The sequence below is a fragment of the Aquarana catesbeiana genome, linkage group LG05, assembly GCF_042186555.1.
Source record: "Aquarana catesbeiana isolate 2022-GZ linkage group LG05, ASM4218655v1, whole genome shotgun sequence".
NCBI lineage: Eukaryota > Metazoa > Chordata > Amphibia > Anura > Ranidae > Aquarana > Aquarana catesbeiana.
Window position 1 is genome coordinate 515039851 of NC_133328.1, and position 144179 is coordinate 515184029.

General features: G+C 42.8%; 1 protein-coding gene across 5 annotated transcripts; it reads left to right on the forward strand.

Moving 5' to 3' along the window:
- The first annotated feature begins 9674 nt into the window (after nucleotides 1-9674).
- Nucleotides 9675-78762, forward strand: UBXN2B (UBX domain protein 2B). Of its 5 annotated transcripts, none has more exons than XM_073631663.1 (9): nucleotides 9675-10000; nucleotides 20783-20886; nucleotides 29928-29960; nucleotides 34904-35018; nucleotides 35516-35608; nucleotides 38751-38860; nucleotides 44345-44482; nucleotides 46089-46250; nucleotides 56966-57212. In XM_073631663.1, the coding sequence occupies exons 1-9, from the start codon at nucleotides 9857-9859 to the stop codon at nucleotides 57126-57128; spliced, it is 1062 nt and encodes a 353-aa protein (XP_073487764.1). In that variant the 5' UTR covers nucleotides 9675-9856; the 3' UTR covers nucleotides 57129-57212. The 5 variants fall into 5 exon arrangements, with proteins under 5 accessions (XP_073487764.1, XP_073487765.1, XP_073487763.1 ...); XM_073631664.1 differs by lacking the exon at nucleotides 56966-57212 and adding an exon at nucleotides 73958-77843 and having other exon boundaries at nucleotides 9676-10000; nucleotides 34895-35018; XM_073631662.1 differs by having other exon boundaries at nucleotides 9676-10000; nucleotides 34895-35018.
- Nucleotides 78763-144179: the final 65417 nt, after the last annotated feature.

The following is a 144179-nucleotide window of genomic DNA, read 5'->3' on the forward strand; positions in this document are numbered from 1 at the left end:
TTGTGCACTCACATAGATGTCTTCTCTCCTCGGGCCGGAACGGAAAATACCGACCCGAGGGGAGATGACATCACTTCCTTTGCTGCTGTTTAGCATACAGCAGCAAAGGAGTGTTTTCATTGGCCGGCGGCGATCGCGAGGGGGGGGCCACGAACGGATGGTCTCCCCCTCATCACGGATCGCCGCTGGACAAAAGACGACCGCCTCGGGCACCGGGGGGGGGTCCGATCGGACCCCCCACCCGCGGAAGGCAAATCACGTACCCTGTACGTGATTTTGCCTGTCCGTGCCACTTTGCCGACGTACATCGGCGTGAGGCGGTCGTCAAGTGGTTAAAGGGCGCCTAAAAAGAGAAGTATAGCATATAAGTATTGAAAATTCTTTTAATTTTATTTAACAAAAGGGACCTAAGCCTCAATTACATACCCTAATTATATGCAAAACCAAGGCACTCAATGTTGCACAAGGGAGATTCACAGCGCAGTCAGTTCATGTAAAAAATCGCATGAATGCGATCAAGAGGACTGTAAAATAGATTCAAGAGAGGAGAAAAAAAGGGGGTATGGAAAAAATGATATTGATACACATAAATATCTCAGTGAATTTCAGATTTGAAGGACATAGTGAAATATGTTGGATATAGTGAGTAGGGCTTACCGAAAACGCATTAAGTTAGAAAAAATGCATCCTATGAATAAGGTTCCGCCAGTATCTTGGCTAAACGTTGGAACCTCCACAATGAGTCTTTCTGGTAACACCGGTTATTGTAGATCAGGGATATGCAATTAGCGGACCACCAGCTGTTGCAAAACTACAAGTCCCATCATGCCTCTGCCTCCGGGTGTCATGCTTGTGGCTGTCAGAGTCTTGCTATGCCTCATGGGACTTGTAGTTCTGCAACAGCTGGAGGTCCGTTAATTGCATATCCCTGTTGTAGATGGTCTGAAAATCAATGCATATAACAAAGGGACTGTTAGCAAGAAAATTCAGCCAGTATAGCCATATGTGGCAATATAATGACAGATGCTTGCTGTTGATGAAAAAAAGTTAGTTGGATCTATTACCTTTTACCAGAGGCGTTGCTAGGGGGGTGCGGGGGGTGCGGTCCGCACCCGGGTGACACCCGCTAGAGGGGTGACACCCTCCCGACGGTGTGGAAAGAACTGGTATTTTTTTTTTTTTTTTTTAATCAGCTGACCCGTTCACCCCGCACTCCGCAGCCTGCCGGGTTGAAGCAACACACACCTCCAGCGCTGTGGCGGCGCTTGGTATGTCAGTGTGTCAGTGTGTGAGCGTGCTGCGTTTCCTTCTTCCTCCTCCTACTGAGCCAGCCTGTCACATTTCATCTCTCACACTGCGCTGCAGAGTGAGAGATTATGTCACTGTCTACAAACACTACTATCTCCGCCCGGGCGGCGCGGCAGCTGTACGCTTTGAAGCTGCCCTCCGCTCTTCTCTCCACTGGCACTGAACACTCGATCCGGCTGTATGCCTGGACAGGATGTGCAGGAAACGGCCGAAGGGTAAGGATCCGGGGCAAGGTGAGGAGGGGGGAGTCTCGCCCCTCTCTGTGTCTCACCCCTCTCTCTCATCCCCCTCTTTCCCTCACCCCCACCCTCTCTTTCAACCACCCTCTCTCTCTCATCCCCCTCTCTGTCAACCCCACTTTCCTCTCTCACCCTTCCACTCCCTCTCTGTCACTCCCCACCCCCCTCACTGTCTCCTTCACTCCCCCCTCTCTCTCTCTCTCTCTCTCTCTCATTACCCTCTCTGGCACCCCCCCTCCTCTCTATCTCTCACCCCCACCCCCCTTACCCCCTCTTTGTCACCCCCGCCCTCCTCTCTTTCTATCTATCACCCCCCTTACCCCCTCTTTGTCACCCCCGCCCTCCTCTCTTTCTATCTATCACCCCCTTACCCCCTCTTTGTCACCCCCGCCCTCCTCTCTTTCTATCTATCACCCCCTTACCCCCTCTTTGTCACCCCCGCCCTCCTCTCTTTCTATCTATCACCCCCCTTACCCCCTCTTTGTCACCCCCGTCCTCCTCTCTTTCTATCTATCACCCCCCACCCCCTCTCTCTTTCACCCCTCACTCACCCTCAACCCCTCTCACCCCATCTCCCTCTCTCACCCCATCTCTCTCTTTCACCCCATCTCTCTCTCTCACCCCATCTCTCTCTCACCCCATCTCTCTCTCTCACCCCTTCTCCCTCTCTCACCCCTTCTCCCTCTCTCACCCCTTCTCTCTCTCTCACCCCATCTCCCTCTCTCACCCCATCTCCCTCTCTCACCCCTTCTCCCTCTCTCACCCCATCTCCCTCTCTCTCACCCCATCTCCCTCTCTCACCCCATCTCCCTCTCTCACCCCTTCTCCCTCTCTCACCCCATCTCCCTCTCTCACCCCTTCTCTCCCTCTCTCACCCCTTCTCTTCCTCTCTCACCCCATCTCGCTCTCTCACCCCATCTCCCTCTCTCACCCCATCTCCCTCTCTCACCCCATCTCCCTCTCTCACCCCATCTCTCTCTCTCTCACCCCTTCAGAGTCCAGTGCCTATAGGCTCCTGTGATGTAAATCTGGCCCTGGAGAGAGAGGGGAGTAGGGGGAACAGGGACAAGTAAAGGGAGCGGAAGAAGAGATAGAAAGAACAACAAAGATGGATAGAGAGAGAGAAAAGGGAGAGATAGAAAGACAAATAGAGAGAGAGAGAGAGAGAGAAAAGGGGAAGAAGGGAGAACATAGAGAAAACAGTAGGGTAAAAATATATTGGGAAGAGGTTATTGTGGGGGGGGGGGGGGTGACACCATGTTTTCTCGCACCAGGTGACACCAACCCTAGTGACGCCACTGCCTTTTACATATGTAGCCAGCTCCCCAGGATGGTCCCACAGCAAGGAGATAAAAAACACACTGAGAGCAAGGCTGCCTTTTAAAACCCCCACCTGATCAGCATGATATAAATCAGCTGATCAGGAGCAGACGACAGGCGGGCGGGGCACATGTGCAGTAGCCAGTATCATTTGCCTACATATCCCATAAGTCCGAGCGTCGGTTCGGTCACATGGCAGCTACTGCCTGCGACATGATCGACAGATGGAAAGTGCAACGGAAGGCTCCAGAGGAAGAAGGGGGAGAACCCCACATCATCCAAGGGAGACAGAGGGGAGAGGAGGCATGAACAGGCGTTGGAAGACCGCAATGGTCCTGGCCGAAGGGGCGGGCTGACAATAAAGCCAGCCCTTGGGCGTCCATGCAGCCAAAGGCTGTAGTGAAACAAGTCCCCAGATGAATGGGGGGTAAAAACACCCAGTGCATTGGGCCCATCATGGCACGCCCCAGGAGGGGGGGAGGGCGAAAGGAACAAGGGGAAGTCTGATAATTCAGACAGATCGGAGACATAGGTGGAGTGGTCCTGGCGGTGGACAGATGGTATCACCGCATTGGCCGCCATGCGATAACGGAGGAAAATGCCTACAACAACACAAGTGTAAATTAGATGACAAAATTGCATTAATAAAATCGATATGGTAATCCAGAATTAAACAATGCATTTAGTTTTAACCTATCTCTACATGAACTTAGGTCATCATGTTATCATTAATTGTTTTTTTATATTATATTTTGTTATTTTGTGTTGTATACATTAAACTAATCCAGATATTTTAATTATGTATTCAATAAAAACAGGTAATAGGAATTATCATACATACAGTATACAACTACATATAGTGACTACTGTATTAATTATTTCAACATACAGATATAAAGTTAACCAGCAGTGGGTGCAGGACGGGGGCAGGGAGTAAGGACAGATGGAACACCGAACCAGCAGGGCCCGATGGGCATAAGATCGACCAGCCAGTGAGGAGACAGTCAAAGAATAGACTAGCTAGATATTAAGAATATTTGTATATATACACACATAAATGTTATTCTAAAGAAAAGATTTGAAGCTAATATATTCATTGAGGCCAGGATATTTGACTGCATTCAATAAATATATCCATCTGGTCTCCATCTGAAGCAAGGAGTTGTCAATATTACCTCCCCTGGCATGAGAAGGGATATGCCCAAGGGCCGCAAACTTGACAACGTGAGGGTCAAAGTTATGCTCTGTGGCCACATGCCTATTCAGGGCTGTGGTGGTTAGGTGTTTATATAGAGGTGCAATGTGATCCTTAATGTGTTTAAGGAATGGACGCTTAGTCTTCCCTACATAAAAACAGCCACACTGGCAAAGAGCCAGATACACAACACCAATTGTTTTACACGTAACTCTATGTTTCAAACTGTGTATCCTACCATTTGGAAGGGGAATATTCTTAGAGTTAAAAATAAATGGACAGAAATCGCATGTGCCGCATGAAAAAGTGCCGGCATTTGAATGATCAAGGGGGCCTCGTATCTCATGATGACTGTGAACAAGCATGTCTCTCATAGATGGGGCCCGTCTGTAAGTGATTTCTGGGTATGGTTTGAGAAATTTTTTAATGGTATTATCAGCCATCAGAAGTGGCCAATATTTTTGAAAGATCCCTCTCATTTGGCCATGCTGTTTTGAGAATTGGGTAATAATCCTAACAGAGTTATTGATTTTTGAGGATTTAGTAGAATGAATGAGATCATGTCTATTCCGTTTAATGACTCTGTTGAAGGACCTCCTCAGCAGGGAGCAACTGTATCCACGCCGACGAAGCCTCTCATAAAGGTCATTAGATGCCAGATGAAAATCTGAATCCAAGGTACAATTCCTCCTAAGTCTAAGAAATTGACTATAGGGTATGCTGTCTAATAAAGGTTGGGGATGTGCACTAGCTGCATGTAGGATCGTATTGCCCGATGAGGGCTTACAATATAATGATGAATGTAAAGATCCGTCACCATCTAAATGTATTTGTAAATCCAAAAAATTTATCTTAGTTTGGCTGCATTTCATTGTAAAACTCAGGTTAAAGGTGTTCACAGCCAGCAAATCCATCAGCCGTGAAAGATCCTCTCGACTACCTGACCATAAAATTAAAACATCATCTATATACCTGTACCAGGCTATAATTTGAGAAAGCAAGTCTGACAAGGATTCTTGAGAAAACAAATCCCTCTCCCACCCCCCCAGGTACAGGTTGGCATATGAGGGGGCGCATTTGGTCCCCATAGCCACACCCTGCACCTGGAGGAAGTGGGAGGAACCAAACATGAAAACATTTCTAGTCAAGATAAACTCAAGTAACCGAAGGACAAACTGGCTATAACCATCAAAAGATGGTCCTCGCTCCAGGAGATGGGTACGGATCACGTCCATACCTTTGACATGTGGAATTGAGTTGTATAAACATTCAACGTCTAAGGCAACTAGCCACATATTGGGAGGGACCTGCTTTCCATCAATATGGCGTAACATGTCTATGGTATCCTGCACATAAGAGAATAAAGCTGTCACATGGGGTATTAGGTATTTATCCACCAAAGCACTGGCATTCTCTGTTAAACTTTGACAATCCAAAACAATCGGTCGTCCAGGGGGTTTCTTCACTGATTTATGCACTTTGGGTAGTGAATAAAAAGTAGGAATTTTGGGATCCTTCACATTTAAGTAGTTCCATGTACTAGAGTCAATAACACCTGATTGGTATGCTTCGAAGATCAAGCTATAATATTCGCTGTTAAAGTTGGTTATTAGTGTTTTGGAAATAGGGCGGTACCAACGTGCGTTGTCAAGGATCTCCCGACACATAGCTTCATATGCGGGGACATCCATGACCACAGCGTTGCCGTCCTTATCCGCAGGTTTAATAATTAAGCCAGAATGACTCTGTAATTCTCGAAGGGCTTTTCGAAGTTTTCAAGGTAGATTATGTGTGTGGACTTGTTGCAAGTCCAGGTTTTCAATTTTTTGAGTGATTTGTTGGACAAAAGCCCAAATATTGGGATTTGTTTGTAATGAAGGAAAATTACGTGATTTGGGTTTAAAAGATGTTGGTGGTGGGAAGGAGACACCAGAGACGACCATGCCACCAGAGGCCATCGGTGTCACGTCCTCTGTGGTGTGTCCCTCATCCCATAGACATTCAAGATCCGCCAAAGCTCGAAGTTCCGCCTCAGAGGGTTCCCCTGAAGTGGATGTGCTAGACTCCAAAGATGGTGTTTTATCATAAATTACCTTAAATAGCAAACGCCGAGCAAATAAGTGTATGTCTTTTATAAGTTGAAAACGATCCAGATCCGTGGAAGGGCAGAAGGTGAGCCCTAATTTTAGAACTTGAACTTGGTCAGCTGTAAGATCAACAGAAGATAAATTCACAACATCCAATTCAAACAAATTCGTATTTAAGGAAGTGGGGGCTGGTTGGTTGTGTCTGGTGTCTTTCCTAAAAAAATGGGTGCCAATTTGGGGTCTATAGAATGAGTACTGGTGGGAAAAAGTGTAGAAATGATGGGCTCGCTAGAGCGACGACCACTAGTTGTGGAGGCCAAATTGCTCTGAGTAGGGGTGTTTATACCTAGTGAAGAGTGTACAAGGGTGTCAGATGAAGTAAGTGTAGATGTAGACTTGCCCAAAGAAGGAAATGGGGTAGATGATAGTGTTTTAGAAGAATGTGTACGGCCCACTGGGGGTTGAGATTTAAGTGAAGAACCCGGTATATGGAGAGGGGGAACCATAGTAGTGCGGTCCCCCTTTCTCTTTTGGGTAATCTTTCTTGAGAAAGTTCGTGATAAGTAGTGGAGGAACTAGGGGAAAAGGTGACTGAGTTAACATTAGGCACCACAACATCTGTTTTGGGGGGTTCAGCAGTATAGGGTTTAGAAAAAGGTTTATTAAAGGTCGTGTGGTTCCATTTATAGGCGAAACCATTATCATGGGCCGTTTTATCCCGAAGAAATTTACCTTCCTTAGTGTTTATGATCTCTAATGTGTATTCTTCCAAATGTGATCGTAAATCTTTATCACGTTTAATAAAACAAGGGGAAGAAATAACAAGATGGTGTACAAATACTGCAGCTGCTGACTTTTAATATATGGACAGTCACTTACCTGTCCAGGGAGCCCGCGATGTCGGCAGCCGAAGCCGATCTGTCCGTCAGCTCTCGGCGGCTGCCACCGCCATCCTCGGTAAGGGGTTCCCTATTGCGCATGCGCGAGGCGCGCTGCACGTCCTTACTGGTCCCTGCTGTCTTCTGTCTCCCAGAAGATAGCGGGGGAGGACAGAGTAGGCGCCGGAAGTGGTGTAGGTCATCGTGAATGCCGCAGTGATCTATGCCAGGAAGTGGGAGCAAATACCTGTATTAGACAGGTATCCGCTCCCTTCTCCCCCCTGAAAGGTGCCAAATGTGACACCGGAGGGGGGGAGGATTCCAAAAAGTGGAAGTTCCATTTTTGGGTGGAACTCCACTTTAAGGCTCCATGCACACTGAAGCTCAAAAAAGCTTTTTCTGGACGCCAGATTGCTGGCAGAAAACTCTGCTTGAAAAACTTGCTTTCAACAGCGTTTTGTACTAGCGTTTATGAGCGTTAGCGTTTATGGGCGTTTTTAATAAAAATACACAGAGGACACTCCAAAAATCCCACAATGCATTCCAAACTCCCACAATGCATTGAAAAAATAGAACGCTGAATGCTAATTAACGCGTGTTTATGAGCGTTTATCTGTGTTTTTCTGGTGATGAAAAACGGCACTTTGAACGCGAATTTCTGGCGTTCAGAAAAAAGCCCATAAACTTCACTGCTCATTAAAGCTAAAAAACATCCATGTGTGCATGGACACATAGGATAACACCAGTTGTGATTGCTGGGTGGGGGGGCGGTGCCCGTGCACCCCCTATGGACAGGCCACCACTGATTGACCTACACCTATAGCAAAGAAAATTATTCAACTTTGGTCGAAGCTGCACAGTTTGTTTTTATCTACAGACACCCTTTATCTGCATCAGCAGTTTTTGGTAAGACCCCTTTTACACTGGGGCGGTTTGCAGGCGCTATTGTGCTAAAAATAGCGCCTGCAAACTGACCCGAAACAGCTGCTGCTGTGTCTCCAGTGTGAGCGGTGCGCTAGCAGGACGGGAAATAAAGTCCTGCTAGCAGCATCTTCAGAGCGGTGAAGGAGCGGTGTATACACTGCTCCTTCACCGCTCCTGCCCATTGAAATCAATGGGGCAGCGTGGCTATACCGCAGGCAAAGCGCCTCCGCAGAGGCGCCTTGCGGTGGTTTTTAACCCTTTCTCGGCCGCTAAGGAGCGCACTACATAAAGAGTGCAGGGCTAAGGAGCGCGCTACATAAAGAATGCAGGGCTATGGAGTGAGCAGGAGCGTGCTACATAAAGAATGCAGGACTAAGGAGCGCACTATATAAAGAATACAGGGCTGAGGAGTGCGCTACATAAAGAATGCAGGGCTAAGGAGGGCTCAGGAGCGTGCTACATAAAGAAGGCAGGACTAAGGAGCGCACTACATAAAGAATACAGGGCCGAGGAGTGCGCTACATAAAGAATGCAGGGCTAAGGAGGGCTCAGGAGCGTGCTACATAAAGAATGCAGCGCTCAGGAGTGCACTACATAAAAAATGCAGGGCTCAGCAGTGTTCTACATAAAGAATCCAGGGCTCAGCAGTGCGCTACATAAAGAATGCAGGGCTCAGCAGTGCCCATCTATGCAGCCTCACCAGTGCCCACCAATGCAGCCTCACCAGTGCCCATCTATGCAGCCTCACCAGTGCCCATCTATGCTCCTCACCAGTGCCCATCAATGCAGCCTTACCAGTGCCCATCTATGCAGCCTCGTCAGTGCCCATTTATGCAGCCTCACCAGTGCCCATCTATGCAGCCTCACCAGTGCCCATCAATGCAGCCTTGCCAGGGCCCAGCAATGCAGCCTGACCAATGCCCAGTAATGCAGCCTGACCAGTGCCCATCTTTGCAGCCTGGCCAGTGCCCATCTATGCAGTCTGACCAGTGTCCAGCAATGCAGCCTCACCAGTGTCATCTATGCAGCCTCACCAGTGCCCATCTATGCAGCCTGACCAGTGTACAGTAATGCAGCCTGACCAGTGCTTATAGCGTGTACAGGTGGGACCAAGTGCAGGCACATTTCCAGACATTTTTCATGTGTAGGGTAGCCCATTTTAAAGCCCCTGACTCTTCCAAAAATGTGCCACAATGAACCACGATTTTGTGCACATTCCCGACACGCAAAGATCTGAACCTAGTATAACGGATTGAAAACACGTCAAAGCCATGCTCTTATGCTAGGTTCAGATCTTTGTGTGTCGGCAACAACAACATGCACTTTCCCATCACGCAGAGAAACATGCTGTCCTTTAGCAGACGTGCAGCGGCCCCCAACATTATCACATGCGTTAAACCTCCACAGCACCGTGCTATTTAGTGCGATTTGTTTTTGGAAAGACTTCTTTTCTCCATTTCTCTCATGTAGAACAGCCCTATGAAAGGAATGGCCTGCTGTCCACACAAAAACACGCCCGTGCTTAGTTGCACCTGTAAGTGTGAGCCAGCCAAGCCTTATTTCTGTGACAATTGTGACTTCTTCAATATTATTTAGTAGTTTGCAGACTATGATATTTTGGGACAGGAAGGATTTCTTAGGGAATGATCTGTTGGTATAGGAGTCAGGCCCAGAGCTGTACTACCATAGAAGAGCATTGTACTGTGGATCACATGGGGGAATGACGTCACTCGTAGCCCACACGCAACATGACGTGCCTAGCGAGTCTGCGCGGCATGGAGGGTTGCTATGGCCACAGGCTAAGCGCCGGTTGGTGACAGACATGTCGTGGGAGATGTAGGCCAGCCCGTGACGTAGGCAGCGGGGACGAGCTGGCCTAGTGGCCCGCAGTACTTTACAATAAACATGGAGGAGACGGAGAACGAGATCGATGGAGAAGACGTTCCGACAGAAGAAGCGGGAGGAGCTGATGGCGGAGATAAAAGCACGAGGGAGGAGACAGGAGAGGGGGCGGGGCCACGGCTGAGGCCGTCCGTCCTGGACATCCAGGTGTGTGATTAGTGAGGCGCTCAGTGTACGTCCTGTGTGATCATAGAGCATGAGCTTCATCACTGTGTGTTGTCATTGGGTGTCGCAATCTACAGGGCTGACTATAGAAGGAGTAGGCCTGGTACATAGTGTGGATGAACTGAATGAACCAGGCGAACGTTAGGACTGAACATTGAATGAGAGCTAAACTTAAGACCCCTTTCACACTGAGGTGGTTTTCAGGTGTTTTAGCGCAGTGTTGCCAACCCCCTGAAGTGAAATTTACTGGCAGGATGACAAAATTTACAAACGGCACCACTTTTTTACTGGCAAAAATCATGAAAATTACTGGCAGATCTGCATTTTTTACTGGCGCTGCAAAAAAGTACCTAAAGTTACTATTTTCAGTGCTAAACAGTACAAGGATACATATTTGAACTATAAACATATAGCTAGTGCTATTAGCAATGTGTTTAAGCTAAACAAAAGTTAAAAAACATATTTCTCCATTGACATGAAGGTCAGGTTACTATAACCCAGCTAGCACTAGGTTCCCTCCTTACATCAGAGTCTGCAGGGATCCCCCTTACAGTGAAAGGGAACTCTTATGTAAAGGGGAACGCTGCAGATCATGATCTAAGGGGGAACTCAGATGTAGAGGGGAGGCTCTGGTGACCAGAGACCACCTTATATCAGATTCCACTGTGTTCACTTTACATCAGAGTTCCCAATTACATCAGGGTCTGCAGATTGAGTTCCCCTTTGCACTGTAAGGGGCAATCCTGCAGACTTTGATGTAAAGGGGAATGCCAGGAACTCTGCTGTGGAGGCCACCTTCCGCAGAGTGAATACACTAAGGTAAGGGGAGTTACTAATTTAGGGGGAAACCTTTATATCAGTGCCCCTTACATTATTGTATTCACTCCCCCTTACATCAGCAACCCCCCTAGACTGGCCTGGCGGTGCTGTCACTGACCTCCTCTCAGGTGCATCGTGCAGGGCTCAGTCAGATGGCTCCAGCTTGGTGGTTCTGGTTTTCCTATGGTCTCCTCTCCACAGTCCACACACGTCTGCCTTCTCCCGTGACCCCATGATCCCGGCGGCGCTCCCACTCTTGACTCCTTTCCCGACTCCCCCTCAGAGACTGCAGACATGATGTAGGAATAAGTCAGAGGCTGCGGACAGGAGATGGTCAGAGGCTGCGGGCAGGAGATGGTCAGAGGCTGTGGGCACAGGAGATGGTCAGAGGCTGCGGGCACAGGAGATGGTCAGAGACTGCGGGCACAGGAGATGGTCAGAGACTGCGGGCACAGGAGATGGTCAGAGGCTGCGGGCACAGGAGATGGTCAGAGACTGCGGGCACAGGAGATGGTCAGAGACTGCGGGCACAGGAGATGGTCAGAGACTGCGGGCACAGGAGATGGTCAGAGACTGCGGGCACAGGAGATGGTCAGAGGCTGCGGGCACAGGAGATGGTCAGAGGCTGCGGGCACAGGAGATGGTCAGAGGCTGCGGGCACAGGAGATGGTCAGAGGCTGCGGGCACAGGAGATGGTCAGAGGCTGCGGGCACAGGAGATGGTCAGAGGCTGCGGGCACAGGAGATGGTCAGAGGCTGCGGGCACAGGAGATGGTCAGAGGCTGCGGGCACAGGAGATGGTCAGAGGCTGCGGGCACAGGAGATGGTCAGAGCAAAGGCTGTGGGCACAGGAGATGGTCAGAGGCTGCGGGCACAGGAGATGGTCAGAGGCTGCGGGCACAGGAGATGGTCAGAGGCTGCGGGCACAGGAGATGGTCAGAGGCTGCGAGCACAGGAGATGGTCAGAGGCTGCGGGCACAGGAGATGGTCAGAGGCTGCGAGCACAGGAGATGGTCAGAGGCTGCGGGCACAGGAGATGGTCAGAGGCTGCGGGCACAGGAGATGGTCAGAGCAGAGGCTGTGGGCACAGGAGATGGTCAGAGCAGAGGCTGTGGGCACAGGAGATGGTCAGAGCAGAGGCTGTGGGCACAGGAGATGGTCAGAGCAGAGGCTGTGGGCACAGGAGATGGTCAGAGCAGAGGCTGTGGGCACAGGAGATGGTCAGAGCAGAGGCTGTGGGCACAGGAGATGGTCAGAGCAGAGGCTGTGGGCACAGGAGATGGTCAGAGCAGAGGCTGCGAGCACAGGAGATGGTCAGAGGCTGCGGGCACAGGAGATGGTCAGAGGCTGCGAGCACAGGAGATGGTCAGAGCAAAGGCTGTGGGCACAGGAGATGGTCAGAGGCTGCGGGCACAGGAGATGGTCAGAGGCTGTGGGCACAGGAGATGGTCAGAGGCTGCGGGCACAGGAGATGGTCAGAGGCTGCGAGCACAGGAGATGGTCAGAGGCTGCGAGCACAGGAGATGGTCAGAGGCTGCGGGCACAGGAGATGGTCAGAGGCTGCGGGCACAGGAGATGGTCAGAGGCTGCGAGCACAGGAGATGGTCAGAGGCTGCGGGCACAGGAGATGGTCAGAGGCTGCGGGCACAGGAGATGGTCAGAGGCTGCGGGCACAGGAGATGGTCAGAGGCTGCGAGCACAGGAGATGGTCAGAGGCTGCGAGCACAGGAGATGGTCAGAGGCTGCGGGCACAGGAGATGGTCAGAGGCTGCGAGCACAGGAGATGGTCAGAGGCTGTGGGCACAGGAGATGGTCAGAGCAGAGGCTGTGGGCACAGGAGATGGTCAGAGCAGAGGCTGTGGGCACAGGAGATGGTCAGAGCAGAGGCTGTGGGCACAGGAGATGGTCAGAGCAGAGGCTGTGGGCACAGGAGATCATGGTCAGAGCAGAGGCTTGGAGTACAGGAGATGGTCAGAGGCTTTTACTTCTGTCACTCACTCACTGACGTCCTGCCGTGGCCGGGCCCGGTAACATGGCTCCTCCTGCTCCCCCCCGCTGAACCGCCGAGAACTGAAGAACGAGCGGCGGCCGGCGGCTTCTGTTCAAAAATGGCGCCAGGCGGCGTCATTACATTACTGCGCATGCGCCGGCCTGCCGAGCTCGTACGATATTTCCCGAGTCCTGCAGGCTTCGGAACGGCGCATGCGCAGTTGCATGGCCGGCCCGCAGCCATATTTTTTACGGGCACCGGCTGCCCGTAACGGGCATTCACGGGCGCCCCGAAAATGGGGTGCTTTTTACGGGCTGCCCGTAAATTAACGGGCGGTTGGCAACACTGTTTTAGCGCTAGAAATAGCCTCTTAATAGCGCCTAAAAACCGTATTCATTTCAGTGTGACTTTTCACACTGGGGCGGGATGTTAGGAAAAGTCCTCCAAGCAGCATCTTTGTATCCCAATACTCCCTGCCCATTAAAACGAATAGGCAGAATTTCCAAAGCGTTTAGGAAGCGCCGCAAAACGGTCGTTTTTAACCCTTCTTTGGGGTTAAAAGCGCCGCTTAAACAGCGCTAAAGCACTGCTAAAACGAGTGTCACTTAAGCGCTAACGTGGCCGCAGCTCAGTGTGAAAGGGGTCTTAACTTTAATGGCTTCCCAGTCTTAGTCCGTAGTGTTCAATATTGAGAAGGCCTGGCTGGCAGTTTCCGCTCTAATTCATCCCAATGGTGTTCTATCAGGATAACGTCAGGACTCTGTGCAGGTCAGTCAAGTTCCTCCACCCCAAACTCGTTCATCAATGTCTTTATGGACCTTGCTTTGTGGAGTGGTGCACAGTCATGTTGGAACAGGTAGGGGGCCATCACCAAGCTGTTCCCACAAAGTTGGGAGCATGAAATTGTCCAAAATGTCTTGGTATACTAATGCCTTAAGAGTTCCCTTCACTGGAACTAAGGGGCCAAGCCCAACCCCTGAAAATCAAACCCCACACCATAATCCCCCCTCCACCAAATGATTTGGACCAGTGTACAAAGCAAGGTCCATAAAGACATGGATGAGAGAGTTTGGGGTGGAGGAACTTGACTGGGCTGAGTTTCCGCCTGGCTTTCGGGCTGGGCTGAGTTTCCGCCTGTCTTTTTGGGCTGAGTTCCGGCCTAGCTGACTGGGTTGAGTTCTGGCTGGCCTTGGTTCAGCCTGCCAGAGCAGTATACACTTTTTGGTCAGGACCTTGTGACGTGCTCCCGAGTCCAGCATTCGGCTTCCATAGACACGAATGCCCCACCCTGGCGCCCGTGTCATTGGATTTGATTGACAGCACGGGGATCAGTTGCTGCGCTGCTATCAGTCTATCCAATCAAGAGCCAGGACCCCGTGCAGAGAGGGACAGCGCGTCTCCGCCAAGTGAATTCCAGGGCTCAGGTAAGTAAAACGGGGGGTCTGGGGGGCCGGTGACTGCCCCCCTTTAAATGCAAAGTGCAGAGGTCAATACTATGTAACACAGATTACAAGGGTTAGGATTAAGGTCCACAGACTGCAGGGGTCAGCAGTTTGTAATACAGAATGAGAAAAGATGGACAGCAACTCCTTGCTTGCTCTTTAATCTTCATTCTTCATTCTTCAATTCTTCAATCATCGATTCTCAATCAAAGACAGTAACAGACAGCAGATGTAAACACAATTTTAGCTTTGTGGGCCTTGTTCATTGTATCTGCTGTCTGTTACTGTGTCTTTTTTATGGAGAATCTATAAATTTTTAAGACTTTAAAGAGCAAGCAAGAAGTTGCAGACCATCTTTTCTCATGATTGCCATTGCAAAAGGAGATCAATTCAGTGGAAAAAATCTTATCAGTATGTGATAATGTTTCTTTATATAATTTGTAGTTGTATATGCACATGAATGTAGCCATATTTGCTCATTATAGGCACTGCCAAAACATAGTTAAAGTGGACCTTCAGTCATTTTTTCAACTTTCCATCGATTAAATCTTCTGCCCTTGTTGTTTTAACTTTGGATAGTAAAACATTTTTTTTTCTGCTGGTAAATACCTTATACAGCCCACTTCCTGTTTCTTGTCTGGTCATTAGCCTAGGCTTATGACGTCATGCACAGCTCTCTCTCTATCTCTTGTGAGAGTTTGCCAGGGAGGGGGGGTATGGGGGTGAGTCATACGAGGGCCAATGAAGGCTGCAGAGCTGGAGATGTGCCTCTGTGCGTCTATGTAAATCCAGGAAGTGAACAGACAGCAGCTTCACCTGCCCACAGTTAAAATGGATGCAGCCAGACTCGGTGGAGGGAGATTTCTGCAGCATATTTGGCAAGTACAGAATCACAGTATATATAAAATAATATGCAAAGTTGTTGGAGGGAAGCTTCAGAATGGCAAAGATGTTTTTATTACAAATTATGTGAGCAGCCTGCAGTTCTTCTTTAATCACTTGACCTCGGGAAGGTTTTCCCCCCTTCGTAACTAGGCCATATTTTGCTATTCAGTACTGTGTTTCTTTAACTGCTAATTGCACGGTCATATAACACTGTACCCAAATGAAATTTATATAGCTTTTTTCACACAAATAGCGCTTTGTTTTGGTGGAATTTGATCACCACTGGGTTTTTTATTTTTTATTACATACACAAAAAAAGACCAAAACATTTTCTGTTATAAAACATATCCAATCAAATAAAATTTCTTCATAAGTTTAGGCAAAAATATATTCTGTTACATGTCTGGTAGAAAAAAAATCCCAATAAGTGTATTATAATATTAATTGGTTTGTGCGAAAATAAATATATATATATTGGAATTTATGAAGCTTTTACTATCTGACTGCCTATCACATTTCTAGTGTGACTGTGCTAGGCCCCTTTCACATATGCGGACTCCTTGTCCGTTTTTCATCCATTTGTTGTTGGATGAAAAACAGACATCAGTGGAAAAATGGACAATCATCCATTTACATCTGCTTCCATCAGCATTTGTTTTTTGGAACCAATAAATGCCCTATTTTTCTTCCATTAAAAAAATGGATCGGACGAAAAAATTCAAAAAAACGGATGTAAACAGACAACCGGTTTGTTTTTGCATGAACGAATGGCTGCGGGACTCAAGTGGGTAAGAACTATAGCTGGCAGATGTAAAAAGCAGATGACACATTGATGTAAACTTCATACGTTTTTTTTTTTTTTTTAAAGAAGTGACTGAAATGATGAAACAAACGGTCTGCATGTGTGAAAGGGGCCTTAGTGATGCGGACAATCAGGGACTGGTGCTAACTGACACTGGCTGGGAGGGTCACTAACTGACTAAGTCCCCTTTCACACTTATAGAACTTGTCCCATGATTTTGTACTGCAAAATCGTATGACAAGTCATTCTCCATGATTTCCAATGACTACCATTCATATTGGCACGACTTTAAGTCGTACCGACTTCAAAGTAGTCCCTGCACTACTTTGATCCAACTTCCATGCGAGTTAATATAGACACGATTTCAGTATGACTTTGTAATCACAAGCTGTAAGCACAAGCCTCACACCATGTATGTTTTCATTTTGTTAGTGCCAAAGTTGTGGCAAAGTCGTACTGATCCCAAATCATGCAAATTCATGGTAAAATCACGCCCGCGAAATCGCGCGACTTTGAAGTCATAAAAGTGTGAAAGGGGCCTAACTGGCATCACTAGTGACACTAAGACCCCTTTCACACCGGGGCGTTTTTCAGGCGTTTTTCAGGCGCTTTAGCGTTAAAAAAAGCGCCTGTAAAGCACCTGAAAGAAGCCTCATCTGCAATCCCAATGTGAAAGCCCAAGCCCTTTCACGCTGCCAGCCCCCAGAAAAACGCTGGTAAAGCGCCGCTTAAGACCCCTTTCACACTGGGGTGTTTTTCAGGCGCTGGCAGTGTGAAAGGGCTCGGGCCATTGGCACACCCAGCCTGGTGGCAAAAACACAAAAGCGCTGCAAAGAAGCTGCTTGCAGGACTTTTTTTGACGCCCTGCCAGCGCAGCACCCCAGTGTGAAAGCACTCGGGCTTTCACATTGGGATTGCAGATGAGGCTTCTTTCAGGCGCTTTACAGGCACTTTTTTTTAACGCTAAACGCCTGAAAAACGCCCCATTGTGAAAGGGGTCTAATAAAGTGATCAGTGATAATAACTGTCACTGTACTAATGACACTGACTGAGTGACAGGGGTGATCAGGAGGATAATCGAGAAGTTACCTGTGTGACTAACAATTGTATGTGTGCTGCTTTTACTCACAGATCTGGCTGGCTTTTCTCCCTGATTTCAGCTCTGAAGATGAACCAACCAGATGTGGCCTGTGTGTTTACTAACACAGGCTAAAAGGGGGGTATAATGGGACTTTAAATGAAGCACATAAAAATGCGTCTCAATCCCTAATCTCTGAAAGTAATCAAGGGGGTTTGGGACTTTGAGGCAAGTGACAACCAGCTAGGGAAAAAATGTATTGTGTTTATTAACCACTTGCTGAGCGGCTCACGCTGATATACATCGGAGGAATGGCTCTCCTGCGCAAACTGACATACCTGGACGTCAGTCCATAAAAGAAGAATAGCGGGCGCGTGCCGAGGGAGCGTGCCTGCGGGTCACGCAGACTCGATGTCTGCCGGTGGCCCGCGATCGCGGCGAGGAGAGGCAGAACAGAGAACTGCCTTTGTAAACAAGGCATTTCTCCATTCTGCCTAGTGACATGACAGGGATCTACTGCTCCCAGTGATCGGGAACAGTGATCTCTGTCATGTTTCAGTAAGCCCATCCCCCCCTACAGTTAGAACATGCTGAGTGAACACACTTAACCCCTTGATCACCCCCTAGTGTTAACCCCTTCCCTGCCAGTGTCATTTTTACATTGATCAGTGCATTTTTATAGCACTGATCAATGTAACAAGGTCACTGGTCCCCAAAATGTGTAATTCGGGGTCAAATTTGTCCCCCACAATGTCCCGCTAAAAATCACAGATCGCCGCCATTACTGGTAAAAACAATTAAAAAAAAAAAAAAGTCCCTTACTCGATTCCGTAGTTTGTAGACACAAAAACTTTTGTGCAAACCAATCAATATACACCTATTGCATTTTTTTTTTTTTTTTTTACCAAAAATTTGTAGAAGAATATATATTGGCCTTAACTGATGAATAAATTATTTTTATATATTTTTTTGGATATTATAGTAGAAAGTAAAAAAAAAATGTTTTTTTTTTGTTCATAGCGCAAAAAAATGCAGAGGTGATCAAATACCACCAAAAGAAAGGTCTATTAGTGGGAAAAAAAGGACGTCAATTTTGTTTGGGTACAGCCTTGCACGACCACGCAATTGTCAGTTAAAGAGACAATTGCGCGGTCATTAAGGGGGCAAATTCTTCCGGGGCTGAAGTTAACATGAGCAAAAAACATAGCACATTGCAAAAGTTAAACGTAGGTAGTAATCAAATCTTATATACATACGCATACCATAAACGAGTTGCAGTTTATGCATGTAAGCAAGTCACATAATGGCACATTGCAGTTGCCCGTGGTGTAGGACAATATATTCCATGTCATAAAGTCAGTTAAAATAGCAAAACAAGTCGTTTCATGGATTCACTCCACATCTTTAGGAGCAGATGCTAGCATATCTGCACAAAACACGTTTCTCTTATAGTCTTAATATGGTTATTGGCTGTACTCATCTATGGTAGCAGCACCTCTTATCCATCATGGTTATACATGGTTCATTTTATTTACTTTACTTTATAGATACTTTCGGAGATATTACTCTGCACCATCACTGAGTACACTAGGATGAGCCCTATCCTGCTGGGGACATGTGTTTGTGCGCCCGGTCCTCCCATTGGCCTCTTATACCTCAGCTCCCAGGACAGACACTCTTAGCAGCCTTTATCTGACAGTACCACATAATTTGAATTTTGCACCATGTGTAAGTATTTTTTGGTAGGACAGTTTCCTTCCTTTTGACTTTACTTCATTTCCGATGTTTGGCCTAAATTCTAGACCACATTGGTATTTATATATCTATTTCAGTTATGCTAGCATCCGCTCCTAAGGAAGTGGAACGAATCCACAAAACGCGTCAAACTTTATGAGATGCAGTCATGTTTCGAACATACGGTGAACGCTCCACTCAGAATATGCCATATAAATGTTGCTATTTTAACCGACTTTATGACATGGAATATATTGTCCTACACCATGGGCAACTGCAATGTGCCATTTATGTACATGCATAAACTGCAACTTATTTATGGTGTGTGTATGTATATAAGATTTGATTACTACCTACATTTTACCTTTTGCAATGTGCTATGTTTTTTGCTCATGTTAATCAATACATTTTTTACCTAGCTGGTCGTCACTTGCCTCATTCAAAGTCCCAAACCCCCTTGTTTACTTTCAGTGTTTATTAACACACCCAAATCTGTGCTGTGATTGACCACAGCAGTCAGGAGGTTCATAGCTAAAATCATTGGCTGTGTGCCTACTGATGAACTTGTGCTGTGTCAAATTACAGCCCGAGAAGCAGGGGGCGCTCGCCTCTGTAACCCCCGGAAGTTTGATGCGACATACAGGTTTGTCGCTGAGCCCGTGGGAGCCACCTGCCAGCAGTAAATGTACTGTTGGCGGGCGGCAAGTGGTTAATGCACTATTTTTTAAAGTGTACCACAAGGCATCTAAGTGCGTTGGCATGCCTTGCCAACATTATACTGCGATGTTTGTCTATCAAGAGATACATTGGGTTGCCATTCATAATAAATGGTATTGCATCACACCAGCACACTTAAAGTGATTGTAAAGGCAGAAGATTTTTATATTTATGCATTAAGATAAAAAACCTCCTGTGTTCAGCAGCCCCCCTCAGCCCCCTAATACTTACCTGAGCCCCCTCTCTATCCAGTAATGTCCACGAATACCTTGGTCGTCTGGGACTCTCCTTCCTGATTGGCTGAGACCCAGCAGCGGTGCGATTGGCCCCAGCTGCTGTCAATCAAACTCAGTCAGCCAATGAGGAGAGTGAAGGGAGGGGGCCTAGACATGGCTCCGTATCTGAATGGACACACAGAGCTGCAGCTTGGCTCCGATGCCCCTATAGCAAGCTGCTTGCTATGGGGGCATTTAGCTGGAGGGAGAGGCCAGGAGCATTGACGAAGGACCCGAGAAGAGGAGGATCCGGGCTGCTCTGCAAAACCAACTGCATAGGGCAGGTGATTATAACATGTTTGTTATTTTAACCACTTCAGCCCCGGAAGGTTTTACCCCCTTAATGACCAGGCCATTTTTTGCGATATGGCACTGTGTTACTTTAACTGACAATTGCGCGATCGTGCGACACTGTACCCAAATAAAATCGATGTCCTTTTTTTTCCCCACAAATTGGGAATGCTTTCTAACTGCATGGGGGTTGCTCTGACTGGATGAAGACAGAGATTGGTGTTCCTGCTTAGCAGGAACACAAGATCTCCATCTTCTTCCTTGTCAAAACAGCGATCTGCCTCTCCGGGGAACGATCGCAGATGGCCGGCGGACATCAGTTCTGCTGGACCTGGTTATTGGCAGACCCTGTATCCAATCAGCGCGCGGTGGAGCCTCCAGTGGCTGTTGCACGAAATCATGTACAGGTACGTGATTTCATGCAATAGAGCCGACCTGCTGCAGTAAATATGCAGTAGGCGGTCAGGAAGTGGTTAACAAAAAAAACAAACGAGACTTTACACTTTAATTTAACATGCACGGCAATGCATTCAATATCACAAATAGATTGTGACCTTGAAGAACAGTTAGACTTTTTTATAAGTTTTAAAAGTTAATTTTAAAATTTACATTGTAGTCAGCAAAATTGTAATGTTGCAATGTATGATGGTACACGTTTCGCACATTATCTAATGTCATGCTTGGTGAGTTCTCTTAGCAATGCATGTTCTACTTTTTTTTTTTTCCATTTAGCTGGCCTTGGAACGCCTATGTGTGGATCAGTCCAGAGACCAACCATCAGAGTCTGATGGGCCTGATTCTTTCTTGGAGCCTCACCCAGAACATCATGAAGAAAGGTAGATAGTATATGTATGGTATATATTTTACAGTTGACCTTTTGATCAGGAGAAACGCTCTTAGAGAAAATTATCAAGACTGGAGTAAACAGAATCTGGAGCTGTACATGGAAACCATCTTCTTTTGGTTCAGTTAAAGCCAAATTTAAACCTCTACATTTTTTAAATTGGGCCCCAGAAGCTTTTAGCCATACTGTGTTAGTAAGCGCAGCATATTGGCACACTATGGTAGACTTACATGCCTAGTGATCCCCTCCAGCACTACGCTGTCAGCACTCCAGTCAGTCACAGATGTTGCCATCTTTTCCCAGTTTTCCTTTTAGGTTCTGACTCTTAAGCTGCTGGGTTGGCTGGGCCATAATGACGTCATTCTCGCTCATGCACACGGTGGTCACATGAGATTGCAGAGCCCATAAGCACCCCTTTTCCAATGAATTCCTGAAATAAAAGGAGTTAGATTAAATGAAACAACATACACAAATATCGTTGGAAAATATTAGGTTGCAGCCTTTTATTGGGGTCAATAGCTCTTAAAAACATTTTTTTTAATAAACTTCCTTTAAATGTATTTAAATAACCATAAACAATTCAATAATATGTCAAACAAATAGCAAACCCAAAGCTCAGTCACCAAGACTCGAGCTGAATGTAAGGCCCAATGCACACAGGGCGTTTTTACAGCTGCTTTTAGCAGCGTCAGACATTTAAAAAAATTTTTTTTTTTGCAGCTTAAAAACGCCTCTCCATGTTATTCCATGTGTCCATGCACACACAAGCTTTTAGGAGCTGTAAGTGGCAAGCTGTAAAAAAAAACGGGGCCAGCGCGTTCTGAGGACCGACGTTAGAGCTGTAAAAACGCCTGATGCAGGTAAAAGCTGCTAAATGCGGCTTAAAGTTGGATACAGCCGCTTTAAGCTTCGTCAAAGTTTTTTTTTTTTTTGACATATCAAAATCAATGGTTCCCTAAGAGAGCTCATTTATTTGAACAGAAGTCGCACCACAAGTCGGATCATGATGATCCGACTTGCGGTGTGGCTTGTGCTCTGAGGATCTTAAATGGGAACCCTCGCCAAAATGAGAAAAGACAACATGGGTGTGGGGTTTACCCCAAAAAACATACCAGACCCTTGGATTTTAAGGGTAACCCCCTCGCCAAAAGAAATTGGCTTGGGGTCCCCCCAAAATCCATACCAGACCCTTATCTGAGCACACAGCCCGGTAGGTCAGGAAAGGGGGAGACGAGCAAGCGCCCCCCCCATGACCATAACAGGCCACATGCCCTCAACTTGGGGGGGTGGGTGCTTTGGCGCAGGGGGGGGCCTGCGCCCCCCACCCCAAAGCACCTTGTCCCCATTTTGGGGACAAGGGGCCCTTTCCGACAACCCTGGCCGGTGGTTGTTGGCGTCTGAAGGCCCCAACAACCACCTTATCTGAATCTGGCTTATCGGAATCTGGAAGCCCCCTTTTAACATGGGGGCCCCCAGATCCCAGACCCCCACCCTATGTGAATGAGTATGGGGTACATTGTACCTCTACCAATTCAACCCCAAAAAAGTGTCAAAAATAAGTTTGGAAGTTTGTTTCTAGATAGGGTATGGCACAGCAAAACTGTCTGGTGCGCTTACTTCTACAGTATCTTAATAAAAACTGTTATAGAAACTATAAACTTATAGAATCTAGATTTTTGTTTCATTGTTAACAAGTCAGGACAGAGAGACAATTTACCTCAGGGACCTCAAATGAAAACTATAATCAGAAATGTTTTGTGTATTGTTACCCATAATTCTGTTTCAAACTTAGTGTAAATTTAAAGGAAATCAATGGTCAGAGCATAAACTTTCATTTTTAACATCAGCATTGTGAAAGCAATACAATTTTTTTTTTATTTTGGACCAGGGGCGGACTTGCCATTCAGGCACTGCCCATGCCCGAGGGCCCTGGGTCAAGGGGGGGCCCATGAGCGGCTCAGTCTGCCCCTGGATGTGCCCACAGGATAGGGGAAGTTTATGCACCGGCTATGTCATCACTGCCTGCAGTTAATGAGGCTATATGAGAGGACTCGGGTGCTGGCCGGGATTACAGAGCGATCATGGAGCCATGAGGATGATAGCAGTGACAGGCGCTCCGGCCACCTCTCCTCCTGGGGAATTCAGCAGAGGGGCGGGGCCACAGTATACATCCATACTGAGGGGGAAAGCCAATGAGAGAGCTGCAGAGTGGAGTCATATCGGAGATAGCCACCTGACCTTGTGTGCAGCAGCAGGTCCGTGTGTAATCACTGTAGTTTTGTGTGTCTCTATAATCACCAGCCAGGCTGACTGAGTGTTCCTTCTTGCCCAGTGCCCATCTACCAGGTGCTTTTCCCTGGTACACTGATATCTGTGCACTGAGTGCTACTCTGTGTACAGATATCAGTGTTGTATGTAAGGAACAGCACTCGTATACAGATATCAGTGTTAGGGAAAAGCAGTGTATGGATGTCAGTTATATATATATTTTTAGCGCTGCTGTACCGTCGTTCTTGTAGCTGTATTCGGCCGCTAGCGGTGCAGTTTTAACCCCCGCTGGCGGACGAAAAAAGGTTAAAATCCCTAGTACAGCACGGCTATAGCCGCGGTATTGCTGCGGTATAGCCGCGCTGTCCCATTGATTTCAATGGGCAGGAGCGGTGAAGGAGCGGTGAATACACCGCTCCTTCACCGCTCCAAAAAAGCGGTTTGCAGGACTTTTTTCACCGCCCTGCCTGCGCACCACTTCAGTGTGAAAGCCCTCGGGCTTTCACACTGAACAAACAGCGGAGGCTGTTTAGGGGCGGTTTGCAGGCGGTATTTTTAGCGCAATAACGCCTGCAAACCGCCCCAGTGTGAAAGGGGTCTTAGTGATATTCCCTATGTGTTACACTGACATCTATACACTGAGTGCTTTTCCCTAACACTGATATCTGTAGACTGAGTGCTATTCCTTATATACAACACTGATATATGTACACTTCGGTGGAAAGAACGGCCCTTACATTGGTGGTCAGTGAGAATAATATCCCCGACATTGGTGGTCGGCAGAAAGAATGTTCCTTACATTGGTGGTCAGCAGAAAGAATGTTCCTTACATTGGTGGTCAGTGAGAATAATGTTTTATACGTTGGTGGTCAGTGAGAAAAATGTTCCTTACATTGGTGGTCAGTGATGAATAATGTTTCTTACATTGGTGGTCAGTGAGAAAAATGTTCCTTACATTGGTGGTCAGTGATGAATAATGTTTCTTACATTGGTGGTCAGTGATGAATAATGTTCCTTACATTGGTGGTCAGTGATGAATAATGTTCCTTACATTGGTGGTCAGTGATGAATAATGTTCCTTACATTGGTGGTCAGTGATGAATAATGTTCCTTACATTGGTGGTCAGTGATGAATAATGTTTCTTACATTGGTGGTCAGTGATGAATAATGTTCCTTACATTGGTGGTCAGTGATGAATAATGTTCCTTACATTGGTGGTCAGTGATGAATAATGTTCCTTACATTGGTGGTCAGTGATGAATAATGTTCCTTACATTGGTGGTCAGTGAGAATAATAATGTTCCTTACAATGGTGGTCAGTGAGAATAAAACAAAGAAAAGAAACCCTCTGACGGGACTTTGTAGGGAAATGAGTCCAAAAATAGTGTATGCAAACAATGAAATCTAAAAAAAAATGTTTAATACAAAATCTAAAAAACATCAATACATAAATGTTTCTGTCAAAACTACATATTCAATTGATGTTATGGATGACATCTCCTCTTTGGCGGTCGTGTTTGCATCGTGTGGTGGGCAGAGCCATTTTTCTCCTTGTCGTCCTCCCCTCCAATCTTTCTCTACCCCGATGTATAACATCAGGATACCTGCATGTGCATGTATATGGTCAGTAAACAATGTTTTTCAAAGTTATACCCTGTATTTACCCATATATCTTTATGAATTGTAGATTGCATAGATTTCTACACCACTTGCTCCTGATGAAGAGGAATTATGCCAAAAACCTCAAAACGCGTAGAGCTTCACTCTGTGTTGTAAACAGTGGTGCGATTATGTTCTCTCATCCATGACATCAATTGAATATGCAGTTTTGACAAAAACCTTTATGTATTGATGTTTTTTAGATTTTGTATTAAACTATTTATTTAGATTTCATTGTTTGCATACACTCTTTTTGGAGTCATTGCCCTACAAAGTCCAGTCAGAGGGTTTCTTTTCTTTGTGTCATTAGGGATGTGGGCAATCTCTCTTATTCCCCACTAGAATTTAACTACTTTTTGTATATGTCAGCGAGAATAATGTTCCTTACATTGGTGGTCAGTGGGAAGAATGCTCCTTACATTGGTGGCCTGTAGAAAGAATACCCTCTACAATGGTGGTCGATGGGAGGAATACCCCTTACAATGGTGGTCGATGGGAGGAATGCCCCTTGCATTGGTGGTCTGTAGAAAGAATGCCCCTTACAATGGTGGTTAATGGGAGGAATGCCCCTTACATTGGTGGTCAGTGGGAAGAATGCCCCTTACATTGGTGGTCAGTTAAAATCTTATAAAGTAAATAAAAATTACTTTAAAAAAAATGTAGAGCATACCCATGACCCCCGCACCCGCTCTATATGAAAAAGTTTTATGTAGCACGAGGACATGTGTGTAAACAATAATGGTGGCACACATGTATGGTATCGTCGGGAACGTTGGAGTAAGAGCGATTCTAGGGCCATAATTTTGTAACCTGTTGGACAGAGATTTTTATTTTTTGTATATTTTTTATCAAACTGTTCAGCTGTGAAGACATTTGTTGCACCTGTTATATTGTGTTATTTTATGAAATCTTTAATTTTGGAAATGTACCATTGTTGCACTTTCTTTAATGTAAGTTTATTTTTCTTTCATAAACATTTATTTTGAACATAGTGTAGAGAAATTCTGTGACTAACGCATGTAGTGTGGGCAGTGCAATATGTAGATGGGGCTTTGTGTTGGTGTGGCTTGAGTGTGGGAGGGATTACATGGGCGGGGACAGGGGGCCCCAGGATCTCCTATTGCCCGGGGGCGCCATGAGTTGTCAGTCCGTCTCTGTTTTGGATAATCCAATAAAAGTTTACATAAAAAAATCTCCTTTCACATTGTGAGTGCTGCCTGTGAGCTGGCCATCTCTTTCCACAACTTACTGGATTCTATGCATGCTCTACAGCAGGGATCCTCAAACTATGGCCCTCCAGCTGTTGCAGAACTACAAATCCCATGAGGCATTGTAAAACTCTGACATTCACAGACATGACTAGGCATGATGGGAATTGTAGTTACTGAACACCTGGAGGGCCGCAGTTTGAAGACCCCTGCTCTACAGCATCCCCTCTGTTGTTCACTTTCAGTTTCTAAAGACTACATATCCCATGGTACCTTGCTGCCAACCTTTTCAAAAAGTTGAACATGAAAGCAAGTGCTTGGTGGATTACTGTATCCCTTATTTCTTTTACATTCTTGCAAAAAATCACTATTTGATATGTTTCCCCCACATCATCGATTTGTTTACTATAACAGTGATAGGCAAGATTATGGTGCATATCAACATAGCAAGCAATCACATTCCACTTTGCTGTGGTTTAGTGCAAGTTTGGTAGGTAGCTGTGGGTTCCAATACTTTGCACATTGCTCTTTAACTGGTTTCGTCCGCCATATAGTCAAAAGACAGCCAGGAGGGACCGCTCTAGTTCTGGGAGGACGTCATATGACGTCCTCCCATTCTTTCCACGTAAGCGTGCCCTTGGGGATGTGTGGCGATCAGTGGTTTGCTGTGTTTGAAGGACACAGTGCATCACCGATCGGGGTAAATAGCCAATGACGGCGGCTCTTTATTATGTGATTGGCTGTGTCTAATCACAGCCGATCACGATTAAGACACACTTGCTGGTTATCGGCATACCTTTCCCTTACGCTGTCACAGTGTGAGGAGAGAACATGTAACCGGCTAGTGTGAAAGGGAAAATCTGCACTATCAATCAGGGCACTGATCAGTGCCCTTTAGTGCTGTCTATCAGTGCAGCCTCATCTGTGCCTCCTCGTCAGTGCTCAACAGTGCTTCCTCATCAGTGCCACTTCATCAATGCTGCCTATTAGTGCCCATCAGTGCAACCTCATCAGTAAAGGAGAAAAATTACCTTTTTGCAAAATTTTATAACAGAAACTAGGAAAATATTTTTTTTTTTTTTCAAAATGTTTTGGTCTTTTCTCATTTGTGTAGCAAAAAATAAAAAACCCAGTGGTGATTTTAACCACTTGCTTACTGGGCACTTAAACCCCCTTCCTGCCCAGGCCAATTTTCAGCGTTCAGCGCTGTTACACTTTGAATGACAATTGCGCGGTCATACAACACAAATTTTTATCATTTTTTTTTCACACAAATAGAGCTTTCTTTTTGTGGTATTTGATCACCACTGGGGGTTTTCATTTTTTGCTAAACAAACAAAAAAAAGATGGAAATTTTTGAAAAAAAAAAAACAAAAAACATATGCGCTGATGAGGCTGCACTGATGGGCACTGATGGGCTGCACAGATAAGGCAGCACTGATGGGCCCTGATAGGTGGCACTGATAGGTAGCACTAATAGTTGGCAATGATGGGCACTGGTAGGTGGCACTGATGGGCACTAGTAGGTGGCATTGATAGGCAACACTGGTGATGAGGCACTGATTGGTGACATTTATAGATGGCACTGGTAGGTGGCACTGGTAGGTGGCACTGTTCTGCACTGGTAGGTGGCACTGGCAGGTGGCACTGGTGGGCACAGATGACTCCGCGGCTGCTCTCCTTGATCGGGACCAATGTTCCTCTGATAGACACCGGTGATGGGCTTTTTTTTCTCCTCATGCTATCAGCGTGAGGAGAAAAAATTGCAGTTGCGGCTCCGTTTACATCACATGATCAGCTGTCATTGGCTGACAGCTGATTACAGGATCGACCCCTTTCTCGATCTGTGATCAGGTGGGTCTCATAGACTTGGAGTTCACAGAGCGCGCCGCATGCGCCCTGCAGGGGGCACGCAGGCCGCTCGAGCAGGGGATGACATCTATTGACGCCGCACCGGCAAAGTAGGTCCGCGCTGTAGCCGTCATTCGACTATAGCGCGGACAGGAAGGGGTTAAATACCACTAAAAGAAAGCTTTATTTGTGTGAAAAAAATGTCATATGGGTACAGGGTTGCATGACCGCGCAATTTTCATTCAAAGTGTGACAGCGCTGAAAGCTGAAAATTGGCCTGGGCAGGAAGGGGGTGAAAGTGCTCAGTAGCTAGGTGGTTAAAGGAAGTTCACCTTTTTCAGGCAGAATTTCAGTTTTCATAATAAATAGAAGTGTTTTTCCAATACCATTTGTGGCCCAGCCATCCCAATGTGCTTTTCTCTGTTACCTTATCCACAGGGGGTTTAAAATCTTGTCAGCTTATTTGTATATTTAAAAGGATTTTTAGATTCCATCACTTCCTTAGCTTTCAACTTTCACTGTTAGGTCATCTCCCAGAAGCCTTCACTTCCTTGTTACATCACAGAAGTGGGTGTGATAGGGGTGTGTTCACCACTCTGGACCACACCTTCCTCATTACAATACTACCTTCCACCCACTTCCTATACAATCTGATTGTACAGTCTTCTTTAGATCTCCCATCAGCTATGTAGTACAAGGGCCTATCTGATTTGATACAAATTGAATGGATTGTTCAGGTGTTTCCTCCTATTTCTTAGTTCTGGTAAATGTAAAAGAAATCGTACAGAGATTGTACAGTCAGATTGCATAGTGTATGGCCATCTTTATGCACGTACATAGGAGGGAGTGGACAGAGACACTCAGTTGTCAGGCCTCATTCACATCTCTACGTAGCAAAAAACTCACATTCCCGCTTGTGTTTGTTTTGGGTGTTTTTTTAGCGTTCTCACTCGTCAAGCATAGGGCAGCCCATTCACTTGAATGGGCTGCCTTACACGCAACAATTGCCCCTGAGAAGCTCCAGAACTTTTTTGGAGTGGAGCATGGTGTGTTACTGCAGTTTTTGGTGTGTTTGCCACACTTGGGGTGCCTTTTAATATGTAATGACAACACAAACACGATGCACATTTGCAGTATTTCTTAAGCGCATGGCAAAGCACACATTTTTTAATGCGTTTGGAAGCACACAGATGTGAATGGAGCCTGATTGTTCTTGTGTAAATGCACAATTTCACTTTCAGGCTCCATTCACTAGAGTAGTGGGAGTGCATGTTTTTTGGCGAGTTTTTCCATTGACACACAATGGGCAGCCTGTTGACTCCAATGGGCTGCGCTACATGTGGCAAAGTAGCTCATGGAAGATTTTGGCGTGATGCAAGTTGCTAATTTTTTACAGCATTTGTTACCAGTTTTTTCACGTGGCAAAATGTGTGTTTGCTTCTGTGTTTGGTGTGCTGTTACCAATTAATAGTTACATAGTTAGTTACATAGTTAGCCAGGTTGAAAAAAGACACAAGTCCATCCAGTTCAACCATTAAATAAATAAATAAAATAAAAAATATCGTTCAATCCAATATACCCAATTCTATACCCACAGTTGATCCAGAGGAAGGCAAAAAACCCCAGCAGAGCATGCTCCAATTTGCTACAGCAAGGGAAAAAAATTCCTTCCTGATCCCCCAAGAGGCAATCGTATTTTCCCTGGATCAACTTTACCTATAAATGTTAGTACCCAGTTATATTATAAAATATAATGACACTGAAAGTGCAACTAGGTAATTGTAGCTGTATAAATTTGGCCATACACTATACAATCTGGTTGTACAATCTCTGTAAATCTGCTTTAGATTTATCAAAACTATATAATAGGGAGGATACACCATCTATCCAATCAGGCAGGTCCTTGCACTACATCAGGGGTGTCCTGTGGGCTGCATGCGGCCCCAGGGAGTTTGACTGTAAGAACTGTATTCTTTTCTTTTTCTGAAAACGGTAGAATGATGGGATTTACCAAAAAGCTGTAATTTTGTTTTTGTCTGTCCACAGCACGTTCTCCCAAAAGGATTTTGGCTTCCTCAGGTAAGTTTTGGCAAAACTCTTTGATCGATTTTTCTCTTTTGTCCATGTCCAGGGAGATTAGCAACAGTGCCATGGGCTGTAATCTTCTTGACAATGTTGTACACAGTGGACACAGGAAGATTAGGATCTCTGGAGATGAATTTGTAACCTTGAGATTGTCCATAACAACCTTGAGATTGTCCATACAATTTTTGTTCTCAAATCCTCAGACAATTCTTTGCTGTTTCTCTTCTCCATGCTCCTTGTGTCACACAGAGACACAAAACAGAAAGCTTGAGTCAATTTTTCACCATTTTAGCTGGTTGGTGGTGTGATTTCTAAATTGTCAGCACCTGTTAATTGATACAGATGAGTTTAATCACAAATTACAGGAGCATCACAAACTTGGAATACAATTGTTTCTTACAATTTTGAGAAGGTGTCAATAATTTTGTCCATTTTTTGAGTTTTGCGTGGATTGTGACAGATTTCCACTTTTTTGTGTCATATCAATACAAACAAAAGAAACATCAGAATGCGTAAACATGTGTAATTGCAACCATTTGACAAAGTGATGCATTATCTGACAGAAATGCAGGGATGCCAATATTTTGGCCAAGACTGTATATTATTTATAAATTGGTAATTGAATTCTTACATAGATCCTGTTACATCAGTCACTTTTAGCCCCGCTCTTAAAATCGCAGTATTTCAGCTCGATTTCAAAGCTGCCGATCAGTGCAATTTCATGTGTGGCTTGCCGACATCTGTGCGACTTCATGCAAAGATGTCTGTGCAAGTCGCACATTAAAAATCACCAACAATAGTGCAGGAACCTTTTCAAAATCAGTGCAAATATTTTTTTAAACATTTTTATTTATATAGCAAAAAATAAAAAAAAACAGTAGTGATTAAATATCACAAAAAGAAAGCTCTATTTGAGAAATGGGAGGCACCTGAGCTAAATGTCAAGTGTTGTTTGTTGCAAAGGGTCATTATGGGGTACTGAGCCTAGATTAATAGGAAAGAAAATTAATTTAAACAACTGTAGTATCAGGCTGCAACAAAACAAAATGGGGAAAAAAAGTGAAATGTACTAACATAACAATGTGCATTTCAAACAAAAATGTGAAAGATTGTCCATCAACATTTGGAAACCTATAAATACAGGTCCATGCTTCAGTCTTGATATGCTCCATCAGCCAACCCTTGTGGACAAGTTACTTACTCAATGTGATGGATGGACCTTTCAATCAAAAAGAGCCTAAAACAGCATAATTTTTTTTTTTTTTTTCGTTTTATAAGAAAAAAACTTTTTGTACATCAGCCACACAATACAACTTGCAGTGTAAAATACAAAAATTTTGGCCACATCGATAGTGCAAGTACAATTCAAGGAGAAACATATTAATAAACCCCCCAGATCAGTGCAGGGACAATCAGCTATTCCATAGAATGACCACACGAGTTCTCCCAACATTCTAGAACAGTGGTTCTCAACTCCAGTCCTCGGGACCCACCAACAGGTCAGATTTTAAGTATTACCTTGGAGAGTTGCAGACTAGAATACTGCAATCACTGAGCAGCAAGTGATATCACCTGTGATGTATTTCAGCAAACCTGGCCTGTTGGTGGGTCCTGAGGACAGGAGTTGAGAACCACTGTTCTAGAACATTGCAATGAGGTATAACCTATAACACTGAAACTAGTGTAGTAAGATGAAGCAGGCATGACTCTGGCTTGTCTGCCAAGGAAATGTCTGTCAGTTTGAAACTCGGGTCCCTAATCAAGCTCTAAAATGGATGAATGCGCGGGCATGTCCAACATATATAGTGGGGACGGAAAGTATTCAGACCCCCTTAAATTTTTCACTCTTTTTATATTGCAGCCATTTGCTAAAATTATTTAAGTTCATTTTTTTTCCTCATTAATGTACACACAGCACCCCATATTGACATAAAAACACAGAATTGTTGACATTTTTGCAGATTTATTAAAAAAGAAAAACTGAAATATCACATGGTCCTAAGTATTCAGACCCTTTGCTCAGTATTTAGTAGAAGCACCCTTTTGATCTAATACAGCCATGTGTCTTTTTCGGAAAGATGCAACAAGTTTTTCACACCTGGATTTGGGGATCCTCTGCCATTCCTCCTTGCAGATCCTCTCCAGTTTTGTCAGGTTGGATGGTAAACGTTGGTGGACAGCCATTTTTAGGTTTCTCCAGAAATGCTCAATTGGGCTTAAGTCAGGGCTCAGGCTGGGCCATTCAAGAACAGTTACGGAGTTGTTGTGAAGCCACTCCTTCATTATTTTAGCTGTGTGCTTAGGGTCATTGTCTTGTTGGAAGGTAAACCTTCGGGCCAGTCTGAGATCCTGAGGACTCTGGAGAAGGTTTTTGTCCAGGACATCCCTGTACTTGGCCGCATTCATCTTTCCCTCAATTGCAACCAGTCGTCCTGTCCCTGCAGATGAAAAACACCCCCACAGCATGATGCTGCCATCCACCATGCTTCACTGTTGGGACTGTATTGGACAGGTGATGAGCAGTGCCTGGTTTTCTCCACACATACCGCTTAGAATTAAGGCCAAAAAGTTCTATCTTGGTCTCATCAGACAAGAGAATCTTATTTCTCACCATCTTGGAGTCCTTCAGGTGTTTTTTTTAGCAACTTTCTCCCATCTCTCGACTGCATCTCTGGAGCTCAGCCACAGTGATCTTTGGGTTCTTCTTTACCTCTCTGACCAAGGCTCTTCTCCCCCGATAGCTCAGTTTGGCCGGACGGCCAGCTCTAGGAAGGGTTCTGGTCGTCCCAAACGTTTTCCATTTATGGATTATGGAGGCCACTGTGCTCTTAGGAACCTTCAGTGCAGCAGAAATTTTTTTGTAACCTTGGCCAGATCTGTGCCTTGCCACAATTCTGTCTCTGAGCTCTTCAGGCAGTTCCTTTGACCTCATGATTCTCATTTGCTCTGACATGCACTGTGAGCTGTAAGGTCTTATATAGACAGGTGTGTGGCTTTCCCAATCAAGTCCAATCAGTATAATCAAACACAGCTGGACTCAAATGAAGGTGTAGAACCATCTCAAGGATGATCAGAAGAAATGGACAGCACCTGAGTTAAATATATGAGTGTCACAGCAAAGGGTCTGAATACTTAGGACCATGTGATATTTCAGTTTTTCTTTTTTAATAAATCTGCAAAAATGTCAACAATTCTGTGTATTTCTGTCAATATGGGGTGCTGTGTGTACATTAATGAGGAAAAAAAATGAACTTAAATGATTTTAGCAAATGGCTGCAATATAACAAAGAGTAAAAAATTTAAGGGGGTCTGAATACTTTCCGACCCACTGTATGTAGCAATGTACTGTCAGCCTTTTGGCATCGCCAACAGCGACCGAGGGGTAGATCTTGTGCAGAAGGGTGGGTACTCTGTACCAGTGCAACAAGACTTTATACCCAACCTCTTGAAGTCTACTAGCGATAGAGTAACGATGCACAAAGAACAAAATGCGGTCTCTCTGGTCATTTGAGAGGGTCTGGTCCAAACCTTGCTCCCACTTCCATAAGAAGGGAGGTACATAGTCCTCCAAGGGATAGTTTACCAAAGGAGTATGATATTGATGTTCCCTCATTTTAAGCTGGGAAAACTATAATCTGCATGAGATATTTAAGTACAGTATGCACATGTCTCTACTAACTACTAGGGTTGTCCCGATACTGATACTAGTATCAGTATCGGCACCGATACCGAGTATTTGCCCAAGTACTTGTACTCGGGCAAATGCTCCCGATGCTTCCCCCGATACCTGGACTGTCAGCTGTGATCGGCGCATGGGGGAGTTACAAGATTCTCCCCCAGCAGCTTTCAGCAGCTTTAGTGACATACAGCGGTGATCGCTCACCGCTGTATGTCACTGCATCCTCCTCCATGCCCCCTCTGTTCCTCTGTGCCTCTCCGCTGTCCCCTGCATTCCTTTCTCCTTATCTGTCCCCCTCCGTTCTCCCCCTCAGTTCCTCTCTCCTTATCTGTCCCCTCCGTTCTCCCCCTCAGTTCCTCCATCCCCCTCCTCCTTCCTTTGTGTATGGATAGAGTCAGCTGACTCTGTCCATTCACATAACTGAAACATTGTAATCTCCTGTGATTACGATGTGTCAGTTTATGAATGGAGAGGAGCCTCTGTCTTCTCTCCATTCATTCTCAGTGCAGCTGACGCTGCAGAGAAAGGGACTGGGGAATCTCTATCCTCTGTCTCTTTCTCTGTCTCAAGGGGGAGATATCAGAGGTCTGTTAAGACCCCTGATATCTCACCAAAGCCCCCCAAAAGGGCTGATAAAAAAAAAAAAAAAAAACACAAAAAAAAAAAAAAAAACACCACACACACACACATACAACGTTCACCCCCACCCCCCCAAAAAAAAAAAAAAAATAGCAAAAAAAAATCGGTAATCGGTATCGGCGAGTACTTGAAAAAAAGTATCGGTACTTGTACTCGGTCCTAAAAAAGTGGTATCAGGACAACCCTACTAACTACTGAACCGTGCCAGCTGGATGGCATAGATTAGTACCAGAAAGGAGCAAGGCTTGGTGCAGAAGACATCAGGAAGAGAGCTGGAAAAAATGTCTTTTATTTGCAAAAACGCAGCCTATTCTTTGCATACAAGTTGCCCTGTGGGTGTGTTAAATGTGGGGCATGTTTTTTCATTAGTTTTAATGTCTTCATTCATGTCTTTCTTTGTCTTCTCAAAGCTGAAAACAGAAAATGATCACGTAGAGATTGTGGTAGGAGTCGTTAAGTGGTAGATGCTTGATCTCCATTCATTAGTTTGGGAATGGTGGCAGCAGAAGCATAACTTGAGTACTTGGAAAGTGAATTTCTATATTGGAAACAAATATTGTACATTGTTCGTACATTCATGTAAGTTGACAATAATCAATAAGATTTATAGCATTTCTAGGATCCATTCCCCTGGGAAAATTGTGAATGAGCTTTTTAAAGAAGCAAAAGAACACGGAGCTTTGACCGCAGAAGAAGTCAGCAAATCATTAGAAAAAAATGTCTTGCAAGCTAAGGTAAGAGCTCCTGTGCATACAGTAGCTATTGCCTGTTTATTTAAGGAGCTTTTTACTGAACATTTAGACAAAAAAAGAGAAATGGGAACCAATCCCCCTGTGTGTGTCTCCCCGCAGCAGCTGAAAGCCAGTGGAGGGAGAGGAGGAGAAAAGACTTTCAGCTGCTGCAGGGAGAAACACACAGGGGATCGGTTCCTGTAATTGCCCTCCCACCCCCCCCCCACCCCCCGCACTGATGACCCCCGGGCCCAGTACAGGAGGACCAGTGCTACCTCCTTATCGGCCCTGTGCAGACCAAATATAGAGGAATTTCTACAATGGCATGCTAATTTATCTTACAACAGGGCAAACTAATATAGGTGTGTTATATACTGTATACAAGGCATTTTTTTCAAACTATACAGTATGAATAATTGTATTTAATATAACTATGCTAATAGTAAACTATGCATCAACTTTGTAAAATATGCATTTCTTGTTTCTTTTTATGTTTCTAGTCATTTACTGGAGGTGGTTATAAGCTGGGTGATTCAGCCATAAAGCGGTCTGAATATATACACGATGATGAGCTTTTTCCTAGAGGACCAGATGTATGTGTTCTTCATATCTGTTGTTTGGTTGACTGAAAATATACTGGTGCTAAAAATATTGTATGGAATTTGGTAATAACACAGTAAAATAGATCCCCTTGCAGCCAGCAACAATAGTTCCCCCCCACCAGCAACAATAGATCTTCCCCAGCAACAATAGTTCCCCCTCACCAACAATTGATCTCCCCCAGCAACAATAGATCCCTCACAAAAATATACCCCCAGCAACAAAAGATCCCCTTCCCCCTCAGCAACAATAGACCCCCCCAACAACAATAAATTTGCTAGCAGCCAGCATCACTAGATCCCTCCTTCAACAGTAGATTCCTCAACAGTAGATTCCTCCCAGCAACAATTGAACCCCCAGCAACATTAGCTCTCCCCCAGGGACAATAGATTCCCCAGCAACCAGCATCAATAGATCCTCCAGCACACCCCACCACCCCTTGCCATTGCATACATTTAGTGCTGGAGGTGCTGGAACTGCACTCCAGTCCGTTCCTGCTGAAATAAAGCCCTGCTGTTGTTTAGGCTTTGGTGAATTAAAGTGATTGTAAAGGCAGAAGGTTTTTTTATTTTGATGCATTCTATGCATTAAGATAAAAAGCCTTCTCTGTTCAGCAGCCCCCCTAATACTTACCTGAGATCCCTCTAGATTCAGCGATGTTGCAGGAGTGTCTCGGCTGCCCGAAACTCCCCTCCTCATTGGCTGAGACAGCAGCGCGGCGCCATTGGCTGTCTGCTGCTGTCAGTCAAAGCCAGTCAGCCAATGAGAAGAGAAAGGGGGTGGGGCCGCGCCACGGCTCCGTGTCTGAATGGACACAGGGAGCTGTGGCTCGAGTCGGGTGGCCCCATAGCAAGCTGCTTGCTGTAGGGGCACTCAACAGGAGGGAAGGGCCAGGAGAGCCGAAGAGGGACTGGAGAAGAGAAAGATTCATGCTGCTCTGTGCAAAACCATTACACAGGACAGGTAAGTATAACATGTTTGTTATTTTTAACTAAAAAAAAAAACAAGACTTTAAATCACTTTAAATTCCCCCTATTTTAACCGGTTCCCGACCGGCTCACGTACTTATACTGTGGCACAATGGCACCGCTGGGCGAAACCCCGTATGGGGTCCCCTTTAAGAGCCACCAGAGAGCACGTGCCCGCTGCGCGGTGGGGGACCTGATGCACGTGGCAAGGGGGCGCGATCGCCCCTGGCGACGCGCGATCGAGTGCAGAGAGCCAGCATAGGGATTTGTGTGTGTAAACACACAAATCCCTGTTCTGTCAAGGGAGAGGAGACATATCGTTTCTTCCTTCTAAGTAGGAACAACGATATGTTTCCTCCCCCAGTCAGTCCTATCCCCATACAGTTAGAACACACATTTAACTCCTTGATCGCCCCCTAGTGTTAACCCCTTCCCTACCAGTGACATTTACACAGTAATCTAGTGCATATTTCTAGCACTGATCGCTGTATAAATGTCAATGGTCCGAAAAATGTGTCAAAGTGTCCGATCTGTCCGTCGCAATGTCGCAGTACCACTAAAAAAATCGCAGATCACCACCATTACTAGTAAAAAAATAAAAATGCCATAAATCTTTCCCATAGTTTGTAGACGCTATAACTTTTTTTGGTAAAAAAAAAAAAAATATATATATATATAGAAGAATATATATTGGACGTAAACTGATGAAGAAATTTGTTTTTTAAAAATATATTATATATTATATATATATATATATATATATATATATATATATATATATATATATATATATATATATATATATATATATATATATATATATATATATATATATAATTATAGCAAAAAGTAAAAAATATCTAAAAAAAAAATCAAAATTGTCGCTCTTTTTTGTTTATAGCGCAAAAAATAAAAATCGCAGAGGTGATCAAAACAGATGCAAATTTTGTTTGGGTACAGCATTGCATGACCGCGCAATTGTCAGTTAAAGCGACGCAGTGCCAAATTGTAAAAAGTGCTCTGGTCAGGAAGAGGATAAAATATTCCGGGGCTGAAGTGGTTAAAGTTTGTGCAAAAAAAAAATGCAAAAATCTCAATTTTGCACTTATTGACTCAATCTGGTTGAGTGCATCTACTTCTGCACTTCACTAGTAGTGTTCAGTGAGTCTGCTTATCAGATATAAGGTCAGGAGTGTTGGCTGCCTGCTATATGGCCATATTTGCAGTTTGAAATTGTGTTCATAGTATGTCTGCTGTGGTCTTGGTTTGGGTCTTGCCAGCTGCAAAATGCCATTGATACCATATGCGGGCCCTATTTTTTTAATTTCCCAAGCACCCATACACTTTATTTAGGTACATTTAACATTATATTTATAGAATTTAATTCCTGAAATTATTCTGTATCCAGATTTAAAATTTACCTGTGCATAAAGGGAATTAAAACTGGTGTGAGCAGCATTGTGCATGATTGGCATTTGGCAGTTATAATTAGGTTGGGGTGATTCCAGCTACCATTTGTTTCTGCACACCCAGTTGCTCCCTGTAAGTATTGATAGCCATGTCAAGCATTAAAATTGTGTGGGAGGGCCTAGCAGGAAACAGTAATTAATAGATTGTGAAAAGCAGATAATTAAAAAAGCACAGCTGATATATTACACATTGAAAATGTGAAAATGGTCACCTTGGGCTTTAACACAAGCTACTTTATGCTTTATTGTGACATTTTGTGATTAGAGCGGTGCAGAGTCGGTGTCATCATGTTTTACCTTGAGACTTTTTAGTTTGACTCTCTACATATAACTGTTATCATTCAGCTGCGTCACTGATTGCCGTGTCAAGGCTGACTGACCATTTCAAGGGCATTTCTATGTGTCCGTACTGGTAATCCCTATCTCCTTTGATGCCAATGCTACTGATTGTCCATGACCTTTACCATAGTTCTGCTGAAGCTAATAGCAAAAGTCCAAAAATCCACAAAAGCAAATACAGAGCTGCATAATTTTGTGTTTACATTTTTTTTCTATATGATGAAGATGATTTAGTATACTGTACTTTATAATAAGCAGTTAATCTTTAGCCCATGAGCCTGTTGCTTTAGCTTACCATGAGTATGAATAGTATGCCTTTTAATGACATTGGTGAATTTAATTGGCTTTATTTTTGGCAGGTTCAAATATTGCTTAAACTCTGGAGTAATGGGTTCAGTTTAGATGACGGAGAGCTGAGATCTTATACAGATCCAGTGAATGCCCAAGTTCTGGAATCCATTAAGAAAGGGTAATATTTTTTACAATTATGTGGACATGTAGTTGTATACAGCTGGTTACATTATTTAAAGTAGAGCTTCATTCTACAGGTGAAATTAGATTGTAATGCTATTCATGAAATATTGCCGATGTGTTAAAGTTAGAAAATCTTTTGTAACTAGTTTCAGCAGGTTGTTCGGCAGATTAACAGCCTTTATAACATGATTCTGTGTTCTCCCACTTCCTATTATTCTAAAAAATATTAAAGTGGTTGAAAACCCACTGGAAAAAAAAAACCCTGCAAAACAAAGGCATAAATACTTACCTTACGTCGAAGCCCCCGCAGCGGTCCCGGCACACCGCTGTGGCAGGCGACATGTCTCCCGGAGTTATTTCCAGGCATCGTGGGCTCCTTGTCCGGAGCAACGATGACGTCACTCCCGCGCATGTGGAATGGTAAAGGCACAGCAGCTGAAGAAACGGCATGAGCGAGCCGTTTCTTCAATACGCATGTGCCGATATAGTCGGCACATGCTGATACAGTGAATATCTCCCTAGGTAAAAGTGGTGTCTAAGGGTTTACAACCACTTTAAGGTAGTTCTAAAGTTTAAAGGTTTTACCTAAACACTTTCTTATATTAAAGTGTTACTAAACCCAGGACCCTGAATTCACTATATCTGGTCTTCCACAGTACACAGAACATAGAAATGCAATTAGTTTAGTAAATATAAGCTGCTAAATACCTTTTCTCATCAGCAGTATATAGCAGTCTTGTAACTTCTATCAGTGTCCAGCCAAGCACTGGTTAAAGCTTGTAGGAGGAGTCTTCTGACTGTCCTATGGGACTGCAAGACCCCTGACCCTCTGTCTGGACAGTGCTGATTGGCCCTGTGCTGATCACATGCACTCTCCCAAGAAAGAAAAAAACCTCTCTAGCAATACACACCAAATTGTGCATGTGCAGTCTGACTCCATAGACTCTGTGTTATCAAGATATTTTTAGGGGACAGTGGATGGGAGGGGAGGATTAGGGAAGACAGGATCAAACAGCCTTTATACACAATTTTTTTCAAACACAATATTAACTCCTTAGGTTCCTAAGTGAGTATAACAAGCATGCTTTATTGCATATACAAACTGATTTTACTGTTGTGGGTTTAGAAACACTTTAAGGTAAAAAATCTTCCATGGTGTGTCCACCCCCCTAAGACTTACCTGACTCCTGTATTGATCCAGCGCTGTGCTTGGCTGCAGGTCTTCTGTCTCTCTCCCTTCTTGGTCTCACAGGCTTTGCTGAGAAGTGTGGGAGCTATTCGCTGCTACTGTCAGTCAAATCCAGTAAGCAGACAGTGGGGGCCAAGCTGCACTGTTTGTGTCAATCAACATACACAGCTCGGCTCAGGACTGAGCCCACACGTCTACCCCCATAGCAGGTGGCTTGCTATGGGGGCAGAAACAGAAGAGGAGGTAAGATCACTGGCTGGGGGCCCCAGAAGGGGAGGTAAGGGATTGCTCTGCGCAATACCATTTCACAGAACAGGTAAGTATAACATGTTTATTATTTTAATTTTAAAAAATTGACTTTACAATCCCTTTAAATACAATTGGAGCAGTTGAGGATAAAAGTAGTTTCCTTAATTGCCAAAAGGCCTAAATTACATAACAATATTTACTTACAACAACACTCATCTAATTAGTAAAGATGTGTATTCTAATTTTAATGCAATCCAATATAGACCAATACAAAGTGGCACATAATTGTAAAGTGGAAGGAAAATGATAAATGGTTTTCAAAATTTTTTACAAATAAATATGTGAAAAGTGTGGCATGCATTTGTATTCAGCCCCCCTGAGTCACTATTTTGTAGAACCACCTTTTGCTGCAATTACAGCTGCAAGTCTAGAATACTGCAATCACTGAGCAGCAACCACTTTGGATGCGATTTTGCCCTGCGACTTGAAGACCGACATGGGTTCCCCTTAAAATCCATACCAGACCGAAAGGCCTGGTATGCTCTTGGAGGGGAGAACCCATGCCGTTTTAAAAAAAAAAATGGTGTGGAGTTACCCCTAAAGATTCATACCAGACACAGTGCATGGTATTGTCGGGGATCAAAGTCAGATCCCTGTTCATTGAAGTTGGACGCATGTCGGTCTTCAAGTCGCAGGGCAAAATCGGATCCAAAGTGGTAGGACTGTTGTGTTGTACCAGTGTGAACCCGGTCTAAAGGGGGCTGAATACAAATGCACGCCACACATTTCAGATATTTAATATTAAAACATTTTGAAAACCATTTATTATTTTCCTTCCACTTCAGAATTATGTGCCACTTTGTGTTGGTCTATCACATAAAATCCCAATAAAATACATTTACGTTTTTGGTTGTAACATGACAAAATGTGGAAAATTGCAAGGGGTATGAATACTTTTTCAAGGCACTGTACAGCTATGCAACAAGAAAACCAAGCTACCAGAACCATTATTAAAAATATTTGCATCAGAAAAGTTTCATCCTCAAAAAAAAATCACAAAATCAGAAGGATATTCCACGAATAGAAATTTTGCAGGTAATCCACAAATATATTATCAATTTCTAAATAGAAACAAAAGCCTATAATTACAGAATACTATACCAAATGGTCCGGTGTTGCACAAAAGTAAAGCTACAGCCTTAATCTTCATACCACCATTGATAAATAAATGTAGAAATAAGTAGCAGGCAGTCCTTTATGCCCCAAGGTTCCAATCCTCTGCAGTAAGACAGATATATTTTGAATACAATGTGATCCAATGGGGTTGATTAACTAAAACTGGAGAGTGCTGGTGTAGCTGTGCATGGTAGCCAATCAGCTTCTAACTTCAGCTTGCTCAATTAAAGCGGAATTTTACCCATGGCAACTTGATAAAAAATAATGTTCTTTAGGAAAGAATGTACATTCCACATTAATAATTATGCCACCAGCATTTATGTGTGCTGTAAATTTCCTCCAGCATTGCTTCTGTTTCTTCTTGCTAGAGGCTGCCATTTTGCTGAAGCCCAGAGCCCCTGAACAGCAGTAAATCTAAAGCGGAATTAAACCCATTGATTTAACAGTTTCAAAACAGTTACATTGCTGGAATGCCGGGGTTGCTGACAATCACATTTGCTTGTGTCCCCAACCAAACTGTCAAACCATCAAATGGCTAGTGTCATACCTGATCACATGTGCAGCACTATGGAAGTTGTAGATCAAACAGAAGCAGCTTCCTTGGCTTTAAAGGATAGGAGGGTTTGATTCCGCGTTAAGGCTGTTAGCATATTGGCTTCTACAAACTAAGCCGTGCCTAAAAATGGAGAGCACCTAGCATGTGCAGAGCAGGGAGAGACAGTGTATTACTGGATTTTAAACAGTATAGACACTTATTTTTAATGTTTTAATGCTATGCCTGCAAAAGGGGCCAGCCTGAAGTGATCTAGCAGGACTTCATTTTCTGACTAAAGTTCCACTTTAGTACCCATATTGTCTAAAATCCAGTAATGCACTGTCTCACCCTACTCTGCACATGCTCAGTTGCTCTCTATTTTTAGGCACTGATGAATTTGTAGAAGCGGATCTGCTTGCAGGTTTAAAGCAGAACTAAACCCTCCTATTCTTTACAGCCAAGGAAGCTGCTTCTGTTTGATCTGCAACTGCCATGGTGCTACACATGTGATCAGTTATGACACCAGCCATTTGATGGTTTGACAGTTTGGTTGCGGAAACAAGCAAATGTGGCAGTTAGCAATCCCAGCATTCCAGGCCTGTAACTTTTTTGAAACTGTTAAATGGAAGGGTTTAGTTCCGCTTTAAGATATACTTCAGCAAAATGGCAGCCTCCAGCAAGAAGAAACAGGAGCAATGCTGGAAGCTATTTACAGCACATACTCATTTTGTTAGCATAGTTATTAATCTGAAATGTATGATCCTAGCTGAAGAATTATTATTTTTTATCTAATTGTTATGGGTAAAGTTCCGTTTTAAGGGAGAAGAATTTTTTCTACCTTACCTTAATGATATTTGATAATCACTTTTTCAGAATTTAATGAAAGGAATTGATAAGCTTCGACTCCTCCCAGACTCAACATGTAGCTTCGCTTTTGTCACACAGTGACGTGAAGCTCTATCCACTGTCTTTGCTAGGTGTTCGGGGAGCAGCAAAAATGCCCCCCAAACGCCTGTTTCTAATGCCAGTGTGAACAGGGACTTAGATTGGTAGCTTGGTGTAAAACTTGATGAGCTAGTATACTTGTAGACAAATAACATGAGAGATCTTTTTCAGGCAACCTCCACTTTCCATTGTTGTTGGTATACACCTCTGTAAAATATGCTGTATGCGAATGTGCCGGTAAAAGGCAATGTATGAGCTCTTGGATAATTATTATTGGGTTAAATCAGATATCTGAAATCAGAAAGTAGGGAGTGGCGCTGTGCTATAAAGAGGGAGTATTGGTATATAGTAATCCTACTAATTAAAGTGACTAGTGCATCTGTGTATTGATTCAATCCTCTCACGAATATAGATTAACAATGTGATATTAAATAAGTACAAAATTAATAATTTAAAAATAGATGCAATAGTGTATACTACATCTATAAACTGATAAGTGTTAATTAGTGTAAAAAATCATAAACTGTATATAAATATGTTGGTGCAGTCGTGATCCCATATACTCAGAAAGAGAGAGAGGTCATGGAATATAAGCACTGGTTGCTTTGTGGTGATCCGTCTCATATAAATCAACCTACTGTATAAAAAACCCAAAGTGGCAGGTGCAAAATTAACCAAATATTTTGGTATTCCAACCCCTATATAGTGATGTGCAAAAATCCTAAATAAACTCAGATATTATAATATATATTCTGTAATAAATCCTAAATAGACTCAAATAGTATATAAAATATTTTTGTAATAAATCTTCAGCCGAAGAAAAAAGTCCCATATAATGTGCAACAACAAATGTTCATAAAGTGATATTTGTGTCTTCCAACCGAATTCTTCCTTTAAAGTGAAAAACATGCAGTAGTTCTTAACAGTCTCCCCCTGATGTGATTGCACTCACCGGAGCGCTATACCCCTGCAGGGGTATAAGCGTGAGATGTTATTTCCCAGGTTCCGATGTCCTTCCGAATCCTCAGGTGTAGATGTCCTTCCAATTTAATTAGTAGGATTACTATATACCGATACTCCCTCTTTATAACACAGCGCCACTCCCTACTTGGGGTTACATGGAGGTGTTCCCTACTTATATAGGGGGGCAGCAGTTGCTAAAACATCCTGAAGCGCAGATCCACTGACAAATAAATCAGATATCTGTTTTCCCATGTTATCAACTAAAGAAACCCATTCTGATTTCCTACTGGCTTGGTGATCCCTGGATGGTGGTTACGGTTATAATGATTTTTCACCATGGGACTTTGACATCACTGTTTTTGTATATAAATGCAAATGATATTTGAGTTAAAAGATTGTTTGAATACTGTTTTTTATTTCAGGGAAATCCCAGCAGAACTCCAGCACCTGGTTCACAGTGGCCAAGTCAGCTTAGATATGGAAGACCATCAAGACCAAGAATATATTAAGCCAAGATTAAAATTCAAAGCCTTCAGTGGTGAGGGGAAGAAACTTGGAAGGTATAAATGTAGCCTATTTTGTGTTTTATTAGCCTACTAATTCAGTTGTGGTCAACTTGAAAATTTTAGAGGGCCTCAAATGCGGCCCCCAACACTGCCAGATAGTCGCACAATAGCAGCACAATTTTACATTTCAACACTCACATTTTTTGCAGCATATCACAATGCAGACCAGCAATAATATCAGTGAGTGCAATAATAACCTCCATCATTTATGTTAGTGAAAACAATAATCAACCCCAGCATTGGTGTCAGTGGATGCAATTATAACCCCAGCATTGGTGTCAGTGAGTGCAATAATAACTCCCGACCTTGGCGTCAGTGGATGTAAAAATAAACCCCAGCATTGGTGTCAGTGAGTTCAATGATAACACCAGCATTTGTGTCGATGAGTGCAACACGACCTGCCTGGAGTTTGTATGCTCTCCCTGTGCCTGTGTGGGTTTTCCTCCAGGTACTCCGGTTTCCTCCCACACTCCAAAGACATGCTGGTAGGTTAATTGGAACCTTGTTTTTGCTGTCTGTGTCCCCATTGAGGGAGTTTCACCAAATCTATTTGTCATATTTATCTTTATCACCAAGAGTAAAAGTGAAGGAAAATCCAAAATTTTGGGTTGTCCTCAAAACAGTATTAGATGGGGACAATAATTCTGGTGACAACTAGGGATTCCCTCACTTTGGAGAGAATTTCCCTCACTTCTTGTTTTGACTATAAGAAAGGAAGTGAAGTGAAATCTTCCCAATGGGACAAACATTACAAAAAATAAAAATAGGATGCTCCCTTACACTCCTTTCCTCTATCTAAAATGGAAACAAAAGTTTTGCTTTTAGTTCTACAAAAAAAAATGTTGTGTCTGTACACCAAACACATGGTTGGCAAATGGTGGCAAAATTAAACCATATGTTTATATAATCGTCTTAACAATTTAACTTAGCCCTTGGCAAGCCTACTTTGTCTCACTTATTATGATAGACATGATGTAGTAGTGAAAAGAAATAGACTCTTATAAGGAGTATACATCAAGCAATGCAGCCCTCAAATGATCCTTCTTCACATCCTTCATCCAACCTGATCAATTTTGGAGCTACTGTAAGTGAGGAAAGTTGGAGATAGCCTACCTATGCACTAATCATATTCTGAAAAAGTGTGGGAGCTCATTTGCAACTAAATGCAGGTTTGTTGGCACATCAATGCCATTTGTGATGTGTTTCCCATTCAGCGGGTTCTTAAAGTGCATTCTAGGGCTGAAAAAGTTGCCTGCCTCATTTCCTCAGTGCACCAAAAGGCAACACATGTATTCTTTATTACATCTGCTGTGGACTGCTGAGGGGCAGTTGCATTTGTCTACTCTGTGTATGTCTGTTAGAGTGCTAGTTAAAATGAGTACTAATACACAGCAATAAACCGCGCATTGTAGTGCTGTACTTTAAACATTTGGCAGGGGTATCTGGATTACGGAGCTGACTAAGGAGAATTACAAGTCTTTTACAAGATAAAACAGTTCATATATTGTATATGTATTTCACCCATGTATTTTTTGTATTATTTGCTTGTAATTCTGTGTTAGCTAAACCTTGACACTTTTCTTGTTTTGTACTCTTATAGCTTAACACCTGAAATAATAAGTACACCTTCATCCCCAGAAGAAGAACACAAGCCATTTTTAAATTCTGAAATTGAACTTGATGAACATGTGCCAACAACAAAAATTCAGATCAGACTGGCTGATGGGACTCGTCTAATCCAAAGATTCAATCTCAGCCATAGGTAACAGTATATAGATGCGTGCAAAAATAATGTATTTGCAGTCTGTAATGCTCATGATTTTTTTTTTGAAGGTTAAAGAGGAGTTCTACACGAAAAAATTAAGTCAGCAACTACAAAAACTGTTGCTGCTGACTTTTACTATTAAGACGCTTACCTGTCCAGGTTTCCTGCGATGTCGGCACCCCAGCTGATTTTTGGATCAGCTCTCGGGTGCTGCCACCGTCATTCCTTGTAAGGGAAACCGGTAATGGAAAGCTTTTCGTCTTGAAGCAGGTTCCCTACTATGCATGCAAGAAGTGCGCTGCGCATTATAACTGGCCCGGCGGTGGAGGAAGGAGGAGGGGGGCCGAACTTCTGAGAGACGGCGCCACAGCACTGTGTCCCTGAAGTGGGGAAGGGTACCTGTCAAATACAGGTACCCGTTCCCTGATCCCCCCTGAAAGGTGCCAAATGTGGCACTGGAGGGGGGAGGAAGCAGATAAGCGAAAGTTCCACTTTTGGGTGAAACTCCGCTTTAACAAGCATAATATAGTTCATACATCTAATTGAAATGTTCTTGCTGAATTTAGAATTTTTATGCAAGGGTTAGGAGATCACTTTTTTCATTCAATAAATGTTTATTGTTTTGAAAAAAGGAAGAAGGTTACATTTTTGATAGTGCCCAAAAGTGTGTGATATAGGAGGGTATGTACAATGTAATGTTTTACAATGTAAAACAATCTTGTAAATGAACAAGACAAACAGCGCACAACAATGCTAGTGGAAAGGCAACACAATCAATCAGTGGTCCATGATTAGCACAATGCTCATGGGGTGATCAGCTAGGATGAATCTCTAGGGAACAGGTTTGGATCAGCAGCTGCTCGCCAAAAGATATGAGATATATCCTCATGGAACATGCACAACAGAATGAATCCGGGTGCCAGATGAGTGTCAGAATATAACAACTATGTTTTAATAAGTAGCCACTAACATGAAAGAAACCTGTAAACCGCTCTGAGGTCGGTGTGGCATGCAGCTCTCTCTGGTTTGGGTGGACCAGCAGCAGCTACAAGGCATAGAGGAGGACCCACTAGTGCAGGGATATGCAGTTAGCGGACCTCCAGCTGTTGCAAAACTACAAGTCCCATCATGCTCTGCCTCTGGGTGTCATGCTTGTGGCTGTCAGAGTCTTGCTATGCCACATGGGACTTATAGTTCTGCAACAGCTGGAGGTCCACTAATTGCATATCCCTGCACTAGTGGAAGACGATCGGCGGCGTCTCTTGACTCACTCCGGTCAACAGGAGATCGTGACAGGTAGTGAATGACAGATGGGCGGGCCGCAACGCATTTCTGAGGCCCCGCCTCCTTTATCAAGCTTGATAAACTAGTGTGCATGAGGCCTAAGAATTGACGGTGGTAGGTAAAGCAACAGGAGAAAAGGATAGAGAGGGAAATTGTAGGGGAGAAATGGTTGAAAGGAGGAAGGGGAGGGTGTGGCCAGACTTCGGTGTCACTCTGGGGGGAAGGGGGGACCAGCGGTGGAACTCAAACAGTCATCTGAAGTGTGGTGAGCTGTCAAAAGTATCATGTTTTAAAGATTCTGTGAACCTTGCAGCTATACCCTGACAGAAAGTTTGCAGAGAAGAATAGGAAAAAAAATAATTTGGTTAGTGGGGAAGGGGTGGTGGTAAGTAGTGTATGATACCACTTACTTTTTACAACGCTGTATTTAATATTGTAAATGCCCTGCTGCAGTTGAGATTGATTTTCTACCTCGTCTGTAAAAAATTTTTTTTTTCACTTACTGCAGAATGCATACTTATTTATCTTGTCTTGCAGCATCACTTCTGCCCTCATTCCAAAGGCTTTCCAGGAAGCAGACCTCACTGGTCAGCAAATTACCTTTCATTCAAAATGCTAGATAAGTCAGGCTGCTTTAATAAATGCATTTTTTTACTATTAAAAGGCGCAATAAATAAGTGAAATACAATAATACAGGCTCACTTACATACCAATATGCAGTACACACTGCAAATTATAGGTATTGGTGGGCACTGTGAGAACAACATGGCATAAATGAGAATGTCTTTTTAAATCAATCTATTTTGTTGTAAATGTGTATGTGGTAAGTTGAGACAATTGCAAGTACAATATAAACCCAGGTTAGTTTATTATTTAGGAAAAAGAGCTTGGTAGGTATTGGTGCTGCTGGGCTACATCTCTCTTGATGCAAAGTCACTATTCTATGCAAGCTGTTCTGTCTTTGAATATGCACAGCTGCTTCTCAAGTTAATAGGACAAGCACAGGGATTCAAACACTCTATAAGGAATATATTAACCAGACTGCATTAGAGAAGCTGTCTGCCACATGGACCTATTTAGCGAGATATGAAAAAACAGAACTGACATTCTCCATTAGTAACACATTTTATTCAGCAATATTGGCAGCATTACTTGAAAGTTATTTGTAATACAATTCATTGGTTTACAGGAAAGCCTTTTACATGCTTTCACTCTTCTTCCTATTGGTGATTGTTTGATTCCGCAAATCAGAAAGACGTCTTCATATGAAAAATTTGTCAGCAAATCTGTGTTTCTGTGTGGAAGCTTGGTGCATAATACTAGATACTAGTATTGTAATTTTCTATTGTCTATAAAACATTCTAGTGTCCTAGAGGAACAGTAGTGATATAAGTAAGCTACAGATGAATGTAGATGCCATTTTTATTAATTTGCAGCAGGTTTGTCTTCCATTTATAAAATGTATTTCTTTCTTGTCCATTGTGGAAAACAGTCATATACTGTCAAGTTCTGCTGCCGCATACAGGATTATTGGACAATGGCAAACATTTTTAGGCTGGCCCAGGATAACCCACCAGTTTTTTTCATAGTATCCTAGGATGGATGTCTTTTTTTTTTTTTTTTTAATTTTTTTTTTTATTAGGTCCGCCTTTAAAAGACTAAACATGTTTTTACTAGATTGTTTTATTTGATTTTCTACAATCAAGATTCCTCATCACATTGCTGCTTGTGCTGGTCTCTATATATTAGCTGTCCAGACCAGTCTTTCCTCAGGCTAGCTTTGGAGTGCTGTACCTGAACCTTCTGGACTGGGCTGTTGCAGGGCTACTAGTAAGTGATCTTTGGATACTGGGTTCCGCTTGTGGTGCTTTCCAGAGCCAGTATTAATAAAAGGCGCAGAGCGCATTCCAAGCCCAGAGCCGTTGCATTGTCTCAGAGCTTGCTCTGTCTCTCAAGACTCACTTTGTAAGTAGGCCATTTGGTCTAAACATTGGGAGCTACCTCGTTATTTGGACTGCTGAGAGCCTTTAGACTTTCAGCTTCCTACCAATTTTACCACAAAAGGGATCAAGGCTGAGAAATTGTGCACTGATGTCATCTAGGTGAAGTGGAGTGTCACGCATGCTCTCTTTTCCACCATTCAGCATTGAGTTAGCATTTTCCTACCGCTGTTCCTGCTTGAATGAGCCATGTGGAACGCTGATCCTTGATCCATTCCTGCTGCCCAAATTAGTGCTTTGATCATCTCTGGCCGACTGAGCCTACACCTGCATCCAGTGGTTTGGTTTGTGAGTACCTGAGGTTTTGCCTTGTACCTTGAGCTATGTTGTTTTTCCATCTTGCAGGTGCAATGTACCCAGTTCTAGATATAGGGGGGCAGTCCTGCTGTAACATGTGCCTAAAGCTCACACTCCTCTAAAGACTCTGGTGCTCCTTGCAGCATACCTACTAATATGGCCGACATTTGTCCTCTGCTGGAGTCTATGTCAGATGTTTGCTGACTCTGACTGGCCACAAACAACTCAATTCAGATTCTCTGATTTTCCATCTGATCTGCTTTAGTTGCCTCTCAGCCATTACGGGCATAGACTTTCACTGAAGTACACTTCATTGCTGCCTTCCACAGACTCTCCATTTTATCTGCTTTAGTGGCCTTTGAGCCATTACCAATTGAAACGCTCTCTGATGATGAGTCTCTCCAGTCCCTGATGGACGTACCTGCCTCTGAGGAGTCGCAGTCTTCTGCTATCACTCCCAAACTGAAAGAGACCATTTCAGCTGTTATTGATGCTGTATTCACCACTTTAAATGTAGAGGATAACCCTGTTGCCTCCACAAGTGCTGTCTCCCAGTCTGATTCTTTAGAGCCCCTAAGGACCACCAAGACCTTCCCAGTACACCAGTGTTCTCATTCTGCCTTTATAAAAACTGGAAACATCCTGAAAAATTGTTGGTATCTCCCAACTGCCTAGCAGTTCTGTACCTTTTTAAAGGAGGACTTTGCCAAAACATGGTCTGCCCCCTCTGTGGATCTGGCATTATCCTGCCTTAACAAAGCATCTACTATCCCAGTGGAGGAAGAACCTGTCTTTAACCACTTGCCACCCAGGCCATTTCTCTCCTATATGTAAAAATCATATTTTTTTTTTTTTGCTAGAAAATTACATAGAACCCCCATTATATATGTTTTTTAGCAAAGACCCTAGAGAATACAATGGTGGTCGTTGCAATTTTTTATCTTGCATGGTTTTTGTGCAGCAATTTTTCGAACAAGTTTTTATTGGAAAAAAAACAGTTTCGTGCTTAAAAAAAAAAGCAAAAAAAAAGTAAAGTTAGCCCAATTTTTTTGTATAATGTGAAAGATGAAGTTATGCCGAGTAAATAGATACCTAACATGTCACGTGTCAAAATTGCGCACGCTCGTGGAATGGCACCAAACTTCGGTACTTAAAAGTCCCCATAGACGATGCTTTAAAAACATTTACTGGTTACATGTTTGGAGTTACAGAGGAGGTCTAGGGCTAGAATTATTACTATCGCTCTAACGTTCGCGGCGATACCTCATGTGGTTTGAACACCGTTTTCATATGTGAGCGGGACTTAAGTATGCGTTCGCTTCTGCGTGTGAATACACAGAGACAGGTGCGCTTTACATTTTTTAAAACATTTTTTATTGTTAATTTTACTTGAAATCAAAAAATTTAATAAAAAGGCGGCGCCGTTTGTTTGAATGCAGAGGCCGGGTGAGACATCATAACATCGCGCCCGGCCTCCGAACGACCATAGAGACTCTGGCTTCCATCTGGTCTGCCGGAAATCCTCTATAGTAACCATCCGGGGCTGGTGGATCCTGTGTCCGACTCACTGATCACTGATGGAAGCGGTGAGTTGGTAGAAACACGGGAGGGGGGCGTCCCCTCTCGCCGCCCATAAGAAAGATAAAGTGGTGGAACAGCCATTATGATCATTTTTATGGTGTAGGGAATCGCCGGCTGAAAAAAAACAATATCTAAATGATGCCTGTAGCTGCAGGCATCATTCAGATATACCCGCTCAAAGTCAAGGATGTCATATGACGTACGGTGGGTGGGAAGTGGTTAAGGACCCTACTGATAAATGGCTGTAGGCCCCCTCTCTCTCTGACAGGTCCTGCACTTTAACCTTTTTTTAGATGTGACCTTGATCTGTAAAACCCTTACTGATTGGTCTAAGGTTATTAGAAGGAATCTGGTCACAATGGCAGTTGACTCCTTGGTCAGAGAACATTTAGAACTCCTGCCTGCAGCTCTGAGCTACTGTGTGGACAGGTTGTTGGAAGTCTTTTGTCTCATTTCCCATATGAGACTTTAACCACTTACGGACCGCTGCACGCTGATATACATCCTGAATTTGAAGAGGAATATTGTTGTTCTGGCAGCAGTTAGAAAAGAGATATCACCGCTCCAGGAGCGTTCAAACAGACAGGAAGTAAAGTGTTCCTCGGTTCAGAAGCCGTAGGTGCTGGTAGTTGCTTGATAGCAATAGATAAGAATAGTTTCTGGACAGCCGCACTCTTAAAAAATAGCTTTGTTTATTGGAAAAAATTCACATGAAATCGAAAATAACAGCAGACAAAAAGAGCTGGCGTTTCGCACTAACGTTAGTGCGAAACGTCAGCTCTTTTTGTCTGCTGTTTTCGATTTGATGTGATTTTTTTCCAATAAACAAAGCTATTTTTTAAGAGTGCGGCTGTCCAGAATCTATTCTGATCTATGGCAGCAGTTAGCTGCCATAACCCTGGTATCCTCTTCTTCGGCCTGCGGTCCTCTTTCAGATTAAAGTGGTCTCTGCGGCGGACAGCATTTTTAGAGTAAATATGAGATCTGGGGTCTTTGACCCCAGATCTCATATTTAAGAGGTCCTGTCATGCTTTTTTTCTATTACAAGGGATGTTTACATTCCTTGTAATAGGTATAAAAGTGACCAAAATTTTTTTTTTAAAAGAACAGTTGAGAACGTCAACGTATGACGAAACGCGCCTGGGAGGGACATGCTGACGTCACCACGTCGCCCTGTTGAGGACGGGAGCTTTGCTTTTAGTGCTGGCCGGCATCGCATTTTATCTTTTCATCTATTGTAAGTGTTATTTATTTAATAAAGCCCTGGTTACATACAGTATTACACTATTGGCCATTTCTTCCATTTAATTCTGCACTGCCGAGTTCGGGTCAGGATTTCCAGGACACATCCACGCTGTTCCTGCTGAGACATTGATCTGTGTGCGAGTCAGTCTGCCTACCCAAATCTGACATCTGGTAAGCAGGACTTTCACCAGGCACGCTGGAACTTCATACCCTGTGTCACTTCTTAGGGTGTTCGGATTTCAGCTGTATGAATCTGCACATTTTAGTCTGACATCTGGTAAGCAGATTCTACAAGTGGCTTGTTGCACCCAGAGGGATTCTCTTCTATACCGTTCATTTTGGTGAAGGTTATATGCTCACTAGCCTTTGGGTATCTGGTAAGCAGATTATCTAGAAGGTTCAACATAATTTAATTAATTTATTTAGTGATTTTCACTTATTGCATGAATGCATGGCACTCACTTACTAATCCTAGTTGTGTTTGAGACACTGGATGTGGTTTATGATTATACATGATTTTTTGTTTTGTGGTGTGCTGCACTTTTTCCTTTTTTTTTGCATTTGTTTTGCCATCAGTATTATGCTATGTTTTTTTCATATATTTTTGGATAATCTTTGACGGATTTGCACCTACGGCTCGAGTGTGACTTTTTTAATCCATTGGGATCGGTTTCCAAAGGCTCCGGCTGGGTTTTAAGCCACTCGCTTATTTTGGCTTACTTCTGGTAAGCGCTCTACCTTCTAGATGTGTTCACCTGATCATTCACCCACAAGATTTGAATTTTGTTGAATCTGAGGAATTTCACGTCACTCACCCATGATTTATGATTGTTGGACTTTTTTCTATATAGGACTATAAACTTTGCAGCGCGGTTTTTACTTTTCTTAAAAAGAAAGGGTAAAAAAAATAAGAAAAAAAATTATTTCTTTTAAACGCGCCCCGTCCTGCCTAGCTTGCGTGCAGAAGCGAGCACATATGTGAGTAGCGCCCGCATATGAAAACGGTGTTCAAACCACACATGTGAGGTATCGCCGCGATCGGTAGAGCAAAAGCAATAATTCTAGCTCTAGACCTCCTCTGTAACTCAAAACATGCAACCTGTAGAATTTTTTAAACGTCGCCTATGGAGATTTTTAAGGGTAAAAGTTTGTCGCCATTCCAGGAGCGGGCGCAATTTTGAAGCGTGCCATGTTGGGTATCAATTTACTCGGCGTAACATTATCTTTCACAATATTAAAAAAAATTGGGCTAACTTTACTGATGTCTTATTTTTTAATTCAAAAAAGTGCATTTTTTCCAAAACAAGTGTGCTTGTAAGACCGCTGCACAAATACGGTGTGACAGAAAGTATTGCAATGACCGCCATTTTATTCTGTAGTGGGATGTTAGAAAAAAAAATGTATAATGTTTGGGGGTTTAGATCTACCATCAGTTATGCAGTGCAGGGCCTGTCTGATTTAATACAAATTGATTAAATTGTTCAGATGCGTCATCCTATTCCATAATTTTGGTAAATCTAAAATTGTACAGACATTGTCACACTCAGCTGTCAGGCCCTGTTCACATCTCCCCATAGCGGGAATTCATGTTCCTGCAAGTGTCTTTTTTTTTTTTTTTTTTTTTTTTTTTAGGGCGGGGGGCGTTTTGGAGCATTTTCGCTTGTCACGCATTCAAATGAATGGGCTGCCCTGCGTGCAACAATTGCCCCAAAGAAGCTCCAGAACTTTTTTCGAAGCTGATCGTGGTTCCTTTTTTGCATAGTGTGTGTTTTCTATGCCATTTGCTATGCGTTCGGAAATGCGCAGATGTGAATTGAGCCTGTTCTTGTATACACATACCAATTTCACTTCAAATTTAAGGGCCCATTCACAGCTAGTGTAGTGGGAGCGCAAGTTTTTTGGCTCGCTTTTCCCACAGTACGCATAGGGCAGTCTGTTGTTTGCAATGGGCTGCCTTGCACGTGGCAATGTAGCTTATGGAACATTTTGGTGTGTTGTGGTTTGCACATTTTTTACTGTGCATTTTTCTGTGTTTTGTCGCTTGTTTCTTCATGTGGCGAAATGTATGTTTGCTTCTGCGTTTGGGGTGCCATTAACAATTTATACACCTAAAATGAACTAGTCACACTTTCGGTGCCATCACCAATTAATTGTAAGGGTAGGTAAAAGGAGTGCCCGATATCAATTAGAAGCAAAATGTAGGTTAATATGTAGTCGTTTTATTGAAAATAGCAAAAATGATCAAGCAAATGCGTTTCGGGGGAACAAAGACTCCTCCTTCTTCAGGGCTGCTGCTGTTTCCTAATGGTGAGTGGGGATGTATCCCAAACTGGTGTGTCTGTGATACCGAAATCAGAATAGTTGCTGTTTACTCTTGCAGAGGCAGCATAAGGCTCCTGTCCGAATCACATGCGGTTTCCAAAACCGCTCCTGTGTGAATCCAGGCTTGTCATGACTTTAGCCTGGGTTCACACAGGAGCGGTGCAGGAAGCTTCATATGATTAGGACAGCAATCGCAACCAATTCCTGTTCAAATCAAATGTGAGTCTGTGCAGTGTGATTTGAGCCCATTCATTTAGTACGGGCCCAAATTGCACCGCAAAGGTATCAGTAATTTTGGTATTGTTGAATACTTGAGCACAAGTATCAGTACTCATACTCGCCGGTACTAAACAGGTGATCCCTAACCAAAACTATATAATAGGAGGAGACACCTATCAGGCAGGCACTTGCACAACAAAACAGGCACTTGCACAACAAAAAGAGAAAAGTGCGCAGACTAAGTGTAGTGGGTATGTAAACATTTATTAAAGGAAGACAACATAAAGTAAGACAAATAATGCTTATGGTTCTCTAAAGGATTCCCAGCTGGGGAGGACACCATGGAAACAGTCACAATGGATACACTGGATGTGATCTGAAGTTTTCCAGTTTGCACTCAGCACTTCAGCCTATCTTCTGAAACCTGGATATTCACCTGAGTGTTGGCTCCAGTACTAGCCTTACTACATTCTTGGGGCATTCCCATTGTTTGGTATCTAGACACCCTTCTACTTGGGGAACTATCACGTTCTGGTGGACAGCATAGCCCTGCCCTTGCAGAAGTTCAGTTAAGTTCAGTTAAATTCTGAACCTTTAAAAATCAGCTCTGGAACTAACTCATTGCTTGAAATATATGGATCTAGTCATAGGCACAGCCCAAGCAAGAAATGTTCTACTCAATGAGACACTGCAAACTCTAGTCTCATACACATCAGTCTAGGATTCACCCCACTCTTCGCTTTTGCATGGGACTGCCTTCTTTGAGGCAGTCCCATTTTCCCAGTGTCACTCCAGATTTTTGACACAACTTACTGTTGTGGGACAAATCATTGTAGTACTTTGACAGACTAATTTGTCTGGCACTGAAGACCAGGTTGTCCCAGGCTTGATGACTCAAGAATCTGGCTGTGGAGTTGGGGGAAGGCCTTACTTCATGTCTTCTTAAAGGTGGTTATGCAGGATACCATCCTGTCGGGCTGGGGAGGAGACCCTGGCACCCTGTTGATGCAGGGAATTGGGACGTTGGAGGAATCTCATCCCCAGATCAATATTCTGGTACTTCAGGTGATTATGGTTGTCCCTGAAACATGACCTCCCGGCTGGATGGTCCCCATTTAATCCAGATTCAGCCAAACAACACCACAGCAGTGGCATATATTAACTATGAGGAAGTCTTGCTGCGACAAGGTAAAGCGGACCCTGTCCTGGGCAGAACTTTATGCTACAGCCTTGTCCACCATTTACATCTCAGGTTTAGACAATTGACAGGCAGACTTCCTCAGCCAGCAGCTCTTGCATCCAGGGGAGTGATTTCTACACCAGATCTCTTGGCTTTCAGGTTCAACAAAAAACTGGGTAGGTTCCTCTCCAGGTACAGGGTCCTCCAGCAGAAGCAATGGATGCTTTATCTGATCTGTAAATGCCTCTTGGGCTTTTTGGGATTGGGCTACTCTTTCTCAAGGCTGCCACCCTGTTGTCTTCTGTTCAGATGTTTTCCAAGTTTTACGAGTGGATACTCAGGCCCCATCTGATGCCACCTTGAGGTGTAAGGTCCTTCAGGTGGCTTTTTGAGCTGTAGGCAGTGCACACTTCTGTTCTTTTTTGTTCGTGGGCCTGTTAGTGTTTTGTTTGCTGTTCCCACCCTACAGTTGGACTGCTTTTGGATGTCCCGGCCAGTATAAGACTTATGTCCCTCAATGGACCCAAGAAAAGGATATTACATTGAGTAAAAAAATCCTATTTTCTTTATCTGATCTCTTTCAGGATCATGGATGTCCGCCAGTTTATTACGCAGTCTCGATCAGAATTTGCACACACTGACTTTACTTTGGTCACCACTTTTCCAAACACAGAACTGACAGATGAGAACCAAACGCTGGAAGAAGCTGATTTACTGAACACTGTGCTTCTTCAGAGAATAAAGTAACGATGGTTATTCATGAGCTATAGCTGAAGAAATATAAAAAGTGTCCTTCACTGCCTCCAACCAGTAAAAGCCAGTAAAAACTCAGACTCACGTGACTGTTCCATTTATGCATTTGATTTTAGTATTTTGTTGGTCTGTAAAAATTTGATTATTGCAATTTATTATTTGTTTTGATAGCAAGTTGCATTTCAGAAGGTCCTGCTAAACTTGATGAGGTGTACAGTGTGTGTTACTCATGTTTGAGGTCACTGCATTTAAATACAGATCATGACAGGTTCCAGCCAGGTAGACCATTTACTCTGGACACTGCAGATGGTGTTTCTTTCTTTTTCATTATTGTCAGTAGAAGCACTTTTTTCCTGGTAGCTTAACTACTGTAGTCCTGGAGCCACTTTTTCAATTTATTGTTTACATTTTTCAAAAATCATTTTTGCCCCAACAAATACTTAAAACTCCAGAACATTATATAATTTTTTAAATCCAACACCCCAGAGAATAAAATAGTGGTAGTTCTAATTTTTTTGTCACATGATATTAGCGCAATAGTTTATGAAATGTAAACTTTAATTAAAAAATACACTAATGTTAATTTTATGGTATATAAACACAATAGATTATGCAATTTTTGCTAAAAGATAAGGTTGCACAGAGTAAATAGATACCTAACATGTCAAGCCTTAAAATTGTGTCCATCTGTAAAATGTGAAAAACCTTCAGTACCCTAAATTTTGTAAAAGCTACACTGTAAAAGCCCCTATGGGTCATCAGTTTAGCGTTATATATGTGCTCTGGTGCTAAAATTATTTCTGTCACTCTGGCGTCCATATGTAATGTGTAGGGCAATCGCCATTTTCATACGTAGGCATCCCAATGCATGTGTTTTCATGTCTGTGGGGCTCAAATTTTTTTTTTTTTTTTTTTTTATGTGTCTCTTCAAATGTTTTAAACCCTTTTTTTTTTTTTTTACACACAACTTTTATTGCTATCACATAGGGACCAACAGCCCCCTATGTGATAACATATAGTTGATAGGTTCTTTTTATGAGACATCTGGGGTCTATTGAATCCTGGATGTACTCTACTGCAGCTGATGGAACACAGATCATGTTCCATCAGCTGCTTCACTGGGCGCTGATCCCAGTGATTGACAGCTCAGGACCAGGAAGTGGCATCATACACGCCGTTTCCTGGTCCATTCACTGGGGGCAGGTCTGCAAAGGAGTGTTTTCGTAGAGCTGCCGCCTCCCTTCCCAGTAACACCCACCACGACTGCAGCAGGCCCAGAGATGGGACAGTAGAGCCTAGTAAACATGGTAAAACGAGGTCGGGTGGGGGAGGCGTCACATTGCTCCCGTTGTAGAAGTGATTGGCACTTCCAGATGAAAGCTGACAGTCAGCTTTACAAATGTAAGCACACTGCGGCCGGTAAAGCAGCTGGGAATGTGTTTAAAAACACCTGTTGCCAGTACTGTGTTTTAAAACAGCGCTGGGACTCAGGTAGTTAATATGCTGTATTCATGCATTTAGATTGGACTGATTGGATTCTTCCATCCTTTGTTTAGCCATATTACCCTTTCATAACTCGGACTAATTTTCCTACATTGTGTTTAAAGCTTTTATTTGATACACTGTTTTTACAAAAAAATCTATATTTAATGTAATTTTATTTATCATAATCGTACTGTACAAGACAGGAGGTCATATGCCTACACCTGCAAATGAATGAACATTGGCAAAAGCTTTGCTGAGAAATGACCCCCAGTGCACCCTCATATAATCCCACCTATTCCGGGGGGACTCCCAGTTTTTTTCTAATGTCTTTAGGTGATTGACATTTCCTATGGGGTAGTTTTTTTTTAAAAAAAACATTCTTTTTCATTTTACTTTACTACTTTGCCTGACACTTCTATCAAAATCCAACTGCTTATTGGCTTGGGGCTCACTAGTAGTTCCCAGATTGGTTACCCTAGATGTACATCTTTAGAACTATACCTAGACTCCACAGCAGCACAGCCAGTTTGCAATGTTTGCTTCAGACACTGGTTCCTGCATTAGGAGTACACCTTGCCATGCGGTGCAATGAGTGTATTTAGCTAAAGGGGGCTATACAGACCCAGGGCTATGTTTCATTCCTATGGCACCCAGACCCTGAAGACTTCTTTGGGGGTATGCCTACTGTGACGTGTGAATTTTGGTCCCCACCGAGAACCTGCAGTGGGCATAAAGTATGACAGGGTTTCCTTGTATACATGACCTTCGGTAAACATCTCTACTACATTGGCAAAAGGCAACATTATTATAACGTTTATCTTTGCTTTGGCAGGTTTTGCCCACACAGCATTGTTGCTTGGGTGGTGACGTAGTTGTGCTGTGCTTTCTGGCTGCTGCACTTCCACTTGCCAGGTCAGACCAGGTCATATTCATTACAAAATTTGGAGCACAATGGAAAACCATTAGAGAAGTTCTGAACACTGGCATATTCTTACTTCTAATGCTGCGTGCACACGGTCGGACTTTTCGGCTACAAAAGTCCGACAGCCCGTCCAACAAGCTTTCGACGTACTTTTGGCGGACTTGCGGGGGACTTTCTAACGAACGGACTTGCCTACATACGATCACACAAAAGTCCGACGGATTCGTACATGATGACGTACACCGGACTAAAATAAGGAGGTTGATAGCCAGTAGCCAGCTGCACTAGCGTGGGTTTTTGTCCGTTGGACTAGCATACAGACGAGCGGATTTCTGGGTCCGGCGGAGTTACGACGTAAAGATTTGAAGCATGTTCCAAATCTAAAGTCCGTCAGATTTGCGACTGGAAAAGTCCGCTGAAAGTCCGGGGAAGCCCACACACGATCGGATTGTCCGTCGGCGTCCGGACTTTTGTAGCCGAAAAGTCCGACCGTGTGTACGCCCCATAACTCTCAACTTGCAAAGGTAGTGGGACCATATCCCCAGATAGTAACAAGAAAGGCTAATAACTTGAAGGACTTTTTGGTCCACTCAGAGTCCTCTAGAGCTTCACCAAAGGACCAGAAACCTAAAGTAACAGGAATGTACACCTGTGGGCACTGTAGCATCTATCCCTTTGTCGAAAAGACTTATGCCCCGTACACACGGTCGGATTTTCCGACGGAAAATGTGTGATAGGACCTTGTTGTCGGAAATTCCGACCGTGTGTAGGCTCCATCACACATTTTCCATCGGATTTTCCGACACACAAAGTTTGAGAGCAGGATATAAAATTTTCCGACAACAAAATCCGTTGTCGGAAATTCCGATCGTGTGTACACAAATCCGACGGACAAAGTGCCACGCATGCTCAGAATAAAAAAAGAGATGAAAGCTATTGGCCACTGCCCCGTTTATAGTCCCGACGTACGTGTTTTACGTCACCGCGTTCAGAACGATCGGATTTTCCGACAACTTTGTGTGACCGTGTGTATGCAAGACAAGTTTGAGCCAACAATTTTGTTGTCGGAATGTCCGAACAAAGTCCGACCGTGTGTACGGGGCATAAGAAATTTACCAATGTAGGGGCAACCAAAATATATGAAATCAAAAGTTTCATTAACTGTTCAACAGACAAGATCATACATACATGTTGGAATGTCCTTGCCACAAATCCTACATTTAGGAAAACAAAAGACCCCCAGTTTTGGGGAGCACATCCGTTCAATTAAAAAGAAGAAATCAGACTTCCCATGGTACAGCACTTTAGAAAGGTACAGTACATGATGGAAAGACGGAAGGCCTCAAAGTGAAGGTCATAATTGCCCTGAAACTACCACAAAGTAAAGGAGATTTTGAGTCCTACAACAGGTAGAAAAGAGGTGGATTTTTGAACTGGGTACTCTCTTCCCAAATGGTATGAACCATGAACTGAACTTTGGAATCTTCCTGGAACAATAAATATTTCTTACAATAACTGAACCTGTAGGACATCTTATTAAAAGGATACTGCCTCCATCTAAATGGGAATTGTGCCAATCTCTCTGTCCTCTCCCCTTTTAGCTATATTCAAAAAACAACCCCCCCACCTCCTTTAGAGATTGATATACGATCCCCTTACTCTAAGTAGTTATGTGAATGAGGGTGTCACTATATTGAAGAGACACATTTATGTTGATTATCTTCACTATTGTAGATCGATACTGCTCAGTTGGGCTCTTTACATAATTGATATCCCAATCTGGATAGAGGACAATCTACCCCTCCCTCCATTCAAGTGGTGCTTGTGGGCCCAGTGTGTGTTCATTTTATTAATAACAACGTTGTTATTGTGGTTATCGGTTGAGGGTTGATGCTTTTTACTGTGATATTGTTATGATGTTTTGAGTCCAAAAAAAAGGGGTAACTTTGTTGATACTGCATACCTTCTGGGATCACTTAATATCAACTCTGTTGGGATGTTCTCCCAACTTTTTCTCTATTGCACTCTTTTGGTATATAGACCCACCCAAATTTTTGGTAAAATTATGGATGCGTAAAAAAATGGCCCTCACTGATTCCCTTCTGCTGCACTGTATATTGATGCACTTCTACTTGCCCTTTCTGCTAGGAATACAGGAAGCACATCTGCTGATCTTCCAGCTGCCTTTTGTTCCAGAGACACAGCCATATGACATCAGTCCGTGTCTGGGTAATCACGGCTCCTTTCTCAGACATGCTAATACCCTCTTATTTCACATCCATTTTGGGAGTACCCCACAAGGGATCCCCTCACTCAGCAATGGTCAAGACAAGGCACAAGGAAGCTGACAAAAAGGACATATTAGCACTAGTGTTGCACTGAGAAAAACCAGCAAAGCACTCAGGGTAATAGCTCCCTCTCAGGTGTGCAACAGATGGCCTATCCGACTAAAGCAGATTTCATTTCAACTACGTACGTCTGAACTTTTTACTTCTTTGCTCTTCTAGAACCTTTGGCCTCCAAGGCCCAAAGCATTTTCTGCTTCTCCGCCACCTGAATTTCATTAGTATGACCCTAAGTTTCCTAACCTGTTTGAGGAAGATATTGAGGAAGATGAGGTGGAACCCAGAAAAATACCCTAGAGAAAAGTTTTCTCTTCCTTTTTTGTTATGAGGCACAAGCCAAGACTCCATGCCATTTGAGTTCTTCTGTGAGCTCACATGTTGATGCAGTGCCTACTAGCTTTTGCCTAGCCGCACCAGAATCTGGTATATGCTGCCATTTCGGTTCTCAGTAAGTATCTCACTGTTTCTGTTGAAGATATTCTCTCTTTTAAGGATTCTGTTGATAGACACTTTACAACCCTATTTGAAGGCAACCTTTGCTGTTATCCATTCTATTTCAGAAATCTTTGGCTTTGCACTTGCCAGTGAAGACCGTTTTACAAGGTGTTGCTTGTGTTAATCCCCCATTCAAACCTCCTGTGTCTCCTTGGGATCTGAATGTGGTACTTTCAGTTATTTAATAACCTCCCAATGACCAATTAGGGATATTCCATTGAGGAATAAAGTGGCTTTTTTGTGACCATTGCCTTTTGTCAGACGTGTCCCTGGATGGGTTTCTCGTTCTCAAACTGGGCCTTTTCTTGTCATAAATAGGGACAAGGTGGTCCTGCAGGCCAGACCCTCTTTCCTCACCAAGGTAGTCTCTTCCTTTCATCTCATTCAGAATATTGTCCTCCCTTCTTTATGGCCTGCTTCAAAATGTGCCAAGGAGATTTTTCTCCACAGCCTGGATGTGGTCAGAGCAGTTAGGATCTACCTAGCTGCAACATCTTCCTTTAGAGAAACCCCATTTGTCCTCCCTGAAGGGACATCCTGCTTCTTCTTCTTCCACCTTTTCTAGGTGGCTCAGGCTCCTTGTTTCCAGAGCTTATTCCTTCAAGTAATGGCTTCCTCCTGTCCCTATCAGGGCCCATTCCAGCAGATCTGTCTCTGTGTTTCTTGGACCTTTTAGCATTGAGCATCTGTTTCACAGGTTTGCAAGGCAGCAACTTGGTCTTCATGCTATAGCATAGTTTTTCTGGGTAAATGTTTAGGCCTTTTCTGATGCAAGCTTTGGTCACAAGGTGGTTCAAGTTATCATTATGAGTGTTTTGGGTCCATTGATTCCTCCTCCGTTTATTGGTTGGGGACAGCCCATGGTCTATAACTTCCTGTTCTGTACTGTATAATTAGGATAATGGAAATTTAGACTTATGGAATTTACTGGCATCCTAGAATACTCCATTCTGTCCTCTACTTCTCCTTATTGCTTGCTACAAAACTGAAGTCCCACAGAGTGAGTTGGGTAATATGGGTGTTCCTTTTGCCAGTGTCCAGACACCCGAAGGTAGCAGCATGTAACCCATGGTCTATGACTTCCTGTTCTGTGTAATGTACTGTACTCCAAGATATGGAAAAACTTCTGCCACCAAATATGATATAAAGAGGCTTACCAGATTATACAGAGGAGAAAATGAGAGGAGATGAGAGACGTGGAAAGCGGAACATCCAATAATAAAATACTTGGATCTATGTCCTAACGTAGTACTGATGAGAAGATTCCAGTTTTGACTCAGAAAGGCCCCATATGTCTACACGTAATACTATATTGGCTCTGATGGCTGTTGGCAAATCTTCCTAACATCACAAGGTCCACTGGAGAAGATTCCAGCAAACCGTCCATATCTAGGTGTTGTGACACCACTGCCTGTTTGACCCATTTGGTATAAGCTAAATGGGGTCCTTATGTTCTGGTAAGCTTCCTTATATCATATTTGGTGGTAGAAGTTTTTCACAGCGGTGACTCACTTGTTTTCTTGGGCGATTGATCATTACTATTTGGCAACACGAACTCTTTGGACTCACTATTTTTATATATGAACTGTTTATGAGTTCTCTTATTATTGTGTTATTAATTCTTTCTCACATAACGATTCATTATTAGTATTCATACCTATATTATTTATGTTTAACGCTGCACTGTTTATACCTATTAATAGCTGATGTTCTGTGGTTTAAATGATCCACCAGCTTATTTTATTTCATAGGGTTTGTGATCTTAAGATATCCTTTCTACACCTTGTGACACCAATGCAATGAAGTTCTTGGTGCTGTGGAGTCAGAAAATATCTTGCTATTGGAGTCGATAGAGTATTTTTATAAAAAAATATGAGGGTTATTTAACTTCATAATAACCATTAAATACTGAAAAATAATTTCTGTGTGCCCTTGCACTTTAAATATTTTCACATTAGTAAAAAAAATATAACTATGATGAACCTCTTATCCAGATGCTGGTAAGTAGCTACATTGTAACTGCCAGTTTAGTGTTAACAAAAGGTAATATCACAGTCCTTATGGTGCTTGCTCTCTGGTTCTGAAATCATGTTTACACCAAATCTGAGACCTTCTGTCTGGAACGGATCTATGCACAGTCTTGTCAGTTTGACTGGGCTGCTGTCGAGCAGTCATAGGGAGGCAAAGAGGATCCAGCCAGTGTGTTTTCTTTAACCACTTGAGCCCCGGACCATTATGCTGCCTAAGGACCAGAGGTCTTTTTCCGATTTGGCACTGCGTCGCTTTAACTGCTAATTGCGCGGTCATGCAATGCTGTACCCAAACGAAATTTGCGTCCTTTTCTTCCCACAAATAGAGCTTTCTTTTGATGGTATTTGATCACCTCTGCGGTTTTTATTTTTTGCGCTATAAACAGAAAAAGACCGAAAATTTTGAAAAAAAAATGATATTTTCTACTTTTTGTTATAAAAAAAATCCAATAAACTAAATTTTAGTCATACATTTAGGCCAAAATGTATTCGGCCACATGTCTTTGGTAAAATAAATGTCAATAAGCGTATATTTATTGGTTTACGCAAAAGTTATAGCGTCTACAAACTAGGGTACATTTTCTGTAATTTACACAGCTTTTAGTTTATGACTGCCTATGTCATTTCTTGAGGTGCTAAAATGGCAGGGCAGTACAAAACCCCCCCAAGTGACCCCATTTTGGAAAGTAGACACCCCAAGGAAATTGCTGAAAGGCATGTTGAACCCATTGAATATTTATTTTTTTTGTCCCAAGTAATTGAATAATGACCAAAAAAAAAAAAATATTTACAAAAAGTTGTCACTAAATGATATATTGCTCACACAGGCCATGGGCCTATGTGGAATTGTACCCCAAAATACATTCAGCTGCTTCTCCTGAGTATGGGGATACCACATGTGTGGGACTTTTTGGGAGCCTAGCCGCGTACGGGGCCCCGAAAACCAATCACCGCCTTCAGGATTTCTAAGGGTGTAAATTTTTGATTTTACTCCTCACTACCTATCACAGTTTCGGAGGCCATGGAATGCCCAGGTGGCACAAAACCCCCCAAAATGACCCCATTTTGGAAAGTAGACACCCCAAGCTATTTGCTGAGAGGCATATTGAGTCCATGGAATATTTTATATTTTGACACAAGTTGTGGGAAAGTGACACTTTTTTTTTTTTTTTTTTTTTTTTTTTTTTTGCATAAAGTTGTCACTAAATGATATATTGCTCACACAGGCCATGGGCATATGTGAAATTACACCCCAAAATACATTCTGCTGCTTCTCCTGAGTACGGGGATACCACATGTGTGGGACTTTTTGGGAGCCTAGCCGCGTACGGGGCCCCAAAATCCAATCACCGCCTTCAGGATTTCTAAGGGTGAAAATTTTTGATTTCACTCTTCACTGCCTATCACAGTTTCGGAGGCCATGGAATGCCCAGGTGGCACAAAACCCCCCCCAAATGACCCCATTTTGGAAAGTAGACACCCCAAGCTGTTTGCTGAGAGGCATGGTGAGTATTTTGCAGCTCTCATTTGTTTTTGAAAATGAAGAAAGACAAGAAAAAAAATTTTTTTTTTTTTCTTTTTTCAATTTTCAAAACTTTGTGACAAAAAGTGAGGTCTGCAAAATACTCACTATACCTCTCAGCAAATAGCTTGGGGTGTCTACTTTCCAAAATGGGGTCATTTGGGGGGGTATTTTGCCACCTGGGCTTTCCATGGCCTCCGAAACTGTGATAGGCAGTGAAGAGTGAAATCAAAAATTCACGCCCTTAGAAAGCCTGAAGGCGGTGCTTGGTTTTCGGGGTCCCGTACGTGGCTAGGCTCCCAAAAAGTCTCACACATGTGGTATCCCCATACTCAGGAGAAGCAGCAGAATGTATTTTGGGGTGTAATTTCACATATTTCCATGGCATGTTTGAGCAATATATCATTTAGTGACAACTTTGTGCAAAAAAAAAAATGTGTCTCTTTCCCGCAACTTGTGTCGCAATATAAAATATTCCATGGACTCGACATGCCTCTCAGCAAATAGCTTGGGGTGTCTACTTTCCAAAATGGGGTCATTTGGGGGGGTTTTGAACTGTCCTGGCATTTTATGCACAACATTTAGAAGCTTATGTCACACATCACCCACTCTTCTAACCACTTGAATACAAAGCCCTTTCTGACACTTATTGTTTACATGAAAAAGTTATTTTTTTTTTGCAAAAAAATTACTTTGAACCCCCAAACATTATATATTTTTTTTAAAGCAAATGCCCTACAGATTAAAATGGTGGGTGTTTCATTTTTTTTTTTCACACAGTATTTGCGCAGCGATTTTTCAAACGCATTTTTTGGGGAAAAAACACACTTTTTTAAATTTTAATGCACTAAAACACACTATATTGCCCAAATGTTTGATGAAATAAAAAAGATGATCTTAGGCCGAGTACATGGATACCAAACATGACATGCTTTAAAATTGCGCACAAACGTGCAGTGGCAACAAAATAAATACATTTTTAAAAGCCTTTACAGGTTACCACTTTAGATCTACAGAGGAGGTCTACTACAAAAATTACTGCCCTCGATCTGACCTTCGCGGTGATACCTCACATGCATGGTGCAATTGCTGTTTACGTTTGACGACAGACCGCCGATTGCGTTCGCCTTAGCGCGAGAGCAGGGGGCGACGGGTGCTTTTTTTTTTTTTTTTTTTTCTTTATTATTTTTCTGCTTTTTTTATCTTATTTTTAAACTGTTCCTTTCATATTTTTTTTTTTTTAATCATTTTTATTGTTATCTCGGGGAATGTAAATATCCCCTATGATAGCAATAGGTAGTGACAGGTACTCTTTTTTGAAAAAATTGGGGTCTATTAGACCCTAGATCTCTCCTCTGCCCTCAAAGCATCTGACCACACCAAGATCGGTGTGATAAAATGCTTCCCCAATTTCCCAATGGCGCTATTTACATCCGGCGAAATCTAAGTCATAAAATGCTCGTAGCTTCAGGTTTCTTAGGCCATAGAGATGTTTGGAGCCACTCTGGTCTCTGATCAGCTCTATGGTCAGCTGGCTGAATCACCGGCTGCATTCTCAGGTTCCCTGTTGAGACAGGAGAGCCAGAGAAAAACACGGAAGACGGTGGGGGGGGGGGCATTCCCTCCCACGGCTTGTAAAAGCAGTCTAGAGGCTAATTAGCCGCTAGGATTGCTTTTACATGAAAGCCGACCGCTGGCTGAAAAGAATGATACCAAGATGATACCTAAATCTGCAGGCATCATTCTGGTATAACCACTCAAAGTCGTGAATGGCGTACCTGAAGACAAAAAAATGGTTAACAATAAAGCACAGTAAACGGTAAAGTATAAAAAATTGCATACCTGAAAAGCAAACATGATAAAACATAATAACAATAAAACATTGCAGAATAGAATACAGTAAAAAAGAGCAGAACAATAGAGAGAGAATAGAGAGAGAGAGAACAATAAAACGACAACTATTTTTTTTTATTTTATATATATTTTTTTTTTTTTGACACTTTTTTTGTAACTAACTTTTGTAACTGTAACCGGTTCCAGGTTCGGGTCTCACAAAATGCGATGGCATCTTGGGAGACCCTGTGAAAGTGTGCCTAGTCTGTGCAATGCTGTACCCTACGCTAATACTCAACTAGTGAATGGTAGCGTTCAAAACATTCACCAATGCAAAGACCAGGATTGTCAGGACAGGAGGGACAATAATAGCGGGTGTCACGCCTATATCCGCGCTTCCTGCAGACACAAATATCTTTTTTGGGGGGTTCGTTGGGTAGGGGTACTCGGGAGGACATAAAGAAAATGCCTCTCATGCAGCCGACTGCATTTGGTTGGGGATGTGAATGGGGGAAGTACGGGCGCTGCAGAAGTGGTGGGTTCCCAATTAGGATTGGCGAATGCAGCAGGAAGGGCACTATGGACACGACGGGCCTGTGTTTGTCTTTTTGGTGGCAGCGGGACACTACTTGTGCTTGCCACCTCACCAGCTTGAACTGCACTTATGGGACTCGCCACGTCACCAAGTGTTACTGCAGTGCTGGTTTGACTACGACCGGGGTGTACTAGGCCACTGGTGCTTGTAGTTCACCAAAACGCTACCAAAAAAACTGTTAGCGATCGCAGGGATCAAGGCCTGACTCTGCGAACACTGCAGTTATGCGTTTAGTGTTTTGTAAGTGTCAGTGATCGATCGATACTGCACTTGGGTGGGGTGGGCTGGGCTGGGTCGGGCGGAGGGGCAAAACGCAGGTGCTAGCAGGTATCTGGGCTGATCCCGCTAACACTGCGTTTTTGGGAACCCTAAACTGCTGGGGACGCTAGTATAGATCTGATCGGATCAGATATTGATCCGATCAGATACTATACCACTAAGGGAGGTGTATGGTACGTGCGTGGGTGTTAGCGCTACTGGCGCTAACCTGACGCTGCCTGGTGCTTGCTTGCCAGTTCACCAAAATGCTACCAAAAAAACTGTTAGCGATCGCAGGGATCAGGCCTGACTCTGCGAACGCTGCAGTTATGCGTTTAGTGTTTTGTAAGTGACAGCGATCGATCGATACTGCACTTGGGTGGGCCGGGCGGAGGGGCAAAACGCAGGTGCTAGCGGGTATCTGGGCTGATCCCGCTAACACTGCGTTTTTGGGAACCCTAAACTGCTGGGGACGCTAGTATAGATCTGATCGGATCAGATATTGATCCGATCAGATACTATACCACTAAGGGAGGCGCATGCTGCGTGCGTGGGTGTTAGCGGTACTGGCGCTAATCTAACGCTGCCTGGGGCGACGCATGTCACCGCCGGGTGATCAGGGGGCTAAACCTTTATTCGGTAATAAACGGCGGGTGCCCTGACACTATAAAAAATAAACGAACTAACCAGCGTCAACCGTAACGTTTATACGGTGATCAGTGGTGAAAGGGTTAACTAGGGGGCAATCAAGGGGTTAAAACATTTATTAGGTAGTATATGGGGGTCCCTGACGCTATAAAACGCTGACGGCGAACCTAAATATTTACGTCCCTAACTAGCGTCACCAGCGACACTAATACAGCGATCAGAAAAATGATCGCTTAGCGACACTGGTGACAGGGGGTGATCAAGGGGTTAAAACTTTATTAGAGGGGGGTACGGTAGACCTAAAGGGGGGTAATACTCACTGTCCCAACACTGTAACTGTCACAAACTGACACTATGCAGTAATCAGAAAAAAAAAAAAAAAAACTGCTGGTGTCAGTTTGTGACAGGGGGAGGGGGGGTGATTGGGGGGGGGGGATCGGGGGGCGATCGGGGGGGGGGGATCGGGGTGTTTTGTGTGCCTGGCATGTTCTACTGTGTGTGTAGTGTTGTGCACTCACATTGATGTCTTCTCCCCTCGGCGCTGGAACGGAAACTACCGAGCCGAGGGGAGATGACATCATTTCCTTTGCTGCTGTTTAGCATACAGCAGCAAAGGAATGTTCCCATTGGCCGGCGGCGATCGCGAGGGGGGGGCCACGAACGGATGGCCTCCCCCTCATCTCGGATCGCCGGGGAACAGAACGGGACCGCCTCGGGCACCGGGGGGGGGGTCCGATCGGACCCCCCACCCGCGGAAGGCAAATCACGTACATGTACGTGATTTTGCCTGCCCGTGCCGCTTTGCCGACGTAAATCGGCGTTAGGCGGTCCTTAAGTGGTTAAATTGCAGTGCAATTGCTGTCTTTTTGAAGTAGATAATTTTTGGAAATGGAAAAAAAAAATAAGACCTGTTCTGTAATTTTTTTCCTTTAATTCCACATTAAATCATGTGATTCAACTTGCTAGCAAGTTTTCAGAACCTCAATCACATTTAGGTGGAGGTGGCCATCTCAGCACTACACACCACTGGTCCTAAATTGAACCAAGTAGGAAAAAGTCAGTCTATTGAAGATTACCTGCCAGTCCTGTTAAATTACCCTCCCTGAATGCTTCTACCATATAATTCTGTTGTTGGTGCCAAACTTTGTAAAAGTTCCATTATAGATAGATTCAGGGCTTACACAAAAGTGATAACACTCTTCACATCTTTATGTGAGTGTTTAGGCTTGGTGATTGACCAGTCCTATACACAAGCGCTTTGCTGTTTTGGGTGAAATAAGTCCCCATTTCTTTCTACCAACAGGCCAGCCTGAGCATTGCCACACTGGAGCATGTATATAGATATGGAATTGAGCATCGTAAAGTCACTTTCTTTCTCATTTTTTTGAGGAACACGGAAAGTTATATACTGTTGGGTTATACTGCCAACTAGAGAAAGATTGGACACTGACAAAGAAAAAAAGCCAGCGCAGGATAAACTCTCCTACTACTAGCATGCCTCAGTTTTTGCTAGTGTCCTGGGAGAATGGTCATCTTTTCTTCAACTCTGCTGGGAAAAGTCTATTTTTACTAGCCTTTTTTGTTTTTCTTCAGTTGTTTCTTGAATTAAGATTTTCACTACATCACTTCTTGAGCTGGTGTCTACTATGGCAGCTATCCAGATCAGCCATTCCTAGGTTTGGAGTGCTGCACAGGGATAGCCTGGAAGTGAGCTTCAGTCACTGGGTTTTTTTCAGATCCCAGTCTGTTTTTAGAGAAAGCGCAGAATTCTGCCCATACCTCAGATTTACAACAGATTGTTTTGACCCTTAATTAATGTGGTACTTATTTTTCTGCCTCTGAAGGATTAGCCTGCTATCTCCAGTCTTGGGTCTTTCAGAGCCCCTACAGCTGCAAAGACCTTCCCATTACACCCACTCTTTGAGGTTGAGCACAGCAGTGCACAGGGTTCTTTTTAGTGGGGGCTGATATCAGTCAATTGTGCTCCTCCAATCATGTCCTCTTCCAGAAATGTAAAAAGCCAGGAAGTGCTCAGTGTCCTCATACCCTGGCACTCTAAAAAGACCCCCTTGGACCTAAGATTTATTTGATCTGAGGCTAAAAGCCTTCTCTCACCTAAGGAGACTGTCTTCCTTTACAAGGACATTGTTTGCAATGCCTCTATCCTATCCCAGTTCTTAGAGAGGTGTTCCATTTTAGTTACACTTAGGCTGTGAGCCCTTCCCTATTGTTTTTAGTTCCTTTTCCTGGTTGGATCAGATAAAGCAATTTAATATTATGGTGAATGTTTAGGTGTTCCCTAATGCTGTATCTCCTCACTAGTGTGTGTTTTTTGGTCTTCTGGCATCAGCTCCAATATTATTGCCACCTGGTCTTGTTCTCTTTTTGCCAGGTGAGGGGTTTAGCCTCATCCAGTGCTAGCTTCTGGACTTAGTCTTTAAGGAATAGAACCAAGCACAGTCCCCAGTTGTTGGGCCTCATAGCGGTGGTTTGCAGTTGCCCACCCCCTGATACGATATGACTTTCTGTGTCTCCCAATGGACAAGAAAGAAAATATTTTTCCTAAATTCATGTTCTTGGGTTTCATTGAAGTACACAGGTCCCATCCCTCTGTTTATGATCATGCTCTTAGTACTGCTTTGCTACAAAACTGAGGCATGCTTGTAGTAGAAGGGGTTATCATGCTGACCTACGGTGTTTTGTTTGCCAGTGGCCATTTTTCCTGTAGGCACCAGTATAACCTGACAGTATATGACTTGCTGTGCCCTTCAATGCACTCCAAGAAAAAGATTTTATGGTGAGTACAAATAAACAATTATGTGCATGAGGCTCTATGTAGTGCTCGTGGAATGACTGTTAAAAGTTATGTAAGACTTATGATCTAATACTGTATGATATACACTACCTAGTTCCTGTTTTAGTTTTAGATTAGGTCTCAAAAGGTATGTAGTCATGCACACAGATTTGAAATTAGTTATGACAAACAGAAATATTTTCTTTCTAGTGTCCAGTTACAATGCATATGTAAGTAAATAAATCTAGACTATTGCAGTTGGTATCAAAATCCTTAAACTTTTTCTAGCTTTTGTAAAGTGTTACTTTGGTAACATAGTTCCTTACCTTTGTAAAATTTTTCACCTCAGGACTCATGGGAAAAAAACCTTTCCATGACATTTAAACAATGCTTTACTGTACTCACTATTTAGTATAAGTGCTGTGAAGGAGTTCAGTTTTTTTTTTTTTTTTTTTTTTAAGGAGACTTTTTCTGCTTTAGCTTTTTATATGAAATTGTAATTTTAAAGGACTAATCCACCCACAATTATTTTCTTGATTTTTTGGTGGAGTGGAACTAGTTCGATCTCCAGAAGGACTCTTCTATTATTCTACAATCTACACCATTGCAAGATAATTTCTTCCCACCCCACAAGCTCTGATAAGCCTCTATATTTGATATAATCCTATAGAGATCCTTATAGTTTTTTTTTTTTTGTTCTGTATTCCATCCTTTGTGGCAGTTTGTCTTAATGGTGTAAAATGTATAAAATTTTCTTTAAATAAAATCTGATAAAAAAAATACTCTAAAGGGTCTATTAGAGGGTGCAGGATACTATAAGCAGTATTATTTGCCCTTTAGTAGATTCTCTGTAAGAATATGGGGAGACATCAGGCAAGTGACAAAGGTGGCTCATTGAGGGTAGGAAAGAGATTTTGCAGCTGTGATCCTGAGATCCTGTAAAGATTAGACCATGAGGATTTCACCCAAATGAAAGAAATGCAGCTTAGATGTAGCTGTGATGTAATGTTAGCATTGCTCTGCATTTTCCTTTTCATCCAGGCTCTTACATATGTTAGGGTTCATTCACACAATGATGCATGTTGCAGTGACATGCATTGACGCACATTGTGTGTTTTTTTTTTTTTTTTTTTTTTTAGGGAGATACCCTTTTAATTGAATGAAATGGCAAATTACATTTTTCCACTGTATTCTGACAAGATAAGGTTTTTTTTACTAAAGAGGTAGAGGCTTTTCACTTAACAAAGTCAAAGTTAACTGTGCAAAGTGAATGTTTGTTAATAAGGTGAAGCTGTGTTCATTTGAAATACACACATGGTTTGGGTATTCCAAGTGCAATGCTCTTCGCCTTATTCACTAAAATTAACTTTGCAAAGTGAACTTTCGCTTTGCAAAGTAGAGTTTCTCACTACTCCTTTAGTAAATCAATCCCAATGCCATGGAGTGAACAGACCCTATTATAGACGATGGATTTTCTGATGTTAATGCAATATACACACTTTGGAAAATAAATGCATGACAGCACATCTGTATAGGAGCCCTCAATGTTGCATTTGTCTGACATTGCCAAGCTTTATTAGAAAGCCATTTCCTACACCAGCTGGATCTTTGTAATTTATGTTGAATAATGTTGTTGCATGTTTTCTTATGCACTTTATTACTATTAGCTTTCAGTGAAAGCCTGGTAAAAATAATTATTTATGATTCTGTTTAGTAATGTGCTTATTTTATTTTATTACATGAGTTGATTTGTGTTTTTAAGCTGAAATCTAAGGGCTCATGCACACAGATGCATTTAGGCATATACTGCAAAAATGTTGTGCTTCTATGCCTGGGATTTACAGGTTTTGGCAAACTGCCTGCATAAAGGGACATTCATGTGTTCCTCTCCATTAGTAACAGGCGTACAACCGCAGAGTCTAACAGCCTGTCATTGATTTGTACGGGAAGAAAGAGAGGACAGATCTCTGGTGCCGCACATCCACGGAGTCCTATGGTGGTATGAGAGAGACAACCTCAGCCTGGGCTCCCGCCAGACCACGACCCCAACACGTTTCTCTCCGCCTCCCTATTTGATTTGTACAGGCTGCTGGTCATGGCTGTACACCAACACCTGTGACTTCCGTTTGCAGAAATATGCTGAATTCATGTGGTATATACCTCAATGCGTCCAGTAGACCTAAACATCCTAGGGCAGGGGTAGGCAACCTTTTTGAGCACAGTGTGCCGAAAAATGTTTTCAAAGAAATTGAGCGTGCCGATTTTATAACAAAAAATTTCAACTTCACACTCTCAGTTACGAAAAGGATTTTTTATAAAGTAAATGCTGTAAACTACTTTAGTAGTGAGAAATTGACATCCTGCACTCTCATGTCTCAGATTAGTCCCAATTCCTGCAACTCCTCACCTCAGATCACTGTCCCCCTTGCTCATCTGTCCCACCACTGTAACACCCTGCTCATCTGTCCCACCACTGTAACCCCCTGTACATCTGCCCCACCACTGTAACCCCCTGTACATCTGCCCCACCACTGTACCACCCTGCTCATCTGCCCCACTTCTGTAACCCCCTGCTCATCTGTCCCAACAATGTACCTCCTTTCTCCTCTGCCCCAACACCGAACCCCCCCCTGCTCATCTTTCCCACCACTGTAACCCCTTGCTCAACTGCCCCATCACTGTACCCCCCCTGCTTTTCTGTCCCATCGCTGAACCCCCTTCTCATCCCTCCAACCACTGTGTCTCCTGCACATCTGCTCCACCACTGTACCCCCTTGCTCTTCTGTCCCACCACTGTAACCAACCTGCTTATCTGCCCCATCAACGTATCCCCTTTTCTCATCTGCTCCACCTCCGTATCCCCATGCTCTTCTATCTCACTACTGAATCACCTTCTCATCTGTCCTAACACTGAACCCATCTGATCATCTGCCTCACCACTGTAACCCGCTTTCTCATCTGCCCCACCAATGTACCTCCTGCACATCTGCCTCAAATTGTTTCCCCTGCTCTTCTGCCCCACCTCTGTTCCCCCTGCTCTCTTTCCCCACCACTGTAACCCCCTGCTCATCTGTCCTACCAATACACTGCATTTCACATCTGCCCCACTGCTTTCCCCCCTGCTTTTCTGTCCCACCACTGAACCACCTTCTCATCTACCCCAACCCTAAACCCCCCTGCTCATTTGGCCCAACACTGAACCCCTCTGCTCATCTGGCCCAACACTGTACCCCCCTGCTCTTCTGTCTTGCTGCTGAACCCCCTTCTCATCTCTTCCACCACTTTATGTCCCTGCGCATCTGCCCCACCGCTGTACCCTGCTGCTCATCTGTCCCACCTCTGAACCCCTCCTGCTCATTTTCCCCACCGCTGTACCCTCCTGCTCATCTGCTCCACCGCTGTACCCTCTTCTCATCTATGATATGCGTGATATGCAGAGTGGTGAAAGGAAGCAGAGGTGAGACACATCTACCTGTCCTGGTACGCTCATCCTGCTGATCCACCTCTCACATCCAGCCCACGTGCTTGTATGTGATGTCACATACAAGCATATGGAATATATGCGCAATGATGAGCTCAGGTCAGGGGCATTTTCTGAAAGCAGTGGGACTGTGTGCAGGATCATAAGTTGGGCCCACCCAGCTGAGAAAAAGTGCGGCGCTCTGCGCCACAGGAAAAGTTGGGTGTGATTTTCATTGCGCTGAATACTGGCTGTGGCTTAAAGGGACACAGGGTACAGGGGTTCAATAGTAAGTAACGCAGGGATTCAAGAATAATTTAGTTCCCATAATAATTAATAATAACTAAGTTCCCAGAAGCTCAACAGTAATTCCACAAACTGTCACCTGATTGGGGTTTTCTCAATCACAGTGAAATCCCTTCTTTCTGAGATTGGTAGTGGCAACCAAGCGAGTCATCTTCTTCCAGATGGTGGGCGGGGCTAGCAGGACTGTGATTGGCTTTAGCAGTGGCCAATGATAGTCCTCTTCCTCCTGGAAACAGGGACCGCCCCCCAGCAGAACTGCATCCAATCTTTTCCCCATCACAAAAGCTGACGATCACAGCTACAGCAAAGTTAGAGACAATGTTTCCATATCTACAATATGTGGGGGCACAGTGCCTCCCCCCCAGTGCAGGTGCGGCGTGGGGAATTCTGAAATTGGAATGCATTAATGTCTCACTGACACTTCCCTGCGCTGCTCTGCTGATGGGGAGGGAGTCGAGTGCCGGCAAAAGAGGCTTTGTGTGCTGCTTGCGGCACCAGTGCCGGGGTTGCCTACCCCTGTCCTAGGGCATGTGCACTCTACACAGTAGCTATTATTCATGCAAGTTTTTGTAGTACATTGTAGTTTATATTACACTAATGGTCTTATTATGGCCCCCTTATTTAGTAAGATAGCACTCTAAAGGTGAATGCTGCTTGGTTACCTGTTGCCCTTTGCTTTTTAAATAAAGGCCACATAGAAGAACCCAGAACGTGCAATGTTTAAACACATCATTATAGGCCCTTCATTCATAGTTCCAAGAAGTCTCCACGTCTGGTAATGTGTTCTAACAAGGTAAAATAAGCCTTTAACATAAAATGGAAAGTGTTTGCATGACATCATCACCTTTAGATTGCATGACACTGTCGTTACTATTACTGAGCTTGTTTGGATATTTTTGATATTGTATATACCATCTCCTGGCTGTAAATGCACTGCACAATGTCACAGTCTGCAAATAAGCAAAGAAGATGTCTAATGGATGAATAACTATGACTACGGTTTACATTTAATTTTTTGCAATAAAAGCAAATATTATTTTTATTTTAGACACTGTATTACAATAAAAACACCTTAAAATGGTCATATGCTTCCTTTTTAAGTTTTGGCTGAATAGCCATGGGGCAGCATGCTAGGTGGATTGTAACTGAAAAAAATTGAAAAGGGCATTAACACCCTAGACGCACCTAGGTGCAAGAAAATGGGGGCACTAAGGCAACTGCCAAACATGAGAATTAACATAAAACATATGACATAAAAAGTAAGTGTATTTCTAGTTCTTGAGAAAAGTCAAAAAATGCTGTGGCATGAAGTTCACATTATGGCAGCATCAGCACTCTTCCATTTATCTCTTTTTTTATCCTGGTATTCCTAATACTATGAGTAAACTAAAGAGATTTATAAATGAGTATGTTAACTCCCTGTGTGTGAGAGGAATAGGTGGCTTGGTAATACAATCCCTGGCAAAAGGTATAGGATCACCACTCTTGGAAAATGGTCATTCAATTGTTTTAATTGTGTAGAAAAAAAACTAATCATAGACATGCCTCAAAACTATTTTCATTTAACATTCCAACCTTCTGGCTTTAAAAAACAGTTAAAAAATAAAAAAAGAAAGAAAACTGTAGTCAGTTGCAACTGTTTTTGCAGATCAAGCAAATGAAAAAAATATGGAATCATTCAATTCTGAGGAAAATGTTATGAAATCACTATGTACTTTGCAGTTCTAAAACAAACCTCTGCATCAGATTACATCCTGAAAAACAATGTCATCATCACCAAACTTCCTTTAAATTGATGGAATAAGAAAAGTGTCCAAAATCTCAATATAAACTTGTGCATTTGTTAAAGATTTAATGACTGTCATCTCCCCGTTACCGTTACCTAACATGCAACCCCATATTATCAATGGTTGTGGAAATTTGCATCTTTTCCTCAGGCAGTCGTCTTCAGACATTTCATTGGAACAGCACCAAACAAAAGTTACAGCATCATCACCCTTCCCAATGCAGATTCGTAATTCATCTCTGAATACCACTTTTATCCAGTCATCCACAGTCCATGATTGCTTTTCCTTAGCCCACTGTAATCTTGTTTTTTTTCTGTTTAGGTGTTAATGATGGTTTTCGTACAAATCAAATGGGAAGGTTGTTAAAGGGAAGCGTAGACCAAGGAAGACATCAAAGCGTCAAGATAGAAAAACTTAAAGCAATATGCCTTAAAAACAGAAAATGTACAACAAAACACATGAGGAACAAATGGTCAGAAACTGAAGTCAATGTCTGTGACCGAGAACTGTAAGACATTGGCTAGAAGGAAGGGGATTTACATACAGAAAAGCCAAATGAAAACCATCAACACCTAAACAGAAAAAAAGCAAGGTTACAGTGGACTAATGAAAAGCAATCGTGGTCTGTGGATGACTGGATGAAAGTGATATTCAGAGATGAATTACGAATCTGCATTGGGAAGGGTGATGATGTTGGAACTTTGGTTTTGTGCCGTTCCACTGAAAAGTATGAAGGTGAGTGTCTGAAGAAAACATGCAAATTTCCACAATAATTGATAATATGTGGTTGGCATGTCAGTAAAGGTACCGGGGAGATAACAGTCATTAAATCTTCAATAAATGCACAAGTTTATATTGAGATTTTAGACACTTTCTTATTCCATCAATTGAAAGGATGTTTGGTGATGATGACATTATTTTTCAGGATGTAATCTGATGCAGATGTTTGTTTTAGAACTGCAACGTACTTGATGATTCCATAATATTTTCCTCAGAATTGAGTGATTCCATATTTTTCCCTTTGCTTGATCTGCAAAAACTGTTGCAACTGACTACAGTTTTCTTCTTTTTTTAAGTGTTTCTTAAAGCCAGGATGTTGTAATGTTGAATGAAAATAGTTTTGAGGCATGTCTGTAGATTTTTTTTTTCTTTACACAATTAAACAATTGAATGACCATTTTCCAAGAGTGCCAGGGGTTGTAGCTACCCACCTGAGTCTTTTTAAGGCTCATAACTCTACAACCCATTAAATCATCAGTCTCTCGTAGTATGCATATGCAGGGGATTGGGATACAGGGTATGGGGGGGTGGGACTTTATAGGTGCAATTAATACAAGGACATACCGAACTGAAAAAAAATTGCAATTTATTAAAGTTACAAGGGTACATAAAAACAATATTATACAATGAACAGCTTTATGGTCATTCAAGACATGTTATTGTAGCTCCTATAGTTGTTACCACATCTTAATCCTACATGTTTCGCCGTATGGCTTCCTCAGGACAAACATGGTTTTGTGGCTACTATATGAATGAACAGAAAGCAAATTATAAACAATACATTCAATGTTATATAAATAAATACCAACATTATACATAACATATACAATAAATGTAATACATGAATGCATCTTATCCATTGGCAAGAGTTCCCTAAATGGAGTCATACCTCAACGATAGAAAGTAAAATCCAGTTATTGACAAGCACACACAAATAGGAGTCTGTCTGAGTGTCCAAAAGAAACCCAGATGTAGCAGGTTTGAACTGGCCAAAATGCTGGATCTCCCGCAGGGAGGGATAAAGCGTGAAGTATATATACACATATCAATATACAAGAAAGATAGTCTAGAGATTAATCATAAATATTCATAATCAATTGGTTTATCACCTTTACTATTAACTAATCCTAAATTATTCCATGTCAAAACAACTTACTTCTATATCATCAGTATAAGGGATGCAGGGAGCCTGGTTAAACGCTAGATGGCACCAAACATTCAAATAAGTCCCAAATGGGGCTGAAAAAACTGCCAAATACAAAGGGAGAAAGATTGGTAAGTTTGAGCATAAATAAACACGCTTGCTCTGCCCAATGATGTCATTAAAGCTAGACAGAGAGTTTACCTGTGCACAATAGAACCCACCTGATCTGTTAAGCATCCACAGCCCATCACATCAATAGATGAACAGGGCTGAGATGGAAGGAATGGAGAAAGGCAAACCAACACCTCTAACAAAGAGAGGGGTGTGAACAACGTACAAACAACAAAGTTTCCACAGAGTAGTTTCAGCTTGGTATTTTCATAGCACAGCTCACCCTGGGCCCTGGCTTCACAAAGTGCAAGGTCACAGTCCCAATAATTAAGAGACTTAAAAATGAATGTGCGAGGCGGGGTGCCTGAGGGGCACAGCAGGAATACGATGCGCACGTTCCACCACGAAAAAACATCCAAGAAAGTGGCGCAAGGCAACAGAGTGCGAAGCTGATTTTCAGGGAATTGAGGAGGGTCCGAGGGCCCTCAGCACCGTCTGGAAGACTGATAATGAGAAGATTCTTGCAGTGATTCCTGTTTTCGCCATCCTTTGCTCTAGGACTGCCACCTGTCGAGGATTCACCCAGACGGTCCAGTTTTTTGCATCATGTACCCAGGTTTAAAACTGCCAGACACCCGGACACACATTGGCGGCGCAAGGTGGGTGCTTGGGGTTGCTTAGGCACCCTCATAGCACCCCTAAAAATCAGATGCCACTACTTGCATATGTCGTTTTTTTTTGTACCTGCATATCTTCTGTTGATGTCAGAAGGCTGTAGACTCTTTTTATTCCTGTGGAGGGATATAGCTGCCTCGGTCACTTAAGCCGATAATCTTTAGTTAGACCCAGCAGGCAGGTTTCAGAGGTGGATTGATATACAGCTTATTTGCTGCCTCCTCAGCCAATGAGAAAGCAGTGTACCCGCCTCCTTCCTCAGCTCGCCTGGTTTGACTTCTAAGCTAAGCTGTATCAGGAGGAGCCAGCATTTGGATGGAAGGGGGAGTGGAGAGGAGTAGAGAGGACACAGCCTTCTATGGGGAATGGACTACAAGAGGCAGACAGATCATTCCTCTGCAGTGAGCCCTTGACTTGTTTTTCTGCACTTGGTCTAAAGAGAATCAAGCAGCATGCCAGGATGTAGACAGCAGGCTTGTTTCTACAGTGTGAGATACAGAAAGTTAGAGGAGCAGAAGTGCAGCACCCGGATAGGATGTCAGTGTTGTGTTCTTTCCCTCCATACATCCAACCAACCATCACTCCCTCCATCCATCCAATCATCCCTCCCTACAGCTATCCCTTGCTCTATCAATCCATTCCTCCATCCAACCATCTATTCCTTGCTCCATCCTTTCAACCCTCCATCCAACTATCTCTCTCTCCATCCATTTCTCTAGCCAACCATCCCACCATCCATCCCTCTATCCAACCATTCTTCCCTAAGTCCAACCATCCCACCTTCCATCCAACCATCCTTTCATCCAGCCATTCATCCCTCTAACCATCCCTTACTCCATCCATCCAACCATCCCTCCCTTTATCCATAAGAAAAGAAAAAGGAGGAGAGAGAAGAGCCAAGCCAATCCTTTAAACAATTTAGGAATTTATTCAGTATATAAGTATAAAACAACACTAAAAACTTGCATGAAAAATGTTGGAGCACTTGCAGAGTGCTAGAGTGGGTGGGAGCTTCCACGTGCAGTGTCACAGGACCACAGGAGGACCGCTGGAAAGTCTCTTTTGAACCTGATGAAGACATCGGCTGTGTGTCTCTGGGTAGGAGTGGTCCAGGGCTGTCAAACTGGGGAGCCGCCCACACGCTGTTTGATCAATCAGAACGTGTTTCGAAGGCACGGCCTCGCCTTTTTCATCATGCCCTTCCCACCATCCCTTGCTCTCTCCATCCATCTATCCCTCCCTCCATCCAACCATCCCTCCATCTATCCACCCCTCCTTCCTACCATCCCTTCCTCCAACCATCTCTCCATCCAACCATCACTCCCTCTATCCAACCATCCATTCATTACTCTTTCCATCCATCCATCCCTCCATCTATTCATCCCTCCCTCTGCTTGCTTTATCTTTACCATAAACATTGCTAGTGTCACAATAGTGCCCTCACAGAGTTTCCCACACTCTAGAAACAGGCCAGGGCTTTTGCACACCAACTGCCTGAGCCCATTCAGTGTAATTGCAGCCCAGGTGCAGTGTAAAGCCTGTCAATTAAATAAATGGTCGTATGCTGCTCTATACAGTATTAAACATGAGTACAGCAGCATACAATCATTCATGTCAATGGTTAGCTGTATACTGCACTTGGGCTGCCTGGATGTAGGAAATTCAACTGCAATTACACTAAATGGGCTCAGTCACCTGAGTCTCAATAAAAGCAATGTGAACTTTCTCTCTGTACATTCTCTCACTTCTCATGTTAATGGAAATTATATGGTGGTCGATACCATCATCATATGCTATGTATTCAAGAGAATCAGCTAATTCGCAACTCTGCCCTCTATTTAGTGCATGCCTGAATGCTACACTCTGTACATAGCACGCTCCTGAACCTTGCACCATGTACATAGCACACTCCTAAATGCTCTACTGTGTACGTAGCACATTCCTGATCCCTGCACTGTGTACATAGGGAACTCCTGATTTCTGCACTGTGCACTCCACTGCCTTCCTGTCCACCCCACTGCCCCCCTGTCCACCCCTCTGCCTTCCTGTCCATCCTGCTGCCCCCCTCAACTCTCCAGTAGGGATGAGCCGAACACCCCCCTGTTCGGTTCGCACCAGAACATGCGAACAGGAAAAAAGTTTGTTCGAACGCGCGAATACCGTTAAAGTCTATGGGGCACGAACATGAATAATCAAAAGTGCTAATTTTAAAGGCTTATATGCAAGTTATTGTCATAAAAAGTGTTTGGGGACCTGGGTCCTGCCCCAGGGGACATGGATCAAAGCAAAAAAAGTTTTAAAAATGGCCGTTTTTTCAGGAGCAGTGATTTTAATAATGCTTAAAGTCAAACAATAAAAGTGTAATATCCCTTTAAATTTCGTAGCTGGGGGGTGTCTATAGTATGCCTGTAAAGGGGTGCATGTTTCCCATGTTTAGAACAGTCTGACAGCAAAATGACATTTCGAAGGAAAAAACCCATTTAAAACTACTCGCGGCTATTGCATTGCCGACAATACACATAGAAGTTCATTGATAAAAACGGCATGGAAATTCCCCACAGGGGAACCCCGAACCAAAATTAAAAAAAAAGAATGATATGGGGGGTCCCCCTAAACTTCATACCAGGCCCTTCAGGTCTGGTATGGATATTAAGGGGAAGCCCGGACAAAAAAAAAAAAAAAAACGGCGTGGGGTCTCCCCAAAAATCCATACCAGACCCTTATCCGAGCACGCAACCTGGCAGGCTGCAGGAAAAGAGGGGGGACGAGAGTGCGGCCCCCCCCTCCTGAACCGTACCAGGCCACATGCCCTCAACATTGGGAGGGTGCTTTGGGGTAGCCCCCAAAACACCTTGTCCCCATGTTGATGAGGACAAGGACCTCATCCCCACAACCCTGGCTGGTGGTTGTGGGGGTCTGCGGGAGGGGGGCTTATCAGAATCTGGAAGCCCCCTTTAACAAGGATGACCCCCAGATCCCGGCCCCCCCCCTGTGTGAAATGGTAAGGGGGTACTTACCCCTACCATTTCACTAAAAAACTGTCAAAAATGTTAAAAATGACAAGAGACAGTTTTTGACAATTCCTTTATTTAAATGCTTCTTCTTTCTTCTATCTTCCTTCATCTTCTTCTTCTGGTTCTTCTGGCTCTTCTGGTTCTTCCTCCGGCGTTCTCGTCCAGCATCTCCTCCTCGGCGTCTTCTATCTTCTTCTCCTCGGGCCGCTCCGCACCCATGGCATGGGGGGAGGCTCCCACTCTTCTCTTCGTTTTCTTCTCTTCTTCCTTCTTCTCTTCTTCCTTCTTCTCTTCTTCCTTCTTCTCTTCTTCTCTTCTTCATTTTCTTCTCCGGGCCGCTCCGCATCCATGCTGGCATGGAGGGAGGCTCCCGCTGTGTGACGGCGTCTCCTTGTCTGACGGTTCTTAAATAACGGGGGGCGGGGCCACCCGGTGACCCCGCCCCCCTCTGAAGCACGGTGACTTGACGGGACTTCCCTGTGGCATTCCCCGTGACGTCACAGGGAAGTCCCGTCAAGTCACCGTGCGTCAGAGGGGGGCGGGGTCACCGGGTGGCCCCGTCCCCCCTTATTTAAGAACCGTCAGACGAGGAGACGCCATCACACAGCTGGAGCCTCCCTCCATGCCAGCATGGATGCGGAGCGGCCCTGAGAAGAAAATGAAGAAGAGAAGAAGGAAGAAGAGAAGAAAACAAGAGAAGAGCGGGAGCCTCCCCCCATGCCATGGGTGCGGAGCGGCCCGAGGAGAAGAAGATAGAAGATGCCACGGGGAATGCCACAGGAAAGTCCCGTCAAGTCACCGTGCGTCAGAGGGGAGCGGGGTCACCGGGTGGCCCCGTCCCCCGTTATTTAAGAACCGTCAGACGAGGAGACGCCGTCACACAGCGGGAGCCTCCCTCCATGCCAGCATGGATGCGGAGCGGCCCGGAGAAGAAAATGAAGAAGAGAAGAAGAGAAGAAGGAAGAAGAGAAGAAGGAAGAAGAGAAGAAAACGAAGAGAAGAGTGGGAGCCTCCCCCCATGCCATGGGTGCGGAGCGGCCCGAGGAGAATAAGATAGAAGACGCCGCGGAGGAGATGCTGGATGAGAACGCCGGAGGAAGAACCAGAAGAGCCAGAAGAACCAGAAGAAGAAGATGAAGGAAGATAGAAGAAAGAAGAAGCATTTAAATAAAGGAATTGTCAAAAACTGTCTCTTGTCATTTTTAACATTTTTGACAGTTTTTTAGTGAAATGGTAGGGGTAAGTACCCCCTTACCATTTCACACGGGGGGGGGCCGGGATCTGGGGGTCATCCTTGTTAAAGGGGGCTTCCAGATTCCGATAAGCCCCCCGCCCGCAGACCCCCACAACCACCAGCCAGGGTTGTGGGGATGAGGTCCTTGTCCTCATCAACATGGGGACAAGGTGTTTTGGGGGGCTACCCCAAAGCACCCTCCCAATGTTGAGGGCATGTGGCCTGGTACTGTTCAGGAGGGGGGGGGGCGCACTCTTTTCCTGCGGCCTGCCAGGTTGCGTGCTCGGATAAGGGTCTGGTATGGATTCTTGGGGGGACCCCACGCCGTTTTTTTTTTTTTTGGGGGGGCGCGGGGTTCCCCTTAAAATCCATACCAGACCTGAAGGGTCCCCTGTGGGGAATTCCCTTGCCGTTTTTATCAATGAACTTCTATGTGTATTGTCGGCAATGCAATAGCCGCGAGTAGGTTTAAATGTGTTTTTTCCTTCGAAATGTCATTTTGCTGTTAGACTGTTCTAAACACGGGAAACATGCGCCCTTTTACAGGCATACTATAGACACCCCCCAGCTACGAAATTTAAAGGGATAATACACTTTTATTGTTTGACTTTAAGCATTATTAAAATCACTGCTCCTGAAAAAACGGCCGTTTTTAAAACTTTTTTTTGCATTGATCCATGTCCCCTGGGGCAGGACCCGGGTCCCCAAACACTTTTTATGACAATAACTTGCATATAAGCCTTTAAAATTAGCACTTTTGATTTCGCCCATAGACTTTTAAAGGGTGTTCCGCGGCATTCGAATTTACCGCGAACACCCCAAATTGTTCGCTGTTCGGCGAACTTGCGAACAGCCAATGTTGGAGTCGAACATGAGTTCAACTCGAACTCGAAGCTCATCCCTACTCTCCAGTCCACTATGCTGCCCCATCTATCCCGCTGACCCCCTGTCCATCTTACTGCCCTCCTGACCACCTTGCTGACCCACTGCCCATCCCACTGACCACCCTGCTGACACCCTGTCCATCCCACTGCCCCCCTGACCACTCTGCAGCCCCCTCCCTGTCCACTCTGCTGCCTCCAGTCCATTCCGCTGCTGTGAGGTTCTTTGTGCTGTGTTTAGGGTGGTCTGTTTTGGAGTGCCTTGGATACGATGGACTGATTTGTAGATAGAATGGGCCACTTTGCTCTGGTGTTGATAGTGTGGGTTGCTATAGGTAGGGTGGGCTACTTTGGACTGTCAGTGGAAGATTGGGGTGCAGTGGATAGTAGGGGTGCTGTAGGTAGGGTGGGCTAAATTAGGCCCCTCTCACTGTTAACACAGTGTGGTCACACCCTCTGTTTGCCGTGGCATCCACAGCACGCCCTGTCAATACTCTCTTTAAGCCACCCAAAAGTGTCCAAGGTCTTTTACAATCCTATTGTGTATAGTGTATACTACAAAAAAAAAATGCTGTGCGCCAGTAAAGTGTTTGGGTTTGGCTTGAAGAAAAGGTGGCAACCCTAGCTCTAGCCTCTAGCACCTTCACTTTAACCTTTAAAGTGTACAGAGCAGCAGAATGATCCCTGGAAGTGTCCTCCACATCCCCCACATTCTGCTAAGCCGCAGCAATCCAGTCTATAAAGCCATCCAGATCCTGGTGGATAAGACCGAGATCCGTTTGCTGTTCTATTTTAGTGATCAGTACTTTCCGCTCTGCATAGCAGAGTGGACACGGACCTGTCATCTGCCTGCTCAGCGGAGATCAATGGAGACATCCCCCGCTGAGCAGGCAGATCTGCTGGATGGAGTCCGCCTCGTGTGAAAGGTGCCTAAGAGTTAGAAACACTTTGGGATTTATTTATATTTGCAATAACTGTGACAATCGATGAAGAAGACAATCGATCGGTGAGAAACGTTTGCACAATTTCAAGGGAAACCCACATTGAAAAAATGCCATATGTTTTTAATACCTCAATCAGGGAAAAAAAACTGCATTATGGCTGTTAGATGGTGCAGACAATCATAGGAACCAAGCAGACAAAATATGGAAATATTTTCTTGTGGCTGTGCAAATGTATCATATATGTACAGTAATTTTTTTTTAAAAATAGACCCATTAGCAGCCCTTGGATGTCAGAATCCTCCCGCTGAGCTATTGTATTCTGACAGTGGGGAGACTTCCCTGCTGTCAGAACACACTGATCAGCGCTGCAGTCTATGGCCTGCAGTGCCGATTGAGCATGGAAAATCCAACAGGGTGGTTGTACAGAATTTGGTCAGTAAATTGACTTCTATAAAGCCAGGGTTGCCCATATATAGATTGAACTTCAGCCGCTCCTTGCTGAACCGGCCAAATTTCAATCCATCCATTACACATGTCCCGTGGCCCCAGGCCAGGAGAAATGTATTACTTTCTGTGCAAAAAAGCAGGAAAATCTCAGTTTTTACAGGAGAGATTTTTTTTTATTCTGAAAAGTCTGAAAGCTCCAAGTGGAACTATAAGCAATTTTTTTTTCCATTTTGGATAGAGCGAGGGAGGGTTGTAACCTCTGTCAGATTTTCACCATCTCTGTCCCATTGTGGAGATTTCCTCTCACTTCCTGTCCCATAGTCAAACAGGAAGTGAGAGGAAATCCCTGCAAATTAAGGGAATTCCATGGGGACCCCTCCCCAGGTCCCAGAACTAGAGTCCCCATTGGAACATTTCCCCTCTATTACTTTTCTGGGAACAACCCAAAATTTGGGGATTTTCTTTTACTTTCAATGATAATGGTAAACAGGAAAAATAGGGAGGGTAAATGTCCCTAATGGGGGCACAGACAGCAATAAAAAACAACAGTTGTTCTAATCCATCTCTCCTCTATCCAAAAATTTTAAAAAAAGTTTTGCCTTTAGTTATATTTTAAGTTTAGTTATTTTTTTCCTTGTCAAAAGAAGTTTATTGAGTATACAATATTATAAAGATACATAAAGTAAGTTTACAAGGATCTATAAAGTAAGCTCATTGTTTTACAGTAGGGTTTATATAGGTAAATATCATGAAATTTCAAATATTAAACATTGGGTTCACGTAAACCTAAATTAAAGATATATATCATTTCCTTAGTTACTTTTGTAGGTATTTAAATGATTTATACCTACTATACATATTGTTTACAGGTAGAGTGTATATAGGTCAAATAAATTCTGATAATGAGCTTTAATCGTAAGGTGGAGAAAAGGAAAGAGAAAGAAGAAAAAGGGTAGAAAGGCAGAGGTATGGTCCACAAGGTTGTCCCGCTCGTCAGTTTATTATTCTTTTTAGTTCTCTTTGAAGCCTTAGAATGGGTATCTCTGTAAGTCATTTAATCTGTCACCATGGCAACAGGACAGAGTCATTGAAATTTGACAGGAACTGTTGTTTTATCCAAGGATGCCAAAGTTTTTCAAATTTTGGAATTTGATTTTGATCGATGGCTACCATCTTAGCATGGGACATTGTATTATTCATTCTGTGAATTGTTTCTGCTAGTACCAATGTAGGAGATTTCCATGCCTTGGCCACTGTTTGTTTTGCAGCCGTTATTAGTTGGATCATAAGTTTGAATTGAGAGAGTGTTAACCATTCCGGTTTTAGATTAAGTAAAGTTATATATGGATCTGGTTGTATTATTTTTTTAAATATTTTAGATGCAATCACGAATACTTCCTTCCAGAAGGTTTGGATTACTGGGCACGTCCACCATATGTGTAAATGTGTGCCTATTTCTGGGCATCCTCGAAAACAAAGAGCTGAGGTATTAGGTGAATATTTTGCCACTCTAGCGGGTACAAGGTACCAGCGAGTTAGGACTTTATAATTTGTCTCCAGTGCTAAGATGTTGGGTGAAGATGACTTAGATGTGAGCCATATGTTAGACCAGTCCGTGTCTTCTAAAGTTCGTCCCAGGTCCTCCTCCCACCTCTGAACGTAAAAGGGTCTATTAAGATTTGCTACTCCATATAATTGATTATAAAGTGATGAAATTGTACCTTTAGCAAATGGATCTTTTGTACAGATTGATTCAAAAATGGATAATTGGGATAATGGTGTATCCCCCTTTAGGAATGGTGTATAGAAATTTTTGATTTGGAGATATCTAAATATCTCAGAGTTTGGTAGATCATATTTTTCTCTAAGCGATGGGAATGAAAGGAATGATTTAGATGCTATGAAGTCATTTAGTGTCTGAATGCCTGATGTTGTCCAAGCTTTAAAAGAATTTGGGTAGATCCATGCCGGATAAAAGGCCGGATTTCTGATAAAAGAAAGGAGAGGATTGTGTGGAGATTGTAACTGATATTTTGTTTTTAGTTTATCCCAGAGAGATAAGAAGTGTTTAGTTATGGGATTATGAATTTTAAAGCGGTCTTTAGGATCAAGCCATAACAAGTTTGATATTAATAGAGGGTCATTTTCTGAAGCCTCTATAAATACCCATAATGGGATTTCCTGTTTTGCATGGTATTTGGACAGACTGGCCAAATGTGCTGCTCTGTAGTAGTTAGTAAAATTAGGGTATCCCAGGCCTCCTTTATTTTTGGGAAGATGTAGTGTGTGTATAGATATACGTGGTTTAGAAGAGCCCCATATAAACGAAGTTGCTCTTTTTTGTACTATTCTCAAAAAATAGGAAGGAATTAGAATAGGGAGGACTCTGAATAGATAAAGCAATTTGGGTAGAATAGTCATTTTGATTGCATTAATCTTCCCTATCCAGGATAAAGGAAGTTGCGACCATTGTTTTATTAGATTTGTGATCTGTTTTAATACAGGAGGATAATTGGTTGAGAATAAGTCAGAATGAGATGCTGTTAAATGAATTCCAAGATATGGGATTGATTTTTCTGCCCATGTGAATGGGAGTTCAGCCCTAGCCGGGATCAATTCCATGTTTGTGAGCGAAATATTAAGCACTAGGCATTTCTTAGGATTAATCATAAGGCCGGATAGGGCTGCAAATCCATCAAGAGCTGGTATTAAGTTAGGACCAGAGACCTGTGGTGATGATAGAAAAAGTAATATATCGTCTGCAAATATACATAATTTGTGTGTAATACCTCCTACTTCAATGCCAGTTATAGTTTGGTTTGTTCTGATGTATTGGGCCATGGGTTTGAGTATAAGGGCAAATAATAAGGGAGATAATGGGCAACCCTGTCGGGTACCTCTTTCGATATTAAAGGCATCAGATTTGTATCCAGCATATTTTATATAGGCTTTGGGTTTATTATATAATGCTTTGATCCATGTTAAAAAGTGGGGTCCAAAACCCAATTTTTGTAATGAATATTGCATATATTGCCAGGATACTGTATCAAATGCCCTCTTAATATCGAGAGATAGAAAACAGAAAGGGATTTTCCGTTTTTTAGCAATATGTGCCAATAACACTGCCCTGCGTATATTATCGCCTGCCTGTCTATTTGGCATGAAGCCTACTTGATCTCTATGTATTAATTTTCCTATAATGCTATTGAGGCGTTTTGCAATTATTTTTGCTAATAATTTAATATCAAGGTTTAACAGAGAGATAGGACGATAATTCACACAGGAAGTATCATCAGAAAGGGGTTTTGGGATCATACAAACAATTGCCATTAATGTTTCTTGCCGAAAAGAATGTCCTTCTAGAAGTTTGTTAAAAGTTTCAGTGAGAATGGGAGAGAGTATTTCTGAGAATGTTTTATAGTATAAAGCCGAGTAGCCATCTGGGCCTGGTCTTTTGTTAAGTTTTAGGTCTTTTATGGCGTTAGCAACTTCATCTATAGTTATAGGCTCATCCAAACTGCTTTTTTGATTCTGAGACAACTCAGGTAAGGTTATTTTTGAGAAGGATTCAGCCTCTGTAGGATTAAATTCATTGTTTGTCTTGTATAAAGTTGCGAGGTGTGAGTGAAATTTATGGACTATTTTAACTGGATTACAAGTATAAACATTTTTTGATAATTTCAAACGTATTGGTTTGAAAGATTTGTTAGTTGAATTTAATGCCCGTGCCAAATATGTGCCTGGTTTGTTTGTATTCATGTAGAAATTGTGTTTGGAGCGTTTGAGGGATTTATCAACTGACTCAGTGAGAAATAGATCGTATTCCAATCTAGATTTTTCCAGATGAGATTTTGTACTCTGAGATGGATTATCTTGGAATGATATGTAGGCTGCATTAAAATTGAGTTCTAGTTTTTTTGCTAGATTTTTGCGTTCCCGTTTAAATAGTGCCATTTGTCTTTGTATTGTACCACGCAAGACAGGCTTATGAGCTTTCCACAGTGTTATTGGGGAGATGTCTGTTGTATTATTAATTGTTATGTATTCCTTTAAAGCTTGTTCAATGGCCATCTGATGTAGTGGGTGATTGAGCATTATGTCCGGTAAGTACCACGTTGGGTCATGCGTTTTTGGTATGGCTGAGGCTGTAGTAGTGTATACTGCATTATGGTCAGACCACGGAATCGGAATTATATCTGATGCAATAATTTCTGGTATCATTCCTATTGTTAGAAAAATATGATCTATTCTGGTGAAGGTTTGATGAGGGTGCGAGAAATAAGTGAATTTCTTTTTCATTGGGTTACTTTCTCTCCACGAATCTACCAGATTGTATTTGGAAAGAAGTTGATGAAAAGGTAATCTAGAGGTTATTTTAGATGGTGTAAAAGGTGATTTATCTAGAAATGGGAGGAGGACCTGGTTCGAATCCCCGCACATTATCACTGTTCCTATTTTGTGTGTATTAATCACTTGTAATATATGTGAGAGGAATGGTGTAGGTTGTTTGTTAGGAGCGTAGTAGGAAATCACCGTGATTGCTGTATCCATTATATAACCCATGAGTATCAGGTATCTACCTTCTGGGTCTTTAATTTCTGATGATAAGGTGAATGGTGTGGATCGGTGAAATGCAATTAGAGTACCCCTTTGTTTGGTACAGGCAGAAGCCGTGTAAATTTGTTGATAAAAAGGAGAAATATATTTTGCAGTAGAATCTTTGGTGAAGTGTGTTTCTTGGAGGCATACTATGTGAGCCTTCTTGTTATGGAAAGTACGGAAGGCTTTGGTCCTTTTTTGAGGGACATTTATTCCCTGAACATTCAGGGAAAGTATATTCAGTGGTGCCATGGTAACAGATCAAATAGTTTTGACTTACTTTTTGTTATGCAGAGCTGACTGCGCAGATCAACCTGTGTGGACTGAAGAGATGAAAAGATAGGAAAGAAACCAGTGAATTCTGGAGTAAAGAGTAAACAAAAAACATATGAGATTAGATGATACATTGTATAAATTATTTTTTGCAAGTAATCACAATTTACCCGTGAAAGAGAATAAATATCTCTCTCAGGGGAATAAGTGCCTTCGTCACACTCCCACATAATATGGTTGGGAGAATGAGGAGGGCTAATGGGGGTACACGGATCTTCCACTTACAGGAGAGAAGTGCTATGTCAAAAGACATCAAAATGATGATTCATATTTGGAGTGCAGAATATAGTTTTTGTTGAAATTATTTATTCCAGGGTGGTTGTATATGGTTAGTTTTGCCCTAGGCTAAATAATTCAGTTAGAAAGGTACTGTTAATAACTTTGGTATTGATGAAGATGGTTTGAATTATTTTGGGATTTTAACCCTTTTAGAGTAAACAATTACATATTTTATTCATATGTAACTGTTTAGATATGTTAACTCATAAAATTGAGGTTGTATTGCTTCAGATTAGAATAAACAAAGACATAGTTCTAGGAACTAGTTAGGTAATAATATATTTGTTTTAAGAAAAGAAAGAAAAAGCTTCCATTACTTCTGGATTATTGAACATATTTGTCCTAAAAAGTAATAAATCTATTATTATTACCTGAAAATATATAACTGAACAAGAATTTCCTTGTTTCACTTATATATTCTAAGGCTGTATGAATCAGAAGTAATAAGAAATATAACTGGAATGTAACATGATCCCACACAGTGTGTGACTATCAGAATGCAGTTACATTCAGTTATAAATACAGGTTTTTTATAGAGAACCATCTCTTAGTATAATAAATGAAGAGATATCAGGAAATAGGATGTCAGTCCATTGAATCTTCTTGGTCCATGGATGATGTGGCATAACGGCCTCTTTTGTGAGAATGATGATTCCCATTTTGTTCTGATATTTTCTGGGTGCTGCCTGAAGGTGAAGATGATGCCATTCTTCTGCGTGTGGGAGAGTTGCTGCTTGTGGGTTCTGTCAGATTTAATTTTAAAAGGGTTTGTTGTAGTTCATCTGCTGATCTGCTTCTGTAAATTGTACCTTGGTATTTAAATCTGACTGAAAAGGGGAAACCCCATTGATACATAATGTTGTGGCGTTGCAGTTCCATTAGTTGGGGTTTCATGGATCGTCTTTTAGTAATAGTAAGTTGGGATAGGTCAGCAAAAATTTGATAATTGTGTCCTTGAAAATTAAGTTCCTTTTTTTCTCTTGCAGCAATTAGTATTTGTTCTTTCGTTCTGTAATAATGAAATTTTGTGATTATATCACGTGGGGGTCCATCTTTCTTTTTGGCTGTGAGGGCTCTATGTACTCTGTCCAGTTCTAAACGTTCAGTAGGGATATCTGGCTTTAGTTCTTGTAATAGAGCAGTAATAGTAGATTGCAGGTCTGTCACAGTTTCAGGTATTCCCCTTATGCGCAAGTTTGAATGTCTGGCTCTATTTTTGTAATCTTCGAGCTTAGTTTGAAGTATTAAATTCTCTTCTTTTAATTGTTCCAATTCTGTTATATTTTCTTGGGTTGTAATTTCAATTTCATCCATTTTTATTTCTAAGGCTGCGGTGCGGTTTCCCAGCTCTCTTATTTCTTTGGTTAGGCTGTTTGTTATTTGGTCTGAGGTTTGTTTTAAAGCCTTATGAAGCATCTTTTCAAATTGTAATAATATTACTGGGGATGCTGAGGAGGCTTGTGGAGAAGTTTGTGAGAGGATTTGTTCTGTATCTGACTCAAATGGAGAGTCTTGCTGTGACATTTTCTGTCTGTGAGAGCGCCCTGATGCTGTATATTGTGAGGTGACTGGAGCTGCTTTAGTTGCAGTGAGTGCCTGTGAGCTCTTTGTGAGGTGATTTTTATTTCTGCCATGGCTTCCTCCCAGTACCATTTTTCCTGCCCAAACTTTCACAGTTTGTTCCCTGGGGCAAAAAGGTTCATATGGATACCTTTTGAGCCTGCAGGCTCCGCTTTGTCCTTCTCTTCTCTCCTCAGCGGTGTGGAGCTCTAACAATGCATGTCTGCCCTGCTAGACTCCGCGCATGCACCTCCGTTTAGTTATTTTTTAAAATCAGCAACAGGAACAGTACTTACATTGACTTGAGAAGAGTCCCTTGTGCTGGCTGCTATGTTTATTGAAATCTTCAGTCATCTGCCCCTATACCCATACGCACAGTTTTTGGGATGCACACCCTAATGTAATAGGCTGCGCACACCTATGCAGATAATACAAGATGCACAGACACTATAAGTACATTAACCCTTAGCAACTGATTTGATTTAATATGTATGTAGCAATGTGGACTACAATTATAAACTACAGTGTTCCTCTGGTATTTCTATGCATTGCATGTCCCTCTAGTGCCCAGTGTTATTAACTGACATCATGTTTGTGAGCCAAGCTAAAGGGATTGTGGGATAAGTAGTTCCTCAGACTGTTAATAGCTTCACATGACTCAGTACCTGGACTACATATCCCAGGGATCTTTGCTGCCATCGGTGAGTTTGCTGGGAGGAACTATATAAGAAGCCAAGCCCTGCTCCTGGGCCTAAAGCAAGGAGAGAGTGGTCACGGCCTACCACGCTGTGCATCACATTCCAACCGGGCGAGAGGGGCCTAGCGCCGCTTGCTGTCTGTTCGACACCCATTGAGCACCACCTCAGCCGCCTGCCAACCTATGTTCAGAGCTTCACATTGGGAGATCGATACGGCGGAACCGCTGCATGTGTATCGCTACAGGAGCTGCTGTCCAGAGGATCCTAAATCGGCCTGGTCGTTGGTGAGAGGGCAATCGCCCACCTTTACAAATCCTTTTCTCATGGTTTCACTGGGACACTTTGCACAGACATCTTTACCTTGGGAATACTTTACTGAACTTATTTTGAACACTGTGCATAGACACCTTTAGCTACTGCCGTTTCAAGAAATCTTATTGCTTGCTATTACACCTTATTGGATACAATTAAAGAGCTCCTACATGCCCGTGAAGACCATCAGATCTGCAACAAGGGCATTACTATCATTACTGCTACAAGGGTCTTTATACCATTGTCATTAAGTCTGACCTCTCATTAGGGTTAAAGGTTTGTATGCTGGCCTAGGTTTCCCCCTTTAGAAGTTTGTCAGTATAACCATCTAACTTGTTTATCCTTTCAGGTGCAAGCAGAATTCCACTGTGCATGTGTATATACTAGACTGTTTTACCTGCATATATTGGTTTGTGTTATTTGGAGGAATTCCTTTGTTGTGTTGGCGCTGTTGCCCAAAACTCAGCAGATCTATTACCTCCTCTTTGTGACAATATCTTCTTTGAACTGTTCCAGTAAACATTACCAGAACATAAACGCAGAGTTGTCTGATTTATTACTTTAAGGTGGTGAAAAGATGTCTGAACTCATAGTGTCAGGTGGGTTGGAATGTTCATCAGGTCATGGCGGTGCAGATGAGCAGGTAATTACAAGCAGCCCCTTAGGGGGTTGTGCTACATGTACCATAAGAAGCTAAACTCTGATTTCTCTGGGTAATAGGATTTTGCACATACATGATGGCACGTATTATTTTATAATAAAGACCAGTAGGCTGTGAAACTGTCACAACACTCACAATGTGGGGCTGCATGAAATGTATTGAAAATTTCTAGACAGACTGCTCTCTTAATATCATACAATAATAGGTAATAACTACTATAAATCATTATTGTTAAAATGAATTATGAGAAACCCAGATGTATTTGTGAACAAGTGATTGTTCCCAGGACAAATTATTTTAATTACAAAGATACAATTAATGGAATTTTTCCATTATAGAAAAATCATATCTGTTCCAGTGAGTTTACCAAGAACTGTATACATTCAAGTTCAAGTTCTGCATAATGCAGCATGATGAAAGAGTGATTAGTTATTGGAATGCATCCAAGAGATAGCCATAGGTAAGATTAAACCGTGTTTACATGGTTTAAAGTACAACTAAAAAGAGAGAAAGTTTGGTCGGCGGAACTTTAAATGAGGCCAATCACTGTATAAAGTAAGCATTTAGGACAAAAAACACAGTATTGCTTTTATGGGTTCCAACAAAAAGGGGGAGTTTTTAGGGATTTTGAATGAGAAATGTATACCAAAGAGCAATCTTGGCAAAGAACATTTTATTATACATACTGAATGACACAAAAAAAGCACAGAATTGCATAAACGCAGGGCGTGCTAAAAACCACATATAAATATTCACGCCATGGTACTTGGCATATCATGGGGTAAAGACAAGTCCTGCACAACACGGGCCACTGGAAGGGCTGGACGGTGTTGGAAAATCTAGAGTAAAACAATAAGAGACATAAAATCATCTGCATCTATGTAAGCCCGACGTGTTTCATTGGGGTATACCAACTCTTCAGGGGTGAATGCAGTGGTGATCTATAAAGAAACATAACCACATGGTATAATATTGTAGCTGCATAATAGGAATAAGTAATGAGTGTAAGGGACAGGATGGACATCCCTATAAATACTACTCACGTCAACTGCATAGACGTGAACAGAGGATCAGAGCTGTTAGAAAGGTCCGGCATGGGAGCTGAGGTAGAGACATGTGGACAAGCAGGGAGCACTGTAGATTCCCCAAGGTCAATGTGCAAATATAGGTGACAGTGAGCCAACACTTCTGTGGATTGAGATCAGTAGTATACAGTGGGGACAGAAAGTATTCAGACCCCTTTAAATTTCTCACTCTTTGTTATATTGCAGCCATTTGCTAAAGTCATTTAAGTTCATTTGTTTTCCTCATTAATGTACACACAGCACCCCATATTGACAGAAAAACACAGAATTGTTGACATTTTTGCAGATTTATTAAAAAAGAAAAACTGAAATATCACATGATCCTAAGTATTCAGACCCTTTGCCGTGACACTCATATATTTAACTCAGGTGCTGTCCATTTCTTCTGATCATCCTTGAGATGGTTATACACCTTCATCTGGGTCCAGCTGTGTTTGATTATACTGATTAGACTTGCTTAGGAAAGCCACACACCTGTCTATATAAGACCTTACAGCTCACAGCGCATGTCAGAGCAAATGAGAATCAAGAGGTCAAAGGAACTGCCTGAAGAGCTCAGAGACAGAATTGTGGCAAGGCACAGATCTGGCCAAGGTTACAAAAAACTTCTGCTGCAGTTAAGGTTCCTAAGAGCACAGTGGCCTCCATAATCCTTAAATGGAAGACGTTTGGAACGACCAGAACCCTTCCTAGAGCTGGCTGTCTGGCCAAACTGAGCTATCGGGGGAGAAGAGCCTTGATGAGAGAGATAAAGAAGAAACCAAAGATCACTGTGGCTGAGCTCCAGAGATGCAGTCGGGAAATGGGAGAAAGTTGTAGAAAATCAACCATCACTGCAGCCCTCCACCAGTTGGGGATGGCAGAGTGGCCCGACGGAAGCCTCTCCTCAGTGTAAGACACATGAAAGCTTGCATGGAGTTTGCTAAAAAACACCCGAAGGACTCCAAGATGGTGAGAAATAAGATTCTTTGGTCTGATGAGACCAAGATAGAACTTTTTTAGCCTTAATTCTAAGCGGTATGTGTGGAGAAAACCAGACACTGCTCATCACCTGTCCAATGCAGTCCCAACAGTGAAGCATGGTGGTGGCAGCATCATGCTGTGGGGGTGTTTTTCAGCTGCAGGGACAGGACAACTGGTTACAATCGAGGGAAAGCTGAATGCGGCCAAGTACAGGGATTTCCTGGACGAAAACCTTCTCCAGAGTGCTCAGGACCTCAGACTGGGCCGAAGGTTTACTTTCCAACAAGACAACAACCCTAAGCACACAGCTAAAATAATGAAGGAGTGGCTTCACAACAACTCTGTGACTGTTCTTGAATGGCCCAGCCAGAGCCCTGACTTAAACCCAATTGAGCATCTCTGGAGAGACCTAAAAATGACTGTCCACCAATGTTTACCATTCAACCTGACAGAACTGGAGAGGATCTGCAAGGAGGAATGGCAGAGGATCCCAAAATCCAGGTGTGAAAAACTTGTTGCATCTTTCCCAAAAAGATTCATGGCTGTATTAGATCAAAAGGGTGCTTCTACTAAATACTGAGCAAAGAGTCTGAATACTTAGGACCATGTGATATTTCAGTTTTACTTTTTTAATAAATCTGCAAAAATGTCAACAATTCTATGTTTTTTCTGTCAATATGGGGTGCTGTGTGTACATTAATGAGGAAAAAAAAGAACTTAAATGATTTTAGCAAATGGCTGCAATATAACAGAGTGAAACATTTAAGGGGGTCTGAATACTTTCCGATCCCACTGTATATTGAATGTATGAAGTGTGAAGAGCCCATACACCAGGTCAGATGAAGGGAAAAACTGAGCATAGATTAAAAAAACAGATACTCAAAAAACCTTGAATATAAAAGAAGAAGAGAAGAGAACAGAACAGAACAGAACAAGACAAGACACAATTATGTCCTGAGTGAGATAGTGAAGGAACCAAAGAGAAAGATGAACAAAGTGCTAAAAGTATAGGTTAAACCTATGGTGATTTACCTTGTTGGTTCACATAGAAATTAGGAACTAAAATCACAAGTGAATGCTTGCATATGTGGTGTTGCCAAAGAGACACATAGACACCAAGTGAAGCAAATTTAAATGCTCCCAACTGATATAGCGTGTCCCGTCCAGCGTCACGTGGGCGTGGCATGAAAGGGGAGGCATCCGTGCCAGAGCGAAAAAATCCACCCATACAGGCTCAGGTACCTCCCCAATGTCAGCCTAGATGGAAAAAAAAATCTGCTCATGAGGTGTGACATCAAAAGGTATTGCACACACAGAGCGGTTACGTGGCGCCGATGCAGTAGGGAGCACCCGCCCAAACCACCACCTCCATCCACCACAAACAGGGAGGAAGGGAACAGGTGGAAGAGGGAGGGGCGCCAAAATCGCATTGCAGCTCCCAGGGGACAGACGAGCAAACAGCCCAAAAATCCATGCACACACTAAACAAACCCTACCATGTGGAACAGGGTACTAGAAGCAAGATATGGTGGATTGAAATAAAATATATATACGAGTAAGTCATGAAAATCAAAAGAATATAAAGTGTAATAAAGTCATGATTGGGTCTATCATGGATTGCAAAAATGCAATTGAAAGATGCTTTGCAGACTGCTGAATGGTAAATTACACCTCTCCATCCCTATATAAATATATTAAGAACAGTTTGGATCTTAGCATAAAACGCATGCTCCCAGGCGATTCCACCCCTATATGGGAACAAAGAAAATGAAAAACGGGGAATTACTGGGAGGGAGGGAGTAATGCCATCCCTGCACGACACAGGTGCGCCCCTGGGGCATATGAGAATACACCCCTGGTTCCCCCTTATGTGCCAAGTGGCAGCAATTGGTATATGGTGCACCAGACCACTAAATGACTGGGGGTGTCTTCCACCCAAAATTTCAGTGAGAAAGAATGATGTGGCCCAAGGCACCATAAGCAATTGGCCTCCATCCCAAATTTTAAAAAGAGAGAGAAAGTTTGGTCGGCGGGACTTTAAATGAGACCAATCACTGTATAAAGTAAGCATGTGAGGTATAAAACACAGTATTGCTTTTATGGGTTCCAACAAAAAGGGAGGAGTTTTTAGGGACTTTGAATGAGAGATGCATACCAAAGAGGAGTCTTGGCAAAGAATGTTTTATTATATCTTGTGAAATCATGTACAGCATACTGAATGACACAAAAAAAGTGTACACAGAATCACATAAACGCAGGGCATGCTAAAAACCACATATAAATATTGACCCATGGTACTTGGCATATCATGGGGTAAAGACAAGTCTTGCACAGCATGGGCCACTGGAAGGGCTAGACGGTGTTGGAAAATCTAGAATAAAACAATATAAGAGACATAAAATCATCTGTATGGACATCATGCATCTATGTAATTCTGACTCGTTTCGTTGGGGTATACCAACTCTTCAGGGGCGAATGCAATGGTGATCTATAAAGAAACATAACCACATGGTATAATATTGTAGCTGAATAATAAGAATAAGTAATGGGTGTAAGAGACAGGATGGACATCCCTATAAATACTCACGTCAACTGCATAGATGTGAACAGAGGATCAGAGTTGTTAGAAAGGTCTGGCATGGGAGCTGAGGTAGAGACACGTGGACAAGCAGGGAGCACTGTAGATTCCCCAAGGTCAATATGCAAATATAGGTGACAGTGAGCCAACACTTCTGTGGAATGAGATCAGTAGTATATATTGAATGTATAATATTGATAAGAAGTGTGAAGAGCCCATACACCAGGTCAGATGAAGGGAAGAACTGAGCATGGATTCTTTCTCGCTAAAGTACAACTAAAGGCAGCCTAAATATTTTTAGTGAACCATTAACAAAGATCATGAAAATGACACATTATTAAATATAATGAATAAAATCATTGTTACCTCATTTTACACCTACAATTGCTTGCTCTCACCCCCCCTCCCTGAGCCTGTGCCGCTGGATTTAGTGCTGCTGGGAGGAGTCTTGCAGAGATAGCACATCATTGCCCTCCACTATACTAGCGTCTGTGTCTTGCACAGGGAACTACATCAATGGGCAGTGGACAGAGGCAATCCACCACCGCGCTTGACGTGCAGATCCTAATGCGCTTGAGTCCGGTCCCGCCAATGCTGCTCTTCGAGGTCACACAAACCCACATGTGCAGGATACAGGGGGGAAGAGAGGGAGGAAGTCACATAGTTTCAGAGGCATGGCCTCCTTCCTCAGGTCACTTGGGGTTTCAGACCGGGGAGGCATGAGAGGTGCTTTTCAGGCACTTTACAGGTGCTATTTTTAGTGTTAAAACGCCTGAAATGCACCTCAGTGTGAAAGGAGTCTTAGGAACTGTCCAAAAAAAGTCATTCCCACATGGCTGCCGGAAAAACCATTAGGTAGCCACTGATGTAGACACTGTAAGGCATGCCCTTATATTCCCACTGTTAAAGAATTTGAGAATCCAAAATTATTATACATTAATATTAATATATTATAATATAATAATAATATTAATATATTATACAATCATTTTTCAATTGTAGTACAGAGGGAATTATTTATGTTATGAGATGCTCATGCCCATTTTTGTATGTGGGAAAAACAATTTGTCAATTCAGACGCAGAGTATTGGAGCATATTAATGACATGATGGCACAATGGCACAAAAAAGAGAGAGACCAATTGCTAGGCATGTCCTTGAAAAGCATGGTGGTAAAGCTGAGGTATTAACATTTTGGGCCATAGAACAATTTAAATTGGGACCAAGGAAAGGTGACCTGGATAAACTTCTTTTAAAGTTGGAAGCAAGATGGATTGTCCCTTGGACACAGCCAGTCACAGATCGCTGAAAACAGCCACTCATAGCGGCCGTTTTCAGCGCGATCGGTGGTGCCAATGAGAGACGATCTCATATGTAAACATATGAGATCATCTCTCATCGCCGGCTCTCCTCCTCACACAGAGACAGCGTGTGAGGAGGGAGAGCGAACAGGTGCGGCGGTAAGTGAACAGAAAAAAAAATGAAAAAAGTGTCCCCACTGCCATCTGTCCTGCCATCTGTCCTGTCATCTGTCCCTGCCATCTGTCCTGCCATCTGTCCTGTCATCTGTCCCTGCCATCTGTCCTGTCATCTGTCCCTGCCATCTGTCCTGTCATCTGTCCCTGCCATCTGTCCCTGCCATCTGTCCTGCCATCTGTCCCCAGTGCCATCTGTCCTCAGTGCCACGTATAAGTGCCATTTGTCATCAGTGCCACATAGTGCCATCTGTCATCAGTGCCACCTGTCAGTGTCACGTGTCATGTCACCAGTGTCACGTGTCATCAGTGCCACGTATCAGTGCATCTGTCATCAGTGTCATCAGTGCTGTGTATCAGTGCCATCTGTCATCAGTGTCATCAGTGCCACGTATCAGTGCCATCTGTCATCAGTGCCACGTATTAGTGCCATCTGTCATCAGTGCCACGTATTAGTGCCATCTTTCATCAGTGCCACGTATTAGTGCATCTGTCATCAGTGCCATCTGTCATCAGCGCCACGTGTCATCAGTGCCACATATTAGTGCCATCTGCCATCTGTCATCAGTGTCACGTGTCATCAGTGCCACGTATTAGTGCCATCTGTCAGTGCCATGTATTAGTGCCATCTGTCATCAGTGCCACGTATTAGTGCCATCTGTCATCAGTGCCACATCAGTGTCAGTGCCACGTATCAGTGGCATCTGTCATCAGTGCCACATCAGTGCCACGTATCAGGCTAACTTTCACACGGAACAAATAATATCCACTAATTTGGGTTATTTTTACCAAAGATATGTAGCATTATAAATTGTGGCCAAAATTTATGAAGAAAAATTACTAATTTGCAAAATGTTATCACAGAAACAAAGAAAAATGCGTTTTTTTTTCAAAATGTTCGGTCTTTTTTCATTAATAGCGCAAAAAATAAAAAACCCAGAGGTGATCAAATACCACCAAAAGAAAGCTCTATTTGTATGAAAAAAAGGACAAAAAATTCATTTGGGTACAGTATTACATGACTGAGTAATTGTCATTCAAAGTGTGAGAGCGCTGAAAGCTGAAAATTGGTCAGGTCACGAGGGGGGTTTAAGTGCCCAGTTGTCAAGTGGTTAAACATGGTAAATGTTAAAGTGGTTGTAAACTCTGTTTCACCACTTTTACCTACAGGTAAGCCTATAACAAGACTTACCTGTAGGTACCTGGAATATCTCCTAAACTTGCACAGTTTAGGAGATATTCAGTATATGCACTGATGCCGATGTAATTGGCGCATGTGCACTGAAGAGACGGGCCGATGGTGCGGTTTCTTCAGCAGCTGTGCCGTGACTGGTGGCTCCCATGCGAATGCGATGTCCGCGCTGTACTTGAAGGGCCGACGCCGATCCAGGGCAGTCAGCAAGTGGTTAAGTCAGCGCTTAGTGAAAAAAAAAACCCCAGCAGCTAGCGCTAAAAGGTCAATAAACCAAACCTTCCTGATAAAACAGTAAAAACAGTGCTGCGCTAAAACACAACAATAAAATCAACAAAAGCTATGTCACAAAACAAATATATCCAGTGAAGAATCCAAGTGAATAAATGGCTATTGTCCCTTTAAATGACATGGGACAATAATGTATGAATAGTATATGTGCAATTCAAAGGCAAAACAAATAAATAATACAGTATCTGTCCCTTGAAATGACATGAATCATTAGTGTGTAAGCAATATATAATTCAGTTAACCTATATATCTATAAATTGCTTCGCAAACTGTTGGCGCTATATAAATCCTGTATAATAATACCATGTGACCAGTCGGTGAAAAAAATACGAAAAAAATATTTTTTGGCTGAATTTACAAAATGTACCTGTACCTAAAAAAATTTAGATTTTTTGCTGATAGCAGGTAGAGCTCTGATCCCCAGATATTGGAAATCGTCAGTAATACCAATAATACGCTACCAATAATATGCAATAATTCCGCTACCCATTCACGTATTATTGGAAATCGTCAGTAATACCAATAATACGTGAATGGGTAGCGGAACTGAAATATTGATGTGTATGGAAGAGTTAGCTACAGCCAATGAAAATTATTCTAAGTTCAAGGAGGTTTGGACCCCTCCCCCCCGGTGCAGTTTATTGAATCTCCCATATTTCTGTCTTTTATAAGTTAAAAGAACACTGGCACCCCTTCTTGAACAGTCATAGCTGTTTGACCCTCTTACTCAGACACCTTGAGTTACCAGACATTAATGTGCATGTATACGTATAAGCATGTACAGTATCTCACAAAAGTGAGTACACCCCTCACATTTTTGTAAATATTTTATTATATCATTTCATGTGACAACACTGAAGAAATGACACTTTGCTACAATGTAAAGTAGTGAGTGTACAGCTTGTATAACAGTGTAAATTTGCAGTCCCCTCAAAATAACTCAACATACAGCCATTAATGTCTAAACTGCTGGCAACAAAAGTGAGTACACCCCTAAGTGAAAATGTCCAAATTGGGCCCAATTAGTCATTTTCCCTCCCTGGTGTCATGTGACTCGTTACTGTTACAAGGTCTCAGGTGTGAATGGGGAGCAGGTGTGTTAAATTTGATGTTATCGCTCTCACGCTCTTATACTGGTCACTGGAAGTTCAACATGGCACCTCATGGCAAAGAGCTCTCTGAGGATCTGAAAAAAAGAACTGTTGCTCTACATAAAGATGGCCTAGGCTATAAGAAGATTGCCAAGACCCTGCAACTGAGCTGCAGCACATTGGCCAAGACCATATAGTGGTTTAACAGGACAGGTTTCACTCAGAACAGGCATCGCCATGGTCGACCAAAGAAATTGAGGAACAGGCCTCGCCATGGCCGACCAAAGAAGTTGAGTGCATGTGCTCAGCATCATATCCAGAGGTTGTATTTGGGAAACAGACGTATGACGTAGACGTATGCCAGCATTGCTGCAGAGGTTGAAGGGGTAGGGGGTCAGCCTGTCAGTTGTCAGACCATACGCCGCACGCTGCATCAAATTGGTCTGCCTGGCTGTCATCCCAGAAGGAAGCCTCTTCTAAAGATGATGCACAAGAAAGCCCACAAATAGTTTGCTGAAGACAAGCAGATTAAGGACATGGATTACTGGAACCATGTCCTGTGGTCTGATAAGACCAGGATAAATGTATTTGGTTCAGATGATGTCAAGCGTGTGTGGCGGCAACCAGGTGAGGAGTACAAAGACAAGTGTGCACTTATGCAGCCCCAGACCATGACATTTTCACCACCATACTTGACTGCCTACAGTCAAGCATGGTGATGAGAGTGTCATGGTCTGGGGCTGCATGAGTGCTGCCAGCACTGGGGAGCTACAGTTCATTGAGGAACCATGAATGCCAACATGTAATGTGACATAATGAAGCAGAGCATGATCCCCTCCCTTCAGGGACTGGGCCGCAGGGCAGTATTCCAACATGATAAAGACCCCAAACACACCTCCATGACAACCACTGCCTTGCTAAAGAAGCTGAGGGTGAAGGTGATGGACTGGCCACGCATGTCTCCAGCTCTAAACCCTATTGAGCATCTGTGGGGCATCCTCAAATGGAGGGTGGAGGAGCACAAGGTTTCTAACATTAACCACTAACGTATTAATTGTAAAGGTGGAGAAAGTTTTCTGCAATATTTGTTTCTTCTGTCAACTGCTGTGGTTACAGGTGACAGGTTGCCTCTTCGAGCAACTCAGATGCAAAACCCTCCCTGTCCCATTCAAATGCCACAAATAAGGAGGATACCCATACAAACCTCCTGGCAGTGGCTTCTCTTGATACCCTCGCCCCCAGCCAGCACTGTGGACTCCTCCTAGAGAGTACTAGCTGCTCTTCCACAACAAGCCTTCTCTCTGTCAATCTGAACTAGGGAGAGAGTGGGAAAAGGGCTCTGTATTGGGGGGTGGAGTTCAGGGAAAAGCTCTGTACTGGGTGGGGTAAAGTGTTACTAAAAGCAATTTTTAAAAAATTTAAATAATAAACATGTTATACTCACCTGCGCCGAACAATGGTATTGCCCAGAGCGGCTCTGAACCTCCTCTTCTAGGGTCCCCCCGACAGAAATCTATTTCCTCCTCTTCTTCGTGTGCCCCCATAGCAAGCCACGCTCCATAAACACACATAGCACGGCTTGGCCCACCCCCGCTTCCTTCTCACATCAGTTAATTGACAGCTGCAGCTGTGTTAGGAGGAAGAGAAGGAGAGAAGAAATCCAGCCATGCACAACACTGGATTGATTGAGAACTGAGGTAAGAATTGGGGGTGGGGGAGGCAGTGAGTTGTAAAATGTTTGTAGGGAATGTAGGGAATTCATTAAGGTAAAAAAACTTTTTGATGTTACTTAAGCTCCTGAGCCCTGTGCTCTATGCTATACACACTCTTGAGCCCTGTGCCATGCAACTCCTGAGCCCTGCACTCAGTGCATTACACAATGCTGAGCCTTGCATCCTTTGTGATACACAGTTCTGAGCCCTCACACTTTGCATTAAAGTGGTTGTAAAGGTAGGAGGTTTTTATCTTAATGCAGCTTACTCATACTTATCTGAGCCCAGCTCGATCCAGCGATGTTGCATGAGAGACTTGGCTGTCCAGGACTCTCCCTCCTCATTGGCTGAAACAGCAGCAAAGTGCCATTGGGTCCCGCTGCTGTAAATCAACGTCAGTGAGCCAATGAGGGGAGAGGGGGTCCACACCTACGTGTCTGAATGGACACAGGGAGCTGTGACTTTGCTTGGGTGGCACTCAACAGGAGGGAGGGGCCAGGAGCGCCGAAGAGGGACCCGAGAAGAAGTCCTGGGCTGCTCTGTGCAAAACCACTGCATAGAGCAAGTAAGTATAACATTTTTTTTAATTTTTAACAAAAAAAAAACAAAACAAGACTTTAGTTTCACTTTAACTTGAATAGTGAGTAATTAACTCCTGAGCCCTGCACTCTGGATGTTTTACACTCCCAAGCACTGCACTGTATACACTTTGCTGTACATTTCATACTCCTGACCACTGCACTCAGTATGACTGGCTGTATATAACTTACTTCTGACCACTGTACTCCTAATGCTATATATTTTCCAATACATACTTCTGACCAAAAGTGTTACCTCTCTCAACAGTTGCTGGTTGCTAAGTATTCACCGACTATTTTGGGAAGTTCTCCTTTAAAGTGGATGTAAACCCGATTCATGAAATTTGACCTAGGCACATATATCTGTAGTATTTCCTTATCTCTCTCCAAAGCCCTGAGTCCCGTGTCTTTTTGCTGCTCCATTCCTCCGTTATCAACATGATAACTTCTGACAAGTTCTCCAACACAGGAGATAAAAGCAGCTGGAAATTTGTGTCAGGGTGGGTGCATAGAAATAGATTAGCAGAGAGCTGGTTTATTCACAGCACAGCTCTGCATGTTTCTTCCTTCCTCTGCCTATGTGGAGTGGGGGGTGTGCCTTTCCTCCAATCAGCTCACACACAGTGCCAAGACTCCCCTCCCACAACTGAAACAGAAAGAAAAAATTCTAACACAATGTTCACTTTTTTAAACAGTACAGAAAGCTGAAGACAGCACATATACATGTAAAACTTATGTAGGGGGATTTGTTTCATCTCTGTGCATCATGTGGGGCTGTTCACTTCACAGGGAATATGTAAGGGTTTACATCTGCTTTAAGGTAGGCTGAAAAGCATATGTAATGGAGGATTTTCATTTTTAAATAATTGTGCTGTACATTTCTGTTACACTCTCTCACTTGTGCACAGAAATTAAAGCATATTGTGTGGGTACAAGGACTGCAGCAATGGGTGTGCCATGTTTACAGTCAGTAGGCTCAGGTGATATTTAACCAAGCAATCTGGCCACACCCACCATGTGGCGCTGCGTGCAACATTTTGCTGCTCTGCCCGAGGGCAAAGGGTATATGATTGCTTGCATAAAAAAAAGCCATGCTTGTAGTAATAACAAAAACACTGCCATTTGTTTCTATAAAGAGTTTTTTTAAATGATAACGTACCAGGGGCTATTTATAAAGAGTTGATATGGCCATGTGTACCACTTTTTGTATTGAGATGTTTCATCCTCAGTTTTTTTTTTGATAGTTATAAAAGCATATGGCTTTATTCACTAGGAAAATGTATCATCCTATTTTCCAAGTCTAACATTTTTTTTGTCCATTTTCGCCTTAGCTTGCTGAAAAACATCACATTTGAAAGAGGTGTGCATTGATTATGAGAACAAAAAAAATCAATGTTTAGTACACTTTGACACAGGGAAATGCAATTAATTGTATTACATCCTCCATCTTCCATCAAAGTTTAGCAGGTTTGTTCCAGTTTGTGGTAATATGCTACTTTTTTCAGTGTTTTTCCAGTATGGCCAGGTAGCAAAATACATCCTAAAAATCTTTCGCCATCTGTGTCCCATTGCGGAGATTTCCCTTCAGAGTAAATCCATGCAAATTAAGGGAATTCCTTGGAGACCCCCAGGTGAGCAGAACTAATGTCCCCATTGGAATATTTTCCTTCTATTACTTTTTTGGGGACAATCCCATATTTGGTATTTTCTTTTACTTTCACTTTCAATGTTAACCCCTTTACGCTAGGTCCCGTCGTCCCTTTAAGGGGTTTGGCATGCCGAGGGGCGGCGCTTGTGACCATGTGAGCGCCGGGATTGGCTGCCACGGCTGTCACATGATCTGAAAACCCCTGATTGTAAAATGCACTCAGGAGGTTTTCGTGAGCTGTCAATCACTGTGCAGGGAGTGCACAGGCACTCGCTCTTGGCACAGCTCTATTGGCGCTAAGGCCCGGCTGTCGAGAGGCCGCATATTTGTGTGCGCTCGGCGCCTAGGGGTTAATGGTAAACAGGACAAATAGAGAGGGTGAATCTCCCTAACGGGGGTACAGACAGCAATAAAAAACTAACAGCCATTCTAGCCCTGCTCCACTCTATCCAGAATTAAAAAAGAAGTTTTGCCTTTAGTTATGGTTTAACCACTTCAGCCCCGGAAGAATTTACCCCCTTCCTGACCAGAGCGTTTTTTGTGATTCGGCACTGCGTCGCTTTAACTGACAATTCCGCGGTCATGCGACGTTGTACCCAAACAAAATTGACGTCCTTTTTTTCCCACAAATAGAGCTTTCTTTTGGTGGTATTTTATCACCTCTGCGGTTTTTATTTTTTGTGCTATAAACAAAAAAAGAGCGACAATTTTGAAAAAAACACAATATTTTGTACTTTTTGCTATAATGAATATCCCCATTTTTTTTAAAAAAAGCTCATTTTTTTCCCAGTTTAGGCCGATAGGTATTCTTCTACATATTTTTGGTAAAAAAAATCGCAATAAGCGTATATTGATTGATTTGTGCAAAAGTTATAGCGTCTACAAAATAGGGGATAGATTTATAGCGTTTTTATTATTATTATTTTTTTTTACTAGTAATGGCGGCAATCTGCGATTTTTATCATGACTGCAACATTATGGCGGACACATCGGACAATTTTGACACATTTTTGGAACCATTGGCATTAATACAGCGTTCAGTGCGATTAAAAATGTATTGATTACTGTAAAAATGTCACTGGCAGTAAAGGGGTTAACACTAGGGGGCGGTGAAGGGGTTAACTGTGTTCCCTGGGAGGTGATTCTAACTGAAGGGGGCTAACTAGAGGAAGTGACAGATCGTGGTTCCTAGCTAATAGGAACACACGATCTGTCATCCCTGTCAGAACAGGGAAGTGTGTGTTTACATCGTGACCGTCTGCCACGAGCATCGGCAGCCCCCGCTGTGCAGCGGGCGCGCGTGCCTGCTATCCGGACCCCGCGAGCCGACGTATAGCTACGCGGTATCGCGCAGGGGCGCCAACCTGCCGCAGTACAACTGCGGCTGCTGGTCCGGAAGCAGTTAAGTACATATGCTTTCTGGCACCCAGGGAACAACACGCACCTTGTAAGGCCACCAATACAAGTGAATGAATGTAGTGAATGAAACGCCAATGGCTTCTCATCAGCATTTATCTGCAACTAATCATACAGTGTTCTCCCCAGAAACTCCACTTTTGCATTTGGGAAAAAACGCTGCATACGCGTGACGAAACGCGTCTGGGCACGCACGCAGTGACGTCACCACGTGAATGAGGAAGGAGGACGAGCTCCGCTTCTTGATTGTTATGCCGGCCGGCGTTTTATCTATTCCATGCGATATCTGATCGTCTGTTTGTAAGTGTATTACTTTACATATTAAAGGGTATCTGAACGTATTACACTATGGTTTATTTATTTCATTTTTGGGTCGCATACTATGGATAAGGATTTCCTAACACAGCTACCAATCTCCCAGTGATATACAGCTCAATGAATACTAAAGCCTGAGAGTTGGTAAGCACAATCTACAGCTGTGGTGGTGGGTTATCACCTTTATCCCATATGCACAATAGGGTGTTGGTTTCAGGTGCATGCTTAACTTGATTGCAAACAATATTATACTATGGCAAGCATTTTTGTTTCTCTTTCGGTGATGAACTGAGGGAACTACGCCTGAACTCTGACAGATCTGATCGGACCTTGTCCCTAAAGGCCCTGGCTGGGTTTAAGCCGTCTGCTCAATATACTTTGCGCTCTGGTAAGGGCAATTTATGGTCGTGATCTTTTTGGATGATTAATTATTCCCACGCATGTTGTACCACTTGGAGGATCTGGGGAATTTTCTCTCACTCTAAGCGATATTTGGACTATACCATTTATACTCCATATTTATGTCAATATCCACTAAAGGACATTTAGTGCAGTTTATTTTTAATATTGTTGATTTGTGTTGTCGCACTGTTTACTGCTGCTCTATTCTATTGCTCCAGCGCGGTATTTTTTTATTTTATGCTGCATACACATGCATTAGTAAACACTGATGTGGAAGCCATCAATGTTTACCTGAACACACCCATGTACAGCCATTCACTTGTATTCCCACTGGTTCAGACCAGTATGGTTTGTCATTTGATTTGACCATTCAAAATCGCATTACAAGTCGCACCCATTTCCGGCAATGGAACGGTTCAAATCAAGGCAACTCATGTCCCAGCAACTTTTTTCTGATTTCATTGCGACTTGCATTGACTTCTGTTAAATGATTTTGCTAGCTGGCACATCAAATTTGCACTGATCGGGCTGCTCTGAAAATCGTGCTGAAGTAGTGTGATTTCAAAGCTGCACTGGTGTGAACCGGGGCATAGTGGCTGTATATGGCAAGTATGGCTCCTTGGGTGCCAGGAAGCCTCAGGGTATTTTATGCCTCATCACCCAGGAGCTGCTAAGTGCCCATGTATATGAGGCCTAAATAGACCCCACTCATTACAATTGCAATAATTTTTAGACTTGATTGTAACATGTTTTATTTATATTGGCTGTTCCAGGTTTACAAATAGAGCAAAGTGAAAATTTGTCTGAGATCAGAGTCAGTTATCAGATGCAATACCAGGAAAGCTAGTAAATTGAACTTGCTTGTATTTGGCCTTGACCAAAGTAGATGGCTATCTAAAACCTGTGAACTCTAGCTCCAGTGCTTACGTAGACTATTGGGCAATAAGAAACAATATAGAAAGGTGCTTTGCTATTCAGCACATTTTCAGCCTTTACAGCAAGAAAAAAAAAAAAAAAAAGACAAATTAAAATATAATACAAGCCCCTTGTGCTTTTGCAAGTATTATAGTATACCATATATGCTTAATTACAATAGAAAATAGTGTTGGGTTTTTATAAGAACAAGTGAACACACTGGGACATCTACAACTACCCACCATACTTGAATAATGGCCTGGGATCTAGGCTGCTGAGTTAGTTATGCTGATGTATTGGGGATTCACTGCATTGCAGTTCTGGTTTCTTTTGTTATTTTTTTTCTTCTATTATTTAACTATCCTGCACTGTAAAACGGTACACTGTAATTGTGCGGTCGTGCGACGTTGCACCCAAACAAAATTGATGTCCTTTTTTTCCCACAAATAGAGCTTTCTTTTGGTGGTATTTGATCACCTCTGCAGCTTTTATTTTTTGCGCTATAAACAAAAAAAAGCGTCAGTTTTGAAGAAAACGCAATATTTTTAATTTTTTTTTATAATATCCCCCAAAAATATATAAAAAACGTTTTTTTCCTCAGTTTAGGCCGATATGTATTCTTCTACATATTTTTGGTAAAAAAATTGCAATAAGCGTATATTGATTGGTTTGTGCAAAAGTTATAGCGTCTACAAAATAGGGGATAGGTTTATGGCATTTTTATTATTAAATTTTTTTTTTTTACTAGTAATGGTGGCGATCTGCGATTTTTATAGGGACTGCAACATTATGGCAGACACGTAGGACAATTTTAACACATTTTTGGGACCACTGGCATTTATACAGCAATCAGTGCGGTAAAAATGCATTGATTACTGTAAAAATGTCACTGGCAGGGAAGGGGTTAACACTAGGGGGCAATCAAGGGGTTAATTGTGTGTCCCTAGTGTGTGTTCTAACTGAAGGTGGGAGGGGACTGTATAGGGGAGATGATAGATCGCTGTTCACACTCTGTATGAGATCTGTGTCTTCTCCCTTCAGAGAACTGGAAACTGCCTGTTTACACACAGATCCAGATTCTCGGTGTGCCCTGAGCGATCGCGGGAGCCCGGCGGTGATCGCGACCGCTGGGCACTCGCATCAGCTCCGTGGGGCGAGCAGGGGGCACACGCGCGCCTCTAGTGGCTACAGGGCGAAGCGACGTTACATAATGTTGTTTCGCCCAGCCGTGCCATTCTGCCGCAGTACAACTGCGGCGGCTGGTCGACAAGTGGTTAAACACAATTCATGTCTTAAAGGCTAAATTTACCTTTTACATACAGTGCCCTGAAAAAGTATTCATACCCCTTGAAGTTTTCCACATTTTGCCATGTTACAACCAAAAACATAACAGTATTTTATTGGGATTTTATGTGATATATCAACTTGAAGTGGCACATAAACATTTCAAAATTGTGAAGTGGAAGACAAATGATAAATGTTTTTCCAAATTTTTCAAAGTATATTCATGTATTAGAATGGCCCAGTCAAAGTCAAGGTCTAAATCCAATTGAGAATCTGTGGCAAGACATAAAAATTGCTGTTCACAGACACTCTCCATCCAACCTGACAGAGCTTGAGCTATTTTGCAAAGAAGAATGGGCAAAAATGTCACTCTCTAGATGTGCAAACCTGGTAGAGACATCCCCCAAAAAGACTTGCAGCTGTAATTGCAGCGAAAGGTGGTTCTACAAACTACATGAGCTTTTTTTTGAGTGTAGTCATCGTTTCTGATTCCATAGACTTGACTTCTGATTCCATAGACGCCTGAAAAAAACACTTTGAAATCCCCAGGAATATGTTCTGCTCAGGTGTGAATGCAGGCTTAACTGTTCTCAAACAGGAAGGCTTAGCCGCCATTTTGATGTAGCCCATATCATGGAAATAAGCTACCTAGGAATGTAAACATTGGGAATATTTCAGCCAGGCTACATGAGAGAAAAGGCCTGCAAGTATGCAATTTGCAATACATATTTTTACAAATGGCATAGCGGATTTTAAAACTACTGGTGCCCCTCCTCTGCATGGACCAGTTTACAGTGCCTTTAAAAAGTATTCATACCCCTTGAAATTTTCCACATTTTGTCATGTTACAACCAAAAACGTAAATGTATTTCATTGATATTTTATGTGATAGACCAACACAAGTGGCACATAATTGTGAAGTGGAAGGAAAATGATACATGGTTTTCTAAATATTTTACAAATAAATATGTGAAAAGTGTGGCGTGCATTTGTATTCAGTCTCCCCTGAGTCAATACTTTGTAAAACCACCTTGCACTGCAATTACAGCTGCAAGTCTTTTTGTGGATGTCTCTACCAGCTTTGCACATCTAGAGAGTGACATTTTTGCCCATTCTTCTTTGCAAAATAGCTCAAGCTCTGTCAGATTGGATGGAGGGCGTCTGTGAACAGCAATTTTCAAGTCTTGCCACAGATTCTCAATTGGATTTAGGTCTGGACTGTGACTAACACATGAATATGCTTTGATTTAAACCATTCCATTGTAGCTCTGGCTGTATGTTTAGGGTCGTTGTCCTGCTGGAAAGTGAACCTCCGCCCAGTCTCAAGCCTTTTGCAGACTCTAACGCCCCGTACACACGAGCGGAATTTCCGTTGGAAAAATCTTGGATGGTTTTTCCAACAGAATTCCGCTCAAGCTTGGCTTGCATACACACGGTCACACAAAAGTTCTCTGAACTTTCGACCGTCAAAAACGCAGTGACGTACAACACTACGACGAGCCGAGAAAATGAAGTTCAATGCTTCCGAGCATGCATCGAATTGTTTCCGAGCATGAGTGATTTTTTGCACATCGGAATTGCATACAGACGATCGCATTTTCGGATAGGAACTTTTTCCGACCGAAAAATAGAGAACCTGCTCTTAATCTTTTGCTGGCTGGAATTCCGCCTACATACACGCGGTCGCATTTTCCAACCAAAAGCTCTCATCGTAGTTTTGCTGGTGGCATTTCCGATCGTGTGTATGGGGAATAACAGGTTTTCTTCTAAGATTGTCCTGTATTTGGCTCCATCTATCTTCCCTTCAACTTTGACCAGCTTACCTGTCCCTGCTGAAGAAAAGCACCCCCACAATATGATGCTGCCACCACCATGTTTCACGGTGGGGATGGTTTGTTCAGGATGATGTGCAGTGTTAGTTTTCTGCCACTCATAGCGTTTTGCTTTTAGGCCAAAAAGTTCAATTTTGTTCTCATCTGACCAGAGCACCTTCTTCCACATGTTTGTTGTGTCCCCCACATGGCTTCTCGCAAACTGCAAATGTAACTCCTTATGGCTTTCTTTCAACAATGGCTTTCTTCTTGCCACTCTTCCATAAAGGCCAGATTTGTGGAGTGCACGACTAATGCCCCGTACACATGGTCGGACTTTGTTCGGACATTCAGACAACAAAATCCTAGGATTTTTTCCGACGGATGTTGGCTCAAACTTGTCTTGCATACACACGGTCACACACAGTTGTCGGAAAATCCGATCGTTCTAAACATGGTGACGTAAAACACGTACATCGGGACTATGAACGGGGCAGTGGCCAATAGCTTTCATCTCTTTATTTATTTTAAGCATGCGTGGCACTTTGTCCTTCGGATTTGTGTACACACGATCGGAATTTCTGACAACGGATTTTGTTGTAGGAAAATTTTATAGCCTGCTCTCAAACTTTGTGTGTCGGAAAATCCGATGGAAAATGTGTGATGGAGCCTACACACGGTCGGAATTTCCAACAACAAGGTCCTATCACACATTTTCCGTCGGAAAATCCGACCGTGTGTACGGGGCATAATAGTTGTCCTGTGGACAGATTCTCCCACCTGAGCTGTGGATCTCTGCAGCCTCCAGAGTTACCATGGGCCTCTTGACTCAATAGTAAGTGCAAAAATTATTATACACCTTGAATATAAAATGTGCAAACATAAGTTAAATGTCCATACAGTGCACAACGGAGAAATAAGGAAAAAGACTTAAAGCGGGGTCCACCTATCTATCGTTTTTTTTTTTTTTTTTTTGAGTTCATTCACAAACTTTTCTTCTCAGCATTACATACTCACATATTGTGTGTAATATGTCCGCCTGTGTCAGATTTCGTCGGAAAGAATAACTTATATTATTCACTGCAGGCGGTTTCCATCTTCATTGTGGGCATTTGAAGCCCACAAGCATTTATTTCCTGTATGTGGTGAATGCTGTGCTCCCAGCATTCACCACTCGTTCCCGTACATGCTCAGTGGCATCCTGGGAAGCCTGAGACTAGCTCCCAGGAGACTGTGCAGAGTCTGGGAGAGGCTAGAAACACGCCTACTCCCACGGGAGGAGAACCAGGAAGTGCAAAGAAGAATAGAAAAATAAAAGTTAATTACGGCGATTTAAATTTTTTTAAACGGCATGTCAGCATCTAGGCAAGGAAGAGAATACATACAGATATTGTTCAAAATTTGGGTGGAACCCCGCTTTAAATAAAAAAGTCCATAAAGTGAAAAAACGAATTCCAAAGTGATGAGTGATGTGAATTTTCATAAAGTGCCAAGTGCATGGATGGGACCTCCACCTCAGACAAACACTGCCGCTTACCGGAAAGCAATGGTCCCTTATTACAGGGGACCACGCTGAGCAGATGGCTGCAACCCCAGCCCGGGATCTCACAAGCAAACACCAGGATATTTCTCGTCCCTGGGGATCCTCACCGTCACTCACAGCAGGGTGATGAGATTACCAAGGAATGAAACACATAGAAATGCTCCACATAGCGTAAATCCTTATGATTTATTGAAAGGTTAAAAGTCAAATGCACACTTACATTTATATGGTATAAAAACAGCAGAACTAGTAAGAAAGCCGGCCGGCTTCAGATCAGCCCGTATCCTCCGGGACTGGACGCACAGCGGTGACGTCAGGACGTGGCTCCTCCTCCCTGTGAGAGGTCCCATCCATGCACTTGGCACTTTATGAAAATTCACATCACTCATCACTTTGGAATTCGTTTTTTCACTTTATGGACTTTTTTATTTAAGTCTTTTTCCTTATTTCTCCGTTGTGCACTGTATGGACATTTAACTTATGTTTGCACGTTTTATATTCAAGGTCTATAATAATTTTTGCACTTACTATTGAGTCAATAATGTAATTTATTTTTATTTTTTAAACACTAAATTTTGTAGTTTTCATCACATATATGTCAGCGCGACTTTATTGTTTTTCATTTTGATCTGTGTCGTATAACACTAGTTAGTTGCAGCTATTTTGTCATTTTTTGTGTGGTTAGCGCAGTATTTTTTATATACACCATGGGCCTCTTGGCTGCTTCTCCGATGAATGCTCTCCTTACCCGGCCTGTCAGTTTAGGTGGACGGCCATGTCTTGGTAAGTTTGCAGTTGTGTCATACTCTTTCCATTTTCGGATGATGGAATGAACAGTGCTCTGTGAGATGTTCAAAGCTTGGAATAATTTTTTATAACCTAACCCTGTTTTAAACTGTATCCCTGACCTGCCTGGTGTGTTCCTTGGCCTTCATGGTGCTGTTTGTTCACTAAGGCTCTCTAACAAACCTCTGAGGGCTTCACAGAACAGCTGTTTTTGTTCTGAGATTAAATTACACACAGGTGGACTCTATTTACTAATAAGGTGACTTCTGAAGGCAATTCACTCCACTAGATTTTAGTTAGGGGTATCAGAGTAAAGGGGGCTGAATACAAATGCATGCCACACTTTTCAGATATTTATTTGTAAAAAATGTTGAAAACCATTTATCATTTTCCTTCCACTTCACAATTATGTGCCAATTTGTGTTGGTCTATCACATAAAATCCCAATAAAATACATTTACGTTTTGTGGTTGTAACATGGCAAAATGTGGAAAATTTCAAGGGGTATGAATACTTTTTCAAGGCACTGTATACCATAGTTTATAGACACTATAACTTTCACACAAACCAATCAGTATACACTTTTTTCCCCAAAGACATGTAGCTGAATACATTTTTGACCTACATTTATGAAAAAATTTGATTTTTTTTTATTATTGGATATGTTTTATAACAGAAAGTAAAAAAAATATTGTTTTCAAAATTTCCGGTCTTTTTTCATTTTATATAATAAAAACTAAAAAATTAAAAACTGATCAAATAGCACCAAAAGAAAGCTCTATTTGTGTTAAAAAAATTATATAAATTTAGTTCGGGTACAGTGCTTCATGACCACGCAATTACCGGCTAATTATGTACATCCATCGTCAATCACGCTGCCCAGATAAGGGTCTGGTATGGATTTTGGGGGGACCCCACGCCAATTTTTAAAAAAATTTTGGCATGGAATTCCCCTTAAAATGTATGCCAGACCCAAAGGGCCTGGTATGGATTTTGGGGGGGCCACACTGTTTCTTTTTAAATTTTGAAGTTGAGTTCTGTCATAGGTTCCCCTTAACCACATCAATGCACTGTATTATGTACTCTGCACTGACTGCACTGTGTGTGTATATATATATATATATATATATATATATATACAGTGGGGACAGAAAGTATTCAGACCCCCCTAAATTTTTCACTCTTTGTTATATTGCAGCCATTTGCTAAAATAATTGACATTCATTTTTTTTTCCTCATTAATGTACACACAGCATATTGACAGAAAAACACAGAATTGTTGACATTTTTGCAGATTTATTAACCGCTTAAGCCCCGGACCATTTGGCTGGCCAAAGACCAGAGTACTTTTTGCAATTCGGCACTGCGTCGCTTTAACTGACAATTGCGCGGTCGTGCGATGTGGCTCCCAAACAAAATTGACGTCCTTTTTTTCCCACAGATAGAGCTTTCTTTTGGTGGTATTTGATCACCTCTGCGGTTTTTTTATTTTTTGTGCAAAAAAAGAGCAACAATTTTGAAAAAAACACATTATTTTTTACTTTTTGCTATAATAAATATCCCCAAAAATATATAAAAAACATTTTTTTTCCTCAGTTTAGGCCGATACGTATTCTTCTACATACTTTTGGTAAAAAAAATTGCAATAAGCGTATATTGATTGGTTTGCGCAAAAGTTATAGTGTCTACAAAATAGGAGATAGTTTTATGGCATTTTTATTAATAATTTTTTTTTTACTAGTAATGGCGGTGATCATTTTTATCAGGGCTGCAACATTATGGTGGACATGTCGGACAGTTGACACATTTTTGGGACCATTGGCATTAATACAGCGATCAGTGCGATTAAAAATGCATTGATTACTGTAAAAATGTCACTGGCAGTGAAAGGGTTAAAACTAGGGGGCAGTGAAGGGGTTAATGTGTGTCCTAGTGTGTATTCTAACTGAAAGGGGATGGGGACTGGGCAGGGAAACTAACAGATCGCTGTTCATACTCTGTATGAAAAGACGATCTGTCAGTTTTCCCCTCAGAGAACGGGAAACAGTGTGTTTACACACACAGTTCCGGGTTCTCAGTGTGCCCCGAGCGATCGCGGGAGCCTGGCCACCATCGAGACCGCTGGGCACTCGCATCGGCTCAGGGAGTGAGCAGGGGGCTCGCGCCTTCCGTGGTGCGCACCCGCCCCCTAGTGCCCGTTTATGTTACCGATGTAACATAACGGCGATTCGTGCAGCCGAGCCATGTTGCCGCAGTACAACTGAGGTGGCTGGTGGGCAAGCGGTTAAAAAAGAAAAACTGAAATATCAATAGTCCTAAGTATTCAGACCCTTTGCTGTGACACTCATATATTTAACTCAGGTGCTTTCCATTTCTTCTGATCATCCTTGAGATGGTTCTACACCTTCATTTGAGTCCAGCTGTGTTTGATTATACTGATTGGACTTGATTAGGAAAGCCACACACCTGTCTATATAAGACCTTACAGCTCACAGTGCATTTCAGAGCAAATGAGAATCATGAGGTCTAAGGAACTGCCTGAAGAGCTCAGAGACAGAATTGTGGCAAGGCACAGATCTGGCCAAGGTTACAAAAAATTTCTGCTGCACTTAAGGTTCCTAAGAGCACAGTGGCCTCCATAATCCTTAAATGGAGGACGTTTGGGACGACCAGAACCCTTCCTAGAGCTGGCTGTCCGGCCAAACTGAGCTATCGGGGGAGAAGAGCTTTGGGGAGAGAGGTAAAGAAGAACCCAAAGATCACTGTGGCTGAGCTCCAGAGATGCAGTCGGGAGATGGGAGAAGGTTGTAGAAAGTCAACCATCACTGCAGCCCTCCACCAGTCGGGGCTTTATGGCAGAGTGGCCCGACAGAAGCCTCTCCTCAGTGCAAGACACATGAAAGCCCGCATGGAGTTTGCTAAAAAAACACCTGAAGGACTCCAAGATGGTGAGAAATAAGATTCCCTGGTCTGATGTGACCAGGATAAAACTTTTTGGCCTTAATGCCTAAGAGGTATGTGTGGAGAAAACCAGGCACTGCTCATCACCTGTCCAACACAGTCCCAACAGTGAAGCATGGTGCTGGCAGCATCTTGCTGTGGGGGTGTTTTTCAGCTGCAGGGACAGGACGACAATCGAGGGAAAGATGAATGCAGCCAAGTACAGGGACATCCTGGATGAAAACCTTCTCCAGAGTGCTTAGGACCTCAGACTAGGCCAAAGGTTTACCTTCCAACAAGACAATGACCCTAAGCACACAGCTAAAATAATGAAGGAGTGGCTTCACAACAACTCCGTGACTGTTACTTACAGCCTGTGACTTAATGGCCCAGCCAGAGCCCTGACTTAAACCCAATTGAGCATCTCTGGAGAGACCTAAAAATGGCTGTCCACCAACGTTTACAATCCAACCTGACAGAACTGGAGAGGATCTGCAAGGAGGAATGGCAGAGGATCCCCAAATCCAGGTGTGAAAAACTTGTTGCATCTTTCCCCAAAAGACTCATGGCTGTATTAGATCAAAAGGGTGCTTCTACTAAATACTGAGCAAAGGGTCTGAATACTTAGCAGCATGTGATATTTGAGTTTTTCTTTTTTAATAAATCTGCAAAAATGTCAACAATTCTGTGTTTTTCTGCCAATATGGGGTGCTGTGGCGGCGTAGGGGGTTCCCCTTAAAATCCAGACCGAAGGGCCTGGTATGCTCTTGGAGGGGGAACCCATGCCGGTTTTTTATTTAAAATTTGGCGTGGAGTTCCCCCTCAAGATCATCAGAGCACAAGTTGCATGCCAAAGTCGGATCATGCAAGACGGCGATCCGACTTTGATCCGACTTCAGTGATAGTCAATGGGCTGAAGTAGGATCAAAGTCGGACCAAAGTAGTACAGGGAGCATTTCCAAAGTCGGACCGACTTGTGTCGGACCAGTTAAGACGGCTCCCATAGGGAAACATTGATTTTCACACGTCATGCGACATGAGCTCCCAATGTTGGAGCATTTGTCGCACCAGTGTGAACCCGGCCTAAGGGGTAATTTGAGTAATTGCTGGATCTTTTCACATATGCCAAACAATTAAAAAAGGCACACATCAGATATTTTTTTCCCCACTAATTCAACACCTGGAAAACTGTATCCTTATGAGCCAAGCCAGAAATTGCCCTTAACAAGGCCCCAGACATTAAACCTATTTACTTTCATGCTGAGTTTAAGCAATACAAAGCTGCCCAAAAACGAGTATGTCCATAAATGTTCTATTATTGTGAAAATGCATATTATGCTAAATATAACTTAAGACCCTTGGGAATATCCCCTTGTTTAGTAAGGGGAAAAGGTATACAAGGTGGCATTATGATAGAAAACATGACAAACCCAGATTACACTTTGTTTAGAAATGGTAAATTTTCATGGATTCAACAGATATTTTTTGTCCTCACAGGAATCATCGTTATAGGATTGCTTGTTTATTTGGTTTTTTTTAGGTGTGCTAAATGTGATATACAAGGATTACTACAATGGAAGCTAGAACTGAGGAAGATGACCCCAAGGAAGACATAGAGTATTATCAAATAGTCAGATTAGCTGATTTATATGATGCCGAGATGGGTGATACGAATGAGTAAAGATATGTATCCACATACTCTGTGGACCCTCTGGTATCATACTTGGTAGGGAAGATATGGTAGTAACCCCTCCATAGGGGGCAAGAGGAGGGAAATTAATAGAATCATAGGGGTCTGATAATGTTGAGTTTTATATATATATATATATATATATATATATATATATATATATATATATATATATAGAAAAAACACATGGAACGATGCTTGATGCCAAAAAGTGTCCTTTTACTGAAAAGTTAATCCATTAATTGTTTCAAAATACAAGCAAGCCACTGTACAGTTCCGAGCACAACTCGCTCTTCGTCAGGCTTTTCAGGCTGTGTGTGAAAGGCTAAACCACACTGTGTTCCTTTATCCACACCCAGTCTGATACACACCTGTGTCACATAATTAATTATCCTATACAAAACACCTAAAACCATTCCAGATTTAACCCTATTAAATAAACCTACTACCCTAAAACCATCCTAAATTCCCCAATAGGGGATAATCTACAAGATAGGTTCATCATATTACATCTCAAATATCCTCATCATATCACTTATGAACCAATTATATTATCTCATTTAATTAGCTCGGTGTTTTGTAAATATTTCTCATGAATATACATATGTTGCTATTTCTATATATGTCTCAAGTTTCTTCATGGATTCCAGTTGATATTCTGCTATCTAGTATTTCCAACGGGAGCCTTTTGTGATCAATCTAAAGAAAATATAACATATTCAAAAATAGTCATACCTCTAATCAATCTTATACTGTAAATTTTTAAACAAACAGAAACAAATCATAGTCCCTGTTCATACCATCAGGGTACAGGGACTGTAATTTGTTGATCCACCAAACTTCACGTCTTTTTAGTTTCAAAATCCTATCACCCCCTCTTTTGTCATGGGGAATCTCTTCTAAAACCATAAAGCGTAGATCTGTGTCTTTGTGGCCCATTTCTGAGAAGTGACGCGATACAGGTAAACTTGATTGAGGATGTCTAATTGTACTACGGTGTTGTGCGATACGGTCTTTAATTTTTTGGGTGGTTTCCCCCACGTAAAGGAGATTGCAGGGGCATGTGAGAATGTAAATTACATATGATGACTGACAGGTGTAAAAACCATTAATGATTATTTTCTTATTAGTCCTAGGATGAGAAAAGTTATTCCCTTTGATAACTAAATTGCATTGAATGCAATTGAGACAGGGGTAACAGCCTTTTCTTTTACTGCCAAGAAAGGTCATCTTTTTCTCATCCTGCCTCTCTGGTTTAAATTCGGATCGCACTAAAAGGTCGCGCAAGGTTTTATTGCGCCGGTATGCCTTCATCGGAGTTAACTGAAACTCCTCTATATGAGGATAGGATCGTTTCAATATCGTCCAATGTTTTCTTAATACATTAAAGATCCTCTCGCTATAACTGTTAAACTGGAAGACAAATGGAATTCGAGGTTTGTCAACTGAGTATCTTTTCCTATTGGGAATTTCAATAGGATTCAAAATCTTATTTAATTCGTGTCGGATTATGTTTTCTGGGTAGCCCCGCTCCTTAAATTTGCAGCACATTTCATCTAATCTTTCATTTTTAACTGTAGTATCACTCACTATTCGCGTCACTCTGAGAAGCTGGCTTCTGATAATAGAACTAAAGACATGAGGGGGATGATAGCTGTCATATCTCAATAGCTGATTCCTATCTGTAGGTTTCGTGTATATGTCAGTTTCAATCCGTCCCTGTTTTATATATGCCCGTATATCTAGAAAGGGGACCGAATCTCCACCAATATGAATCTTGAACTGGATCTCTGGTGAAATACTATTGATCATCTCATCAAACATTTTGAGTGATTCAATGTTGCCCCGCCATATGACAAAAATGTCATCTATATAACGCCACCAGGTGGCGCAATGTTCCCGAAACAGATCATTTTTGCTCAAAATCATGCATAAATGAACAAGCATATGGCGGGGCAACATTAGAACCCATGGCTACCCCCGTCAATTGCATATAGTACCGGTCCTTAAAGAGAAAATAGTTATTATACAAAATCAATCTAAACAATTTCTCAAAAAAAATGATTTGAGCTTCTGAGTACTCCTGACATTTCCTAATTAGGCTTAGCGCTGCCTCAATGCCAGCCACATGAGGAATCGATGTATATAGACTTGTTACATCCCAAGTGACAAGGATATATTCATTCTGGATTTGTGGTAAGTCCCTGATTTTGGTCAGAAAGTCACCAGAGTCCTTGATGTACGATGGGGTGGCCTTAACCAAGGGTGATAGTACTTTATCCAGTAACTTGGCCGTGGGTACAAAAATCGAATCCCTCCCCGATACAATCGGGCGTCCCGGTGGGGAATGTTTGTCCTTATGGATCTTGGGGAGTATATACAAGACCGGAATGCGGGTATGTGTTGGTAACAGAAATTCGCATAAATCGTGTGAAATTAATCCTTCTTTAAATGCCGGTTTCACAATACTCTCCAAGATCTTTCTAATACTCCATGTGGGATCTGATTGTAGAGGTTTGTATACTGTGTCGTCATCCAATTGTCGCCTGATCTCATTCTCATAAGCCTGGGGGTCCATAATGACTACCGAACCCCCTTTATCAGCAGGTTTGCAAATAATATCATTCCGTTTGGTTAATTCCCGTAATGTCACTCTTTCATGAGGGGACAGATTGTTAGGTACATGATCTTTAAAGTCCACTTGTTTCAACAAACGTTTCACATCTCGGGTAACCTCCTGTACAAACATCTCAACAGGGACATAAGTGGTAGGGGGGACGGATTTAGATTTCATTACCAGTCCTAGACTTTTACTGCTTAGTCTCCCTTCAGGTATGTCATTATGAACAAATGGTTTGTGAAGAAAATGGACCTTCCATCTAATATTGCGAAATAGGCGATACAGATCTTGATCTAACTGAAATGGATCTAGGTGACTTTTAGGACAGTAAGATAAACCACGGTTAAAAAGTCCTACCTCGTCCGGTGAAAGGACCCGCCTGGAGATATTATGAACTAGGTCTCCCTTGGTCGGCCGCGGTTGCCTCGTGTATTGCGATATCTGTCATGGCTTTCTTCTCTGTTGTAGCGGGACCTGGTTTGCATCCGAGTGGTAGACCGTTCTCTGCGATCTGCTTGTAAAAAATTGGATGAGGAATCGGTATCTGTATTGGCTGAAGAGTTGTCAGATATCTCTCTCCTATGACTTCCATAGTCGCTGTGACCTCGTCGGTTGTATGGACGTGGCCATCGATACACCTGGTTCCTCTCATAATCCTCAATATCCCGATCAAATTTACTGCGTTTTCTGGTCTCCAATTCACAACGATACTTGTTAATACTTTCATCGGCCATCTCCTTACATTTATTGAACTCTTCCAGAGACATCGCAGTACGCAATTCTGATTCAATCTTGGTGAGTTGTTCCGACAATGAAGCCAATTCCTTATGTATGAATGAGATGGTCAAAGTCATTAAATCAAATGAACATTTGTTGAGAATTTGCATAAATGTACTCTTGAACTCATCATTATCGCTGAATAGGGTCGGGGCCAAACGTACCCTCAGACCTCTGGGGATTCGTTGTACTCGATGGTATTCGGCCAAGGTTAGCCCGTGCAATTCCAGAGAAGTATGTTTCCTTCTTAATTTCTCCCATGTACGAGAGTTGTAGACCGGGGTATTGCCCGTTAGAAAATTTCTGGATCCTGAGATCTGAGACATGATCTGTGTGGTCTCTTCTTGGGTGTATGAAAATGTAGCTCCATTAGTATCCATCACAACTGAGGGTAACTTACTCACTGGGAGTGTAATAAATGAACATCAGGTGGGTTACCCTCTTATCTTGAAGTCCTTGTTCAATCAAAGCACCGTCAAGGTGGACTCCCAAAATTCCACCATAAATGATAGAAAAAACACATGGAACGATGCTTGATGCCAAAAAGTGTCCTTTTACTGAAAAGTTAATCCATTAATTGTTTCAAAATACAAGCAAGCCACTGTACAGTTCCGAGCACAACTCGCTCTTCGTCAGGCTTTTCAGGCTGTGTGTGAAAGGCTAAACCACACTGTGTTCCTTTATCCACACCCAGTCTGATACACACCTGTGTCACATAATTAATTATCCTATACAAAACACCTAAAACCATTCCAGATTTAACCCTATTAAATAAACCTACTACCCTAAAACCATCCTAAATTCCCCAATAGGGGATAATCTACAAGATAGGTTCATCATATTACATCTCAAATATCCTCATCATATCACTTATGAACCAATTATATTATCTCATTTAATTAGCTCGGTGTTTTGTAAATATTTCTCATGAATATACATATGTTGCTATTTCTATATATGGCTCCCGTTGGAAATACTAGATAGCAGAATATCAACTGGAATCCATGAAGAAACTTGAGACATATATAGAAATAGCAACATATGTATATTCATGAGAAATATTTACAAAACACCGAGCTAATTAAATGAGATAATATAATTGGTTCATAAGTGATATGATGAGGATATTTGAGATGTAATATGATGAACCTATCTTGTAGATTATCCCCTATTGGGGAATTTAGGATGGTTTTAGGGTAGTAGGTTTATTTAATAGGGTTAAATCTGGAATGGTTTTAGGTGTTTTGTATAGGATAATTAATTATGTGACACAGGTGTGTATCAGACTGGGTGTGGATAAAGGAACACAGTGTGGTTTAGCCTTTCACACACAGCCTGAAAAGCCTGACGAAGAGCGAGTTGTGCTCGGAACTGTACAGTGGCTTGCTTGTATTTTGAAACAATTAATGGATTAACTTTTCAGTAAAAGGACACTTTTTGGCATCAAGCATCGTTCCATGTGTTTTTTCTATCATTTATGGTGGAATTTTGGGAGTCCACCTTGACGGTGCTTTGATTGAACAAGGACTTCAAGATAAGAGGGTAACCCACCTGATGTTCATTTATATATATATATATATATACAGTGGAACCTCGGTTTGCGAGTAACGTGGTTAACGAGCGTTTCGCAAAACGAGCACTATATTTCTAAAAATCCTAAGTCAGTTTGCGAGTGTTGTCTCTCAAAACGAGAAGGATTCAGGCCAAAAGCAGTGTGCAGTAGCGCTTTTGGCCTGAGGTGGGGGGCGCCAGAGCCGAACAGCGCCGCCATGAACTGTCATGGCAGCGCCCGTGTTCCATTTTACTTTCAGTCAGTCACATGATGTTACCACCTACTTAACTGTTTGCTTGTTACTAAGAAGATATGAATGTTGATTGGACTAACTATACGGTCACACCTAGATCACGCCTAGAATACACTTAACACACATCCATATCTTATGCATATTCATAAGATGTAACCTCAGAGATACTGCCTTCCTTTGCTCGGCTCACCTGAGCTGGGTCTCTGTTTGTGTTGTTTTTCTCCACTGCAGTTAAATAATATTGCACATATTTGGATCTACTATCTCATCTTAATGGTCTTGTTTGGAGACTCCCTAACCTGATTGTCTCTGTCTGCTATCTCATCTTTGATGGTATCCGAGAGACCATGAGAAAAAGCAGCCACAAGGGCCTCATTGTTTCAAGCAACCTGCCAGAGTACGGAACTCAATGGTGTAATCGGCAACTGTTCTCGTACTCTGTTTGATGGACATGAGGCTCTTGGCAGTAGAAGTGGAGCGTGCTGGAATGTCAAATACCCTTTTAAAGGAATCCACAAACTCTGGGTAACTCAGGACGACAGGGTTTTGCGTCTTCCATAGAGGGTTTGCCCAGGCCAAGGCTCTCTCATAAAGCAAATAAATCATGAAGCCTACTTTGCTTCTAGCTGTGGGAAACACCTGGGGCAGCATCTCAAAATATATCCCAACCCTCTGCATTGAACTGGAGTGCCCCCAAATTGCTGGGGAAGCAGAGAAGAACCAGACATACCTTTTATAGAGGGAATATTCGAGGCTGGTGCCTGCACAGAGACTGGAGCAGCAGCAGGGATGGCTTGCAACACAGGTTGTACCAGAACAGCCTCAGTGGGAGGATCCAGGTGAGCAGTGCGAATCAGGAGCATCCGTAATGCTATGGCAAACTGATCCATGAGGTGAACCTGCTCATCCAATCTGGAAAAAAATATTACCAATAAGTGGATTGCCTGCATCTTCTGAATTCATGGCCTTCGCCTACTGTCAGGAATCATGAATCAGACTAAGACAGAAGTGCAGTAAAAATCACACTTTTTAATAAAATGGTACAAACAGAGCAAATGTACTCAAAACATAGCCAGGGTTTGGTAGCCAGAGCGGGTAGTTGGAACAAGCCAGTGAAACAGGAATCCAGAGATCAGTATAGTAGAGGCAGTAAACAGCATCATCAAACAGAAGGGAAGCTGGGCAAAAGTCTTTAATAGGAAAACACAGCAGAGAGTATCCGGATATGTTGACCAGGCGAAGGCACAGGAGATCTGATCCAGGCAGTTTAAATAGCCAGCAGGGCTAGCTGACGAGCAGGAAATAAAGACAAGGTGAGTCACTGTGGAATGAAGAGTACTGGCAATTAACCAACAGCTGAGCACAGCTTCTTAGGATATGAAATATTGGATTTCTATTATCCTGACTAGGGATGAGCTGAACACCCCCCGGTTCGGTTCTCACCAGAACCTGCGAACGGACCGAAAGTTCGCACGAACGTTAGAACCCCATTGACGTCTATGGGACTCGAACGTTCGAAATCAAAAGTGCTCATTTTAAAGGCTAATTTGCATGGTATTGTCCTAAAAAGGGTTTGGGGACCCGGGTCCTACCCCAGGGGACATGTATCAATGCAAAAAAAACTTTTAAAAACGGCCGTTTTTTCGGGAGCAGTGATTTTAATGATGCTTAAAGTAAAAAAAAAAAGTGAAATATTCCTTTAAATATCGTACCTGAGGGGTGTCTATAGTATGCCTGTAAAGTGACGCGTGTTTCCCGTGTTTAGAACAGTCCCTGCACCAAATGTCATTTTTAAAGGAAAAAATCTCATTTAAAACTGCTTGCGGGTTTAATGTAATGTCGGGTCCTGGCAATATGGATGAAAATCAGTGAGACAAACGGCATGGGTACCCCCCAGTCCATTACCAGGCCCTTTGGGTCTTGTATGGATATTAAGGGGAACCCCGCACCCAAATTAAAATAAGGAAAGGTGTGGGGCCACCAGGCCCTATATACTCTGAACAGCAGAACACTGTGAGCAGGACGCACTGCACTAACTGTAAATAGTCTAGCTGCCTGACTGTGGTACTAATAGGATCAAAAGAACACCAGCAATTTTCTTCAGGTAGCTGTATTTACTGTAACAAGACAAGCCTGCCTGTCAGTAAGAAGATAACAGGAACGGATCTAGCTGAACACTGTGAGCAGGACGCACCCCACTAGCTTGTAGGTTTAGCTGAACACTGTGAGGTGGACGCACCCCACTAACTTGTAGGTTTAGCTGAACACTGTGAGCAGGACGCACCCCACTAACTTGTAGGTTTAGCAGAACACTGTGAGCAGGACGCACTGCACTAACTGTAAATAGTCTAGCTGCCTGACTGTGGTACTAATAGGATCAAAAGAACACCAGCAATTTTCTTCAGGTAGCTGTATTTACTGTAACAAGACAAGCCTGCCTGTCAGTAAGAAGATAACAGGAACGGATCTAGCTGAACACTGTGAGCAGGACGCACCCCACTAGCTTGTAGGTTTAGCTGAACACTGTGAGGTGGACGCACCCCACTAACTTGTAGGTTTAGCTGAACACTGTGAGCAGGACGCACCCCACTAACTTGTAGGTTTAGCAGAACACTGTGAGCAGGACGCACTGCACTAACTGTAAATAGTCTAGCTGCCTGACTGTGGTACTAATAGGATCAAAAGAACACCAGCAATTTTCTTCAGGTAGCTGTATTTACTGTAACAAGACAAGCCTGCCTGTCAGTAAGAAGATAACAGAAACGGATCTAGCTGAACACTGTGAGCAGGACGCACCCCACTAGCTTGTAGGTTTAGCTGAACACTGTGAGGTGGACGCACCCCACTAACTTGTAGGTTTAGCTGAACACTGTGAGCAGGACGCACCCCACTAACTTGTAGGTTTAGCAGAACACTGTGAGCAGGACGCACTGCACTAACTGTAAATAGTCTAGCTGCCTGACTGTGGTACTAATAGGATCAAAAGAACACCAGCAATTTTCTTCAGGTAGCTGTATTTACTGTAACAAGACAAGCCTGCCTGTCAGTAAGAAGATAACAGAAACGGATCTAGCTGAACACTGTGAGCAGGACGCACCCCACTAGCTTGTAGGTTTAGCTGAACACTGTGAGGTGGACGCACCCCACTAACTTGTAGGTTTAGCTGAACACTGTGAGCAGGACGCACCCCACTAACTTGTAGGTTTAGCAGAACACCGTGAGCAGGACGCACTGCACTAACTGTAAATAGTCTAGCTGCCTGACTGTGGTACTAATAGGATCAAAAGAACACCAGCAATTTTCTTCAGGTAGCTGTATTTACTGTAACAAGACAAGCCTGCCTGTTAGTAAGAAGATAACAGAAACGGATCTAGCTGAACACTGTGAGCAGGACGCACCCCACTAGCTTGTAGGTTTAGCTGAACACTGTGAGGTGGACGCACCCCACTAACTTGTAGGTTTAGCTGGACACTGTGAGCAGGACGCACCCCACTTACTTGTAGGTTTAGCAGAACACTGTGGGCAGGACGCACTGCACTAACTGTAAATAGTCTAGCTGCCTGACTGTGGTACTAATAGGATCAAAAGAACACCAGTAATTTTCTTTAAAATACTGTAACAAGACAAGCCTGCCTGTCAGTAAGAAGATAACAGAAACGGATCTAGCTGAACACTGTGAGCAGGACGCACTGCACTAAATGTAAATAGTCTAGCTGCCTGACTGTGGTACTAATAGGATCAAAAGAACACCAGTAATTTTCTTCAAAATATTGTAACAAGACAAGCCTGCCTGTCAGTAGGAATATAACAGGAACGGATCTAGCTGAACACTGTGAGCAGGACGCACTGCACTAAATGTAAATAGTCTAGAAGATAACAGGAACGGATCTAGCTAAACTGAATACAGTGTATATATATATATATATATGCAACACCTGGGATGCATATATATACACAATACACTTTAAGTGCAGCTAACTGACTGACTGTCCTGCCTAATCTAGCTAACTCAAATGAAATGACACTGTCTCTCTCTCTCTCTAAGCACACCGGAACACACTGCACAGGGCCGCCGTGCAGGCGGCCTTATATAGTGTGGGGCGTGTACTAAATCCCCTGAGCCATAATTGGCCAAAGCCTCCTTGGCTTTGGCCAATTATGGCTCTGTTAAGGCGGCGCTGTGATTGGCCAAGCATGCGGGTCATAGTGCATGCTTGGCCAATCATCAGCAAGCAATGCACTGCAATGCCGCAGTGAATTATGGGCCGTGACGCGCCACACGAATTTGGCGCGAAAGGCCCATATCGTTCGCAATTCGGCGAACGATCGAACAGCCGATGTTCGAGTCGAACATGGGTTCGACTCGAACACGAAGCTCATCCCTAATCCTGACTCTGCCACTTATAGTTGTCACATAAGCCTAAGGAAAACAGTATACTTGTACACTGTTAGTTTGGCTGCATTCATAAAGTAACATTAAAAGTTAGATTTTTTTCCAAAAAATGGTAATGCTTACTGGTTTCGCAACATTATTTCACAGAAATGTTACTTTTGTCCTGTTCTAGCAGTCCCTGCTATCGTTGTAGTCTTCCCCCTCCTTCAGTTGCCTCCATAGAGAACTTAGCTCAGCCCCACAGTGTGTAGCCACCGAACCGGCGTGCGTTCCACAAAACCGGAAGTGACATTGGAGAAGGATCTGAAAATGATGTCCATGGCCCAGCCTAAATGCATTTCTCACACTACATGTCTTCAGGAAGTTTTGTGGAACAAACCCCAGTTCGGTGGCTATGAACGGTGGGGCTAAGCTATAAATGAAAGGGGAGGTTGGCAATCAGTGCAAAAACATTTGGTCGGTCCAATCCAATAAATATAGAAAAGAAAACCTAGTGCACAAGGCATGATGGGACCCCTCGGGACTTTGATTGACAGACCAAATGTAATAAAAAAAATCAATGTTTATTAGACAAAATTGGAAAAAGGTAAATATAAAGACATGTAATATCAAAATATACAAGGTTAAACAAGATTAAAATACATGAAAAGCATGAGACTTAGCTACCCTGGGTACATATGGTGGGCTAGCATAGACAAATGCCATATATGACGCCTGACATGTTTCGGACGGAATTGTCCTTCTTCAGAGGCTTTGTGTCACATACAAAGATATGTAGCTCTTCTATAATATTAAACAAAGTAAAAAAGGGTTCCCCTAAGTGGATTTTTCCGGCACTTGCACAAAAATTGTATAAAGTGTAAGAGTACAAACTCGTATAAAGAGTAAAAGCAATATTTTATTTAAGGATTATCATGAATTAAAAACATTGTAGACATTATGAACAACGGAAACATTGTTAGTAAACACAGTTCAGAAGAATTTACAATTGTGTTCTATTCAGCGGTGGTGTTTATAAGATGGGGACTCTTTTCAAGTTTTTAATTCATGATAATCCTTAAATAAAATATTGCTTTTATTCTTTATACGAGTTTATACTCTTACACTTTATACAATTGTTGTGCAAGTGCCGGAAAAATCCACTTAGGGGAACCCTTTTTTCCTTTGTTAATGAATTCTTATGGATGTGGCACGCCCCCCCCCGTAAACCTAGGAGAGCTAGTTACTCTCTTGTACTCTTCTATAATATAGACAAATCACATATTAGTACAAAAAGTTAATAATCTACGCATAATTACACCTTGATGTTAAAGTCACATATGCAACCCCAAAAAATATTTACATTAAACCAACATGTGTGACTTCAAAAAGATGCACTGAATGTACTTACAATAGCGGTTGGCCAGCGATGAGCACATGTGGAGATCAGAAGGCACATATAGCCAGATGGGACCAGCTCAGGGAGGAGCCAAAAAGATGGAAAGTAGGCCACTATGTTGCAATGCTGTCGCAAAAACAAGAGGGGGATCTACTGCTGCAAGGGCACCCAGTCAGTGCAGGACATACAGTATATCAGCACTGATAATTGGGCCGTATAATATATACTCCACAACTGCACAAGATGTAGATCTGTAAATATAAACATAATATAATAGTAGCTAATTGCAATAATAGCAATAATTGTGATCAGCAACAAAGTATAAAGTCGATCAATGTGCTTGTCTAGAGATCAACCTGTCAAAGTTTAATAATAAAGGTACTGATAATATATCTGTAAAAGTCATACCTATAAGCACTGAACCTAGGAGAGGCCCCACTCTCTGCAACATGAGAATTGAATCCATGAGTATTGATGTGCAACTATAAAGAGAGCACAAGAAATACCAGAGTGCCAGAAAAAGCACAAAGTACTATTATAAACAAAAATAAATAAGTAAAAAAGGCACTGGTTGACCTAAATTGGAGCCGGTCTTGCCAATTAATGCTAGTAAAAATGATAAATAAAGAAGCTGGAGAGAGGACATTACCTGAGGTAAGGTAAAGAGATGTTTCATCCGAAATGCCAGATAGTGCAGACACACTGATTAAATACAGAAAGTGTAAACAGCTGACTAGGATCACTAATTAGAGTTCCAAATCAGCTGTGGCCTGATCACAGAAGCCGAGCTGTGCTGTATGCATGGCTGGTGTGATAGGGTGCTCTCAGATGACACGGCGCGTGGCGCAGGCCCGCCCCGAGGGGCGGAGCTGCGTCCCGCATCGTGACGTCACTGGCGCGTGTAAGTTCCGGATGTCCGCGCTTCACAGTGAAGCGCAAACAGGAAGGGAATTAGCCAAACCACAAAAAGTGGAGGCTGAGGTACCCCATATATATATATATATATATATATTTATATATATATATATATATATATATATATATATATATATATATATATATATATATACATATATATGTGCACTAGATGTAAATAGTGACCTCTTGTGGTCAAAGTTGAGACAACTGCAAATGGTTACATAAGGGAAAAATTCTGCAAAATAGCAAATGTAGTTATTAACCATTACAGAAAAAAAAATCTAAACAATAACACAAACTAGATATTGTCATATAAAGTAAGAAATATTAAAGGAAATGAGCATCAAAAAAATGATAATAATAAAGACTGTGATGTTAAATGTCAAGTTCACATTTGCCTGCCTGAAAGAAAGATATGGTTTGAGGCTAAATATTTCATTGAGGCCAGAAAAGACAGTAGCGTCCAGGTGAACTATCCACCTTGATTCACTCTGTACTAATATTTTATTAAAATCCCCCCCCCCCCCCCGGGATTGTTTGGGATGTGATCAAGAGCCAGAAACCGAACTTTAGGGGTACGGCCTGGATGGACAGTGGGACTATGTCTCCCTAAAGGGAGAACGGGATCCTTCTCTTTAATGCTGACAATGTGTCTATAGATTCTTCGCCAAAATTCCAATTTAGTTTTGTCGACATAGTAAGAATTGCGCTCACATTGCAGCAAATATACTATCCCTGCAGTGCGGCAATTGATAAAGTGCTTGGGTTTAAATAGTTGTCCATTGGGTAAATATATATTTTTAGCATTATCCATATACTGGCAATAATTGCAGGAGCCACATTTGAATGTTCCTGCTAATTTAATACCTTTTTGTTTTACATTCTTGTGTTCACTATGAACCAATTTATCTCGTATGGAAGAGGTTTTACGGTAAGTAATTAGTGGTTGAGTGGGAACAAAAGATGTCAATGTGGGATCCATGCTAAGTAAATGCCAGTATTTTTGCAAGATAGCTTTGATCTGTCTATACTGCTGGCAATATTTTGTGATTACCTGTGTGGGAGCCCGATCCTTAGTTGTTTTCTTATGAAACAAAAGTTCATTGCGGGTTTTGTTTTTAGCCTTTTTATAAGCTTTCTTCAAGATACCATTGGTATACCCACGTGTTCTCAATCTAGTTCTCAACAATTGGGCTTCCTTTTCAAAGAGTTCATCACTAGAACAGTTACGTCTGGCCCTAATATACTGTCCAAATGGTATCGATGTTAACAACGGTTTTAGATGAAAGCTGGAAGCAGCCAGAATAGTATTACTAGCTGTCGGTTTTCTATATAGCTCACTCTGTAGTGAGCCATCAGAGTGTTTGGATATTGTGATGTCCAAAAAAGAAATACTTTGGATGTCGTAGGTCATAGTAAATTTTAAACTAAAAGTGTTGATTAAATTAATATATTCCAAAAATTCAGAAAGAACAGTGAACAGGGCCTTTCCACAACATGATGACGTTATCTATGTAACAATGCCATGCTGTGATGCATCCTGAAAAGGAAGGGTGTGCCACGCTGTCCACCAGCAACATTTGCTCCCACTCCCCCAGGTACAGATTGGCGTATGCCGGGGCACTGCAGGTGCCCAAGCGGGGCTAAGCTAAGTTCTTTGCCAAATGAGCTGTCTGTGTTGGTGCCTTTCTCAGGAACTATTTTATGTAAGTGCACATTTTATTATTTTAAAACTTCTTGCATTTAATAAAAACCTACTACACTATTATACTTTCTCTGGGCTTTTTGAGTGTTCATCTCTGGTAAATGGAAGTTAACAGGAGATGTCATGAGCAGACTGATTTCAGTTACTACTTATCCTGGATGTTTTTCCTAGTGCTTGCAGGCTGCTTTGTTGGCCGCTTAGGCCTGGTGAGTGTGGAATTTATCTGCATGTGGTGATGCACATTGTGTTGAAGAAGTTACGGTCACACTGAGACACTAGATTTAGTAGATGCATGAGTCACTGCATGTAGAAGAGGTGTAAAATACTAAAACTGTAACAGATGTAAGGCACTGCAGTATAGGTGGCCTCAATGGAGAACCGTGGGGCAATAAATATGATAGACAAGCTTAACTCATTGCAGATGAGAGAAATCAGGTACTGCATGTAATAGAAAGGCACTGACACCAACAAGAAAAAAGTGTGCATGCCACGGTTGGGTGTGTTTTTTGGGGGCTGCTGGTTACATAATACAGTAAAGATGCCTGATGATTGAGGGCTTGCCTTGTGCAGCCATTTGGCTCCAAGCTTCTTTCTGACAGGGCTGCCAGCCCCCCATGGATAATCTACTGACAGAATGCATTTTTTACTAAGAACCTGAGATATGCCAGAAACTTCTATTAGAAACTAAGAGGGGAAGAGAGAGTGGATGGATAGAGCCAGAAGGGGGGAGGGGGTAGAGGACAGATAGGAATAGGAGGGAGAGAGAGATGGGAAAGTAGAAGAGAGTTGGAGGAAGGGGAGAGAAGGAGCGGGGAAAGAGGAGGAGGTGAGAGAGAGAGAGAAGTGAAAAAAGGTGGTGAGAGAGGGTGATGAGAGAGAGGGGGTGAGAGAGAGAGAGAGGGGTGAGAGAGGAGGGGGTGACAGAGGGGGGGTGAGAGGAAGAGGGGTTGAGAAAGAGAGGGGGTGAGAGAAGGGGTTGAGAGAGAGGGGAGGAAGAGGGGGGGTGAGAGAGAGAGGTTGTGAGAGAGGGGGGTGAGAGAGAGAGAGAGAGGGTGTGAGAGGAAGAGGGGGGTGAGAGGAAGAGGGGGTGAGAGGAATAGAGGGGGAGATAGAGTGGGGAGAGAAAAGGGGAGTGAGAGAAAGAGGGTGGGGTGATCAGTCTGTCTACTATTCACATTCATCAGTCCCTTTCTCTCCTCTCAGGACCCGGACCCCGAGCCTGCTTACATCCATCTCACTGAATCCATCCAGCCCTGTCCTCCCAGGAGTCTCTCACGGGTCTTCCTACTAGCCCTGACCCTTGGGCAGCCCAAAGGCTCAAGTGCCCAAATAGTTAGTCTGCCCCTGGGGGCAGGCCTTGCAGCTGTCACGAGCAACCGCAGGCGGTACTGATTGTGGCTCGCTCTGCAGAGCCCGCTTCCCTGAAGTTGAAAGACGATGGGAGAAGACTGAAGCTGACCAACAGCGGATCGGATTTTAATAGGACATGCAGCCTGGTGGCCCCAACCCATCGGCAATAGCCCGGTGTGCCCTGTGGCCAGTCCTGGCCCATTTGTGCAGGGTTAGTAGGATAGACAAGTGTAACACTGTGGTAGATCTCACTGGTGGCATGGATACGATAGAGTCAGGTGTGTGCTGGTATCACAGTGGTATGGGATTTGGGCAGTAGGCAGTAGGTGCAAATCTCACTGGTATGATCACTGAACAGTAAGCTATTTTCATAGGAAATAGATTTCATTGGAAGCATGGATAAAGTAGACTGAACTGTGTGTGCTGGGGTGCAGATGAAGAGAGTGGTCAGTCATCCCCAAACCAACCTCATCCTATTGGGTCATGTGATCTTTATGATTAACTGTCACAGTGATCACATGATCAGGAGCCCATTGTACTGTCTCCCCGGTCATCACTGTGTGGCTGGGAACTACCAGTGCTGGGAGTGTGTGACTGAGGACACTCCTGACACAAAACAGCTACCATATATGTGGCAGAGGGGAATCTACGTGTTGGCGGGAATGAGTTACATTTGTCAAAAAGGTAGATTTTAGGTTTAACCACTTACAGACTGGAAGATTTTCCCCCTTAATGACCAGGCCATTTTTTTTTCGATACGGCACTGCGTCACTTTAACTGGCTATTGCGTGGTCGTGCGATGCTGTACCCAAACAAAATCAACACCCTTTTTTCCCACAATTAGAACTTTCTTTTGGTGGTATTTGAACACCTCTGTGGTTTTTATTTTTTGCTCTATAAACAAAAAAAGAGCGACAATTTTGAAAATTTTTTTTGCTATAATAAATATCCAAAAAAAATGTCTTCAACAGTTTAGGCCAATAAGTATTCTTCTACATATTTGGTAAAAAAAGTTGCAATAAGAGGAGATTGGCTCCCTTCTCCACATCTTTTGATCCGGCCGGCTCTTGCAACCCTACTGGACAGAAGTCCATCGTGTCGTCCAAAAATTTACTGACAGAGACATTCCAAAAGACCCGGCCTTTTTCCTCCTGCATCACCACAACATCCCCAGTAAAGCATATAGGAAGTCTATCTTGCCCCTCCTGGTCACGGATCCCATTGTTCTGGAAACAGACACAGCCTCCGACGATCACCATTTTTTTTAAAAAGGTTGCCGATATAAGTGCGATGGAAGACCTGGTAGCCACTGAGAAAGGCCTCTATGACAAATATACTAAAAAATGGTACTACTGGCGCAAATTTGTATACTCTGAGGAGTATGCAGGACTAGTTCTAAATCCCCCATGAAGGAGGACACTTTTGGAGAGCTCTCTCGCCTACATAGGGTTTTAGACTGCTGGATTCCCCCCCATCCTTTTTTTTTTAAATTCTATTTTACCCCTCCAGTCCCCTTTCCGCCTTCTCTTCTTCTTTTCTTTTGGGTCCCCTCGGGCCAACTCTGACTCTTTGAACTTTGTAGCACGGTTCTACCGTGGAAAATTGACACACAGGGTACAGATACTCCTCCTTCTGGATGATAATCGTCCACATCTATGTGAACAGCTTAGACTACAAGCACATTAATTCAGTTGTATAGGTATCCTTTTCTGTGCTGTTTTGTAAAATCTTTTGAATCCAACAACTGCAGTTGGTCTCTGTATTATACCGTGTGTCACCTTTTTTTATTATGCAAAAATAAAGTATTGGGGGAAAAAAAATCGCAATAAGCGTATATTGATTGGTTTGCACAAACGTTATAGCGTCTACAAACTAGGGGATAGATTTATGGCATTTTTATTTTTTTAATTTTTTTTTACTAGTAATGGCGGCGATCTGTGATTTTTAGCAGGACTGCGACATTGCAGCAGACAGAGCGGACACTTTTTTGGGACCACTGACATTTATACAGCGATCAGTGCTATAAAAATGCACTGATGACTGTGTAAATGTCACTGGCAGGTAAGGGGTTAACACTAGGGGGCGATCAAGGGGTTAAATGTGTTCCCTGGGAGGTGTTTCTAAGTGTGGGGGGTGGGACTGACTGGAGGAGGAGAGAGATTGCTGTTCCTAATCACTAAAACAGCAGATCTCTCTCTCCTCCCCTGTCAGAATGGGGATCTGTCTGTTTACATTGACAGAACCCCGTTCTGGCTCTTTTTCCCGCCGCCGGCCACGCGCAATGGGGTCCCCCGCTGTGCAGCGGGTGCACGCGTGCTCGCGCCTGCTTTTGCTCTTAACCGCTTGCCGACCGCCTCCCGCAGATATACTGCGGCAGAAGGGCTTGTACAGGCAGAATCACGTATCTGTACGTTGCCTTTTAAGAGGCGGCCAGCGCCCACGTCAAGCTCCATGAGTTGGGTCGCAGGTCCCATGGACTCGATCGCCGCGGAAATACCCGCGATCGTCTCACGAAGAGGAAGAACGGGGAGATGCTAATGTAAACAAGTATCTCCCCGTTCTGCCTAGTGACAGTGTCACTGATCTCTGCTCCCTTTGATCATAGCAGAGATCAGTTACGTGCCACACACAGCCACGCCCCCCACAGTTAGAAACACGCCCCAGGACACACTTAACCCCTACACTGCCACCTAGTGGTTAACCCCTTCACCGCCAGTGTCATTTACACAGGAATCAGTGCATTTGTATAGCACTGATTGCTGTATAAATGACAATGGTCCCAAAAATGTGTCAAAAATGTCCGATGTGTCTGCCATAATGTCGCAGTCACGATAAAAATCACAGATCGCCGCCATTACTAGTAAAAAAAAAAAAATATTAATAAAAATGCCATAAAACTATCCCCTATTTTGTAAACGTTATAACTTTTTCGCAAACCAAACAATAATCACTTATTGCACTTTTTTTTTACCAAAAATATGTAGAAGAATACGTATCGGCCTAAACTGAGGAAAAAAAATGTTTTTTTTAAATATATTTTTGGGGGATATTTATTATAGCAAAAAGTAAAAAATAATGCGTTTTTTCAAAATCGCTCTTTTTTTGTTTATAGCGCAAAAAATAAAAACCGCGGGGGTGATCAAATACCACCAAAAGAAAGCTCTATTTGTGGGGAAAAAAGGACGTCAATTTTGTTTGGGAGCCACGTCGCACAACCGCGCAATTGTCAGTGCCGAATCGCAAAAAGTGCTCTGGTCAGGAAGGGGGTAAATTCTTCCGGGGCTGAAGTGGTTAAAGGAACCGACGTACACCTACGACGATTTGCGGGAACGAGCTGACTGGTCGGCAAGTGGTTATACTTTACCAGTACTGCCATTTTGGTTATCATTCAATGTGATTTTGATAGGATGCTCACAATAGCAATATTTGTTAAATTTTAATTCTTTTTAGGTTTTAGTTAATACATAGTCATAGACATACAGTATATAAGTCTAGAAAAGGTAATTTAAAAAAACATATTTTCCTTTATTTCAAATTTTGCTCCCAAATTAGGAAAACTCTATGACCTGCTGGGACCAATTTATTAAAACATTGCACAACACACATGTTAAAATGTTTGTGTTACATTCCTGTTTTTTATTACAAAAGCAACATGGCTAGAAGGAGAGTCAGGTCATGGGTTTTTTGGAACTGTATTTGTCACATGACAACAAATAGCTTGCTTGTAGCGCTATAAACCATTCCAAACATAGTGACCAAACGTAACCCCTAGAAATAGATACTGACAGTAACCTTGGCTTTATAGCCAATAAGAAAGGTAACAACAGTATGCTTGTAACACAAAAAGGTTGCTCCATAATGTGATATTACACTAATAGAATAAGTCATGCAGAATGGATTTAAAGTTCAGAGTAAGTGAATATTTAGCAAATATTTTAAGCCAGGAATCAAGTAGATGTGGTTATTCATGAGCTAATATACAGAAACCAAAGTACCCTACAACCAATTGGCTAGTCAGAAACTGAGCTTTCAAAATATTTTAGAATCAGAATACATTTTATTTTAATCCTTAATGCATAAAAATATAATTTTTTTTTTTAATAAATGAATGCCAAGAATTGAGGTGCCTCCGTTTTTACATAACTCCAATAATTATGGATCAGTTTGGATAAGTGTGTGTAAATAACACTTAAATCTATACCAAATTCCAGTAGTCCACCACCAATATATACCCTTCCGGGACCACTAATCTCATACCACAGAGATTTTCCATTGACTCTCAGAGTTTTAGCTCTAGTTGCCAAGTCTGAGAGAGGAATTTACTGTACACATGCTTGTTCTAAGTAAGTGATTTACTAGTAATGAAACATGGATCAGGATAACAGACTCAGAGCTTCCATCTTAAAGAAGGCAACAGCAAAAACTCTCGTATTTCTATCTTAATAGATTCAGGTTTACTAAATAAAAGAACAATAGTAAAATGCATTTACTGTACATTATAAAATTGCCTCAACCAGTTTCACTGTTCAATGCACTCTATAAATCTATAATACCCAATTAATGGTTGGGTAGATTAAGGACCGAGCCTCTTTCTGAGATTTGGTGTTTACAAGTTCAAAACGTTTTTTTTTGCCAGAAAATTACTTAGAACCCCCAAACATTATATATTTTTTTTTCTATCACCCTTGAGAATAAAATGGCGGTCATTGCAATACTTTCTGTCACACCGTATTTTCGCAGCGGTCTTACAAGTGCATTTTTTTGGGGAAAAAATACACTTTTTTGAATTAAAAAATAAGACAACAGTAAAGTTAGCCGAATTTTTTTTTATATTGTGAAAGATAATGTTACGCCGAGTAAATTGATGCCCAACATGTCATGCTTCAAAATTGCACCCGATCGTGGAATGACGACAAACTATTATCCTTAAAAATCTCTATAGGCGACATTACATGTGCCTGTTTTGAGTTACAGAGGAGGTCTAGAATTATTGCTCTCGCTCTAATGATCGTGGCAATACCTCACATGTGTGGTTTAAACACCGTTTTCATATGCGGCCGCTGCTCACTTATGTGTTCACTAGTTAGACAGGATGGGGCACATTTACATTTTTTTTTTCTTATTTATTTTACCTTTTATTTTTTATTTTTACACTGTTCTTTTTAAAAGAAAAAATAGTCACTTTTATTCCTATAACAAGGAATGTAAACATCCCTTGTAATAGAAAAAAAGCATGACAGGTCAAAAAGACCTCAGATCTCATATTTACACTAAAATGCAATAAAAAAAATAAATAAATGAAATGTCATTTGAAAAAAAAAAGTCTCTTTAAGAGCTATGGGCAGAAGTGACGTTTTGATGTCGCTCCTGCCCTGCAATGGTATGGTGACGGGTGAGGGCCATCTTCCCCTCACTTGTCTCCATACCTAACAGAAAACAGGACCTGATCGCCTCCGCCGCTACGACGGCTCCAGTAAGCGGCGGAGGGCAGCGGAGCGCGGCAGGAGGGGCCCCTCTCCCGCCGCAGATAAAAGTGATCTTGCGGCCATTCTCCCGCAGAGACCACTCTTATCCGAAAGCAGACTGCCCGCTGAAGAAGAGGATACCAGGGTTATGGTAACTAGCTGCTGCCATAACAAAACTCCCTCTTCAAAGTACCGACGTGTAAAGGGCGGGCGGTCCGTAAGTGGTTAAACAGCAAGAAATGTAATTTTGGTTTATCAGTCTGGTCACAATTTATTACCGTTGTAGGCTGATGCTTGCAGTCTGTTTACTTTAACAAACAATAGTGCTGAATCTGAATGTTATCATTACATTTTGCTTATTGTGATTGTAAACTCTTATTTTTTTTTTAATAGCAAACATGTTATACTTACCTGCTCTGTGCAATGGTTTTGCACAGAGCAGCCCTGATCCTCCTCTTATCAGATCTTCCGCTGGCATTCCTGGCTGCTCCCCCGCCGAGTGCCCACCATAGCAAGAGAGTTTGGATTAGTGCTTCTTCACCATTTAGGGGAAGCCTACTATTTTCATTATTGAATACAAGACTTCCTCTGATTGTCTAACATGGAGATTGTGACATCATCCACCCATCTCTCCATAAAAGTATTAAAAAATACAGGTAGTAGATTAAAAAGTAAATAAAACTGGAATTAGGATTTAAACCAAATGTATGAATCAATAGAGAATAGTTCACCAAGCATACAGTGCCTTGGAAAAGTATTCATACCCCTTAAAATACCCCCTTTGTCATGTTACAACCAAAAATGTAAATGTATTTATTGGGATTTTATGTGATACACCAACACAAAGTGGCACATAATTGTGAAGTCGAAGGCAAATTGTAAATGGTTTTAACTCTTTTTTACAAAAATATCGGAAAAGTGTGGCGTGCATTTGTATTCAATGCACCCTTTACTCTGATACCCCTAACTAGAATCTAATGAAATCAATTGTCTTCAGAAGTCACCTAATTGGTAAATAGAGTCCACCTGTGTTTAATTTAATCTCAGAATAAATACAGCTGTTCTGTGAAGCTCTCAGAGGTTTGTTAGAAAACCTTAGTGAACAAATAGTATCATAAAGGTCAAGGAACACGCCAGACTGGTCAGGGATAAAGTTGTGGAGAAGTTTAAAGCAGGGTTAGGTTATAAAAAAATCCCAAGTTTTGAACATCTCACGGAGGGAGCAATCCATCAATCTGAAAATGTAAAGAGAAGGAGGGGAAAGAGGAGGGGGGTGAGAGAGAGGGAGGGAGGTGAGAGAGAGGAGGTAAGAGAGAGAGAGGTGAGGAAGAGAGGGGGGATGTGAGAGAGAGGGGGTGAGAGAGAAGGGTTGAGAGAGGGGGGAGAGGAAGAGGGGGGTGAGGGAGAAAGGGGGCATGTGAGAGTGGGGGTGAGAGAAGGGGGTGAGAGGAAGAGGAGGGGGAGGAGAGGAAGAGGGGGTGAGAGGGGGAGATAGAGGGGGAGAGAGAAGGAGAGTGAGAGAAAGAAGGTGGGGTGATCAGTCTGACTACTATTCACAATTATGGCCTATCCCACCATTATATGAAGCACAGTGCATCCCCCCCCCCGCAGACACACAGGTGCCCTCCCCATTATAATGAGCACACACCCCTCTTTAGGACACATGGAGGGGACCCTTTATGGTACAATGCCCCCCCGCAGAGCCTCACCCCCTGCTACATAAAGTAAATACATAAACACACACACAGGTCTCCTCTCAGTGTGGTCTCTCCCCGGTCTGGGTAGAAGGCAGGCTCTCACAATCTGGTTCTCAGCTGCTTTCTGACCCTTCTATATTCCTTCCTCCCACCGTTAGAGCCAGAGTTCTCTTACCCATCCAGGAAGTGTCCTCCTCCTCCTCCCTAGTCTCTCTTAGTCACTCTCTCCTCTCAAGACCGGACCTGGAACTTGCTTACTCCATCCTTCTCGCTGAATCCATCCAGCCCCGTCCTCCCAGGAGTCTCTCACAGGTCTTCCTACTAGCCCTGAATAAAGCCAGTGTGCCCTATGGCCAGTCTGGGCCTGTTTGTGTAGGGTTAGTAGGATAGACATTCAAGTGTAATGCTGTGGTAGATCTCACTGGTGGCATGGATACTGGAGAGTCAGGTGTGTGCTGGAGTACTGATCCCTCAGTGGTATGGGATTTGGGCAGTAGGCTGTGTGAGTGCACATCTCACTGGCATGATCACTGAACAGTAAGCTGTTTTTATTGAAAATAGATCTCATTGGAGGCATGGATAAAGGGGACTGAACTGTGTGTGCTGGGGTGCAGATGAAGAGAGCAGTCAGTCATCCTCAAACCAACCTCATCCTATTGGGATAAAACAGGGAATAGCTAAAAATATTCAACACTACCAATCCCTGTTTCCCCTGAGCTTGGATCACTAAGGCATCATCAGTCATCCAAGCTCAGACTAAGATACAGTATCTATAGACATGAGAAATTAGTATTTTATAATAATAATCCCCACCTACTGGCCCCCTAAAAAAATCTAAACACTGGAGGTGGTTCATTGGCTTCCCAGTCATGTGATCTTTGTGATTGACTGTCACAGTGATCACATGATCAGGAACCCATTGTACTGGCTCCGGATTCTCACTGTGTGGCTGGGAGCTACCAGTGACATTGTGGTCTCAGTGCTGGCGATGTGTGACTAAGGACACTCCTGACACAAAACAGCAACCATATATATGACAGCCTGGAATATACGTGTCTGTCCGGTGGGAAG

What these genes read in the sequence shown, in the direction of transcription:
- UBXN2B (XM_073631662.1), top strand. Translation starts at nt 9,857, where the DNA reads ATGGAGGAGACGGAGAACGAGATCGATGGAGAAGACGTTCCGACAGAA. An exon ending in AAGGATTTTGGCTTCCTCAG is followed by an intron (nt 29,961 to 34,894) that starts GTAAGTTTTGGC and finishes TAAGATTTATAG; the next exon opens with CATTTCTAGGATCCATTCCC. An exon ending in CTGGAATCCATTAAGAAAGG is followed by an intron (nt 38,861 to 44,344) that starts GTAATATTTTTT and finishes TTTTTATTTCAG; the next exon opens with GGAAATCCCAGCAGAACTCC.